General features: G+C 41.5%; 1 protein-coding gene across 7 annotated transcripts; it reads left to right on the forward strand.

Moving 5' to 3' along the window:
* Positions 1 to 2652: 2652 nt before the first annotated feature.
* Positions 2653 to 118369, forward strand: SHLD1 (shieldin complex subunit 1). Of its 7 annotated transcripts, XM_059892761.1 has the most exons (5): positions 2683 to 2782; positions 15533 to 15714; positions 78649 to 78734; positions 78858 to 78947; positions 113530 to 113608. In XM_059892761.1, exons 2-4 carry the CDS (start codon positions 15537 to 15539, stop codon positions 78897 to 78899), a joined length of 306 nt encoding a protein of 101 aa, XP_059748744.1. In that variant the 5' UTR covers positions 2683 to 2782; positions 15533 to 15536; the 3' UTR covers positions 78900 to 78947; positions 113530 to 113608. The 7 variants fall into 7 exon arrangements, with proteins under 7 accessions (XP_015329669.1, XP_059748744.1, XP_024856579.1 ...); XM_025000811.2 differs by lacking the exon at positions 78858 to 78947 and having other exon boundaries at positions 113530 to 113747; XM_025000812.2 differs by lacking the exons at positions 78649 to 78734; positions 78858 to 78947 and adding an exon at positions 56376 to 56456 and having other exon boundaries at positions 113530 to 113611.
* The last annotated feature ends 17702 nt before the right edge of the window (positions 118370 to 136071 follow it).

Consider the following 136071-nt stretch of genomic DNA (forward strand, 5'->3'; position numbering starts at 1 on the left):
AGTGTAGGACTCCTAATTTACAGGGTTCTGTATGGATGTGAGAGTTGGACTGTGAAGAAGGCTGAGCGCCAAAGAACTGATGCTTTTGAACTGTGGTGTTGGAGAAGACTCTTGAGAGTCCCTTGGACTGCAAGGAGATCCAACCAGTCCATTCTGAAGGAGATCAGCCCTGGGATTTCTTTGGAAGGAATGATGCTAAAGCTGAAACTCCAGTACTCTGGCCACCTCATGTGAAGAGTTGACTCATTGGAAAAGACTCTGATGCTGGGAGGGATTGGGGGCAAGAGGAGAAGGGGACGACAGAGGATGAGATGTCTGGATGGCATCACTGACTCGATGGACATGAGTCTGGGTGAACTCCAGGAGTTGGTGATGGACAGGAAGGCCTGGCGTGCTGCGATTCATGGGGTTGCAAAGAGTTGGACACGACTGAGCGACTGATCTGATCTGATCTGATCCCAACATACAGTGGGAAAGAATCCTCCTGCCACTTGGGTTCAATCCCTGGGTCAGGAAGATCCCCTGGAGAAGGAAATGGCAACCCACTCCAGTATTCTTTCCTGGGAAATCCCGTGGACAAAGGAGCCTGGTGAGCTACAGTCCATGGGGTCTCAAAAGTTGGACACGACTTTGCTGCTAAACAACAAATCCCAGTGTAGGCATCTATAGGAGGCTGTGAGTGCACAGAATACTTTCAAGGAGTTAATGGAGTGAAACAATAACTCTCATTTGTCTTTTGCATGATCCTGCAATTCTGGCAGTTGTGTACAGCTACTTGAATGCTCAAAATTCTCCAAGCCAGGCTTCAGCAATATGTGAATTGTGAACTTCCTGATGTTCAAGCTGGTTTTAGAAAAGGCAGAGGAACCAGAGATCAAATTGCCAACATCCGCTGGATCATGGAAAAAGCAAGAGAGTTCCAGAAAAACATCTATTTCTGCTTTATTGACTATGCCAAAGCCTTTGACTGTGTGGATCACAATAAACTGAGGAAAATTCTGAAAGAGATGGGAATACCAGAACACCTGACCTGCCTCTTGAGAAATCTGTAGGCAGGTCAGGAAGCAACAACTAGAACTGGACATGGAACAACAGACTGGTTCCAAATAGGAAAAGGAATACTTCAAGGCTGTATATTGTGACCCTGTTTATTTAACTTATATGCAAAGTACATCATGAGAAACGCTGGGCTGGAAGAAACACAAGCTGGAATCAAGATTGCCAGGAGAAATATCAATAACCTCAGATATGCAGATGACACCACCCTTATGGCAGAAAGTGAAGAGGAACTAAAAAGCTTCTTGATGAAAGTGAAAGTGGAGAGTGAAAAAGTTGGTTTAAAGCTCAACATTCAGAAAACGAAGAGCATGGCATCTGGTCCCATCACTTCATGGGAAATAGATGGGGAACAGAGGAAACAGTGTCAGACTTTATTTTTTGGGGCTCCAAAATCACTGCAGATGGTGACTGCAGCCATGAAATTAAAAGACGCTTGCTCCTTGGAAGGAAAGTTATGACCAACCTAGATAGCATATTCAAAAGCAGAGACATTACTTTGCCAACAAAGGTCCATCTGGTCAAGGCTATGGTTTTTCCTGTGGTCATGTATGGATGTGGGAGTTGGACTGTGAAGAAGGCTGAGCGCCGAAGAATTGATGCCTTTGAACTGTGGTGTTGGAGAAGACTCTTGAGAGTCCCTTGGACTGCAAGGAGATCCAACCAGTCCATTCTGAAGGAGATCAGCCCTGGGATTTCTTTGGAAGGAATGATGCTAAAGCTGAAACTCCAGTACTTTGGCCACCTCATGTGAAGAGTTGACTCATTGGGAAAGACTCTGATGCTGGCAGGGATTGGGGGCAAGAGGAGAAGGGGATGACAGAGGATGAGATGGCTGGATGGCATCACTGACTCAATGGACATGAGTCTGGGTGAACTCCAGGAGTTGGTGATGGACAGGGACGCCTGGCGTGCTGCGATTCATGGGGTCGCAAAGAGTCGGACACGACTGAGCGACTGAATTGAACTGAACTGAGTTGAATGCAACATGTTGAAATATTAACATTCTTTTTGTTAATTTCACTACACTTTTTTTTTTTTAACATATACATTCAGGTTTTTAAATATTTAAAACATTTTTCCTATGCCATTTCCTGTCTACCAAGCACACCAGGCTTCCCTGATAGCTCATTTGGTAAAAAACTTGCCTGCATTGCAGAAGACCTCAGTTTGATTCCTGGGTTGGGAAGATCTTCGGGAGAAGGGATAGGCTACCTATTCCAGTATTCTTGGGCTTCCCTTATAGCTCAGCTGGTAAACAATCCCCCCTGCAATGCGGGAAACCGAGTTTGATCCCTGGGTTGGGAGGATCCGCTAGAGAAGGGAAAGGCTACCCACCTCAGTATTCTGACCTGGAGAATTCCACGGACTGTATAGTCCATGGGGTCGCAAAGAGTCGGACACGACCGAGCGACTTTCACTTTCAAGCACATTGATCAATAAACCTCTAGAAATCGAACAAACTACTCCTTCCAGGAACGCATCATCGACAGCCAATGCCCTCAGTCAAGATGCCCGTAATTGCCTTTCCCCTTTCTTCCCTGCCCTAAGTAAAGATGGTTCTGGTGACTTCCTTTCAAACCTCACTTTTCCCATAACAAACGTGGCGCAACCGCTTCCGGTTCCAGACTGCAGCTACTGCCCGGTGGTGAGTGCAACTGGGACCCGGCGACTTTTCTGGGCTAGTTTTCTCTGTGGACTCTTGAAGGCTTTCGATTGAGAGGAGGTAGGGAGGGAGGGGGCTCTCCGCGAGGCATCTCGGGGATTCTCTAGGCAATTAGGACACCGTTCTTTAATAATTGGGAAGTTATGGCCGCTTTCCCTGGCAAGTTCCCAAACCCCTCCTACCCCCACCTTGCACGGCCTCTGCAGCCAACCCTTTGCGGAAGCCCCAGAATTTGCGTGTCTAGATGAGCTTTGGTTCTTTTTTAAAAGTAACTTTTCCAAACTATAATTCACGTATTATAAAATTTGCTTATTTAAACTGTAAAATCTCGTGGTTTTTCGTATATCCCCAGGATTGTGCATCCATCATCACAGTCTAATTTTAGAATATTTTCATCACCTCTAAGAAAAACCCTGTTATCAATTAGCAGTCACTTTCTATTCAGAAGGGCTTCCTTCTGAGGCCCTAGAGTCCTAGGCAATTACTAGTCTACTTTTTGTCTCTATAGGTTTGTTTGCATATTTGATATAAATGCCATCATACAACGTGTGGTCTTTCTTGAGTAGCTTCTTTCACCAAGTATAATGTTTTAAAAGTTTGTTCTTGTGCTAGCATGTATTGGAACTTAATTCCTTTACTGCAGAAAAATATTCCTTATATTCATATGTGTGTGTTCTTGCTAAATTGCTTCAGTGCCACCCTATGTCCCATAACCCTCTAGGCTTCCCTATCAATGGGATTCTGTAGGCAAGTATAGTGGAGTGGTTTGCCATGCCCTTCTCCAGGGGATCTTCCCCACCCAGGGATTGAGTCAGCATCTCTTACATCTCCTGCATTGGTAGGCGGGTTCTTTACCACTAGTTGTTGTCCTTCAGTCGCTCAGTCGTGTCTGACTGTTTGCAACCCCGTGAACCACAGGACGCGAGGCTTGCCTGTCCTTCACCATCTCCCAGAGTTTGCTCAAACTCAAATCCATTGAGTCAGTGATACCTTCCAAACATCTCCTCCTCTGTCCTCCCCTTCTCCTGCCTTCAGTCTTTCCCAGCATCAGGGTCTTTTCTAATGAGTTAGCTGTTTGCATCAGGTGGCCAAAGTATTGGAGCTTCAGCTTCAGCATCAATCCTTCCAATGAATATTCCGGGTTGATTTCCTTTAGGATTGACTGGTTTGATCTCTTTGCAGTCCAAAGAACTCTCAAGAGTCTTCTCCAACACCACAGTTCAAAAGCATCAATGCTTTGGTGCTCAGCCTTCTTTATGGTCCAACTCTCACATCCATACATGACTACCGGAAAAACCATAGCTTTGACTAGATGGACCTTTGCTGACAAAGTAATGTCTCTACTTTTTAATATGCTGTCTAGGTTTGTCATAGCTTTTCTTCCAAGGAAGAATGAAATTTTAATTTCATGGCTGCAGTCATCTTTCACAGTGATTTTGGAGCCCAAGAAAATAAAGTCTGTCACTGTTTCCATTGTTTCCCCATCTGTTTGTCATGAAGTGATGGGACCAGATGCCATGACCTTTTTTTGAATGTTGAGTTTTAAGCCAGCTTTTTCCCTCTCCTCTTTCACCTTCATCAAGAGGCTCTTTAATTCCTCTTTTTTTTTTTTTTTTCCTGCCATAAGGCATTTTACCACTAGTGCCCCCTGCATTTTATTCATCTGTTCATCAGTTGATGGATATTTGGATTATTTCCCCCTTTTAGCTCTTATAAATAAAGCTGCTATGAACATCTGTGGGGGCTTCTGAGGTGGCTCATTGGTAAAGAAATTGCCTGTCAATGCAGGCTACTTAAGAGACTCAGGTTTGTTCCCTGGGTAGGGAAGATCCCCTGGAGGAGGAAATAACAACTCATTCCAGTATTCTTGCTCAGAAAGTCCCATGAGTAGAGGAGCCTGGCGGACTATAGTCCGTGGGGTCTCAAGAGTCAAATATGACTAAGCAACTGAGCATGCATGCACACATGAACATCTGTGTACAGTTTGTGCAGACACATGTTTTTATTTCTCTTGAACATATATATTGATACCTAGGAATGGAATTGCCTGATCCAAGTGTAACTCTAACAACTGAGGAACTGCTAAACTGTTTTCCAAAGTACTTGAGCTATTTTATCTTTTTTTGTATATGGAGATCCAGTTGTCTCAGTGTTGAAAAGACTGTTTTTGTCCTGTGGAATTGTCTTGGATGCTGGAGAAAATGAGTTGACCATAAATATAAAATTTTACATCAAAACTCTCAATTTTATTACATTGACCTTTATGACTGTCCTTATTTCAATACTACAGCCTTGATTACTGAAGCTTGTAGTTGGTGGTTTGTTTGTTTGTAGTTGGTTTTGAAATCGAAAAGTATGGATACTATAACTTTGTGTTCTTTGTTTTTAAGATTGTTCGGCTTTATGGACCCCTTGCATTTCCATATGAAGTTTTAAAATAGTTTTGTCAGCATCTGCAAATTTAAAAAAAAGCCAACAAATTTTATAAGAATTGTATTCATCCATACATCAATTTGGGCAATATTGTCATTTTAAAATAGTAAGTGTTCTATTCTGTGAACATAGAATGTCTTTCCATTCACTTAGATCTTTAGTTTCTTTCAATATTTTAAAATAGTTTTCAGTGTACATGCCTTACATATTTTTCATTAAATGTATGGTGGTTTAGTTGCTAAGTTGTGTCCAACTCTTGAGACCTCATGGACTCATGGAGCCCACCAGGCTCCTCTGTCCATGGGATTCTCCAGGCAAGAATCCTGGAGTGGGTTGCCATTTCCTTCTCCAGGAGTTCTTCCCAACCCAGGAAGAGAACTCAGGTCTCCTGCATTGCAGGCAGAGTCTTTACTGACTGAGCTACAGTATTTTATTCTTTTTATGCTTTTATAAAGGAAATTATATTATTATTTTATTTTTATCTTTTTTACAATTTATATTTGTTTATTTTATTTATCTTTGGCTGCACTGGGTCTTTGTTGCTTTGCGTGGGCTTTCTCTAGTTGCGACGGGTTGGGGCTAGTCTCCAGTTGCAGTGCATGGGCTTCTCGTTGTGGTGACTTCTTTTGTTGTAGAACATGGGCTCTAGAGCACAGGCTAAGTAGTTGTGATGCAAAGGCTTAGTTGCCCCGAGGCATGTGGGATCTTCTTGGACCAGGGGTCAAAGCTGTATCGCTGCATTGGCAGACAAATTCTTAACCACTGGACCACCAGGGAAGTCCTAATTTCATTTTTAGATTGTTTACTGCTAGTGTATATACATACAAATCATTTTTCTGTATTGATCTTTGTATCCTGCAACCTTGATTAACTTGTTTAGTTATTCGACTAGTTTTTTTTTTTTTTTTTCCACTAGTTTTTTTTAAGTGGATTCATTGGGACTTTCTATACAAAAGATCATGCTGCTACTGCTAAGTCACTTCAGTCGTGTCCGACTCTGTGTGACCCCATAGACGGCAGCCCACCAGGCTCCGCCGTCCCTGGGATTCTCCAGGCAAGAACACTGGAGTGGGTTGCCATTTCCTTCTCCAATGCATGAAAGTGAAAAGTGTTCTCCAGGCAAGAACACTGGAGTGGGTTGCCATTTCCTTCTCCAATGCATGAAAGTGAAAAGTGAAAGTGAAGTCGCTCAGTCGTGTCCAACTCTTCGCGACCCCATGGACTGCAGCCTACCAGGCTCCTCCGTCCATGGGATTCTCCAGGCAAGAGTACTGGAGTGGGTTGCCGTTGTCTTCTCTGATACATAAGATCATGTCTTCTGCTAATAGAAATAGTTTTACTTTTCTTTGTCCAAGCTGGAAAATTTTTATTTCATTTTCTTGCCTAATTGTGCAGCTCAAACCTTCAGTAGAATGTTGTATAGAAATGACGAAAGCAGTTAATATTGTTGCCAATCTTAACACAAAAGCATTCAGTCTTGCACCATTAAGTTCCATGCTAGCTATAGGTTTTTCAAAAATTCCCGTTAGAAAAAAAAAAAAAATGCCCTTTAGGACTTCCCTGGTGGTCCAGTGGCTAGGGGACATGGGTTTGGTCCTTGGTTAGGGGAAGTTGTGCATGCTGCAATGAGTGGCCAGAAAAAAAAATTACTCTTTATCAGATTGAGGACGTTCCCTTCTATTCCTAGCTTACTGAGTGTTTTGATAGCAAGTGGGTATTTGACTTTGTCAAATTATTGTGTGTGTGTGTGTGTGTCTGTTGTGGTTTTTGTCCCTTATTCTATTATAGTGTATTACATTGATTTGCAGATGTTAAAGTAACTTTGCATTTTTGGGGTAAGTTCTGCTTGATCACAGAGTATAATCCTTTTTATATGTTGCTAGTTTTGTCTGTATTCATAATATTTGTCTATAGTTTTCTTGTGATGTCTTTGTCTAGTTTTGGTGTTAGGATAATACTGGGCTCATACAGTAAACTTGGAAGTATTCCCTCCTCTTCCATTTTTTAGAATAGTTATCTACAAGAAGGAAGGATAGGTTCAGTGGGAAGAAACAGGGCTTGTTGGAAAACCTGACAGAAAGAAAGGAGGTTGGGGAACTAGGCTAGACATTTCTGAGTGGTAATTAATGTTTCAGAGGAGTAAAGAAGAGGAGAAAGCCTTGGACTGATCCTTGAAGAAGTCCAGTTGGAGATGGAAGATGAACCACAGAGCAGGCAGAGATGGGATGTCAGTCCGATGAGTGGCTTCCTGAAAAGTAAAGAAAGAATGTCAGAAGGAGTTTCTAGAAGTTATGGTGGAGAGACTGAGTTGGTGGAGATGAGGAAATGAGCCAATTCTAGACTCCTGAGAAGTCTGTGGAAGTGAGAGGAGATTGGCTGTAAGGAAGGCAGTTGTCAAAGGTTTTCTTTTTGCTTTACTTTCTTGACAACTTTTCATATTGATATAATTATACCCTTTCAGAAAATTGCAAGACTAGTACAAGGAACTCTCAAATAACATTTTCCAGATTCACCAATTGTCTACACTTGCCCCATTTACTTTATCATTGTCTCTCCTATACATGTACATATATCTGGAAGTTCTCAGTTCATATATTGTTGAAGCCTAGCTTGAAGGATTTTGAGCATTACCTTGCTAGCATGCAAAATGAATGTAATTGTGGGTAGTTTGAACATTCTTTGGCATTGTTCTTCTTTGGGATTGGAATGAAAGCTGACTTTTCCAGTCCTGTGGCCACTGCTGAGTTTTCCAAATTTGCTGGCATATTGGGTACAACACTTTAACAACATAATCTTTTAGGATTTTAAACAGCTCAGCTTGAATTTCAACACTTCCACTAACTTTGTTCATATTAATGCTTCTTAAAGCCCACTTGCCTTCACACTCCAGGATATCTGACTCTAGGTGAGTGACCACACCATTGTGGTTATCCAGGCCATTAAGATCTTTTTTGTATAGTTCTGTGTATTCTTGCCACCTCTTCTAAATACCTCCTCCTTCTGTTAGGTCCTTGCCATTTCTGTCCTTTATTTTGCCCATCTTTGCATGAAGTGTTCCCTTGGTATCTCTTATTTTCTTAAAGAGATCACTAGTGTTTTCCATTCTGTTGCTTTCCTCTGTTTCTTTGCATTGTTCACTTAAGAAGGCTTTCTTATGTCTCCTTGCTATTCTTTGGAACTCTGCATTCAGATGGGTATCTTTTCTTTTATCCTTTGCCTTTTTACTTTCTCTTCTCTTCTTAGCTATTTGTAAGGCTGTTGAGAGTCCCTTGGATAGGGGAGATCAAGCAGTCAATCCTAAAGGAAAAGGAGATCAAGCAAGGAGATCAAGCAAAGAGATCAAGCAAAGAGATCAAGCTAGTCAATCCTAAAGGAAAAGGAACCCTGAATATTTATTGGAAGGACTGATGCTGAAGCTGAAGCTCCAATACTTTGGCCTCCTGATGCGAAGAGCTGATTCATTGGAAAAGACTCTGATTCTGGGAAAGATTGAGGGCAGAAGGAGAAGAGGGCAACAGAGGATGAGATGCTTGGATGGCATTATGGACTCAACGGACATGAGTTTGCAAACTTATGGAGCAAACTCCAGGAGTTGGTGATGGACAGGGAAGCCTGGCATGCTGCAGTCCATGGGGTCACAAAGAGTCAGACATGTCTGACTGACTGAACAACAACAAAAATATATATGAATATGTTGCAGACATCATGTTTCTCTAAAACTAAAATATTTGGGTACCATTCCAAAGAATAAGGACATTCTTTTATATACCAGTTTTTATTGAAAATGAGAGCGATTTAAAAAGTGTAAGTGAAGATCCAGTGAAACAGAAGCCAGAGAAGGGATTATCATCACTTAAGGCTTCTGGAAAGGTCCAGAGAGTTGAATCTAAAACCCAGGTATAGTTGTTGGCCTTTGCCACATAAGGGATAGCTTGGCTCAAATGGTAAAGAATCTGTCTGCAATTTAGGAGACCCAGGTTCCATCCCTAGGTCAGGAAGATTCCCTGGAGAAGGGAATGGCAACCTGCTCTAGTATTCTTGCCTGGAAAAATTCCATGGACAGAAGAGCCTTGCAAGTCCGTGGGGTTGCAAAGAGTTGGACATGACTGAACGCAGATACGGGAGCCTTTATTATGTTTTGATGGAAATGAAGTTCCTCTGCTGGATTCTATTTCCTTGTCATTTGGGTAGTAAGATGATCTATTGAAATGAAGAGGAAGTTGTTAGAGTGATGGGGACGGTCATTGAAGAAGAGTAGAGAAAACATAAGGACTTCCCTGGTGGCTCAGACGGTAAAGCATCTGTCTAAAATGAGGGAGATCCATGTTCGATCCCTGGGTCGGGAAGATACCCTGGAGAAGGATATGGCAACCCATTCCAGTACTATTGCCTGGAAAATCCCGTGGATGGAGGAGCCTGATAGACTACAGGCCATGGGGTCGCAAAGAGTCGGACATGACTGAGCGACTTCACTCACTCACTCAGAGAAAACCTGAAAGTGTTGAGGGACTTTCCTTTGGTCCAGTGGCTAAGGTTCTGTGCTAACAATGCACAGGGCCTGGGTTTGATCGCTGGTCAGGAAACTAGATTCCACATGCAGCAACTAAAACCTGGGGCATCCAAATAAGTAAATATTTTTTAAAAGCAGGGGACTGAGAGGAAGTTATGAGATAAACACCTCGGGATTTATTTGGCCAGACAGCCCATTATATGTGGGTACTCAGATAGTTAGAGTGAGTCAGTCTGCCCTCACCTGTTTGATGACTCTCATGTCCAGTAGGTAGATAGTTGAGGAAAAGACAGGATGGGCAGAGTGGGGAAGATCAGGGTATTAATAAGATTGTGGACCGTAAAATATACTGGTAAAGAAGCAAGATGGCTGCAGAATGGGAAATAGAGGGGCAAATGGGCTGGTGATAGTCTGGGAAGAGAGGAGCTTATGATTTGTTTTTTAATTATTACTATTTTTACTTCTTGGAGCTAGCCATTATTGAATGCAGAGACTATACTAAGTATTTTATGTGCATACATTTTGTATAATTCTTATGACAACCATTTTTATAGATGAGGAAACTGAGGTTAAGTGACTTGCCCAGGATGACAGCTAAAATATGAGGTCTGTCTCTCCAACTCCAGAGCTCCTGCATATCTTCGGGCATTTCTGAAATCTTCCTAGCTGTGTTCCCTGCTTCATGTTTACTCTCCTCTGACAGAGCAAGCCTTTGAAAATGCAAACTGATTATATCTTAAGCATCCCCTCAGAAGCTTTCATTATTATCAATTTTTAAATGGAAATATGTATAAAAATAAGGTGAATTGACAGAGTAATAGAGGGTTGGATAGCTGTATCTGAAAAAGAGAATCATAGTAAAATGTTAATTGTGAAATCTAGGCAAAGACCATGTGTGACAAGCCCACAGCTAAGATCAGGAACAAGACAATGATGGCTACACTTGCCACTTCTGTTCAACATAGGATTGGAAGTTATAGCCAGAGCAATTAGGCAAGAAAAGAAGTGAAAGGCATCTCAATTGGAAAAGAAGTAAAACTGTCACTGTTTGCAAATGACATGATATTATGAATGGAAAACCTAAAACCTCTGTCAACAAACTATTGGAATTAATACATTCAGCAAAGTTGTGAGATATAAAATCAACACAAAAAAATCTGTTACATAGTGAACTATTGAAAAGAGAAATTAAGACTACAATCCCATTTACAGTTGCATCAAAAAGAATAAAATACCTTGGAATAAATTTTCTTCTTAAAATTTTTTTGTTTTTACCTAGGAATAAATTTAACCAAGAAAATGAAAGATCTGTATAGTAAAAACTACAAGATATTAATGAAAGAAATTAAAGAAGACACAAATACATGGAAAGATTCTGTGCTCATGGATTGAAAGAATTAATATTAAAATGTCCATGCTACCCCAAACCATATGCATATTCAGTGCAATATCTATCAAAATCCCAATGACATTTTTCACAGTAATAAAACAACAACAACAAAATACTAAAATTTGTGGAACTATGAAAGATGCTGAATAGCCATAGCAATCTTGAGAATGAAGCTTCAGGTATCATGCTCTCTGATTTATATTACAAAGCTATAATAATTAAAACAGTATGGTATTGGCATACACACATAAATCAGTAGAACAGAATAGAGAGTTCAGAAATAAGCCTATACATAGATGATCAGTTAGTTTATGATAAAGGAGACAAGCATATTCAATGGGGAAAGGATAGTCTTTTCAATATATGGTGCTGGGAGAATTGGCAGCCACATGCAAAAGAATGAAACTGGACGACTATACGCAAAAATTAACTCAAATGGATTAAAGACTTGAATTTAAGACCTAAAAAAGTAAAATTCCTATACCGTATAGGTCTTGGCAGTGATTTTTTTAATCCAAAACCAAAACCAACTGAGCTATCAGGGAAGCCACATGTGAATACATTATATAATACATATAAAGCTTTTTTGGATTCTACATATAAGAGAGATCATAAAGTATTTGTCTTTCTCTGACTCATTTCATTTATTATGCCCTCTAGGTCCATTCACATTGCTGCAAATGGCAAGATTTACTCTTTTATATGGCAGAATATTACATTGTATATATGTGGCTTCCCTGATAGCTCAGTTGGTTAAGAATCTGCCTGCAATGCAGGAGACCCTTGGCTGATTCCAAGGCACCTTTGTAGGCAGGCAGGATACTTGGTTGTCATTCACTGACCTGCTTGTTCCTTTCCAGAAGCCTCTAGAGCAGTGTTTGGTAAGATGAGAGCAGAAGGAGGAGCCACAGATGCCTGCAGCAGATATGTTTGCTGAAATTTCAGGCTTAGTAGGCTAATTCAGCACCTGTGCAAAGACAGGATGTTCTTACTTCTTTGGGAACCTTGATCACTCCTTTCAGAAACAATCGGCTGATGTCTTGGCTCACTGTCTGCCTAAAGGAATGTCCACAATGGCATGTGACTGGGTGCCCTCAGACAAGAATGATCTCGCCATGTCTCTCTGTTTATTTGTTTTTATACCTCCCTATTTTTGCCTGATCAGGTGGTAGCTTGGGCTGCAGTCAGGAGGCTCTGAGGCACAGAAGGCTGGCAGGTCTTAGAGCTGGGTTCATCCTAGGTTGATGCTTTCTACACAGGTTTCCTTGGGTGAGTTACTCTGCTTCTGCTGTGTTTGGGAACTGACTATCTGACTGTAAATGAGGGTGATATGTAATAAAATTACCTGCCTCATAGGACTGTTGTGGAGGAAGCTCTTAGCACAGTGCCTGGCATCCAATAAGCACTCAATAAATGTTAACTTCTCATATTAGTATACTGTTCATGTTATTCTGAAATTGCTTCTGTCATTCAGACATACATCTTTCAAGTTCTGACTGTCATTTTAACAGCTGGATAGTATTCCATAGTTTGGAATACTGCTCCTCCCAAGCCTGTGTTTCTCCTGTCTGCTCTAAGTCAATTGATAATATAGCCCCATCACTGAAGCTGTCACTCCTTGTTGACTCCTGGTTCCTCTTTAGCCCCTTTATCCATTTAGTTATTAAGTTTGACTCTCATCTCTGTTCCTAAATATGTTCTTAACCTGCCCTCTGCTCTTGGCTGCTAGTGTCCTGCCCTCATTCACATGCTCTTCCTCCCTGGGACCACAGCAGGTGACTGAATTCCTGTTGCTTCTGAAATTGCCTGCCACTGGGCTTACTTAGGCCCTGCAAGTCTGTTGCTGTTCAGCTGCCAAATCTGCAGATCTGACCACGTGTCTTCTCTTCATGGTGCTTGATGGCCCATGGCAGTCACAAGGCATAATGTTGACCTTAGTAAGGTTTACTGATGACAGCTGATGAGGCAGAGAGTAGCAGAGGGTCCATGATCTTCCCAGGCCCATAATTACTTTACAGAGAGGTGGGCAGGGCTGACAAAGAGCCTTCCAGCCCTCAGGTAGACATCAACCAGGTGGGGTAAGGGACACCTAGTTTTTAACAAGAAATGTCCAAGTGGTGAACCAAAGTAAGCTGCCTTTGAGGTTTTCAGAGCTCAGCTAGAGAATGTGTGTATCTAAGTTGTTGACAAGTCCAGGCCTTGCTGTCCTTCCTAGAGGTGGTAAGGAAGAGCAGAGGTCCCATGGCCATCTATCTGCAACCACAGGTTTTTCCCTCCCCGGTTAACCAATATGTGACTGTCCTTGACTCTCACTTCACACTCCCGACACCCCTTGCTACTTGGAGTGGGCCAAGCTGGTTCTTCTGGGAGCCAGCCATGGCCTGCCCCATGCCTGGGGACAGTCTCCTCCAGAAGGCCCACTGCCCCTCTCTGGGTGTCTCTCCACCTTATCATGGTGTTAGCATTGTCTGTCTCTGTGTTTGGGTCATCCAAACGTAAGCAACTCAAAGGAAATATCTATCATACTCACCTTTGTATCCTCGAGGCCTGGCATGTTAACAGTTGTCTGAAGGTTACAGAAGAAGATGCAAGTCATCTGTAATCTCACTACCCAGGAATTCAGTTCAGTTCAGTTCAGTCGCTCAGTCGTGTCTGACTCTTTGAGACCCCATGAATCGCAGCATACCAGGCCTCCCTGTCCATCACCAACTCCCAGAGTTCACCCAAGCTCACGTGCGTTGAGTTGATGATACCATCCAGCCATCTCATCCTCTGTCGTCCCCTTCTCCTCCTGCCCTCAATCCCTCCCAGCATCAGGGTCTTTTCCAATGAGTCAACTCTTCACATGAGGTGGCCAAAGTATTGGAGTTTCAGCCTCAGCATCAGTCCTTCCAAAGAACACCCAGGACTGATCTCCCTTAGAATGGACTGGTTGGATCTCCTTGCAGTCCAAGGGACTCTCAAGAGTCTTCTCCAACACCACAGTTCAAAAGCATCAATTCTTCGGTGCTCAGCCTTCTTCACAGTCCAACTCTCACATCCATACATGACCACAGGAAAAACCATAGCCTTGACTAGACAGACCTTTGTTGGCAAAGTAATGTCTCTGCTTTTGAATATGCTATCTAGGTTGGTCATAACTTTCCTTCCAAGGAGCAAGCGTCTTTTAATTTCATGGCTGCAGTCACCATCTGCAGTGATTTTGGAGCCCCCAAAAGTAAAGTCTGACACTGTTTCCTCTGTTCCCCATCTACTTCCCATGAAGTGATGGGACCAGATGCCATAATCTTCGTTTTCTGAATGTTGAGCTTTAAGCCAACTTTTTCACTCTCCACTTTCACTTTCATCCAGGAATTAAACCACTGAATTAATTATCACTGGAATTAAGATGGAGTATACTGGTGAATTCCATGGACTGAGGAGCCTGGCAGGCAGTCCGTGGGGTCACAAAGAGTTGGACATGACTGAGCTACTAACACTTTCACTTTTACTTTTCATACCCTTCCAGACTTGTTTTTTCTACCTATGTAGGTGTGTACATACATGCTAAGTTGCTTCAGTTGTGTCCCCTTCTTTGCAATTCTATCGACTGTAGCCCTGCAGGCTCTTCTGTTCATGAGATTCTCCAGGCAAGAATACTGGAGTGGGTTGCCATGCCCTCCTCCAGGGGATCTTCCCATCCCAGGGGTTGAACTAGAGTCTCTTACGTCTCCTGCTTTGAAAGGTGGGTTCTTTACCACTAGTGCCACCTGGGAAGCCCTTTCTAGCTATAGGTCTGTATATTTCATACACACGCATCTCACACATGATATTTTATAAAATCTGTAGTTTTTAAATCTTTTTCCATTTACTATATCATGGACAGTTTCCCATATTGTTAAATATTTATTCAGACCTTGGATTGTACTGCTGCACAGTATTTCATCCTTATCAGATATGCAGTTCATTTTCCAGTTGATATTATTCATGGTTTCTTTCTGTACTGAGAATTATTTATTTCTCATAATGGAGAGACATAGTGAACAAATCGGAGAAGGCAATGGCACCCCACTCCAGTACTCTTGCCTGGAGAATCCCATGGATGGAGGAGCCTGGAAGGCTTCAGTCCATGGGGTCGCTAAGAGTCGGATATGATTGAGCGACTTCACTTTCACTTTTCACTTTCATGCATTGGAGAAGGAAATGGCAACCCACTCCAGTGTTCTTGCCTGGAGAATCCCAGGGACGGGGGAGCCTGGTGGGCTGCTGTCTATGGGGTCACACAGAGTCGGACACGACTGAAGTGACTTAGCAGTAGCAGTAGCAGCAGTGAACAAATACTGGGTCTAAAATGAAGACAAAACCATTAATAACAGGAAAGTAAATTATTCTGATTCTACTGTTGTTTGGCCTTTAAGGTGCTTTAAGCCATGGCTGTAATGGAGGCTTCTCTCATGCAATGCCTTCTATATTGAATTGTCTCATTTTTTTCATGCAGGACTATGGCAACCCAGGAGACCACTCCAGGTAGCCAGACAGAGGAGAGCAATGCTTTGGACCTGCCATCAGCTTATGACATAAGGGATTATGTGTTGCAGAGACCCAGCCAGCAGACCAACAGTGAGGCTTTTAGTTCTGAGGAAGCTTGTTCTATTCCTTGCTCTTCTGATGTGGATCCAGGTAAGAAGCAAAGTTTAAAGCAAACTAATATTAAACAAACAAAAACCTCCTGACATACCCGTATGTGACAGTTTGTTTCTCTGCCTTCCAGTGGTGGATCTCTGAGGAATCATTCCTTGTCTTGGAGAGAAAAACATCTAAGTGAAACTGTTGGGAGAGACTTCAAAGGACAGCCTCCCTGGTGAAACCAGGGCTAGGAGTGGTTTCCTGGAGGCCCTTTTGTCTGAGTCTCTTTCTGATCTCCATCCAAATACATTTAGAGGCAGGGAACACTTGGTTCAATAGGGAGAGTGGAATTGTTTTTTTTTGTTTTGTTTTGTTCTTTTAAAATTTCAGAAAGAAGGCAGTGGGAGGGTGGTTCAAGATGGGGAACACGTGTACACCCATGGCTGATTCATGTCAATGTATGGCAAAAACAACGACAATATTGTAAAGTAATTGGCCTCCAATTAAAAGAAAAAAAAACTTCAGAAAATAGCCATGTGGGCCTGTTGTGTGTCATGGAGACTTTGGTGTTTCTCTTACGAAGTATACTCTGAATTTAGGTAACAACCCTTTTGTAAGTTTCCCGGACTGAATTGCTTAAAAGTGTATTATTTAAGTTTAGTGACAGTTCTTTGACCTAATTAGTGACTATTTCTGGTTGTAAGCCTGTCTCCTCCCTGTTTATTGCCTAATCCAGGCCCAGATGTTCGCAGATTCAGAGTTCTGCCACTTACTGGTTATGTGACTTGGGTCGTATTTCTTAACCCCTCTGAGCTCTAGGATTGTCTACAGAATGGGGATCAGAATGCTTGCCTCGTGGAGTAGGTTTAACTCAGGGAACAGTATCAGGGACCCATCATAGTGTTTGCCATACATAGTCAGTTGCTGTTATTCTGGTGCTATTGTTACTGTTGTTGTTAATATTAAGAAACCCAAATAATATTTTTTTCTAATGTGGAAAATTGTATTTATTTCCAAATATGTATTTTTAAAGAGCACTCAGGCACTGAGAAAATGTTGGCCGTAAAGATGATGAGTTCATCATCTGGCAACATCGTCCGCGTTGCCAGCAAGTAAGGTGTGTGCCTATCATTGTCTTTAAGAATCCTGTGGGAAAAAAATACTTTTAAACTCCTTTATGTTTCTGTTCTGATTTTTTTTAATTAATTAATTTTTTATTGAAGGATAATTACTTTACAGAATTTTGCAGTTTTCTGTCAAACCTCAACATGAATCAGCCATAGGTATACATATATCCCCTCCCTTTAGAAGCTCCCTCCCCGTCCCACCCATCTAGGTTGATACAGAGCCCCTGTTTGAATTTCCTGAGCCATACAGCAAATTCCCGTTGGCTATCTATTTTACATATGGTAATGTAACTTTCCATGTTACTCTTTCTATTCATCTCACCCTCTCCTCCCCTTTCCCCATGTCCATTTGTCTATTTTCTATGTCTGTTTCTCCATTGTCGCCCTGTAAATAAATTCTTCAGTACCATTTTTCTAGATTCCGTATATATGTGTTAGAATATGGTATTTATCTTTATCTTTCTGACTCACTTCACTCTGTATAATAGGTTCTAGGTTTATCCACCTCATTAGAATTGACTCAAATGCATTCCTTTTTATGGCTGAGTAATATTCCATTGTGTATATGTACCACAACTTCTTTATCCATTCATTTGTTGATGGGCATCTAGGTTGCTTCCATGTTCTAGCTATTGTAAATAGTGCTGCAATGAACAATGGGATATATGTGTCTCTTTCAATTTTGGTTTCCTCAGGGTATATGCCTAGGAGTGGGATTGCTGGGTCCTATGACTCCAGTACTTTGGCCACCTCATGCGAAGAGTTGACTCATTGGAAAAGACTGTGATGCTGGGAGGGATTGGGGGCAGGAGGAGAAGGGGACAACAGAGAATGAGATGGCTGGATGGCATCACTGACTCGATGGATGTGAGTCTGAGTGAACTCCGGGAGTTGGTGATGGACAGGGAGGCCTGGTGTGCTTCGATTCATGGGGTCGCAAAGAGTCGGACACGACTGAGCGACTGATCTGATCTGATCTGATCTAATGGTGGTTTTATTCCTAGTTTTTTAAGGAATCTCCATACGTCTTCCATAGCAGCTATATAAATTTACATTCCCATCAACAGTGCAAGAGCGTTGCCTTTTCTCCACACCCTCTCCTCCACATCCTCTCCAGCATTTGTTGTTTGTAGACTTTTTGATGAGGGCCGTTCTGACCAGTGTGAGGTGATATCTCTTTGTAATTTTGATTTACATTTCTCTAATAATGAGTGATGTTGACCATCTTTTCATGTGTTTGTTAGCCATCTGTATGTCTTCTTTGGAGAAATGTCTGTTTATCTATTTAGGTCTTTTCCCCACTTTTTGATTGGGTTGTTTGTTTTTCTGGTATTGAGTTGCATGAGCTGCTTGCATATTTTGGAATTAATCCTTTGTCAGTTGTTTCATTTGCTATTATTTTCTCCCACTCTGAGGCTTGTCTTTTCACCTTGTTTATAGTTTCTTTGGCTGTGCAAAAGTTTTTAAGTTTAATCAGGTCCCACTTGTTTACTTTTGTTTTTATTTCTGTTACTCTAGGATGCGGGTCATAGAGGATCTTACTTTGATTTATGTCATCGAGTGGTCTGCCTATGTTTTCCTCTAAGAGTTTTATAGTTTCTGCTCTTACATTTACGTCTTTAATCCATTTTGAGTTTATCTTTGTGTATGGTGTTAGGAAGTGTTCTAATTTCATTCTTTTACATGTAACTGTCCAGTTTTCCCAACACCATTTATTGAAGATCTATTCTGATTTTTAGGACATAGTAATTGGGATCAGTCAGCCTCCTTTAGTTCTAAGCAAGAACTAACTTATTTCTTATCCTTTTTCTTCTAGGCTCAGGATTGTAGTTTATTTAACCTTTGCTCTTTCCTTCCCAACCTGGTGGCTCTGCATTACTTCTCATCCCCAAGAGAACAATTGTTAACTACTTTGAATTGAGGTGACTGTTGAAAGGTTTATATTGGATTTAAAATCTACCCATTTCATTGAAAAAAGATTATTTTGGAAGCCGTTATAAAGGTCTGAAAATGGAAAGGAGTACTCCAATCTGAGACAGCTGTTTTGCATAGCATGGGTGGTAGTCGTGCTGCATAGACTGCCTGGTTTGAGTTCTGGTTCTGCTTTTTTCTGTGGTTTGGGTACATCGTTTGGCCTCTCTGTGTAGGTTCCCTCATTTGTAAGATGGAGATAGTAATGCCTACCTTGTCATGGGGCAGCCGTAATGAGAGTCAAAGTGTATGAGGCATGATGCCTGGCACATGGTGGGCTTTGGAAACCCAGCTCTTCATGCGTTTAGCTCCTGGGCCTCTTAACATACCACCACGGTGACGAGACTCCTTTTTTTTTTTTTTTAATAATTTGAAGTATAGTTGACATTCAATATTATATAAGTTACAAGTACACAACATAGTGATTCAAAATTTTTAAAGGTTATACTCCATTTACAGCTGTTATAAGATATTGGTGATATTCCCAATTATATGGTATATCCTTATAGTGTATTTATTTTGTGCATAATAACTTATACCACTTAATTCTCTTTGCATCTTAGCCCTCCTGCTCTTCTTCTCCCCACTAGTAACCACTAGTTTGTTCTCTATATCTGTGTGTCTGTTTCTTTTTTGTTATACTTACTAGTTTGTTTTATTTTTTAAATGCTATGTATATAAGTGGTCTGACATTTAACTTAGGCTGATACTCCCCAAGTCCATTCATGTTGTTGCAAATGGCAAAATTTTGTCCTTGTTTATGGCTGAGTAGTATTCCACGATATATACATACTCCATCTTCTTTTTTCATTCACCTGTTGATGGACACTTAAGTTGCTTCCATATCTTAGCAATTATAAGTAGTGCTGTTGTGAATATTGGAGTACATATATCTTCTCGAATTACTGATTTTGTTTTTTTCAGATGTATACCCAGGAGCGGAATTTTTGGGTCATATGACAGTGCTTTAGGTTTTTGAGAAAACTCCATACTGTTTTAGTGTGGAGTGGCTAAACTCCACACATTAGTGGCTGCACCAATTTCCATTCTCATCAACAACATATAAGGGTTCCCTTTTCTCTACATCTTCATGACAAGTTCCATTTAAATTCATAACCTCCCACCTCAAGTGGAGCCTCCTTGTTGCCCATCCATCACACAAATTTTCCCCAACATGTTCACCCTCCTGGGTCACTGTGTAGTATCTTCTCCTCTCTTTGCAAATCCCCATTACTTCCTTCAACCTTTCTCTCAGCTGCTCTTGGTTTCCTATTTCATCAAGAAAACAGAAGCTCTCAGAAGAGCACACACTCACACCCCACACCCATCAGCTTCCTTCCCTCTTCCCTCTTGTTTCTGTGGGAGACCCATCCCTGCCTATTCCTCTCTTCCTGTCTACTTTCATCTGCTCAACGTCGGCACTTCTGCTAATCTCCTGCATCATGGGTTTCTTCTCTACTGGTCATTCTCATGATTGTACAGACATGTTTTAATAGCTCCCATCTTCACTAAATAACCACCCTAGACCCCAAATTCCCCTCTAGTTATAGTCTCATTCCTCTGTTCTCTGCTACAGAAAAACCCTCAAAAAAGTCATCTACACTTGCTGTTTCCAGTTTCTCTTTTCCTTGTTTCTCCTAAAACCCTCCAACCTGGCTTCTAGCTCCATCACTCCAAGGAAATAGCTCTTGTCAAGGTCACTGTTAGATCAAAAGCCTTCTTCTTCTTCTTTTTAAATATTTATTTATTTGGCTGCGCCAGGTCTTAGTTGCTGACACATGGGACCCTTAGTTGCAGCATGTGGGATCCAGTTCCCTGACCAGGGATCAAACCCATACCGCTTGCATTGGGAGTATGGATTCTTAGTCCCTGGATCACCAGGGAAGTTCCTAAGCCTTCTCCTCCTTCATCTGTCAGCAGCATTGACTTTTTTCCTTCTTGAATTCTTTCTTCATTGGGCTTTCAGGGAAGCAGCATCTTCTTACTTGTCTATTTATTTTTAGTCTCTTTTGCCTGATTCCTTCTTCTCCAGCCCTTTAGTGTTGGAGAGCCTGGGGCTGAGTTGCCAGCTCTTTATTCTGTCATCACGTACTTCCTGAGTGATTTTATCCAGTGTCAGGGCCTTAAATGCCCTCAGTGCCCTGCTGAGTCCCAGATTTCTCTCTCCAGCTTGGATCTCTGGCTTGACATTTAGACTAACTATGTACTTGACCTCATCACTTAGATTTCTATTAGAGTTTCCAAATTTGACATGAAGTGAAGTGAAAGTTGCTCAGTCATGTCTAACTCTTTGTGACCCCTTGGACTATACAGTCCATGGAATTCTCCAGGCTTTCCCTTCTCCATGGGATCTTTCCAACCCTGGGATCGAACCCAGGTCTCCTGCATTGCAGGCGGTTTCTTTACCTGCTGACCACAGTACATACCCTAAACCAAATTCCTGATTCCTCTACCCCTTCATGTATACGTATATGTACCTGTTCTTTGAGATTCTCTCACCTCAAAAAAGTGCTTCCATCCTTCTGCTCACTTAGGCAGGATCCTAGGAGTCGTCCTCAACTTCTTTCTTTCTCTTTAATCTCATATCCAGTCCATCAGCAAATCCTGTCAATTCGCCTTCAGAGTAAATCTAGACTAAACATTTTTTGTCATTTCCAGGCTACACCTTGGTCCCTGCTTCTATCCTCTGTCTTCTGGGTTATTGTTAAATCTCCTAACTAGCTTTTCCCACATCTAATCTATCCTCCTACAGTTTCTTCTTAACACACCAGAGGATCCTTTTAAAATGTAAATCATATTATGTTAGTCCTTGGTAGCTTCTTATTTGACTCAGAACTTAATCCAAACTTAACAGGACTTGGGCTTCCCAGGTGACTCAGTGGTAGGCAATCCCTGTGAAATGCAGGAGACATGGGTTCTGTCCCTGGGTCAGCAAGATCCCCTGGAGAAGGAAACAGCAACCCACTCCAGTTTTCTTGCCTGGGAAATATCATGGACAGAGGAGCCTAAGTAAGTAAGTGTTAGTCGCTCAGTTGTGCCCGACTCTTTGCGACCCCATGGACTGCAGCCCACCAGGCTCCTCTGCCCATGAGATTTTCCAGGCAAGGATACTGGAGTGGGTTGCTATTTCCTTCTCCAGGGGATCTTCCTAACTTAGGGATTGAACCCAGGTCTTCTGTACTGCAGGCAGATTCTTTACTGACTGAGCTACAAGGGAAGCCCGCAAAAGTGGGTTGCCATTCCCTTCTCCAGGAGATCTTCCTGACCCAGGGATTTAACCCAGTCTCCTGCACTGTAGGCAGACACTTTACTGTCTGAGCCACCAGGGAGCCTGGTGGGCTACAATTAATGGGACAGTCCATGGGGTTGCAAAAGAGTTGGACACAACCTCCTTCCCTGGTAGGTCAGAGGGTAAAGCATCTGCCTGCAGTGCAGGAGTACCTGGGTTTGATCCCTGGGTCGGGAAGATCCCCTGGAGAAGGGAATGGCAACCCACTCCAGTATTCTTTCCATGGATGGGATTCTCCCATGGGGAGGAGTCTGGTAGGCTATAGTCCTGGTAGGGTCTAGTGACTAAAACCACTACAACAACAACAGCCAAGACTTACCTGGAGCCATGCCCCTGGGTCCCGGGCCTGGCCTCTCTGACCTTACCTTGTACCATCCCACCCATCCCCACACTGGCGTGGGCTGCCGCCCTCCAAGCTCACCCTTCAGAGAGGCCCATCCTTGCCTCTCTCCTGCCAGTGCTCCCTCATTACATCCTTCCCTTTATTCTTTATTCTTCCCTTTATGGCTTTATTCTTTCCCATAGCCCATAGTGCCATTGGGCACCCTATGTATTTTATTGTTTATTTGTCTCCCCCAACTAGAACATAAATTTCGGGATGGCAGGTTTTGAAAATAAAAACCCTCAAAAAAACAAAACAAAACAAAACAGCACACACTAACAAGAAAACCCTCAAAAACAAAATTAAAAACAAAAAAATGAATAAGTAAATGCTAACTGTTATTATTATGATTTCATTATGAGACAGGCCCTGTGGATTTGGTACTGAAGTTGATCATAACATAAAATGTCTCCACTCCCCTCCTCCCTCCCCCTACACACATTGCCTAAGGCTGGTTATGGATGACTTTGGAAGATTGACTGTGGATGACAGTGTGAGTGTTGGGAGTCATAGGCAACACTGAATTAGGTGAAGCTGATGCCAGTAGCTTAGCCTGTCTGTACACAAGTGCCGAATCAAACTTTAGAGACTGTTTTGGGTTAAGTAGAAAAGCGAAGTGTTATTGCTTTGCTAGGCAAAGAGGGACACAGCAGGCTCCTGCCTCAAAAACTATGTGTCCCAACCTGAGAGGATTTGATAAGGAGTTTTATAACAAAGCTTGGTGGCTCAGATGGTAAAGCGTTTGCCTACAATGTGGGAGACCCGGGTTCGATCCCTGAGTTGGGAAGATCCCCTGGAGAAGGAGATGGCAACCTACTCCAGTACCCTTGCCTGGAAAACCCCATGGATGGAGGAGCCTGGAGGGCTACGGTGCATGGGGTCACAGAGAGTCGGACAGACTGAACTTCACTTTTTATAACAATATTTCAGTGTTTGGTTGCTGACAAGATTAGGGTGTGTGCAGTGTCTCAGGTCTCCTCATCTTGATGAGCTTCCCAGGTCCCTTTAATCTTGCCTCAGGTGGTTTCTTGGCTGCTCCTCCTTTGAGAAAGTTCACATCTGCTCTCTGGAAGTCAAGGAAAGTTATGGAAGCTGGAGTCTTGCCTACAAGAAACGGGGGACAGTACGCTGGGGTCCAACAGGAGGCATCCATCTGTTTGTTTAACAGCCTGCATCTAATAGTTCATGCTAAAGGGAAATAATTGGGCTCAGGTTTATCCACCACAGAAGGACTTCATTCTAACATCACTGAGGGATGCTTACATGGAAAGCTGGTTATTTTGTTGTAAACATTCCAGAGCTGCCTATTGTGAGAAGATTTTCTACAAAGTAAACTTAGGTTGTCACTGGTAGTCTGGCTGTTACCAGGCCATGAACATGAGGTGGACAGCCCCAACCTCTGGGGGAGCCACTGCTTCAAGTGCTCAGCCCGATGGGCTCTTCTCTGACCTGAGCTGTGCATTTGCTACTGACAAATTGAGTCCCTTTCCTCCCTTTGCTGCATGTTCTTGCTGGTTGTGGTTCCACAGCCCTCTGCAGACTCTGGTCCCTGTCTTGGCCCAGTACCTCTGGGCCCACAGTTTGTCAGAATCTTGGCCCGTCTGCATGCCAGTATCTGTGAGTGTCCTTATGGTGTTCATCCTATCACAGCTCCTCACCACATCCTCTTCCCAAGCTGACTTCATTCTTGGTTTGCATTTTGTTTCTGTGTGTTGTTAGGAAACTGTTCTTCCAGGGACTGGTGAACGGGCAAAGGTTTCCAGTTACAGTCACCAGGGTCACCTGCGTTGGGCACCCTGAGACTCGCTCACTGGCCTTGTGAGCTGTGCTTGTGTGGCTCCGGCTTGGCTCCTTCTGTAGGGACCCTGTGTCCCTGTGCAGCTGCCTTTGCTGGGGGCCTGTCACTGACCCGGCCTTTGGAGGAGGCCCTGCTCTCCCTCCTCCCACCTCACCTCACACAAGACTCTTCCTCATTCCTGGGCAGTGACTTGTACCCCCACTGCTCCTGCTCACGTGCTGAAGCGAATCAGAAGGGATAGTCCTCTGCCCTTATCTTTTTTCGCCCAGCTGCCATCTCACTGCCTGTGCCCTGGGGCAGGAGGCTGGTGGCAAAGGACTGAGATTTCCAAGAAGTATTAGTCAGAAAAATTAGTATTAGAGTATTAGAAAAATCTCAAAGCCTTAGTTGTTTCCATCTGGGCATCTAAGGCAGGTGAGGCCAGGCTCTGTCTAAATAAACAGAGATTGTCTATCATGAAGTGACCAGTGAGCCACTTCCCATGAAGTGCTGGGGGCAAACAACAACTTGTCACCTCCACCAAAACGCCCTCCCTCTGCACTTCCTGGGGAGATCAGGCAGAAGACCCACATGTCAAGAAGGTCCTCCTGAAATACTGTTTCCTTCATGCCCTCTATTTAAGTCCCCTTGAGATGTCCTGGTCCACTTCCTGCCAGCTCCTCTCAAGGCTTCTGTACCTCCTTTTCAGAACTGTGTAATCTGATGTCTGTGATATTTGTTCAAAGTATTTAACAACCAATTCAGCAGTATTACAGTATTTTAACAACTGGCAAGGCTGTGCGGGAACAAACCAGCTGACTACAGGCCCCTGCTGGTGCCTAACTACTCATTAACACAAGTCTGCCATTCCTGTCAGGCCTGTTTCTGTGCTAAGTCAGGCCTTAGTGCCTCGGCTACACTCTCCTCGCGTGTACTCTTGTGTCCCTAGTCAGCACCAGTCCACTCCAGAGATTAAAGAATTGAACTTGTCAGTTAGCTGATGGACTTGAGCTCCCTGCCTCATAGATACGTGTTGCCTTTGTCTTTTGTTACTGGGCTCAAAGAAGGCATACCGTAAACAGGATGGAAGCCCAAATCTAATGGCAAATGGTCTTGGAGAAACCTCAAACTCAAGGTCAACAAAGACTTCCTGGAGACAGTCTTGTGTGTATCACTCTAGCTTGATAAACTCTGGGTAGCTCATGTGGCCTGTTTCCTGGAGAGCATCCACAATGCGTTCTAATGCAAGGCACTCTGCATTTGTTGCTTTGACGTTGCAGTGTGGATGTGGGAAACTTCAGTCCTTTCCTCAGCTTGAACTTCCAAGAGCAGTTGCTGGGGAAATTAGTTGAGTGTATACAGCAAGTTGAATATTAAACATAGTGTCTTTGATGATTAAAGGCCCTGCTAACAAGTGACTATAAATTTAAAGTAAATAGTGGTTTGATGCTTCTTATTCTTCTTTTGGAATCTGTCAACATCCCAGTCTTCAAAGGCCACTTTATATCCTGTGTAGTTAGGCATTTCATCCAAGGAATTTATTAAGAGTAGATAAGTATATCTTTTTCCTGTGTACAAAATCCATTTATAATTCTTGCAAATTTTATTTCCGTAAGAAGTTATAAGCTCTTAAATTTAAAATCTCAAAATAGAATTTACATAGTAATTATAGAATTCTGGATGTGGTATTATCATTTTAAATAGGAGTCGGTATATTTCAGTCATGGATATAATGTTAAAGACATTTTCTTTATAGCTGCATTAAATAGGACCCAACCTAGTGGCTAATGGCTCAGCATCCTCTAAATTGGATCTAAAATACAGTCAGGAAGGGAAGGAAGGAGACTGATGAACCAGTTCTCTGAGAAATCCTAGAGCAAAATCTGAAACTTCCTATCACATGTCAAGTTGATGGGTTTTATTTGGAAGGTTTGAGTATTCTTCATGGCAATGCATCTCTGCATTTGTTACCACTTCCTGGATTTAGTTATGCAAATTCAGCCATCTATGCTTAATTTTCAAGTTCTAAATGGGTTTTGAACTTCTTACCCCTTTTGGAAGGCAGCAGTGTGTCCTAATTGTGTGGCCCAGAGAGTGAAGAATAAACCATAAGTGTACATGATTAAGCCCTACAGAGTTAGAGAATGGTACAGCTTATGAGCCAGAGTACCCAAAATGTGCTCCAGGCAGCCCTTTGGGAGCTACAGGTCAGGACTGGAGACCGTAGTGAGCTTATAGGGGCCCTGGATTCTCCTCTCCTGCTCATCCATATCAGCTTCCACATAATCATTCATTGGAAGAAAGGAAGTCAGGACCAACAAAAGGTTTGAAAATCACAAAGCTTGGGACTTCCCGGTGGTCCAGTGGCTAAGACTCCAAGCTCCCAATGTTGGGGGCCCAGTTTTGATCAGGGGATTAGATCCCACAGGCTGCATCTAAGAGTTTACATGCTACATCTAAAGACACTGCATGCCACAGTGAAGACCGAAGGTCATCTAAAGACACTGCATGCCGCAGTGAAGTCCGAAGGTCATCTAAAGACACTGCATGCCGCAGTGAAGACTGAAGGTCATCTAAAGACACTGCATGCCGCAGTGAAGTCCGAAGGTCATCTAAAGACACTGCATGCCGCAGTGAAGTCCGAAGGTCATCTAAAGACACTGCATGCTGCAGTGAAGACTGAAGGTCATCTAAAGACACTGCATGCCGCAGTGAAGACTGAAGGTCATCTAAAGACACTGCATGCTGCAGTGAAGACTGAAGGTCATCTAAAGACACTGCATGCCGCAGTGAAGTCCGAAGGTCATCTAAAGACACTGCATGCCGCAGTGAAGATGAAGTCATCTAAAGAACGCATCGCATGAAGACTGAAGGTCATCTAAAGACACTGCATGCCGCAGTGAAGACTGAAGGTCATCTAAAGACACTGCATGCCGCAGTGAAGTCTGAAGGTCATCTAAAGACACTGCATGCCGCAGTGAAGTCCGAAGGTCATCTAAAGACACTGCATGCTGCAGTGAAGACTGAAGGTCATCTAAAGACACTGCATGCCACAGTGAAGTCCGAAGGTCATCTAAAGACACTGCATGCCAAGACAAGATAAAGAAGACTAGAAGGATCATCTAAAGACACTGCATGCCGCAGTGAAGACGAAGGTCATCTAAAGACACTGCATGCGCAGTGAAGTCGAAGGTCATCTAAAGACACTGCATGCCGCAGTGAAGTCGAAGATCATCTAAAGACACTGCATGCCGCAGTGAAGACTGAAGGTCATCTAAAGACACTGCATGCCACAGTGAAGACCGAAGGTCATCTAAAGACACTGCATGCCACAGTGAAGACCGAAGGTCATCTAAAGACACTGCATGCCGCAGTGAAGACTGAAGGTCATCTGAAGACACTGCATGCCGCAGTGAAGACTGAAGGTCCTGCATGCCACTACGAAGACCCAGTGCAGCCAAAGAAATAAATAAAAAAAACAAACAGAAAAAAAACCCATCAAGCTCTCCTAGTTGTCTTGTTTTCTGTAAGGGGAACTTGAACCCCAGGATAATGAAGAAAGTCACCCAAAGTCACACAGTGACCCGGCAACTCCTATTTCCTTGGTGACCCTCATAGAAGCTACTTCTGACTTTTCTGTCCCTTTTTTTAAAAAATAAAAAGATATAGTTTTGTATTTTAACTTGCTAAATTGTAGATGCTAAACAGTCAGTAGAAATGATAATTGTTTGAGTATTAATAGAATTATTTTTAAGGCTCAAGAATGCTGTTTATGATCTGCACCATCTCTCATCATCCTTACTTTTGAGTGTCAAGGACATTTGCAGGGGGAGAAGAGATTTGTTTACTTCTGTGCACTCTGCCTGCAGTTACAGTTTTAAAAAACAGGCCTTGATCCTGTTGAGACATGCATTTATATCTTCAGTTCAGCCATACATAAGTGGGCCTATGGTCTGACGCATAGCTCTTCAGGGGCTTTTCCGAGTAAATGTTCATTCATGACTTGTCACTCAGCTGTGTCTTCTTACAGTTTGAGGAAACAACTCAGTGGAAACGAACATACACTATTGCTAATTGCCTTCATCATCATGTATTTGTAGGACAGAGAAGACTGTATACAATTAAAAGGGGGCAGGAAGATCAGTAGTTTATCATTTATTTACACTTGCATTCTGGGCACTGTGCTATGCATTTTACATGCTTGGTCCCTTCTGATTCTCAAAGCTACCCCAAGAAATAGAAACTGTTATGATCTCTATGTTCCCCATTAGAAAACAGAGCCATAGAAAGGTCAGTATGTAACATATTAATATGTTACCCCCCAAAATATGGAAAGTTCAGTTCAGTTCAGTTCAGTCGTTCAATTGTATCCAACTCTTTGCAACCCCATGGACTGCAACACACCAGGCTTCCCTGTCCATCACCAACTCCCAGAGTTTACTCAAACTCATGTCCATTTCATCGGTGATGCCATTCAACCATCTTATCCTCTGTCATCCCCTTCTTCTCCTGCCTTCAGTCTTTCCCAGCATCAGGGTCTTTTCAAATGAGTCAGCTCTTTGCATCAGGTGGCCAAAGTATTTGAGTATCTGAGATCACTCAGAACTGATCTCCTTTAGGATGGACTGGTTGGATCTCCTTGCAGTCCAAGGGACTCTCAAGAGTCTTCTCTAACACAGTTCAAAAGCATCAATTCTTTGGCGCTCAGCTTTCTTTATAGTCCAACTCTCACATCCATACATGACTACTGGAAAAACCATAGCCTTGACTAGGCGGACCTTTGTTGGCAAAGTAGTGTCTCTGCTTTTTAATATGCTGTGTAGGCTGGTCATAACTTTCCTACCAAGGAGTAAGTGTCTTTTAATTTCATGGCTGCAATCACCATCTCCAGTGATTTTGGAGCCCCCCAAAAATAAAGTCAGCCACTCTTTCTACTGTTTCCTCATCTGTTTGCCATGAAGTGATGGGACCGGATGCTATGATCTTAGTTTTCTGAATGTTGAGCTTTCAACCAACTTTTTCACTCTCCTCTTTCTCTTTCATTAAGAGGTTCTTTAGTTCTTCCTCACTTTCTGCCGTAAGGGTGGTGTCATCTGCATATCTGAGGTTATTGGTATTTCTCCCGGAAATCTTGATTCCAGCTTATGCTTCATCCAGCCCAGCATTTCTCATGATGTACTCTGCATATAAGTTAAATAAGCAGGGTGACAATATACAGCCTTGACGTACTCCTTTTCCTATTTGGAACCAGTCTGTTGTTCCATGTGCAGTTCTAACTGCTGCTTCCTGACCTGCATACAGATTTCTCAAGAGGCAGGTCAGGTGGTCTGGTATTCCCATCTCTTTCAGAATTTTCCACAGTTTATTGTGATCCACACAGTCAAAGGCTTTGGCATAGTCAATAAAGAAGAAGTAGATGTTTTTCTGGAACTCTCTTACTTTTTCGATGATCCAGCAGATGTTGGCAATTTGATCTCTGGTTCCTCTGCCTTTAAACTGAGACTCAAATTTGGGTCATGTTGACTTCAAGGCAGAACTTTAAAGAAATTCCAACATTAAGGTGTGAATAACTACTAAGTAACTTTGTCTTAAATATTTGCAGTTACGTCTTTTGCAGAGTCCGTGTGAGCCTCTTTCTGCTAACTTTAAGTATCTTCACAGCAGTCTCAACACTGTCTCAGGCCACTGGGACTCTGGTTTGTTGACCAGCATTGTGTCCACTGTCCGCTGAGTTCCCCTGTCAGCCTCTCATCTTTCCATTGTTGAAGAAGATCTAACTATCTGCAACTGGAAAGAAAGCATTGCCTTTTTGAATAAATTTCTCACACAAGGATAGATCCACATCCTTATGTTAAAACTGAAGGAAAACAAAGCCGGGATTTTTAACTTTGCTGGGATGGATGGAACTCTTGATAGCTCTGTCTGAACAGAAAAATTTTCTTATCTGGCCACGGAACACTTCGTATTCTTGGCTCTTTGCCCTTTGAAGCTGTAAATCACATATATATATATATATATATATATTTTTTTTTTTTGGCCGAGTGACTGCCCTTTCTTTCCTGATCCGTAAGCTCCTTGGAGATTTTGATAGAGCTGGGTTTTGCTAATATGCTCAAAGTTATAAGAACACAGCTTGTTGGAACATAACTCTTAAGGATAAGTGTGCTTTAATTCATTCCTGGGACTCTGATGCTTGCCTCTCTGGGTTCCTGGTTTAGCTCTCTGCTTGGTCTAAAGCACAGTGACTGGCACATAGTAAGTGGAACCTCCTCAGTGGAGGCTGGCTGGATAAATGAACAACACATTAAGTGAAATTTGACAAGATTTTAAAGTAGATATTAAGTATCACAGTACCTCGACCACCAGTTTATAACTTTACCATCAAATTTAAGCTGGGACTGAGCTTATGGGTACTGTAGCACAATAAATAGTCTATGTTAAATAGCTTATATTCTCATGTAAGTCCTGCAGATTTGCCTAACTCTGATTTGAAAAGTGTTCAAGGAATTCCCTGGTGTCCGAGTGGTTAGGATTCTGGGCTTTCACTGCTGAGGGCTCGGGTTCAATCCCTAGTCAGAGAACTAAGACCCTGCAAGCCCCATGGGCATGGCAAAAAAAAAAAAGAAAGAAAGTGTTCAGATTAGCCCAAACTGGTCTCTTTCTAAAGCCCCTAGTTTTTTTTTCTTTTTTCCTTTTATTTTTTTTTTTCTTCTTTCTTACTTTTTTTGGTAAGAAGACCACATGGAAATGAACGTCTGTGAGGAGATATAATGCTATGAGAGGAGAGAATTATCACCACATTTTCCCGTCATGAAGTATGTTTCAAGTAGAGTTGTTTCCTTCATATTTTTTCAGCAAAGATCTAGTTGTAGTACATGAGATTACAGTTTTAAGGATATTCCTAACGACTGCCTTTTAAAGCTCTTTTCTTAAGAAAACTGCATTCTTTTTTTTTTTTTCCAAGAAAGTGTATATTATAGTATTGTGAGTTTTTTCCTACTTACAAAGTAATACAACTAAGTGGAAAATTTAAATTCTAAAAACAAAAAAAGGAAATAAGTTTAGCTGTGTTTCTCTACAATATATTCAGTAAGTGTTATGTCTAGTTACAAAGAACTTTTTGGGAAACTTTAGGGCATGTTATGCACAATATAGATACAAAGATGAGGAAGTTCAGTTCAGTTCAGTTCAGTCGCTCAGTCGTGTCCAACTCTTGCGATCTCTTTCGATCGCATGAATCGCAGCACGCCAGGCCTCCCTGTCCATCACCAACTCCCGGAGTTTACTCAAACTCACGTCCATCGAGTCGGTGATGCCATCCAGCCATCTCCTCCTCTGTCGTCCCCTTCTCCTCCTGCCCCCAATCCCTCCAGCATCAGAGTCTTTTCCAATGAGTCAACTCTTCGCATGAGGTGGCCAAAGTACTGGAGTTTCAGCTTTAGCATCATTCCTTCCAAAGAAATCCCAGGGCTGATCTCCTTTAGAATGGACTGGTTGGATCTCCTTGCAGTCCAAGGGACTCTCAAGAGTCTTCTCCAACACCACAGTTCAAAAGCATCAATTCTTCAGCGCTCAGCCTTCTTCACAGTCCAACTCTCACATCCATACATGACCACTGGAAAAACCATAGCCTTGACTAGACGGACCTTTGTTGACAAAGTAATATCTCTGCTTTTGAATATGTTATCTAGGTCGGTGCAATGCCATTTTAGTAGTAGAGTTTGGGGAAGAATGGGTTAAAATAGTATCCCATGGTTTTAGCCAGTAAGGTTTAAGCAGCTGCTCTAGTTCTGGAGCTTGGCAGTTAGCCCAGCAAGCTCTTGCTGTGGGGCAGAGTTTGGGTCTTCTGCCCTCTAGTGGCTAATTTTTTTTTTTTTTTTATGTTTCTGACCCTTGCAGAGAAAAAGAATTTAAATACACCATATATAAATAACCTACCTGTCAATGCAAGTAGACATAAAGTGACCAGGGTTTGATCCCTGGGTCGGGAAGATCCCCTGGAGGAGGGCATCCCACCCACTCCAGTATTCTTGCCTCAGAGAAGCCTGGCGGGCTACAGTCTGTGGCCTCACAAAGAGTTGGACACAACTGGAGCAACTTAGCATGCACGCACAGTACCGATATGTTAAGCCTTTGTAAACGTTTGTGATTCATTCTTTGCAGTTTTTTGCACCTTGAAACTTAAAGTTGATAGAGATTATTTTACTCATTTGAAGTCTGAGAAGAAGCTGACTTGTTAATTAGGCCTGGTTAGTGCATCTTTTCACATGTCTTGATTATTCACAGGGTAGAATACAAATACAAAGAATGCTATCTGATTTTTTGTTTTGTTTTGAACATTGGCCAAGTTAAAGTTGTGTCTTTTTCTGAAATGATAAAATCAAAGGATTTAAGTATGCCTTGTTGATGAGATTATAGGAGCAGAAAAAGGTTAGAAATTTAAAAAATTTGTACTCTGACAAAATGGTGTAGATCCATTTCTTCCTGCTTTTCTCTGCTAAGTAGAATTATAAACCCTGGAAATACAAGTGACAACCAAAGGAGAGCATTTGGAGTGGTAAGAAGAGGATGAATTGGTCTAGGGGGGTCCTAGGACTGAGGGAGCAGCATAGAGAAGGTGCCAGGACGGGTACACCCTGACCTACATCTAGCAACAGGAAGGGGTCACATAGGATCTTCTCTCCCCACAATTGACTCATTGTCCATCCAAAAGTATCAGGAAAACCCAGCTCCCAGCAAGGGGCCATCTATAGGGGACCCATAACAGTAAATAACCAAGATAAGCACTCTCCTCCACTGAGCACAAGATGTCCCTCCCCTACTAAGCCAGACCTAGGCATCCAGGAGGCATCAACAGGGGTTCTGCTAGCACTGTCAGTGACCCAGCCTGGGAAGTCTCCTTATCTTCATGGGCTTGAGACTCCCGTCCTTCACCCACATTCAGTGGAGCAGCTGGGGAGCAGTAAAGAAGCGGGCACTGGAAAGGGGAACCCTACCTCCACAAGCAGCCTGCCTGGGAAGCCTGCCACAGGGCCTGAGGTCTCCCCCTGCCAAGGAACACCCGTAGGCCAGGCCAGGCCCTCAGCCAATACTGGCAGGGACCTGTAGTGTCCTTAGCAGCACCAGACAAACCAAAATGAAATGCAGAATCTGGAAATAAGATCACAGCCCACAGAAAGCAGGCCAGAACCTGCATGCTGAACCTAAAGAAAAGGGTTTTCTGCTAAAATGAAGGATTTTGAAATAGGACCAAGATTCCCTAGGGCTTCCCTGGTGGCTCAGACAGTAAAGAATCTGCCTGCAATGCAGGAGACCAGGGTTCAATCCCTTGGTCAGGAAGATCCCCTGTAGAAGGAAATGGAGGCTTCTCTAAAAAATATTCTTTAAACATAACAGACAAAATGTTCAGGATACAACCGCAAATCACCTGTCATACCAAGAGCTGAAAAGTCACAATGACACACCAACAGTGAGATGAATCACAGATTTGGTATTAAATGACAAGGGCTTTAAAGCAACCAACATAAAAATCCTTGACAATCAATTACAAGTTCTCTGGAAATAAATGAAAATTAGAAAATCTTAGCAAACAATTAGAAAAAGAAGCAAATGTAAATGGTAGAATGAAAACACAATAGCCAAAAAAATTGAACCTCATTGAAGTTAAAAGCTTTTGCTCTGTGAAAGCCCATATGAAGAGGATGAAAAGATAAGAAACACACAGGGAGAAAGTATTTGCAAGTCTGATACCTGTCAAAGGAGTATTATCTCTAGAGTACGTTAAAAAAACTCTCAAAACTCAACAGAAAAAACTAAACAATCCAATTAGAAAATGGACAAAAGAGACATTTCTCTGATGTGAAAAATATGTTCAACATCATTTGCCACAGGGAAATATAAATTAAAACCATAATGATACCTATCTGAATGCTAAGATAGAAAATAATGACAGTACCAAATGCTGGTGAGGAGGCAGAGAAACTGGGTCATTTGTGCAGTGCTGGTGGGGATGTAAAATGGTTCAGCCACTCTGGAAAATGTTTTAGCAGTTACCACATGTGCATTCTTGGACGTTTAAAAAATTCTGAAAGAAATGAAAACTTACATTTGTGCAAAAACCCATCCCATACAGGAATGTTCATAGCAGGTTTATTCATGATAGCTAAAAACTTGAACCACTCAGATATCCTTCAACAGGAGAATTGTTAAAAGTGTGGTGCATTCACACCATGGAACACTGCTCTGCAGTAAAGAGGAATGAACTAGCCATACGCACAACAGCTTGGGTAAATCGCCAGGGAATTAGGCTGTGTGAGAAAAACGGCTAATTCCCATACTATATTCCATTTATATAATATTTTTTGAAATATTAGTTTTAGAAATTGGAGAACAGTTTAGTGGATGACATGGAGGTTGGGGTAGACAGAGGGATATGGGCCTGGTTATAGAGGGCAACATAAGGGATCCTTGTGGTGAGGGAAGTATTCTATATCTTGACTGTGAATGGATATGTGAACTTATGCATGTGATAAAATTGTGTAGATACACATAAATGATTTTAAGGAAAACTGGGAACTATGAATAAGGTGGTTAGATTTATCCATGTCAATATACTTCATTTGAAATACGGTAGGTGAAGGATGGTGCTGCTGCTACTGCTAAGTCACTTCAGTCGTGTCTGACTCTGTGTGACCCCAGAGACGGCAACCCACCAGGCTCCCCCGTCCCTGGGATTCCCCAGGCAAGAACACTGGAGTGGATTGCCATTTCCTTCTCCAATGCATGCAAGTGAAAAGTGAAAGTGAAGTCGCTTAGTCGTGTCCGACTCTAGCAACCCCATGGACTGCAGCCTTCCAGGCTCCTCAGTCCATGGGATTTTCTAGGCAAAAATACTGGAGTGGGTGCCATCGCCTTCTCCGTGAAGGAGGGTAAATGTTCACAAAATCTGTCTATATATTTCTTAGCACTGCATTTGAATCTTTAATTATCTCAGTAAAACTTACAAAGGAAAAAACCTGTTGGACATCTCAAGAAACACTGATCCTTTTTCTTTTAAAATGCTTGTCAGATCACCTTTTCCTTGTGCCTTATGTTTCTCTGAAACAGAGTTTTTAAAAACATTATGCAAATAAACAGTTCCCTATCCTTGATTATTTTCACTGTTTCTAATGTTTTGCTATGATGAAGAGCTGTGTTCAATATCCTTCTGATTAAACCCTTGCGTATTAAATTATTTAATTTAATTTTTAAATTTAATTATTAAACCCTTGTATATTAAATTAAGTTACCCTTAAATTATTCTTCAAGCTACATTCCTATAAGAAGAATTGCTGTATCACAGTAAATTTTATATATATATATATATATGTATGTATTGCTTGTTTGTTCTCCAGAACAAAAGGGATAAAAATCTCTTAAAAAAAAAATAAGAAGATGCAATTCACAGAAGAAAAAAACCCAAATGACCAGCAAACATATAAATCAGCCCCACTAGTAATCAAGAAATTGCAAAATAAAAGAATAACTAGATACCATTTTACATTCATTTGCTAAGCTGAAGTTAATGTCTGCTAATAGAGCTGGAGATGCAGAGGAATAAAATTCTTAGAGCTGTTGGTAGGGTCAATTTCTATGAACCCTTGGAGAGCAAAGTGAAGATGCTCATAGTCTTTGCCCCACCTGTTCAGTTTACTCTTCTCAGTAAACACTCAAGAGAGAAATCTCAGCACCTGCACTCCAAAATACATTTACAGCAACATTGCTTAAAACAGAAGAAAAAAAAATGGACACAAAGTAGTATCTACCAGAAGAGAATGGATAAACAAATTAAGGTGAATGTATAACTGCATATGATATAGCAGTTAAGATGAATGAACAAGAGCTACCTGTGTAATTATTACACACACAGTGTCAACTTACATAAATCATTGAAAGTGAAAGTGTTAATTGCTCTGTCGTGTAGCTCTCCAGGCTTGTGTGTTCATGGGGATTCTCCAAGCAAGAATACTGGAGTTGGGTAACCATTCCCTTCTCCAGGGGGACTTCCCGACCCAGGGATCAAACCCAGGTCTCCTGCATCGAAGGCAGATTCTTAACTGTCTGGACTGCCAGAGAAGTCCAGGTCATTAATGGTGAGCAAAAAAAAAAAAACAAATTGCAGAAGGATACAAACAGTTTGATACCACTTATCTACAGTGCTTTTGGGGCCAAAAATATCATTTTTTTCCCCAGACTTATATCAACATTAATATTACAGTTTTAAAATACTTTGATAATTTTGTCACAGGCAAAAAATGATTTCTTGTTTTCCCATCCAAGTACTAATCATGCACAACCCTACTTAGCTTCCGAGATCAGATGAGATTGGCATGTTCAGGGTGGTATGGCCATAGAGGATTTCTTGTTTTAATTTGCATTTCTCTGCATTTTCTTGGACATGTTTTTTCTTCTATGAATTGTTTTCTATTAGAATTTTCATCTTTTCTTACTAATTTATGAAAGTTCTTTATACATCAGGATGGCAGTTATTTTTTCCAGTTTTGCCTTTTAATTTTAATGTTGTTGTTCAATAGCTAAGTCATGTCTGACTCTTTGTGACCCCATGGACACCAGGTTCCTGTACCTCCACCATCTCCTGGAGTTTGCTCAAATTCATGTCCATTGAGTCAGTGATGCTATCAACCATCTCATCCTTTGTTGCCGTCTTCTCTTTTTGCTTTCAAACTTTCCCAGCATCAGGGTCTTTTTCAATGAGTTGGCTCTTCACAGCAGATGGCCAAAGTATTGGAGTTTCGGCTTCAGCATCAGTCCTTCCAATGAATATTCAGGGTTGATTTCCTTTAGGATTGATTGGTTTGATCTCCTTGCAGTCCAAGAGACTCTCAAGAGTCTTCTCCAGCACCACAATTTGAAAGCACCAATTCTTCAGTGCTCAGTCTTCTATATTGGCAAACTCTGTACATGACTACTGGAAAAACCATAGCTTTGACTGGACAGATCTTTGTCTGCAAGGTGATGTCTCTGCTTTTTCTTTTAATTTATTTATTTTTAATTGAAGCATAAGTGCTTTGTCTCTGCTTAACTTTCCATCCAAGGAGCAAGTATCTTTTAATTTCATGACTGCAGTCACCATCTGCAGTGAGTTTGGAGCCCAGGAAAATAAAATCTGTCACTTCTTCCACTTTTTCCTTATCTATTTGCCATGAAGTGATGGGACTGAATGCCATGATCTTAGTTTTTTGAATGTTGAGTTTCAAGCCAGCTTTTCACTCTCCTCTTTCACCCTCATCAAGAGGCTCTTTAGTTCCTCTTTGCTTTCTGTCATTTGAGTGTTATCATCTGCATATCTTTGTTGATTATTAAATGTATGTATTGATTAAAGTTTGTTTTCTCTAAAGTGGCCAAAATTATATATATATATATATGTATATATTTTAAGTAAAATACTGCAGGCCAAAAGGAAGTAGAAATGGGACATTCTATAGTCTCACCTTGCCTTTCTGTGTCCTAGTGGTAACTGGTAGTGTTGTGTATATTCGGTTTTTGGTAGTGTACCCATAAACGTGTCTCAGTGTGGGTAAATCTATGCGTGTGAATGTATGTATTTTAGTGCAGTTGTTTATGTACAGTTTTTACCCAAAATATCTCTGACAAAAACATTGTTCTGCAACTTGTCTTTTAAAATACCACCTTCTATCACAGCCATTATTAAATGTTAATATCTCAGTCCTTTTAAGGTCTGCATAGTGTTTTGGATGCAAATATCCTATAATATATTAACTATCTCCCAGTTTTTAAAATTACTTATTTATTTATTTCTGGCTCTGCTGGGTGTTTGTTGCTGCACAAGGACTTTGTCTAGTCGTGGCAAGTAGGGGCTGCATCATCGTGGTGCACAGGCTTCTCATTGCGGTGGCTTCTCTTGTCTGCATGGGCTCCAAGCGAGTGGGCTTCAATAGTTCTGGCATGCGGGCTTAGTTGCCCCACAGTTTGTGGAATATTCCCAGACCAGGGATTGAACTCACGTCCCCTGCATTGACATTGGGGATTCTAACCTCTGTACCGCCAGGGAAGTTCATTAACTATTTCCCTATTAATGGCTGTTTGTTCCTCCAAATTCTGATAATTACAGATAAATACATTGTGTGTGTGTGTGTGTGTGTAGAGATTTTAGGTTATTATATAGTCAGGTTTATCAATCAATGCTTCTACTTTGGTAAAATATTTAGAAAATCATTCTCACTCCCAAGATTATATAATTATATACTTCTGGTATTATTATTATATTTATTGACTCTGCCGCATGGCATGCAGGGTCTTAGTTCCCCTATCAGGGATGGAACCCATGCCACCTGTAGTGAAATCCTGGAGTCTTTCTTAACCACTGGACTGCCAGGGAAGTCCCTCCTGGCATTTTTAAGGAATAGTTTGTTTGTTTACTTTGAAATCTTGACTTTGGTGAAAGGTATGGGGCGATTCCAAATGGGAGCCAGTTGTCTTATTGCTATTTATTTACTTTTATCCTTTCCCTCTGCTTTCAAATGTTGCCCTGACTTTTTAGAAGACTGTATTCTTCATTCTTTTATTTTGGGAGTTGAAGTAGTTTGTCTTTGACTTGCAGTTTATACCTACTTTCTGACCTTGGACAAGTTGCTCTGCTTTCCTCAATTTCCTCACTGGTAGAATGAGAATGGTTGCCTATTTCCTATTGTCCTGAGAATTGAGTGAGGCACCTGGAGCTTATCACACTGAATAAGGCTTGCTGCCATTACTGCTGCTGCTGTTAGAACCAGTACCGCCTCTCGGGGTGTTTCTGGACTCCCATATCTTTTTTACCGAATTCCTTTCAGGAGTAGACCAAGCCTTGTCCTTCATGTTGCTCAGTACTGAGCAAAAAGGTGATTTGTATTGGGACAGAGCCCTTACAGAGAAGTTATTAACCCTGACCCAAAGTATCTGTAGAATTACTTCCTAGCATTTGCTATTAATATATATGTTTTCTACTAACTTTGAACATATTGTTAGGCAAATCATCTAATCCTGTTCTCGTATAAACTCTTCATTTCTAATGTGATTGTCAGTGGATGCCTTCTCATTTGCAGAGTGCTTTGATTAGTATTACAGATGCTCCTAAGTAGCCTTGACAAATAATCATGATGAAGGTTCTCACTTAATTTGGGGTGGCTTTTAGCAGAGCTGAGTCTGTGAGAATATATTTTATGGCATGGTTTTTATAGGTCTAACCAGTCAAATGAAGCAGTTTTTCATATTGTATCTGTATCAAATTCTATGCTCTTAGATTGAGAGTGATATAAAATACCCAGAATAGATGAGTCCTATACACAAAGGGTTGATGGTCCAGTTGGGAAAATAAAATATGCAAAGTTCTAAATAAAACTTAAAATAAGAGGGAACAAAACCAGGCAGTATAACTTTCATGGTTGCATGGAACATGTAGAAATGAACAAATTCATTCAAGAAAAGAACAGATGTCCTCTTACTGTCCCTTGTCAGAATCCTCTATGAAAAGATTAGCTGTAGAATCGATTACATTCTGGAGATACTAAAAAATATTACTGAAAGATTAGAACTTAGCATGTTATTTTATGTTTAAAAGAACAATAAATTAAACCAAATTAATCAGATCTTGGAGGAAAATTTTTTTATGACTTTACTAGTAGACCTGTTTTCTCAATGTGAGTACGCTTACCTGTGGAGTTTTAAATTATTTTTTAATTGCTCTGTTGGTAATAGTTATTTATAATAAGCAATTGGTAATTTCTCAGTTATGATTTAAAGTGATTCCAGCTGAGTTTTTCCTTTCATGGTACATCTCAGAAGCACCCTATAGTTTCCCACTGCTTTACCTCTGCCTATAAACTCTCAGCTAATTTCCTAAATTTGAATTTGAGTTATTTTGTAAATATGAGAAGATCATTAATCTTTGTGGCCAAGTCCATGGCTAATCGTGATTTCAACCTTTAAAGAATGAGTGATCGAAATGTGCCATTTATCAAACTTGGAACTGATAGATGTGGTTTATGTGATAACTCCCTGCAATCATCCCAAGATAGTAGCAGCCTGAGCAAAAGTAGAAATTAGCAGGGTTCCAAAATTGGGGAAAAACAAATTTGGAATTGGCTATATAATGCTATAGATGAGAATTTTTAAAATATACTTAATTTTGTAGAGTCGGTATGACCTGTAATAATAGCAGCTGATCATACTTACTCTACACAGTGAACACAGTTGTCTTACATCATTTCCACACACTCATATTACTGTCTATTTAATGGTTTTTATTCATCCAGGAAGCACTGAAGAAGTGCATGCTCTGACTGAATAATGTGGCTTGTGTTGAATATCCAGGAGCTTTATAGAATGGTCTTCCCTGGTGGCTCAGATGGCAAAGAATCTGCCTGAAACGTAGGAGATGTAGATTCGATCCCAGGGTTGGGAAGATCCCCTGGAGAAGAGAATGGCTACCCACTCCAGTATTCTTGCCTGGAGAATTCCATGGACAGAGGAGCCTGGGGGCTACAGTGCATGGGGTCGCAAAGAGTCAGACACAACTGAGTGACTATCACTTACAGAATGGTAGAAAGTAAATGTCTTTCCTTCTGCTAAATTGTAGCCACCACACTTGCCACTACCTGAGGCTGTTTAAATCCATCAGATAGAATCTTCCTGCTTATGATCTGTTTCCAGATTTAATCTAGTGAGGAGGCAACATGGTGTGTACCCACATTGTAGATACGCATTAAACATTTGCATGGTGAATTAGAACAGGGAGGTGAGTTGAAAGATACTTGGTCTCTCCCAGTATTAGACCACAAACTTACATATGACTGTTAAAATATTAACTCAACCTTCAACAGGCATGAGAAGTTGAAGTTGTTTACAACTAGCCAGGAAAAGGATTATTGAGTGTCTTTCAGCATATTAAGACCTACGAAGAAAAACAAAAACAGATTTCTGGATTGGGTTCTGGGTTTTTGCTCAAAGTAGTAGCAGGAAACTTTTTCATCTGACAATGTATGATGCGATTTAAAAATTTTTTAAACTACCCTCTTGATAAAAGAAGGAAGCAGGAAGGAAGGTAGAGAGTGGAGGAAGAGAAAAGCATACTTATCTTCCAAGACAGTTTCAAGAATTAAGAATAATGTACATAAAGTACACAGTACAGTGTTCACATGTGCTAGACACACTATTGAGAGTATCTGCCATGGTGACGATCATGTAAAATTGCACGTTCCAGGGAATAGTATCTGCAGACCTATCTACATTTGGTTAGCAAGTCACCTACTTTACCACTCATGTACATTTGATTACTTGATTTCACTGACATCTCTGAGATAGTTGGGAAATTTCATACTTCTAGCCTTGCAATCCTAGACTCTGCCATTGTCACAGGCTTTTCCACTCACTGTTTCCTGGGCCACTCCTTGGACTTTATGCCCTTCTCACATGTATATGTGACACTTCTGGTCTCTGTCACTAACAGTAGTTGGATCTGAGGTCATGTTTTGGTTATGTTGCTGCCCAGCTCCTCCCAAACTTAGTGGTTTGAAACCACCTTTTTATTATCTCTCATAGTTTTGTGGGTTGACTTGATTCAGATGGGTGGTTCTTATACTCCAAGTAATGCTGGCTAGGATTGCAGTTACATGAGAGCTTGGATGGTCTGGTATATTCAAGATTGCTTACCCACATGACTGACAGCTGATGATGGCCATCCACTGGGAGCTCAGGTGGGCTGTCGGCTGGAGCACCTGCACGTGGCCTCTCCATGCCCAGGTTCCTCGGGCTTCTCACAGCATGGCAGCTGAGTTCCTACAGGGAGAATCCCAGCAATGAGTGTTTCAAGACAAAAAAATCAGAAACTTCCAGTCCTCTCAAAAACTTGACTCACCTGTGTTGTGTTATTGGTCAAAGCAGTCACAGGCCAGCTCGTACTCAAGGGGGTGAAGGAGTCAGCTCCACTCTCGATTTGGGAATGGTATACAGGGCAGGGAAGAAGCTGATGAGTGACCATGTTACAACAGGGTAAACATTACATTCCTTTAAATTTGCCTTCAGTAAGCCTGTCCTTTAAAAGGACCCTCACAGGCTCAAGGTTCATGTCCCGGAAGTAATTGTGGAAAAGGTGGTGAGACATCATTGGCCTAAACATCAGAACCTGTTCTGATTTGTTTTGGGTCCAGTTGTGTCAATATATAAACTTGATACTATGTAATCTCTTCTGAAAGAAAATTGTTATCCAGTCTGTTTGTTCAGTTGCTCAGTCGTGTCCACTCTTTTCGACCCCTTGGACTGTAGCACACCAGGCTTCCCTGTACTTTACCATCTCCCAGAGTTTGCTCAAACTCATGTCCATTCAGTCAGTGATGCCATCCAACTGTCTCGTCCCCTATCATCCCCTTCTCCTCCTGCCTTTAATCTTTCCCAGCATCAGGGCTCTTCCACTGAGTTGGCTCTTCGCATCAGGTGGCCAAAGGACTGGAGCTTCAGCTTCAGCATCAGTCCTTCCAATGAATATTCAGGGTTGATTTCCTTTAGGATTGACTGGTTTGATCTCCTTACTGTCCAAGGGATCCAGTCTGTAGGGGAAGCTTTAGGCCTGTTTGTAACTATAACTAGCACAGAAGTTCTCAACTGAAGGTGACACTGTCCCTCAGGGGATGTTTGGCAACACTTAGAGTCATCTTTGGTTGTAAGAATGGTTTGGGGCAGTGCTCCTATAACCTAGTGAGTAGAGGCCAGAGGTGATACAAAGATCCTGCAATGCACTGGATAGCCCTTCCTCCACAGTAAAGAATTTTCCAGCCCCAAATATCAGTAGTTCAGAGGTTGAGAAACCCTAAAGTAGAGCAAAGATTTTCTCCATGCTGTCTTGTAAGTTCATACAGAGCACACTGTTTTTTAAAAAAAAAATTTTTTTTGTTGTGTTGGGTCTTCCTGTGGTATGCAGGCTTTCTGTAGTTATGGCTCGAGGCTGGTATCTTGGGCTTTCCTGGTGGATTAAAAGTAAAGAATCTGCCTGCAACGTAGGAGACCCAGGTTTGATCCCTGAGTTGGGAAGATCCCCTGGAGAAGGAAATGGCAACCCACTCCAGTATTCTTGCCTAGGAAATCCTGTGGTTGGAGGAGCCTAGTGGGCTCCAAGTCCATAGAGTCGCAGAGTTGAACACAACTGAGCAACTAACACACGTGTTATCTTGCATTGAAAGGTGGATTTTTAACCAGGAAAATCCCCAGAGTGCATTGCTTTTTGTTCTCCAAATCATCTATTGTGCCTTTCAATTTATAGATTAGTAAAACCTTTTACCTGAATATTTACAGATTCAAATTGTAAGATTTCTTTAAGGGCTCTTAAAGCTGCAACTTCTATTTACTTTTGTATTTAAATAATTTATATACAGAGATTGGATCAAGGTGGCCAGTAGGGTTTCCACTCTCTTCCTTTTCTTTCCACCCTCTTTGCTTTTTCTTTTGAACTCTCTTCCTTCCACTTTGGAATCTAAGAAATAATAAGAAAAAATTATATCTGTGTATTTATCTATACATGACTGTATATCTCTGTCTCTTTCCTGGAGAAGACGAAGGAGTGATCACTATGGACCAGAAACTGAGCCTCACTGAAGGGCTGTTCACTCAGTCAGTTATGCTGTGATAGCAAACAACCCCTAAATCTAAGTTATTTTAAACTCTATAATTTGTTTCTCACTCATGTTGCATCTTCGTTTTGAGCAGTCAGGCTGGTTTGTCACACTGGGAGACACCATCTCACATGCTGCTGTTGCTATGTAGAGGGAAAAAAGAACTCCAGAGAGCCTTTCATTGGCAGTTAAATGATCCCTTCTGGAAGTGACAAGCATCAAGAATTACACTCACAGTCCATGTTCCCAAACTAATGATGTGTCCCCATTTCCACAAAGGAGCCAGGAAGGGCAATCCTGTCACTGGCCTGGAGAGAGGAGAACCGGATGTATTTGGCATATAGCCTTACTGATCCCTAAAAGGCCAAGGTAGAGCAGATCTGATGGAAAGAAGAAACCACAGCTCAGAGTGGGCACAGGGAGGAACTGTGGAGGTAGAATGGCTCCTAAAGACATGGAGGAGGAGGGGACCTTACCACAAATAGAGCGGTTTGTTAGAGTCTTGTAATAGGGATAGCCTGGGAGATTGTTAGCCACCTATGCCCTAGAGCTGGAAGAAGTAGGGGTGTTCTATTTTAAAATTTAGGGGAAAAAATTTTTTTTGGCAGTATTGTGTAGCATGTGGGATCTGAGTTCCCAGATGGGGGATTGAACTGGTGTCCTCTGTGTTGGAAGGGCAGAGTCTTAATCAGTGGACCGCCTGGGGACACAGTTCCTGTGCTATGGAAATGACAAAATGTCTCCTCTATAAAGTCCTGTGTTCAAAGTCACTGCGCCTGATACAGTGCCTGATAGATAGTATGTGCTCAATAAATAATTGATTAAATGATGGCTCTAAGTTTACCACAGGAAAAAAGCAATCATTGTTGTTATTATTTATTGTCATCATCATCCTGTTATCCTATCTCAGAGATAAATTTGGTTTTAGAAACAAATCAGTGTCTTGACCCCTTGTGAAATCACTTAAAGGAATTTCTCCCACCCAGCAACTGGCAGGATCCAAATGAAGGGCATTGAAGCCTAGGGCTTTAGATTCTCAATTCAGTTCAGTTGCTCAGTCATGTCTGACTCTTTGTGACCCCATGAACTGCAGCACTCCAGGCTTCCCTGTCCATCACCAACTCCCAGAGCTTCTTCAAACTCATGTCCACCAAGTTGGTGATGCCATCCAACCATCTCATCCTCTGTCGTCCCCTTCTCCTCCTGCCTTCAGTCTTTCCCAGCATCAGGATCTTTTCCAATGAGTCAGTTCTTTGCATCATGTGGCCAAAGTATTGGAGCTTCAGCATCAGTCCTTCCAATGAATATTCAGGATTGATTTCCTTTAGGATTGACTGGTTTGATCTCCTTATAGTTCAAGATGTCATGGTCTGGGCATGAGTTGGAAAAGAATTTCCAGATGTGAGACAGAATGAGAGGGAAATAAAGTTTATTAGAGTGGGAGACGCTGTTAGAACAGCAGGCCAGCTCAAGAGAGAACTGACATTGAACAGGGGTCCTTAGTCAACTTTTATACCCAGGGTACAAGGAGTGGGATAGGGGTCTTGCGGATCATTTGCTGATTTGGCAAATACCTTCTCCTTATGGGATAGGAGGGGAGACAGGTTATACTGTTGCATTAATAGTTACAACATGGGAGAGGGAAGGACGATAAAGGTCTGGTTTTTCCGTTCCTGCATTCCAAGACCCTCCTTGGTTTTATCTGCTCTTTTGTCCTTGGGTCACCACACAAGGGACTCTCAAGAGCCTTTTCCAACACCACAGTTCAAAAGCATCAATTCTTTGGCGCTCAGCTTTCTTTATGGTCCAACTCTCACATCCATACATGACTACTAGAAAAACTATAGCTTTGACTAGACAGACCTTTGTCGGCAAAGTAGTCTCTGCTTTTTAATATGCTGTCTAGGTTGGTCATAGCTTCTCTTCCAAGGAGCAAGCATCTTTTAATTTCATGGCTGCAGTCACCATCTGCAGTGATTTTGGAGCCCAAGAAAATAAAGTCTGTCACTGGTTTCATTGTTTACCTGTGTTTCAGAATTTTAAAAGAAACCTCCTTTTAAATTTGTATAGAAAAGGGAAAAAAATCTGACACTTGTAGTTTGTTTCCTCCTGCTCCTTAAGAGAGAAATTAAAAATGTCTGACACTTGCAGCCTATTTCCTCCATTTGGAGACCTCTAGCCTTCCTGCCTGTTACTCTCTCAGGACCAGATGCCATGATCTTAGTTTTTTGAATGTTGAATTTTAAGCAAGCTTTTTCACTCTCCTCTTTTACTTCCATCAAGAGCCTCTTTAGTTCCTCTTCACTTTTTGCCATAAGGGTGATGTCATCTGCATATCTGAGGTTATTGATGTTTCTCCCGGCAATCTTGATTCCAGTTTGTGCTTCCTCCAGCCTGGCATTTTGCATGATGTACTCTGCATTAATTTAAATAAGGGTGACAATATACAGCCTTGATGTACTCTTTCCCATGTTTCCCATGTTCCATGTCTGGTTCTAACTGTTGCTTCTTGACCTGCATACAGATTTTTCAGGAGGCAGGTAAGGTGATCCAGTATTCCCATATCTTTAAGAATTTTCCACAGTGTTTTGTGATCCCCACAGTCAAAGGCTTTGGCATAGTTAATGAAGCAGAAGTAGATGTTTTGCTGGAACTCTCCTGCTTTTTCTGTGACCCAGTGGATCCTGGCCATTTGATCTCTGGTTCTCTGTTCATGTACTGTTGAAGCCTCGCTTGGCGAATTTTGAGCATTACTTTGCTACCATGTGAAATGAGTACAATTGTGCAGTATTTGAACATTGTTTGGCATTGTCTTTCTTTGGGATTGGAATGAAATGGACCTTTTCCAGTCCTGTGGCCACGGCTGAGTTTTCCAAATTTGCTGACATATTGAATACAGCACTTTCAGAGCATCATCTTTTAGGATTTGAAATAGCTCAGTTGGAATTCCATCACCTCCACTAGCTTTGTTCATAGTTATGCTTCCTAAGGCCCACTTGACTTCACACTTCAGGATGTCTGGCTCTAGATGAGTGATCACAGCATCATGGTTATCTGTGTCATTGAGATCATTTTGTATAGTTTTTCTGTGTATTCTCGCCACCTCTTCTTAATATCTTCTGCTTCTGTTAGGTCCATACCGTTTTTATCCTTTATTGTGCCCATCTTTCCATGAAACGTTCCCTTGGTATTGTTGAAGGAAGGGGGACCCCTTCCAGGGCCTAAAAGTGGGCTCTTGTCTAACACTCGGAAATGAATTGTTCAAGGAGACACATGTGCTGACAAAGCAAGAGATTTTATGGGGAAAGGGTGCCCGGGCAGAGAACAGTAGGTTAAGGGAACCCAGGGGAACTGCTCAGGTTTTATGGTGATGGGATTAGTTTCCAGGTTGTCTTTAGCCAATCATTCTGACTCAGAGTCCTTCCTGGAGGTGCATGCCTTGTTCAACCAAGATGAATGCCAGCAAGAAGGCTTCAGGGAGGTGGTCAGACATGTGGTGTCTCCTTTTGACTTTTCCCGAACTCTTCTGGTTGGTGGTGGCTTATTAGTTCCATGTCCCTTACCAGGACCTCCTGTCGTAAAACAACTCATGCAGATGGCTACTATGGTGCCTGGCCAGGGTGGGCAGTTTCAGTCAGTATGCTTCCCCTAACAGTATTTCTAATTTTCTTAAAGAGATCTCTAGTCTTTCCCATTCTATTGTTTTCCTTTATTTCTTTGCTGAGGCAGGCTTTATTATCTCTCCTTGCTACTCTTTGGAACTCTTCATTCAGATGGGTATATCTTTCCTTTTCTCCTTTGCTTTTAGCTTCTCTTCTTTTCTCAGCTATTTAGATCCCAAGTTCCCCTTTTTACTAGCTGAGTCCTCATTTTCTATTAACTTTCTTGACCCACCCACTATGCCTACTCTTCTTGCCCTCTCAGCTTTGAGAAGGGATGTCCCTGTTCTCCAGGCCAAGCCTTCCTGTTGGTGGCCTCTGTCTGCATTGGGTCTGTGGAGGCAAAGGAGGTTGGGAGTGGGCCCTGATCAGATTGTCTGTGTTTAAATCCGCCATGAACTCACTCACTCTGTGATGTTGGGCAAATTACTTCATCTTTCTGGCCCTCATTTTCCTCATTTACAAGATCTGATTAATACTAGTACATATGTTATAAGTCACTGTGAGTATTAAATGAGATGATGGTTAGAAAGGTCTTAGAATGGTGCCCAGCACTTTGTTATTACTGACTATCATCATGGCTGTCTACACTACCTCCCTTCCAAGCTCCATCCACATCTAACTCCCAGGACTCTCCCCAGAGTTTCACACACCTGGATGGTGGTCTCTGACATTAGTTTGTTTTGTTTTGAATTAATTTCTCAGTACTCCAGAGTCCGAGGTTATCATTTTTAGGACTGCTTTAGTGGCAGATATTTCTCGCTTTTAACCCCAAAAGTTTCAAATGTCTGGTTTCCTTTTCTGAGAAGTTGGAACAGTACCTTTTTCTTCCCAACTCCCAGGGATTATGGTCTTCTTTCTTCTTTGTTTCTTTCTTGGCTCTGTCTTTATTTTATTCTATCTTGTGATTTTGTGTGTCCTTAAAGCCACCTTCAGAACTTGATGGGGAAAAGTAGGGGTATAAATAAGTAAAGAATCACATAAATTAAATAAAGAGTACTTATGAAAGCACTGAAAGAAGTTCAAAGCATCATACATATGAGACATTTTTAGCCAGTAAGTGTTATCAGTGGCAGAGGTTAGAAAATCACTTTGTCATTTTGTCTGTTGAACTTAGAAATATTCAAATCATCGTACACTTCATGTGATATCTACAGAAAATAAAATATTAGAAAAACATGGAAGAGATAAACTTGCTTTGGTTCTTTGAAGATAGAACTTCTGAAATAGTTAAGTAACAGAGTTAAGAATGTACTTTTGAGACATGTAGCTAGAAGTTCTTAAAGAATTAACATAGCCATTATAGTACATCTCTCACCCTCAGGAAGTGCTCACTGGAAAGGTCACACCAAAAAAAAAAAAAAAGATTACAAAGGGAGTATAAAGTCACCTACAAGTAGTCATCACAATAGCTGACATTTCTTGTTTTCTTGGCCCTGTCTCAGGTAATCCTTCAGTAAGCAAGGGGAGAGATACTGTTTTCATCCCCATTTTAGAGATTTGTCTTTTTTGGCCAGCTGGCATGTAGGATCTTAGTTCCCCAAACAGGGATTGAACCTGTGCCCCTGCAGTAGAACCACAGAGTCCTCACCTCTGGACTGCCAGGGAAAACCTCATCTCCATTTTAAAGCTGAGAAAACTGAGGCCCAGCTAAGTTATTTAACCAACACTCCAGACCACCTTTGTGTGTGGTCGTCAATGACCACATACACAATACTGCCCAAGTGACTCCCTCAAGCAGCAGCGCTTCTCAGGGTTTCCTCCAGTGCTCACACCATCACGTTCTCTGTCACACTCCACAGCCAGGGCCAGGATAAGGGGAAATGGGTGACATTTTGCTTTGAATCCCATCTGGCTTGATCACCAGCCCTGGCCTTCTCTTCTCACTTTACTGGGCTTATTCTCATTCTCAGCATACACTCAAAAAGCCCATAAGTATCCTCAGCATGTGCTCAATAAGCCCACAACACCTGTTACTCAAGAGGGGCTGAATTTCAACACAACATTCTTTTTTAATTTTATTTTATTTTTAAACTTTACAATATTGTATTGGTTTTGCCAAATATTGAAATGAATCCGCCACAGGTATACATGTGTTCCCCATCATGAACCCTCCTCCCTCCTCCCTCCCCATACCCATCCCTCTGGGTCGTCCCAGTGCACCAGCCCCAAGCATCCAGTATCGTGCATCGAATCTGGACTGGTGACTCGTTCCATATATATTATATGTATTTCAATGCCATTCTCCCAAATCATCCCACCCTCTCCCTCTCCCACAGAGTCCAAAAGACTGTTCTATACATCAGTGTCTCTTTTGCTGTCTCGTATACAGGGTTATTGTTACCATCTTTCTAAATTCCATATATATGCGTTAGTATACTGTATTGGTGTTTTTCTTTCTGGCTTACTTCACTCTGTATAATAGGCTCCAGTTTCATCCACCTCATTAGAATTGATGCAAATGTATTCTTTTTAATGGCTGAGTAATACTCCATTGTGTATACGTACCACAGCTTTCTTATCCATTCATCTGCTGATGGACATCTAGGTTGCTTCCATGTCCTGGCTATTATAAACAGTGCTGCGATGAACATTGGGGTACACGTGTCTCTTTCAATTCTGGTTTCCTCAGTGTGTATGCCCAGCAGTGGGATTGCTGGATCATAAGGCAGTTCTATTTCCAGTTTTTCAAGGAATCTCCACACTGTTCTCCATAGTGGCTGCACTAGTTTGCATTCCCACCAACAGTGTAAGAGGGTTCCCTTTTCTCCACACCCTCTCCAGCATTTATTGCTTGTAGACTTTTGGATCGCAGCCATTCTGACTGGCATGAAATGGTATCTCATAGTGGTTTTGATTTGCATTTCTCTGATAATGAGTGATGTTGAGCATCTTTTCATGTCAACACAACATTCTTAAAGACCAGAGAGGCTTGAAGACACTTATTCTTCACCTTGTTTGATTGAAGATCCCTTCAAGAATCTGAAAGATTTACAAAGATGTGGTGTGTGTACACACACACACACATACACACACACACACAGGAATATTACTCAGCCATTAAAAAGAATGAAATAATGCCATTTGCAAATAGGTGGATGGACCTCGAGCTTATCTAGAGTTAAGTAAGTCAGATAAAGATAAATATTATATGATATCACTTAAATGTAGAATCTAAAAAATGATAACAAATGAACTCATTTACAAAGAAAATAGACTCACAGACTTGGAAAACAAACTTACGGTTACCAAAGGGGATAGTAAAGGTGAGGGGGGAAATAAATTAGGAATCTGGGGTTAACATATACAAACTGCTATGTATAAAATTGATAAACAACAAGAAACTACTGTATAGCACAGGGAACTATATCAAATGTCTTGTAATAACCTACCATGGAAAAGAATCTGAAAAAGAATATATAGATGTACACACACACACACACACACACACAGTAAGTGTACATATATATATACACATATAAAAACTTTCCTCCCAGTGGAGGAAGAGGGGGACCTCAAGTGTAATATGTGGTTCTGGGGGAATCCCCACTAGGAACCTAGGCCTTGAATGTAACACTTAAAGGAATAAAACAATGATGACAAGAAGAGGTGGTAGTGGGCTTGCTGTTTGAGGGGGGTATGGGAGCCTATCTCCTGCCTCCTCAATCAAAAGCAAAAGCTACCTGTCCCTATGATTTGATCATTAAAATTAATGCAAAACATTAATATAGTTCCCAGAAAGAATAATCTATCTTCCACTCAGTTTCTCGTGTTTTTTTTACATGACTTTAAGGTCCCTGCTGGCTAGCTTTGTATGTTTAGGGTCTGCCATGTCCTGTATAATCTTCTGCTATCTTGGAGCTGGTCTGGCAGAGACGGTACAGGACATTTTCATGATGGCCTCACAGGAGTTCCACCGCAGACATTGGCCTGGGTGAAGGTGCCTGTCCCCTAACCCTGTAGACCGGTGCACTTGACATTTTGCTACTGGCATGGATACATGAATACATGTGCTGGTGCATCTAACAGGAATTTATGTTTAGAAGCAGGATCTTGTTCAATTTTGTATGAGATGTTTCCTGTTGACTTGGGAAACTTGAAGTGTTTGAAGGCAGTTGGGGTAAAAGCACCAGACACCTGAAGAGATGCCATATATTGACTCTGGGAGTTTATTTACTAAAAAGAGTTATGTGTTGGTGGTGAATAAGGTCTTTGCTCAGCCCAGGAATTCTTGTGAAGTCCAGGCAGCAGGAACCCGGGCAGTGTTCCACAGTGATCAGCTGACGGAAAAACAAAAATCTTATAACACTAACTCCAAATGCCCCCTTTCCCTTGCAGAAGATAGTATTGTTTTGCCAGACTTAGGAAAGCTATACCTTGTCCCCAGCTCTTGGCCTAACAGTCACAAAGCTGCAGTAACATGGGTGTGTTTCCCTCGCTCACTGTCCCTCAATCAATGCCCCATCCCCCTTTTAGTTTCTTGAAATAAAGAAATTTGACCCTTCTGAAAGTGGAACATTTTTCAATTTCTTAAGATAGTGAAAAAGGTAGTTTGGGGCAGACAACAAAGTAGGAATATAAATGCTTGAGCTCTCTGCTAAATTTGTGATCAGACAGAGATGAGCCTCCTATGGTAGGAGTGACAGCTGGGCCTGGCAACCTCCTTTTCTCTGTTGAATGGGAAGAAAGGACAGCTGTTGGGGTTTAAAGGGCTTTATCACTTTTTACTGGGTGTCCTTAGGCATGTTAAGAACTTCTGAGCCTCAGTTTTTCATCTGTTCTATGCAGATAATAATACCTAACCAGTGGGGTTGAGACTCAATAAGTGTCACAAATGGCAGCCCCACCCCACACTTAACTCTTGTTTAAGCATCAGGCTCAATGTATAGAGTTATGGATTACACATTCTTCCTCCATATTGAAATGATATTTGCTTGTCTCTTTTTCTTAACCATATATCCCATATCTTGTGATGGTTAAGAGCATTGATGATTTTCCTATATTACTGTAAGAAAATAGATTATCTGCCATAAATTCTGGTGTCCATTTCCACTCTTACCAGTCAGGACTGAGTTTTGATAAACTATTTCCCAAGTTCTGAAGGCATTGGGTTTAGGGCTAAAAGAAATCAAACGGTAATTTTGATGGAAATGGAACAGAGGCTTATGGTATTGTCCCTGGAGCTGTTTAGGTCACTGGTGTCTGCCTCTGGCCATGGATGGAGAGACTGAGCATCACCGTGTCTCTTCAGTGTGATGGTAGAATTGACTTTCCTAGCTAGCCATCCCAGAGAAGGCAATGGCAACCCACTCCAGTACTTTTGCCTGGAGAATCCCATGGATGGAGGAGACTGGTAGGCTGCAGTCCATGGGGTCGCGAAGAGTCGGACACGACTGAGCGACTTCACTTTCACTTTTCACTTTCATGCATTGGAGAAGGAAATGGCAACCCACTCCAGTGTTCTTGCCTGGAGAATCCCAGGGGAGCCTGGTGGGCTGCCATCTATGGGGTCGCACAGAGTCGGACACGACTGAAGTGGCTTAGCAGCAGCAGCAGCTAGCCATCCTGTCTGCCTGTGCTGTGCTCATCAGTTAAGCCACCAGCATTCCTTATTGGTGTCCCTGTTTTTGTTTCTGTGCATCCAGGGAATCCAAACTGAGTAACCTGAGGGTGGGAGAGGGTGCAGAGTGGCAGTGATGGTTGCCAGCCCTCTGTCCTCTCCACTGGAATGCCACACATTGCATCCTTCACTGCAAGACTTGTTTTTAGTACCTGAGAGCAAGTGGGGGTTCTGTAACCATCACCTGTAATTTTCCACCTTGACTCCTCATTGTGTGCATGAGCACACTGGCTTAGAAATCAGCTGGCTAGCAGCCATGTGCCAGGCCAGCATGCCCTGCTCTCAGCTAGAGCGCCACAGGGCTGTGTTCTTTTTGGTCAGCCTTTGCTTTGTATTCCTTTCCTACTCTGGGTCAAGGGCAGCTGTTGGCCACATTTGATTGTGCTTGAATTGTGATTTAGAGTTGGAACAATGATATCACTTTGGTTTAGAAAAATTAAAATCCAGAAGTATAGTGTAACTTCCAACTTCTGAAAGTATTTCTGAAAATAATATATAGGATACTTCATTATTCAAAGCAGTTTCATAATTTAGAGTCCTACTTCTGTGGAATGTTCCCAATTTGGCAAGCCAGATATCCTAAAATTATTTGAACACTGTTGAAAAAGTGGTGCCCGGGAGACTTCCTTTTTTAGACATATGGCCTTCCTTTGTCAGGCTTCAGGATTTGTGCTCCCTTAAAGCCATTAGGGATTTCAGACAATGAGCTATAGAGAAAATCCAAAGTGTGTCTTTCTTGTAGACTTACTCCTTCATCTTTGGAGGAAGGTTCCCACTTTGGAATATGTATGATAGTTATGATACTAGTGATGGAGGTTTAGTCATCCTTTTTACAAAGTTATTAAAATAAATAGCACAGAAGGGTATGAAAGGAAAAGTCTTGTGTCTCTTCCGTATTCCTCCCTAGAGATGATTGTAAATAACTTTTATGTCTCTTTTAGACATTTTCTCTGCAATTATAAACTTAAACATACATATAGTTATACATATGTATTCACAATACACATACACCACATGTATTACACATACACAAACAGCTCATAGATCTATTTTTTTAGAAATACAAATAGAATTTTACTATATATACCAATTTGTATCTTAGTCTTTTCACTTAATGCTATATTAAAGCACTTCCCATGTTAATACATATAGATCTCATATATTTGGTGGCTGCATAGTGTTCCATTGTGGGGTTGGACCATAATTTACATAATGTGATGTCTGTTGTTGGATGTTTAGGTTGTCTCCACTTTTTAACTCTCACAGTTTTGTTATGGGTTTCCTCATACATATCTTACCCAATGTATTTGATGGGTGAATAGTCTTATTAGTTGGATCATATCTTGAGAACTATAGCAGTTTATTTAATTAATTAATTTATTTAGATTTTTTTGATATGGACCATTTTTTAAAGTCTTTATTAAATTTTTTACAACACTGCTTGTAAAAAAATTGTTTGTTTTTTGGTCATGAGGCATGCTTAGCTCTCTAACCCAGGATCAAACTGCACCTCCTGCATTGGAAGGTAAAGTCCTAACCACTGGGCCATCAGGGAGGTCTCATGCTTTATTTTAGTATTTTTAAAAATTATTTGTTTATCTATTTTACTTTTTGGTTGCACTAGGTCTTCATTCGGAGAAGGCAATGGCACCCCACTCCAGTACTCTTGCCTGGAAAATCCCATGGATGGAGGAGCCTGGTGGGCTGCAGTCCATGGGGTCGCTAAGAGTCGGACACGACTGAGCGGCTTCACTTTCACTTTTCACTTTCCTGCATTGGAGAAGGAAATGGCAACCCACTCCAGTGTTCTTGCCTGGAGAATCCCAGGGACGGGGGAGCCTGGGGGGTTGCCGTGTATGGGGTCGCACAGAGTCGAACACGACTGAAGTGACTTAGTAGTAGTAGTAGTAGGTCTTCATTGCTGCAGGAGGGCTTTCTCTTCATTGAGGTCCACGGGCTTCTCACTGAGGTCGTTTCTCTTGAGGAGCACAGGCTCTAGGGCATGCAGGCTTCAGTAGTTACAGCACGTAGGCTCAGGATTTGCAGCTTGCAGGCTCTAGAGTGCAGACTCCGTGGTTGTGGTACATGGGTTCCATTGCTACTTGGCATGTGGAATCTTCTCAAATCACAGATTGAACCTGTGTCCCCTGCATTGGCCGGAGGGTTTCTGTCCACTGTACCACCAGGGAAGACTCCACTCTTTATTTTAAATATTAGTGATTTAGTAGATATTAGTGGAGAATATTTATAATGAAGCCAGGTTCCATCCTGGGTTGGGAAAGATCCCTCGAAAAGGAAATGGGAACCCACTCCAGTATTCTTGCCTGGAGAATTGCATGGATGGAGGATCCTGTCGGGCTACAGTCCATGGGGTCACAAAACGAGTCAGACATGACTGAGTGTCTAACACACATACAATGACCAAAAAATGATCCCTTTAAGAAAGTATAAGAAACACATTTACAGATGGTGGAAGGGCTAGAGAAGCCAGTTTAGTTAGATTGATCTTACTATTTTATGGGAGTTATTTCATGGTAAAATATTTGTTTTAAAACATCAAATTAATATGCCATGAAGGAATTTAAGGGAGTAACATTTTTTAGTGAGTTTCCATAGTGGCAGATACAGAGCTGTGGCACATACATCATTAGAATGTTCTTCCAGAGGTGGAACTATGAAAGAATTTCTCGTAAAAGGAAGTGAGAAATGTTGGGGTGGATTTTTCTTTCTAAGACTGTGTTCATAAGTGATTAAAGTGACAGCTTTTTAAAAACTCAGTAAAGAACTAGATGTATGAGTAAATAGGAGAAAGGAGCTGAATGAACATGTTTGTACAAAAATGGGCAACCCATTTTAATTCCATGAAATGAATACTAACTACTGTTTAAAGTATATCTTGATATCATTAACAGATATGCTGTCCTTAAACAGATTCCTTAGAATTAGATTCATGCAGATAAACTCAGAACAATCTGAGTTCACACTTAAATCCCTTTTTCCTTTTGTGGGCAAAGCCCCACTGTCTGTCTGATTAGCAGTGCCCATGTTCAAAAAGCTGTGTACCTCGCATGAGATGGGTCCCCAGTGCCACAGTCCAGCTTGCTCCTGAATGGACTGCCACTCGGCCACCAAGAGTGACCCTTGGCAGCTCCAGCTCCAGGCCAGGACAGATTTTCTTCTACTATGATTCCGTGTCTCATAACAATGCGCCCATCTTCTCTCTTTTGTTTAGATAACTCAAGTTTTCACTCCACACCAGTGATTCTCAACCAGAGGTGATTTTTGCCCCCAGTGGACATTTGGCAGTGTTTGGGTAATTTGCTTTCTCTTCCTCTCTCCTCCTCCTCCTCCTTTTTTCTCCTTTTTTGAAGCCCAACAGAGATTGGGCCATCCCTTTATTTTGCCAAGGAAAGATCTTAAAAACAGCATATATCAGTCACGCCACAAACTTCCCATCATTTTGTGAAAAAAAGGATATTTTAATATCCCAAGTGAGAGAATAATCCCAAAATAAAGATCCATCTTCTCCAGTCACTATTTTTCTCACTTAGCCATGAACTGGTGAGAATTTCATCACGGCTCAGCATGAGTTTATAGGCAACTGCTCAGGACTGTTTGATGTATACAGTGCGTAAAGCACTGCCTACTGTCCCCTTATACATGATAGGCAACTGGAAAATGGTGATAAATACTATTACTAACTATATCTTAGAGGTTACAATGCATAAAATTTGAGTCCTTCCTACCATTTTAAAAAATTATAACATCTTTGAACAAGTGAATGGGTAGCTGGCTATTCTTTTCTGTCAATTAAATTTTCTCTAGTGGAGACATTTCTGTAAAGTTTGTGAATCATATTTGTAGTAGATTATACCAAGATTCAAGTTCAGTTAAACTGTTTGTCTCTCTGCTTTATAGAGCAAATCATTAGGTTAGTGAGAAGTAACTTTTCTAATGTGTATCTTTCTTACTAGGTGTTAATACCTCACCAACCTGCTGCATTCTTTTCTGTTTTCTCCATATTGTATTGGGTTGTTTACTCGCACCCCTGATGACCGGATTCTTTAAAATGCAGTAGGTGGTGTTCATTCATCCAGTCAAGAAATGTTTATTGAGTGTCTGCTATGTGTCAGGCCCCGCACTTGGCACTGGGCATACACAGGGAGCAAAATAAAGACCCAGCCTTCCAGGAGCTTTTATTCTGGCACTAGGGTCCTGGTTGGAGGGGGTACAGAAGGGATAGATACACAATAAAACCAAGAAATAAGTACTCTATCAATTGATGCTATGAAGAAAAGGCTTGCTGCGTGGGGGTGCATTTTAAACACCACAGCTAGAAAAGGCCTCTGATATGTGACGTGTGTAGTGGCTGGAAGAATTTTAGTATTAGTGAAGTAAGTTAATGCTTTATTTTTTTTTTGCTTATAAAGTTAATTCTGTGATAAAGAGTCTATTTTATACTTTTCTTTGAAAGAGGAGAAAATGCAAATATCAGATAATAGCAATTAGAGAAATAGTCATATATTTATAGCACTATCTCCTCAAAGTACAAAGCAAAAAGAAGCAAATAAAAAGGACTGATGGTTGTTTTGGACTTTATACCAAGAATTGAACCAGCTTTTTTTAGAATACCTATTACTGCTTCTCATCCATGGCAGCTTGGGTATCAATCCAGGAAGCATCTTTAAAGGTGTTATTTATTAATATTGGGAAAAGTAAGTCTGATCTGTGGGACCCAAGAAGCTCAAAGAAAAGTACTGAGCACTCAAAGGGGGTTTATTTAGGAATATCTGTTTATTTCCTGGTAAATGTTCCTGAATTTTAAATGCTTCTGAACACAGCCCTATAGAATGAATTCCTTAACATAATTCCAAAGTCATGAAAGATTATTGAATTTTCTGCTTTTAGCTAAATGTTCAGCTTTTGAGGCTGCAATTGGTAACATCCTTTTAAATAAGTTCTGCGCTTCCAAGATTATTCTTTCCAATTACACACCACCAGAGGATTGGAGGAGACATCAAGTTTGATCTAAGGTTGTTTGTCACCATTCATGCCCCTTGGGAATTTCTGTAGTTCTGAAATACATTCATCTCTGACAGGGAGCAGGCCTAGTGGGGTATTGGGCTGCTTTGTCTGCTAGCAGATGAGCTTGGTGGTTGATTTGATTGTACTAAGTGAGCCTCTTCAGCCTTGATTCTCAGCATTGGCTGAGAATGATTAGTATCACCTGGGAAGGAGCTTTAATGATATTACTGATGCTCGGGACCCACTGCCAGAAGCTTTGATTTAATTGGTACAGAGGGCAGCCTGGGCAATCAGGAGTTTTTAAAACCTCCTCAGGTAATTCCAATATGCAGCTAAACTTAAAAACCACTGCCTTTAGCGCAGTTCTTCTCTAAATGTAATGTCCATATCAGTCATCAGTCTGTTTTAAAATGTAGATTCTAATTCAGTAAAGTCTGAGGTAGAGACCAATGATGTCTAAATAAGACTGTAGAGCCAGGGTTAGCAGACTATGGCCTATAGGCCAAATCTGACCCAAGGCCTCTTTTTGTACAGCCTTATGGCTTTTTACAGGAAAAATTTGCTAATCTCTGCTCTAGAAGACAGACCCTTGATAAACCTCCTTACAACCATTGAAAATTCCTTCTCAGCATTATCTTATTTTATGGCACGCCATAAGTGGCATTGCTCACTTTATGGCACTTCTTTCTCTGTACTTGGTAATTTGTTTTTATATAAAAGTAATGGCATAACAAATTCTTTAAGAAGATGGGAATATCAGACCATCTTACCTGTCTCCTGAGAAACTTGCATACAGATCAGGGAGCAACAGTTAGAATCCTGTATGGAACAACGGATTGAGAAAGGAGTACAACAGAGGTGTTTATTGTCACTCTGTTTATTTAACTTACATGCAGAACACATCATTCGAAATGCTGGGTTGGATGAGTTACAAGCTAGAATCAAGATTGCCGGGAGAGATACCAACAACTTCAGATATACAGATACTATTCTAATGGCACAAAGTGAAGAGGAAGTAAAGAACCCTTTGATAAGGGTGAAGGGGGAGAGTGAAAAAGCCCACTTAAAACTCAGTATTAAAACTAAGATCATGGCATCCAGTCCGATCACTTCATGGCAAACAGAAGGGGAAAAGGTGGAAGCAGTGACAGATTTCCTCTTCTTGGGCTCTGAAATCACTGTGGATGGTGACTGCAGCCATGAAATTAGAATACGATTGCTTCTTGGCAGGAAAACTATGACAAACCTAGACAGTGTGTTGAAAAGCAAAGACATCACTGCCAGCCAAGGTCCATATAGTCAAGACTATGAGCTAGCCAATAGTCGTGTACGGATGTGAGAGGTGGATCATAAAGAAGGCTGAGTGCTGAAGAATTAATGCTTTAAAACTGTGGTGCTGGAGAAAACTCTTGAGAGTCCCTTGGAAAGCTAATAGATCAAAGCAGTTAATCTTAAGGGAAATCAACCCTGAATACTCTTTGGAAGGACTGATGCTGAAGCTGAAGCTCCAATACTTTGGCCACCTGATGCAAACAGCTGGCACATTAGAAAAGACCCTGATGCTGGGAAAGACTGAAGGCAGAAGGAGAACAGGGCAAGAGAGGATAAGATGGTTGGATGGCATCACCCATTCAATGGACATGAACTTGGGCAAACTCCAGGAGATGGTGAGGGACAGGGAAGCCTGGTGTGCTGCAGTCCATGTGGTCTTAAAGAGTCGGACATGACTTGGCAGCTGAACAACAACAACAAAATGGCACAACTAGTAGAATTTGAAGCTCATGGGTTTTGGGTCATGGAAAGAAAGAAAGAAAGTGAAGTCACTCTGTCGTGTCCGACTCTTCGCAACCCCATGGACTGTATAGCCTACCACGCTCCTCCATCCAAGGGATTTTCCAGGCAAGAGTACTGGAATGGTTTGCCATTTCCTTCTCCAGAGGATCTTTCGGACCCAGTGATCAAACCTGGGTCTCTGGCATTGTAGGCAGACGCTTTACTGTCTGAACATGGAATTGGCTACAGATAGAAGTATTAGTATTTTAAAAGAAATTTCTGCCCTCTAATTACATTTTTTAAAAAAATTCTTAAGTGACTTTATTATAGCACCAAAAAGATACATTTTCCTTGAATCACAATTTTCTGGTTTTAAATAAGGATTTCCTGGGCAGAACCACTGAGGATTCCTCTTTAGAAACAGAAAAGTTCTGTGCCTAGATTTGTCACACACAACCTGACTGATAATGGTTGATATATATTTTTTTGACTCATTGGAAAAATTCCTGATGCTGGGAAAGATTGAGAGCAGAAGGAGAAGATGGTGTCAGAGGATAAGATGGCTGGATAGCATCACCAGTTCAATGGACATGAACTTGGGCAAACTTCGGGAGATGGTGAGGGGCAGGGAGGCCTGGTGTATTGCAGTCCATGGGGTTGCAGAGTCAGACTGAACTGGGCTCTTGGACAACAACAACGCATATATTTTGGCTGAGCTATGCAGCTTATGGAGTCTCAGCCAGGGACTGAAGCTGCACCCTTGGCAGTGAAAGTATGGAGTCCTAACCACTGGTCTGCCTTGGAATTCCCTAAGTATTGGTTTCAAGCGAAGTGCTGGATGAATGAATTTTTGTGCTTCAGGGATCCATTCCCTATGGGTAAACAGGAGGCAGTGCGACTTTAAAATCAGAAAAATTGAGCAACTGATATTACTTAGGTCCACATCTTCAGTTCGCAGATGAGGATCTCAGACTCCAGAAAATGCAAGTCAGGGCCTGAGTGCCATAGCAAGATAATGGTAGAAGTGGATCTGGAACTTATTCTTCTGATTTGGTTCCTGGTTCATACTTTTTCTATGATATCATATTCAAAATCCAATATTGTGACTGAAATGCTTGACAGTATATAAAACTATCACGGGGATTCCTTTGTGGCTCTGTGGTAAGGAATTCGCCTGCCAGTGCAGGAGACAGGTTCAATCCCTGATCTGGGAAGGATCTCACATGCTGCGGAGCAACTGAGTCTGTGTGCCACAACTACTGAGCCTGCACTTAGAACCTGGGAACCAAAACTACTGAAGCCCGCATGCCTTAGAGTCCATGCTCCACCAGAGAAGCTGCCACAGTGAGAAGCCCTCACCCCACAAGTAGAGAATAGTCGCCACTCATGCCAACTAAAGAAAAGCCCGTGCAGCAGTGAAGACCCAGTACAGCCAAAAATAAATAAAATTATATATATGAAGAAGCAAAACTATCACAGATCTTCTTATTTCTTTACTCACAGTGTTCATGTTTTCCTTTAAAACCTTGAGGATATTTATAATAGCTATTTCAAGTTCTTGTCTGCTCATTCCATCATCTCTGTCCTTTCAAGATCTAGTTCTACTGATTGATTTTTCTTCTGGATATAGGTTACATTTTTCTACTTCTCAAGTCTAGTTAAGTTCTACTAGCTGCTTGGACTTCATGATATTATGTAGTTGACATCATTTTTTTTTTTTTTTTTTGCAGTCTTTAAAAAGTATTGAAGTTCATTTTGGCAGACAGTTAAGTTACTTGCTCGTCAGCTTGCTGTTTTTCAGGCTTGTTTTTAGGTTCGTTAGGGAGATTCTGGTGTAGCCTTTACTCAGTCCTTAGTTTAGCTTATTACCAAGATGTGGCCTTACTGGATCACTACTGAAAGGTCAGCAAGTTTTCTTCCTTATGGCTGCCAGAACATGGCAGTCTTCCAGCCCTGTGCAAGGTTTTGGACTTGTTCAGCTCAACTTCCCTGGCTTTGCCTGGCTCTATGGAGTTTCACCATAAATGTGCACAACTTAGTGCTCAGTTATTGTTGTTCAGCTGCTCAGTCTTGTCTGACTCTTTGTGATGCCATGGACAGCAGCACACCAGGCTCCCATGTTCTTCACTGTCTCCTGGAGTTTGCTCAAACTCCTGTCCATTGAGTTGGTGATGCCATCCAACAATCTCATCCTCTGATGCCCCTTCCCCTCCTGCCCTCAATCTTTCCCAGAATCAGGGTCTTTCCCAATGAGTTGGCTCTTCATATCAGGTGGGCAAACTATTGGAGCTTCAGCTTCAGTATCAATCTTTCCAATGAATATTCAGGGTTGATTTCCTTTAGGATTGACTGGATTGATCTTTTGCTGTCCAAAGGACTCTTGAGTCTTCTTGAGCACCACAATTCAAAAGTATCAGTTCTTCGGTGCTCAGCTTTCATTATGGTCCAACTCTCACCTCTATACATGACTACTGAAAAAACGTATCTTTGACTATATAGACCTTTGTCGGCAAAGTGTTGTCTGCTTTTTAATACAGTGTTTAGGATTGTCATAAGGGCTTCCCTGGTGACTCAGACAGTAAAGCGTCTGCCTGCAATGCAGCAGACCCAGGTTCATTCCTTGGGTTGGGAAGATCCTCTGGAGAAGGAAATGTCAGCCCACTCCAGTATTTTTGCCTGAAAAAATGCCGTGGATGGAGGAGCCTGGTAGGCTACAGTCCATGGCGTCGCAAAGAGTCAGATACAACTGAGCAACTTCATTTTCACTTTCATTTAGGATTGTCATACCTTTTCTCCCAAAGAGCAAATGTCTTTTAATTTCATGGCTGTAGTTACTGTCCACAGTAATTTTGAAGCCCAAGAAAATAAAATATGCCCTTGTTTCCACTTTTTCCCTATATATTTGTCATGAACAGATGGGACTGGATGCCATGATCTTAGTTTTTTGAATGTTGAGTTTTAAGCCAACTTTTTCACTCTCCTCTTTCACCTTCATCAAGAGGCTCTTTAGTTTCTCTTAACTTTCTGCCATTAGAGTGATATCATCTGAATATCTGAGACTGTTGATATTTCTCCCAGCAATCTTGATTCTAGCTAAAGATTCATCCCAGCCCAGAATTTCTCATGATGTACTCTGCATATAAGTTAAATAAACAGGGTGACAACATACAGCCTTGACATACTCCTTTCCCAATTTTGAACCAGTCCATTGTTCCATGTCCAGTTCTAACTGTTGCTTCTTGACCTGCATACAGATTTCTCAGGAGGCAGATAAGGTGATCTGGGATTCCCATCTCTAAGAATTTTCCACAGTTTGTTGTGATCCACACAGTCAAAGGCTTTAGTGTAGTCATAAAGCAGAAGTAGATGTTTTTCTGGAATTCCCTTGCTTTTTCTATGATCCAACGGATGTTGGCAATTTGATCTCTGGTTCCTCTGCCTTTTCTAAATCCAGCTTGTACATCTGGAAGGTCTTGGTTCACATACTTTTGAAGCCTAGCTTGAAGGATTTTGAGCGTTACTTTGCTAGCATGTGAAATGAATGCAATTGTATGGTAGTTTGAACATTCTTTGGCATTGCCCTTCTTTAGGATTGGAATGAAAACTGCCCTTTTCCAGTCCTGTGGCCACTGCTGAGTTTTCCAAATTTGCTGACATATTGAGTACAGCACTTACACAGCATCCTCTTTTAGGATTTGAAATAGCTCAACTGGAATTCCATCACCTCCTGATGTTTCCTAAGGCCCACTTGACTTCACACTCCAGGATGTCTGGCTCTAGGTGAGTGATCACACCATTCTGGTTATCCAGGTCATTAAGATCTTTTTTGCATAGTTCTTCTGTGCATTTTTGTCACCTCTTCTTAATATCTTCTGCTTCTGTTAGGTCCATACCATTTCTGTCCTTCATCATGCCCATCTTTGCATGAAATGTTCCCTTGGTATCTCTGATTTTCTTGAAGAGATCTCTAGTCTTTTCCATTCTATTGTTTTCCTCTATTTCTTTGCATTGTTCATTTAAAGAGGCCTTCTTATCTCTCCTTGCTATTCTCTGGAACTCTGCATTCAGTTGGGTATACCTTTCCCTTTCTCCTCCGCCTTTTGCTTCTCTTCTTTTCTCAGCTATTTTTAAGGCCTCCTCAGACAACCACTTGGCCTTTTTGCATTTCTTTTTCTTGGGATGGTTTTGGTCACTGCCTCCTGTACAGTGTTATAAACCTCTGTCCATCGTTCTTCAAGCACTCTTGTCTGCCAGATCTAATCCCTTGAATCTATTCATCAACTCCAATATATAAATATAAGGGATTCGAATTAGGTCTTACCTGAATAGCCTAGTGATTTTCCCTCCTTTCTTAACATAAGCCTGAATTTTTCAATAAGGAGTTCATGATCTGAGCCACAGTCAGCTCCCAGTCTTGTTTTTCTGACTGTATAGAACTTCTCCATCTTTGGGTACAAAGAATATAATCAATCGAATTTCAGTATTGACCTTGTGATGTCCATGTGTAGCATCGTCTCTTGTGTTGTTGGAAGTGGGTTTTTGCTATGACCAGTGTATTCTCTTGACAAAACTCTGTTATCCTTTGCCCTGCCTCATTTTGTACTCCAAGGCCAAACTTGCCTGTTACTCCAGGTATCTCTTGACTTCCTACTTTTGCATTCCAGTCCCCTATGATGAAAAGAACATCTTTTGTTTGCTTGTTAGTTCTACAAGGTCTTATAGGTCTTCATAGAACTGTTCGACTCTTCAGCTTCTTCAGCATTAGTGGTTGGGACAAAAATTGTGAATTACTGTGATGTCAAATGGTTTGCCTTCAAAATGAATCAAGATCATGTGTTCAGTAAAAGATGCAAAAAGAATACCTGTTCCAGTCTCTGGAGCTCTTTCCCTGTGTAGCTCCCTCCTCTCTAGGACTTAGCTTCACAAATTCCAAGTACTTTATACTCGTATCTGTCTCCTTAGTGGGCTCTGCTTAGATCCCACTCCTGCACTGTGATCCAGAAAATGCCTCCAGGTAGGAAACTGAGGCAGTCCTAGCGCATCTTGTTTTGTTTTCCTTTTCTCAGGGATCCTATACCACTTGTGTCCAGTATTTGAAAAATGTTGTTCCATACATTTTGTCCTATTTTCTGGTTATTTACAGCAGAAGGGCAAGTCTGGTACCAGATAGTGTATCATTGCCAGAGGTTTTTTTGTTCAGTTGCTCAGTCTTGTCTGACTCTTTGCAACCCCATCCTTCACTATCTCCTAGAGTTGACTCAAACTCATGTCCATTGAGTCAATGATGCCATCCAACCATTGCATCCTCTGTTGTCCCCTTCTCCTCCTGCCCTCAATCATTCCCAGAATCAGGGTCTTTTCCAGTGAGTTGGCTCTTTGCATAAGGTGGCCAAAGTATTGAAGCTTCAGCTTCAGCATCTGTCCTTCCAGTGAATATTCAGGGATGATTTTCTTTTGGATTGACTGGTTTGATATCCTTGCAGTCCAAGGGACTCGCAGGAGTCTTCTCCAGCACCAATTTGAGAGCATCAGTTCTTTGGCGCTCAGCCGTTTTTATATCCAACTCTCACATCTGTACATGACTACTGGAAAAACCATAGCTTTGACTATACGGACCTTTGTCAGCAAAGTGATGTCTCTGCATTTTAGTATGCTGTCTAGGTTTGTCTAGCTTTTCTTCGAAGGAGCAAGAGTCTTTTAGTTTCATGGCTTCAGTTACTGCCTGCCGTGATTTCAGAGCCTAAGAAAATAAAGTCTGTCACTGTTTCCACTTTTTCCCCATCTATTTGCCATGAAGTTTTGTGAGAGGTTATTTAGATTTTTTTCTCTACTATTTTTCCATATTAAGTAAAGGCAGAGATCTTGTCCCCACTTTATAGGTTAGATGATACAGAGTTGCCAAGAGTGATTAAGAAGCTTGAGATCACATACTGAATTGGTAGGATGGCAGGGACCCTGGATCATATGACCTTGCCCTGACTTACTAGACTAGATCCCGCCTGTGGACCTAAGCATACCAGTGAGTGTTGGTAGTGGCACACCAGTGAGTATTACTGGTTCCAGTTGGCAGAGACAAAAGCAGTGGAGAGAAGAGAAAACAGAATAAAAAAAGAAAGTGGTAGAAGAATGGGGTAGGAAGAGCTCTATATCTGTGTATCAGAAGAGAAAGTTGGGGCTGCTATAGTAACCCCAAGAGTTGTGTAAGATGTCACTCACTGTCACCCGTAACAATATAGAAATAATAGCTGCTGACCTGAGATGCTTCAACATATTATCTCATTTAATCTTCATTCTCTACCTAAAGAAGACACTATTACTCCTATATTATAGATGAGGAAACTGAGGCTCAAAGGCAAAATTACCTGCCCATAACAATATTGCAGCAATGCTGAGATTTGAACAGGGCACAGCAGACTCCGAAGTTCGTGCTAGTCATCATTATGGTTCACCAGCAGAGGGTACCTTTCCCTGACTCATTTTTGTTGACTTTCCTAGTATTTTTTCCCCTTTCACCTGATTCTGCCCCTGCAGGAATACCATTTATTTTCTTCTTATTTTTAAAACCAACACATGCTAATTGTAGGAGACTTTGAAAATACAGAACATTAGAAGGACAAAAATCATCTGTATACTTACCGTTATCCATTATTTTCAATCTCAAACTTCGGTTTTTCACTGTAATGCTCACCTTTGTAACTGCTTTGTCTTCACCACATATAATGTGGTATTTATTGATGAATGTTTATTGATTTTAGGCACCATCAGAACTCTATAGAATATTTAAAACAGCAGTTAATTTGCTAAGAAAGTCACACATTTGTTTTTATGCCTAAAGAGCTACTGGATTCCAGTGGACACACATGGGGGCCTGATAGTCTTTTTCAGTTTCAGGTCTAGGCCTTGTTAACTTTCGTAGCCCTCACGGCTAAGGAGCAATGCAAGGGCACCATGCTGTCCATAGGCACTCAGCTGATACCTTTTGACTATAGACCTTCAGAGATGGAAAGTAAATTCAGTATATTTATTCACCAACTATTCATTGAACAAGCTCTGTGCTAGCTCCTAGGGAGGAATTGTGAGCTAGAAACAGTCTTTCCTGTCTTGGAATTTACCCTTTAGTGATAGAAAACCCATGGAATCCATTTCTGAAACGTCCAGATTAGAAGACATTTTCCCACCATGATATTTTTACCAGTAAACTCAGAATTGTTTGTCACAGGTAGGTTTAAAAAGGAACAGTTGTGGAAGTGCAAGTAAAGTTCATAAAATAAAGATGGGAACATGTTACTTTAGGCTGATGTTAAATGATCTCTTAGCCTTCTGCTATGCTGTCTCACAGGAAAGGTTTTATGTATGTCTCCTTTGGTCTTGTCTTCTTTTCATCTCCGAGTTTGATGTATAAGCTTTAGCCAGGGCCTTTGATTTACAGTGTTCTGAAGAAAGAGACTGGGGATGACAAAGCCAGCCAGGCCATCCCTAAGAGCCTGATATATTGTCCCAAATCAAGCTGTCTGAGAGCCACACAGAAGATTTCTGCAGCCTGCTCAGGGAGAGCCTGCTGGGAGGCAGCACCCTGAAAGCCTCATAAAATAGTGTTTCCCCATCCTACTTTGAAAGGCACAGTTTGCTTGGGTATGGCAGCAATTTGTAATCCTTTGGATCATCTTTTACCATCAGAGTGTAGTCAACCGAGAAAATAAGAAATTATGGGTCCATCAGTTATAGATAAGTTAAATAAAGGGCTTTAAAATTATGTGGAAGTCTGTGACCAATATATTTTTTAAAATTTTAATTGCTTTACAATGTCATGTTAGTTTCTACTGTACAGCAACATGAATCAGCTATAAGTATGCATATATCCTTGCCCTCTTGTGGCTTGCTTCCATTTTTCCCGCATCCCATCCCTCTAGGTCATCACACAGCACTGACCTGAGCTCCCTGTGTAATATAGCAGATTCCCACTGGTTATCTACTTTACGTATGGTAGTGTATATGTCAGCGCTACTCTCTCAATTTATACCCCCAACTCTGTCCCCACCGTTCTGTCCCCACGTCCTTTCTCTGTGTCTGCATGTGACCAACATTTTTTTAAACTCTAAAACATAGCTTGGTAAAAACTTCATTGTAGCATACTGAGTATTGAGGGAGAGTGAGTTCAGTTACCTCAGTTACCTGAGTTATCACTCAGTTTGGGAGTGATAAAAAATTACCCCCAATATTCCACAGCTTAAAACAACAAACATTCATTATCTCACAGTTTCTGGGGGTCAAAAATCTGGGAGTGGCTTAGCTAGGGGTTTCTGGCTTAAGGGGTCTCATGAGGTTGCAGTCAAGCCTTGACTGGCGCTAGAGGATCTGCTTCCAAGAAGATTCACTCATGTGACTCCTGGCTGGAGTTTTCTGTTCTCCAGGCCCTTCCACAGGGCTGCTGAGTGTCCTCAAGACATGGCAGGTGGCTTCTCCCCAAGTGAGTTGAGAGAGAGAGAGAGGTGGAGTGTGCTCAAAACAGAAGCCATAGTACCTTTCATAATCTAATCTTGTAAGCAACAGACTGTCACTTCTACCATATTCTATGTGTTGCACAAGCCTACCCTGCAACAGCGTGGCAGGAGGCTATTCCAGAATTTCATGAACTCCAGGAGATGGAGACCTTTAGGTGTCATCTTGGAGGCTTGGCTACCATGTCGGCTGTTGATCAGGCAAAATTTCATTTAAAAGTCCATCATGTTGGGCCAGGTGAGTTGATATATACTGCTTCTGTTGCTCATCTTCTTGAGAGACACAGAGTGAAAATCCAGATCTGAGAGGTTGTGAATGTGCATGTGTGTGTCCCTAAATCCCAGCCTTGAGGCCAATTCTGTAGTTTCCTATCATCCATCAGGCGAAAGAGCTGACACTTGAGAGGCACGGATTGATCACTCACAGACTTGGGATTGGATGAACAATCTCAACCTGGGCAAGACCAGGGACCCAGTACAAGGGAAAAACCCCCTCTTGTCTGTCCACTGAAGGGGACACTGATCAGGCTCCAGGTCTGGGGAATCTGAGGAGGGAACCTGTAGTCAGTGGAACATCCTGGGAACACATCAAAGCCACGGTGCCTTTTAGCCCTCATTTTCCACAAAGGGAAAGAAGGATCCAGTGTTAGGCTGCTGGTAAAGCCCTTCCTTTAGTCTCCTCCTTATGAGATCCAGGTCTGGTATTGACCAAGTCACATGCTTGCTCTAGAATTTAAATTCCTTAAATTACAAAGTGGTTGGGCTAGAAGAAAAATTTATCAGCACCTGCCTTCCTTTGAGTTCAGTCACGTTGCAACTGCTGCTTCAGCAGGTATTGACCACTGAAGAGTTACTGGGCATTCAAATGTGAAAGCTACTGGTTTCTAAGTGGCATTTTATTTCCACTCAGAGACTTATAAGTAGCCAGTCTTATGGCATGCAAGTGGAGGTACGTGACAGTACCCTGGTTTCTCCAGTAACAGATAGTCAGAGGGAATCACCAGAGTCCCCCAGACATTCTGAGAAGTGTGCAAATGATGTGCTTATTTGCTTTTCAAAAAAATTATACCCTCCATCCATATTTTCCCACTGAGAATATTCTTACCACATTTGCTTCATCATTCTCTCTGTTTCCATTCAATGCTGCTTTTCAGAAGGGTTGTTCTTGTTATAAGGGTAATAAGTTAACATTGTAAAATACAGACAAACTTAGAGAAGAATGCTTAGAAGAAACTCTAGGATGAAAAGGGTGGGAAGAAGTTGGGATGGTCTTCAAGCACATCTAATGACTTACTTTCTTATAACTGTTCACATCACTTAACTCTGGTTCCTGGGTACATGAAGGTTTGCTATTTTTGTTTTTGTATGTTTCCTGCTTGCTTGAGTATTTCATGTATTTTTTAAAAAGCAATACTGAGAAGAAACCCCTCTTCTTTTTAAAGCCTGGAGATAATCCTTAATCATTGTTACCATTTTTGTGATTTACTTATAGCTTTTTTTTTTTTAACCAAATAAAAGTCACGCTCTATGTATAATTTTGCATGCAGCTTTTTTTCATTCTGTGCCTAGAAGGTAGAATTACTGCATCAAAAGGCACGCGCCTTTCCAAATTTGTTACATAAGTGCTGCTAACACTCCAAACAACGGGATCAGAAATGTCTGAGAGTGACTGTGTTCCCACATCCTTGCTGACATGGCTGAAAAACAAGAATTCATTGTTCTAATTTGCTTTTCTCTGATTACTAGTAAGGTTTGAGCATCACTCTATTTAATTCTCTTAGACATTTTATTCTCCTGTGGATTATCTGTCCTTATCATTGGATTTTTTTTTATTTGGTTATTTGCTTTTTGAAAAAATTATACCTTCCATTCATATTCTCCCACTGAGAATATTCTTACCATATTTGCTTCATCATGCTCTCTGTATATTATTTTTTCTGTTAATCATAACAGAAAGTTAACAGAGAGTAAGTGTAGACATGATGCTCCTTCACTCATAAATACAGTAGTACAGTGTATATTTCCTAAAAAAGGGACATTCTCATATATAACTACAGTACAGTTATCAAAATCAGAGAAATCAACATTTATACAGAGCTTCACTGTGGATTATTCCACAGACCCGATTCAATTTTTGCAGATGTCTATTTCCTTTAGACATGAGCCTTTTCTGATATCATTTAAATTCAAAAATAAATTTTTAATCGCTGAAAAACTTTGAATGATAGAGATATGCTGTAATTTATTAGCTAACTTTGCCAGCTATCAGTAATATTTTTGCTCTTACAGATAATGCCATTGAGCACATCAGTGTCCCATGTGTTTTGTGTTACATCCTCTGACACACATCAAAGATGGCAGCTCTGAGAAGGAACATATTTATGGTGTGTGTCGGGGTAGAACTGGGTCAGCTGTTATCATCATTGTTGTTGTTCAGTCGCCAAGTCATGTCTGACTCTGTGACCCCATGGACTGCAGCACACCAGGCTCCTCTGTCCTGCACTATCTCCTGGAGTTTGCTCAAATTCATGTCATTGAGTCACTGATGCTATCTAACCATTTCATCCTCTGTCGCCCCCTTCTCCTCCTGCCCTCAATCTTCCTAGCATCAGTGTCTTTTCCAATGAGTCGGCTCTTTCCATCAGGTGGCCAAAGCGCTGAAGCTTCAGCTTCAGCATCAGTCCTAATGAATATTCAGGATTGATTTCCTTTAGGTTTGGCTGGTTTAATCTTCTTGCTGTCCATGTCTCAAGAGTCTTCTCTAGCACCACAATTTGAAAGCATCAATTCTTTGGCGCTCAGCCTTCTTTATGGTCCAACATTTACATACCATACATGACTACTGGAAAAACAATATCCTTGACCATAAGGACCTTTCCCAGCAAAATTATGTCTCTGCTTTTTAATATGCTGTCTAGGTTTGTCATAGCTTTTCTTCCAAGGAGCAAGTGTCTTAATTTCATGGCTGCAGTCACCATCCAGTGATTTTAGAGCCCAAGAAAATAAAATCTGTCACAATTTCCACTTTTTCCCCATCTGCTTGCCATGAAGTGATGGGACTGGATCCTAAAAGATGATGCTGTTAAAGTACTGCACTCAATATGCCAGCAAATTTGGAAAACTCAACAGTGGCCACAGGACTGGAAAAGGTCAGTTTGTATTCCAATCCTAAAGAAAGGCAATGTCAAAGGATGTTCAAACTACTGCAGAATTGCACTCATCTCACATGCTAGCAAAGTAATGCTCAAAACTCTCTAAGCCAGGCTTCAAAAGTTTGTGAACCGTGAACTTCCAGATGTTCAAGCTGGATTTAGAAAAAGCAGAGGAACCAGAGATCAAATTGCCAACATCCTTTGGATCACTGAAAAAGCAAGAGAGTTCCAGAGACACATCTTCTTCTGCTTTATTGACTACCAAAGCCTTTGACTGTGTGGATCACAAGAAGCTGTGCAAAATTCTTAAAGAGGTGGAAATACCAGACCACCTGATCTGCCTCATAAGAAATCTATATGTAGGTCAAGAAGCAACAGAACTGAACATGGAACAACAGACTGGTTCCAAATCGGGAAAGGAGTACATCAAGGCTGCATATTGTCACCCTGCTTATTTAACTTACATGTGGAGTACAATCATGCAAAATGCCAGGCTGGATGAAGCACAAGCTGGAATCAAGATTGCCAGGAGAAAAATCAATAATCTCAGATATGCAGATGACACCACCCTTATGGCAGAAAGTGAAGAACTAAAGAACCTCTTGATGAAAGTGAAAGAGAGAGTGGAAAATTTGGCTTAAAACTCAACATTCAAAAAAGATCATGGCATCTGGTCCAATCACTTCATGGGAAATAGATGGGGAAACAAGGAAAGGAAACAGTGACAGACTTTATTTTTTTGGGCTCCAAAATCACTGCAGATAGTGACTGCAGCCATGAAATTAAAAGATGCTTGCTCCTTGGAAGAAAAGCTATGATCAACCTTGACAGCATATTAAAAAGCTGAGATATTACTTTGCCAACAAAGGTCCGTCTAGTCAAAGCTGTGGTTTTTCCAGTAGTCATGTATGAATGTGAGTTGGATCATAAAGAAAGCTGAGCACCGAAGAGTTGATGCTTTTGAACTGTGGTGTTGGAGAAGACTCTTGAGAGTCCCTTGGACTGCAAGGAGATCCAACCAGTCTATTCTAAAGGAAATCAGTCCTGAACATTCATTGGAAGGACTGATGTTGAACCTGAAACTCTAATACTTTGGCCACCTGATGTGCAGAACTGACTCATTAGAAAAGACCCTGATGCTTGGAAAGATTGAAGGCAGGAGGAGAAGGGGACGACAGAGGATGAGATGGTTGATGGCATCACTGACTCGATGGACATGAGTGTGAGTAAGTTTCAGGAGTTGGTGATGGACAGGGAAGCCTGGTGTGCTGCAGTCCGTGGTGTTGTAGAGAGTCGGACACGACTGAGCAACTGAACTGAACTGAGTGAGACTGGATGCCATGATCTTCATTTTTTTAATGTTGAATTTCAAGCTAACTGGTTCTAGTTTGGAAAAGGAGCACAGGAATGTATATTGTCATCTTTCTTGTTTAACTTATATACAGAGTATATCATGTGAAATGCCAGGCTGGATAAATCCCAAGCTGGAATCAAGATTGCTGGGAGAAGTATCTACAGCCTCAGATATGCAAGTGACACCACTGTAAGGACAGGAAGTGAAGAGGAACTAAAGAGCCTGTTGATGAGGGTGAAAGAGGAGCGTGAAAAAGCTGGGTCAACTGTCCTGATCCCTTTATAATATCCAGAGAGACCTCCTCCTTCTCCCTGCCCCACACTTTCTGCTTCCACTTCCTCCTGCATCCGATTGCAGGATCATTTCCGATTTCTGCTTGAAGGCTCCTTTTTGCGTGCTATTTTCTTTCAGCTGGACGGGTATGGGTGCCCGGCACCCTTGAGTTCTGTGCTGTCTTGCCTACTGTGCTTTCTGTCTTCCAGATACTCCCCCGGTTGTCATCCCTTGGTGGCACCCTTCTGGCCTTCCAGCATACAGTGAATGCATATGTATGCACTTGGTTTCATATTCTCAGTCTGGGTACTGATGCTTCCTTTAGAATAGGCTCTTGACAGGCATAGTGTCAAAGCATTTGAGTCTCATAGGCCTCTGGGAAGATGACATTGTTTTCCCTCCACCCAGCAAGCTGCGAGGAGGCTGGTCTCCCTGTGTCCTGGGTGACATCCACCTCTTCCACAGCCATCCGTGCCCACTGCGGCTAGAGTACGGGTACAAACTTCTGTCTCATTGTTTTAATTTGGATTTCTTTGCCAGTGAAATGCAGTATTTTTTCATGTGTGGTAAAATACACATAAAAAATTTTCCATATTAACCATTTTTTATTAATAAAATACACAGTTAAGTGGCAATATGTGTCATCACCACCATCCAAATCCAGAACTTTTTCTTCTTCCCAAACTGAAACTCTACCCATTAAACACTAACTCCCTATTTCCCTTACCCCGCCCCCCGCCTCCCGCCCCCTGCCCTCTCTCCGCCACGGCAACCACCAGTCTACTTTCTACCTCTACTGGTGAAATGCAACATTTATTTTGGTCTGAATTGGCATTTCCCATTTTTCACCTATAAATTGTTTTGTAAATGTCCTTACCTACTTTCCTTATTGGAACATTAGTATTTCCTTCATTAAGTAAGAGGGGTTCACTAGTGAAACTGAGCGCAAATGGATCAAAGACTTCTAAATTTTTAAAGTGTAGCTGAAGGATTAGGGGCTTTTCTCTGCCTGGTTTTGATTCCTCAGAGATTTGCATTCTTATGCCCTCTTCTGGCTGCTAAGTTAGGTTCTCCCAGCTGTTTCCTCTCCTTAAAAAAAGACGTAGCTTTTTTTTTTTTTACAACTTTATTGTGGAATAAATGACAGTAATATAATTATATATATTTAAAGTGCACAGTGTAATGATTTGATATACACTGTGAAATGATTACCAAGATGAAAATAACAGATTCACTACCTCACAGAGTTAATTTAAGTTTCGTGTGTGTAGTGAGAATGCTTAACATTAAAAAAAAAATTCAGGCTTATTGTGCTTATACAAGTATGAAGCCAAAACAATAAGCAACAAAATTAAAAAATTAACAGCATTAATTTAATGTTATACATTATATTGTTTTGCTGAAACTTATTGTAGCTCAGTTTACAAACTCTACAATGGGAGTCAATCACAAAAGCTAAAACAAAAAGACTGAGAGAAAGAAACAAAGAGAAAGCACTGGGTTCGGCAGTTCTCACCTGGAGAGCTGGGCTGCCCTGTGGGCTTTGGTGCCCTCATTAGTCCATCCTGAGGCGCTTGTTTGCCTGGGTCTAAAGGAAGCAGGTTCGTTTAGGCCTCTATTAAGGATGACCCCCATGAGTCATAAAGCAGCCTTGCTTCTTACTTCTCATTTGACTGAGAAAATTTAAAGAGAAAAAGAACTTTCTCATTGCCTACCACCTGCCTCTGTCCCCAGATGCCCCAGTCTGCTACAGTGACTGATTGTCTGGGTTCCTATTTAAGGCTATTCCTTCCACTCATGTGCAATTCCCATCTTCTCTCTTCTGCTCACGGGCATCACACCTCCAGTTATCTCTTCTCTCCTGCATTTTTGATTTCCCCCTCTTGACTGGTTCATTCTTCACAGCATAAAATCTCTCATCTTTAATTTGACTCCTTATTGCCCTCAACTACTGCCCCCATTTCTCTGCTCATCTTTGTAGCAAAAGGCTATGAAAAAGGAGTCTAGCTTGTCTGACCCACTCTCTTAATTCTTGCTAATTTCTCTTCAACCCATGCAGTTGGGCTTTTGCCTCACCTCCCCACCAGCCCTCCCCTCCCCTACCTCCACACACCACACCCCTGCTCTTCTTGTGGACTTGTGGTGTCTTTTAACTCTCAAATCCTGGGGTCCGTTCTCAGTCCTCATCGTGTTTAACCAAACAGCACGGTTGATGCAGCTGGTCATCCCTTTCCTGGACATCTGTTCTTCACTTGGCTTCTGGGACACCCCTTCCTCTTGCTTCTTCTCCCCTCTCATTGGCTGCTCTTTCTCAGCTTCTTTTGTTGGTTCTGGCTCTTCTTATTGCTTCTAACCCCTGGAGCATCCCAGGCTCAGACTTCAGGCCTCTCCCCTTCACTATCTGCCTCATCCCATGATGATGTCTTTTAACTCCTACGGTGCCAGCTTTCCCTGAGCCCCAGACACGTACACTCACCTACCTACTCCATAGCTCTAGATGGCCATCTAATAAGCACCTCAAACTTCGGTTCAAATAGAACTCTTGATCCCCTTCAAACAGATGAACAAACAGCTCAACCTCTCACCTAATTGTCTTCTCTTTACCCAGTTCCTCAGTCCTCAAACCTATCCTCTGTGTCCAATACAAGCTGTCCCACAGGCTCTATCTCCCAATATGTTCCAAGTATGGCAGCATCTCTCCACCTCCATCACTCCACCCATGCAAGCCGCCATCTTACACTGACTCTGCAGTAGCTTCCTAACTAATCTCCAGTCCCTTTCTTGCCCTCCTTAATTCACTCTCCATTGGCACCCAGAGCAACCTTTTCCTAAACTGTCAGTTCTGCCACTTAACTCTCCTACTTAAACGCTTCCAGTGCACTTTGGACGTAATCCAAGTATCTTCCATTGGCCTCTGGGCCCCACGTGATCTGGCCTCTCCCTGCCTGGGTATATCCCCTCCTCCTTACCCACTTCTGACCATACACAAGCTCATCCCCACCTCTCAGATTTTGCACTTTTAGGTCCTTTAGCCTGCAATGTTCTTCCACTGGAACATGTTTTGTTCCCTCATTTCCTGCAGATCTCTGCTCAAATATGACTTTCCCAGGAGCCTTTTTGGCCCACCCCCTCCATCCTGGCCTTCCCATCCACATCGTTCTCTATCCCCTTCCTCTGCTTTATCTTTCTTCCTGGGGTTTTTCACGGTCTCCAGTTAAAGTCCCTGCTCACTTATTTTCTGTTTTACCAGGGGGTACATAAGCTCCATGAGAGTAAGCACTTTATTTCTCTTATTCACTGCTGAATTGTCAGTATCTAGAATTAATGCCTGACACAAAGCAGCTACTCAAGAAATTTGTGTTAAGTGATGATTGAATTAATATTCATCTTCTACCATAATTGAAGAACTATGTTTTAAACACTGCAGTAGAGATCTGGGATGAGTTATTAACCTGTGTGTCTACTTTTTTCCTTGATCTAAAGTGTCATTTCCTAAATGAAGCAGTAGCAATGTAGAATCTACAAGATTCAGCCCAAGTTACCACAAGAATCTAATGCCTACAGCTATCTACTGCCTAGTTTTGCCCTTTAGTCGAAAGAACTGGAGGTGCTGCTCTGCACACTGGCTGTCAAATATAGTTTAAAGTGGACTGGAATTTTGACATGAATTTTACCCATGATCATGGCTTAAGTGAAATGAACCTCTTCGTGGAAAAGGAGAGGGCTTAGGGAATCAAGTGAGTTGAAAACAAGTGGTAACTGAAAGAGAAATATTACCAGTCATTGAAAAGAAATTAAAAGAGATCTGGATTCAATATTTTTAAATAGATCAGAAACATAAGAAACAGATTTATTTAAAATTATATACATTGGTATATAAATTGACCAAGTGTGTAAGTCGCTCAGTTGTGCCCAGCTCTTTGTGACCCCATGGACTGCAGCCCACCAGGCTCCTCTGTCCATGGGATTTTCCAGGCAAACATACTGGAGTGGGTTGCCATTTCCGTCTCCATAAATTGACCATGCTGCTGCTAAGTCTCTTCAGTCGTGTCTGATTCTGTGTGACCCCATAGACGGCAGCCCACCAGGCTCCCCCTCCCTGGGATTCTCAAGGCAAGAACACTGGAGTGGGTTGCCATTTCCTTCTCCAATGCGAGAAAGTGAAAAGAGAAAGTGAAGTCACTCAGTCGGGTCCGACTCTTAGCGACCCCATGGACTGCAGCCCACCAGGCTCCTCCGTCCATGGGATTTTCCAAGCAAGAACACTGGAGTGGGTTGCCATTGCCTTCTCCAAAATTGACCATATCCAGCCTAAAAAAAAGGTCTCTTTCCCAAACTGAGATTTTTAAGGGAATATGTACCTATAGAAGAATTTAATGATGAAATCTCCACTACAGTGTGGATTGAAGTGTGTGTTTTCGCAACTGCTGCGGTCATCAGAGGCCTTATCTTCCTTTTCAAAACCACCTGATTGCTAGCATATTGTAAATGGGGAGTCAGTGCCCTTGTGGGGTCTTAAGAATGATGTCCACACAGCCACACTCTGAGATGCGTATGAAATGAGAGGGTTTATTATACTCACAGTGCTAGAGGAGAGAGGCCCTCAGGCTGGGCAGGAGGCCATGTGGGAGGAGCACTCAGGGAGCAGACTCAACAAGCAGGTCCGGGGCTGAGAACGAACGAGCACCAAGGGTCAGGTACGGTTCCCACACAAGTGAAAGGTGTGAAGGGATTTTATTGGTGTGTTTGAATGTCACTTGGTCACAGTCAAGGGAGGGCAAGAAGGGACCAGCCTTGTCACACTTGCATCTGGTTGCCTGGCAGGTGCTTGCAGTCTGTGCTCGGGGGTGTTGAGGCATCAGGAAAATAGGAAGGTTTAATAGTTGGCAATACAATCAACTAAAGCACATCCCTGTCAAAGTCCTTTATGGAATCTCCCATTATACCCCAAAGAGAGGATGTCCTTCTTTAAAACAAATCAGCAGATTGAACCTGAAGGATAAATATTCACAGTAGTGTAGGTTTTCCTGGCTCCTGTTAATATGAATGTATGGAACATTCCTGATTAACCAGTGCCATGTGCCAACTGCCTCCTCTTGCAAGTTGAGTGTACACACAGTCATGGCAACCTGCCTTAATGTAGAGGAAACAACCGCAGAAACGGATCGTTCTCTGCAGCCCCATCTTTCCTGTGCCTGGAACCCCACCTGAGGATGTTCAGGAAGAACAGAATAAAGGAGAGGCCCATCAGTGCAGTCAGCAGCTATAGTCTGACACCCACCGTGTGGCTGCAGGCCCCATCGTGTGGCTGCAGACTGCAACAAGTTTCTAAGAACTTGTTATTGCACTCATCCTTACTATGTCGCCACCCACCGGGCATATGAAAAGTCTGGTTAGGGAGTATTTTCTCTTCCTCTCTTTCTCCCTTAGGAAAGGAAAGTGGTTGCTGTGGAAGTTATTTGAGCAAGGATCGACTGAAGCGACGCAGCAGCAGCAGCAGCAGCAGAGTTAAGATGGTGAGATGCCATTTAAAAGAAGTCATGGGATGTGCCCTGTTACACATCGCAGAGCACGGTTGATTTCATGACCTCATCTGCTGCAGGAGACTCGAAACAAACAAATTGTTGTTGTTGTTTTAGGCGCTGAGTTGTGTCCGACTCTTGCGACTCCATAAACTGTAGCCCACCAGGCTCCACTGTCTATGGGATTTCCCAGGCAAGAATACTGAAGTGAGTTGCCATTCCCTTTTCCAGGGGATCTCCTGACTCAGGGATTGAACCCACATCTCCTGCATTGGTAGATGGATTCTTTACCACTGGGCAACCTGGGAAGCCCTAAACAAACATCATTGACTAATATTTTCCTTACTGTGTAAGTTTGTTCTGCAAACTGGTTATTATTCATCTGAGTGTGTTGAAATCATAGTTTTCATTTTCTGGACCAGTAGGGGTTGAGATGTGAGTGCTATTGGAAGCTCCCCTGGGCTGGAGGAAGGAAGCAGCTGCCCGCAGGGCACAAGGCACACAGCCACGCTGTGTGAGAGGCCCAAGGCCAGCTGGTGTGCAGGGCTTTTCTTTGCCTTCATTGGTTGTGAACTTGGCCACAGGTTATTTTTCAGATTTCTCTTTTGGTTCTCTGTTGGTGTTTGATCAAGTCATTTATTCTTTTCAGATGGTAACAAAATATAACTAAACTCTCAGTTGTTGAAGGTCCTACAGGAAAAAGTATCTAATCTTATCAACTCTAACCATAATTCTCCTTTTTCCGTATTGAAATAACTATGTGATATGTGTTTTGATAATGTGAGGTTTCTTAAGAACATAAAATTATTATGGTTTTATGAGAAAACTGTTTTGTTTTTTTTTTTTAATGGCCACATCACAAGGCTGGCACGATCTCAGTTCCCTAACCAGGGATTGAACCTAGGCCCTCGGCAGTGAAAGCCCAGGATCCTAACCACTAGGCAACCAGGGAATTTCCAACTGACTAATTTATTTGGACATGGTCATTTTTAATTTTTTTAGGATTTCTGCCCAGGATTCTACATTGTCACTGTGGCAGAGTTCGCATAGGGTTGCAAGATTTTCTTCAGTAGCCTTACTTCAGCAGTCTACCCAGATGGCTTTCCTCAGAGTTTTTACCACCATTGTCTTGCCTTCTCCAGGGTCTGGAATTCTGAAGTGTCCTTTTCTGCCAGGCAGAGCAGTCAGTCTAGCACAGCGGTTGAGAACATGACTCTGGCACTAGACTTGCCTGGATTTAAATTCGAGCTTCACCACTTACTAGTTTGGCATGCCTTATTAGGAAGTTCTAAGAGTTAAGTGAGCTTTGTTAGAGCCTGTGGAATCATGCCTGGCACATGGCAGGGCTCACGTAAGTGCTGTGGTCTATGGCCAGTCTGGCATCCCACCTCCCTGACTCTTCTCCGTCATCATGACCTTCCATGGTCCTCTCCTGCCACAAGCTTCTCCCTCTCTGCATTTGCCTGTGATGCCTTCCTCAGTCACCTTCCAGTTTCCTTGCTGCATGACTGCACTAGTTCAAGTCCTGGTGAGGAACAGATAATTCAACCCAACCAGATAATCTGAGGAAAGCTTACTAAAGCTGTGAGCAAGGGTGAGGAAACCACAGGGGAGGCACGGCCAGGGCCTGAGAGCTGTGGTAGGTGGGCTGAGTTGTGAGCTTAGAGGAGGGATGTGGTCAGCCCATGACAACCACCCAGGAAGGGAGCCAGGGAAGTGGTCCCATTTCACCTTTCTCCCTCCTTGCGTCTCCTGCCAGGCCTCCCTTTGGTTCTCAACCCCAAGGCAGAGGGCAAGAGTGCCCATCTGTGCAGTCCATGTGGTCAGCCTCCTGAGGCAGAGCAGGATGGAGCCAGCTAAAGAGTGCATCTAGACCAGAGGGTGGGTGGAAAATGTCCGCATAGCGCCCGTGGTCCCTCTGCTCTGCAGCTCCCACGTGGCCCTGAGTCATGGTGCCTTGTTGTCTGGCTCATATCCATCTCTCCACACATAAACCCTCCTGTCTCTGCCCTCATACCCAGCACTCTGGTCCCCTCCCCTGCCACTTGACCAGTCTGCTGGCTGCCCATAAAACATGCCATGACCTGTGTACCATTTTTAAACTTTTCATGCTCATTTGCTTTCTCAGGAGTGCTCTTCCCTCCTCCTAGGTCTGGAGAAGTGCTGCATCTTCACTGCGTCTGGCCCGGATATCCTTGCTTGTTCTCTGCAGTCTTCCCCTGCCTCCAGTTAGATTCCCTTACAGCCTCATTACAAGGGCAGTTCATGTTGTGGTGTGCAGGGTTGTTTGTGGGACTGCGTGCTCTGTAGACTTGATTTTCCACTCTTCGAAGAGAGACCGCACCATGCTCAACTCTGCATTCCTTTGTGGGACCTCCAAGTAGTTGAAATAAAAACAAGTGCTCACAGGGAACTCTGCTCAATGTTATGTGGCAGCCTGGATGGGAGGGGAGTTTAGGGGAGAATGGATATATGTCTATGTGTGGCTGAGTCCCTTCGCTATTCACCTGAAACTATCCGAACATTGTTAACTGGCTATCAGTTCAGTTCAGTCGCTCAGTCGTGTCCGACTCTTTGCGACCCCATGAATCGCAGCACGCCAGGCCTCCCTGTCCATCACCAACTCCCGGAGTTCACTCAGACTCACATCCATCAAGTCAGTGATGCCATCCAGCCATCTCATCCTCTGTTGTCCCCTTCTCCTCCTGCCCCCAATCCCTCCCAGCATCAGAGTCTTTTCCAGTGAGTCAACTCTTCACATGAGGCGGCCAAAGTACTGGAGTTTCAGCTTTAGCATCATTCCTTCCAAAGAAATCCCAGGGCTGATCTTCTTCAGAATGGACTGGTTGGATCTCCTTGCAGTCCAAGGGACTCTCAAGAGACTTTTCCACACCACAGTTCAAAAGCATCAATTCTTCAGCACTCAGCTTTCTTCACAGTCCAACTCTCACATCCATACATGACCACTGGAAAAACCATAGCCTTGACTAGACGGACCTTTGTTGGCAAAGTAATGTCTCTGCTTTTTAATATGCTATCTAGATTGGTCATAACTTTCCTTCCAAGGAGTAAGCGTCTTTTAATTTCATGGCTGCAGTCACCATCTGCAGTGATTTTGGAGCCCCCAAAAATAAAGTCTGACACTGTTTCCACTGTTTCCCCATCTATTTCCCATGAAATAATGGGACCAGATGCCATGATCTTCATTTTCTGAATGTTGAATTTTAAGCCAACTTTTTCACTCTCCTCTTTCACCTTCATCAAGAGGCTTTTGAGTTCCTCTTCACTTTCTGCCATAAGGGTGGTGTCATCTGCATATCTGAGATGTATAATTGGTATAATTGGCTATATCCCAAAACAAAATAAAAAGTTTTTTAAAAAGTGCTCAAAAAATTAGTTATATTGAAATGACTAAGGGAAAGATGCAATAAATATCACCTAGATACAGATGGCATTAGTTATGAATAATGGATTTAGTATATTTATCACCTGGTTAACTCTCCTATGTCATATATAACCAAGTCCATCTCCAACCCCATTTCCCTACGGTATCCAGATTTAGTTGCTGTAATATTCTCTGGGACACCCTATATGTCACTTGTTAGAATTTATCTGTGGAATTACTTATTCCTTGTTTGCCTGGTGGGCTGCAGTCCATGGGGTCACTAAGGGTTGGACACGACTGAGCAACTTCACTTTCACTTTTCACTTTCCTGCATTGGAGAAGGAAATGGCAACCCACTCCAGTGTTCTTGCCTGGAGAATCCCAGGGATGGGGGAGCCTGGTGGGCTACTGTCTGTGGGGTCGCACAGAGTTGGACATGATTGAAGTGACTTAGCAGCAGCTATATCTTTAGCTCCATGAGGGCTTTATCTGTGTCGTTCATCACAGAATCTCCAGGCTGTAGGACAGAGTATGGTACATAATTGATCCTTCACAAATATTTGTTGAATGAATAAACATATTGGTCACAGTACTCTGTGGCATGTTGTAATCTCAGGAGGCCAGCAGAGTAGGGATTCTAGGTGCCATGGAAGTATCCATGAAGTTCCTTTCCATACTCTTCGAGTCATTCCTCACTGCTTTAAGGGGTCATTTCCGTATGACCCCACTCTCCCATCAGTAGAGCAACCACCCTTTTTACTTGAATGGGAGCAGATCTTGTACCAAGAACAAATTATTTTTTCCTTCAATATTCATAGGGATTACTGGGGGAAATTTATTTCCCTGAAATTATTCTATTTCTCATTTCTCTTATTGTGTTTGTTTGTAGTTTCATTTGATGGTACCAAGCAAAGTATATTTGATTGTTATTTGAACCATTTCAACCCTACTCAGTAATACTAAAAATATGTAGTAATCATTAGCAGGTCTTATAATTGAACATTGGCATCATTTTACATTATTCACTACTGTAATAGTCTAACCAGATTTTCTTACGAATGAATGACTTCAGGGAGTTCTTTTTAAAGGTCACAAGTGATGTTTGATAACCTGAAAAAGACTGATTTTTTGAAACAAGTAGCAACACAGCCTGGAAGCCTTAATTTGTTTAAGTCCTATCATTGCTCAATAATCTTGTCATCTGGTATTTTCCCAAGGTTTAATATAACAACAACAACAAAAAAATGTTCTGGAAAAGAAATTAAACTTGGAGTTTGAGATAATAGAGCTCATATGAAGCATATATACTGGAAATATTTTTTAAGACTCAAAAGCAAAATAAAAAGCAATTAGTTAGGAGGGACCATCTAAGTAGGACTGTCTAAGTGAAAACCTGTAAAAATTGCACAGATGGACTTCATAAATTTTGGAATTAATAACTCTGGGGCTCCACTGTAACAGGTTTTTAGTGGTACATCTGTTGCAAACTAATTGCCTCTTTTCTGCCTGATAACTGAAGTTTATATTTGGGGCTTTTGCAATAGAAGCAGTTAAAAGCTCAACATTGTCATGTTTTTCCATTAATTTACCAGTGAGTGGTTGGGTTTATACAGATAATTTGATTTATTTTGAAGATAATTGTAATTATAAGTTTGTTTTACTAGACAGCTTGTCCTTTATAATATAATTTGCCTTTAACAACAGTGCAATTTCGTCTGCCCTTCTTAGTTTTAACAGCCTTTTCTTTAGGAAAAAATAAATGTTGGCAATGTCTATGAAGATGATATTCTTAAGGTAGATGAAAATAGAGTGGTTTGAGGGCTCACCATCTTCAGAACAGGCCAAACCAGAGTCAGGCCCTTCACTCTCATATATGCTATGACACCTACTTTCAGGATTTCTAAAAACTGAACATTTGTATACTCTGTAACCCAGCAGTTCCACTCTCAGATACATGTGTGTCTCATTCATTCAGAGAAACCACTGAGCTACCAAGTTGAAACCACTTCAACTTAGCTGTGATCATTTGTGGAGAACCATGGGAATTTATCCAAATCCCCATTTCTTTTAGGAGCTGGGTCTGGAGTCCTGGTTCAGCGAATTCTTTATGGCACCTCTGACTCTGTTCTTACAAGCTCTGATTACAGCGGTCATCAGAAGAACGTGATTTAGCATTTTATAGTGCTCTCGGTGTTGGGGTTTTTTTTTTTTTTTTAATATCTTTCTTGACTACAAGTTTGTTGAGGACAACAGCTCCACCAGGGTCTTTTGTTTCTCTACGTAGGGTCAGGCATTTGGTGCACATTTAGTAAATATTTGAGGGAAATTCCCTGGCTGTTTAGTGGTTAAGACTGTGCTTCCAATGCAGGGGGTCCAGGTTCCGTCCCTGATTGGGGAACTAAGATCCCACATGCCTCAGTGTACCGCCAAAAAAAAGAACACTTAGTAAATATTTGACAAATGACTGTTGTCATTGAAGAGAGAGGAAGATGAACAGAGACCATGCCTGAGCCAGAGCAAGCATTTGCTTTTAAGTGATAGCAGTTGTGTTGCTTCCTTTGAGTTGTCTCAATTTGATTTCGTTAATCCCTTTGATCTCTCTGTTTAAACATTTTCTTGTTTACATGTTTACTGTAGAAGATGGAAAATATAAAAAACACAAAAAAGAAACTCTTGCTATTTTGCTATATTATCTTCTTTTGCTTTTCTTCTAATGCATTGCTTTCAAGTTTCCTGTCCTCCTCTCCCCCCCCCCTTTTTTTTTTTAATTTCCTAAGAGTAATGGAAATAAGTCTAGGAGAGACTACTCTACATTTCTAAAGAATTCTTGGATAGAGTAGAGGCTGCATGTGTTTCTGTTTTGGTTTTCTTTACTCTCCATGTGTGAAGGGGTAGCTTAGATGAAGTGCTGGGCCATAGAAGAGTATGTCATGATATTTAACTCAAGCTTCTTCTTATCCACTGCTTTATTTTTGAGGTCAGCATTGCTGGTGGGTGCATTATACTCCAAATTACTGAAAAGACATAGAGTTCTTCCAGGATAGCATTATTCTGCTTACTAAAATACTTAATAGTATTGTTCTCAGTCTCATCCTGAAAGCAGGATGAGATCTTTTAGATTTTTTAGATTTCAACATCTTTTAGCCCTTAACATCCCATTAATCCTAGTTCTCTGCTCAAGAATCTTAGAGAAGGTCTACTTCTCCAGGTTGAGGTTTCTAGGCACTTGTCTCAGTCTGTACTGTTCTTTGTTTCTGGAACCAGTTGGTCATTGCCTTCCCTTCCCTTGTGCTGTGTGGCTGACGGGTCTGTCCTCCTGCCATACCTGCAGCTCCCACTCCCCACCTGTCATTCCCCTGGGTGTACGCACCATACAGTGCTCTCGGTCATGTCCGACTCTTTGAAACCCCCTGGATTGCAACATACCAGGCTTCCCTTTCCCTCACTCTCTCTCAGAGTTTGCTCAAACTTATGTCCATTGAGTCAATGGTGCCATCCAACCATCTCATTCTCTATCACCCCCTTCTCCTCCTGCCCTCAGTCTTTCCCAGCATCAGGGCTTTTCCAGTGAGTCAGTTCTTTGCATCAGGTGGCCAAAGTATTGGAGCTTCAGCTTCAGCATCAGTCCTTCCAATGAATATTCAGGGTTGATTGCCTTTAGGATGGACTGGTTTGATCTCCTTGCTGTCCAAGGGACTCTCAAGATACAGTGTTTTACACTTTCTTTTTTCTCTTAAAATTGTCCTAAAAATAGACTCTTCTGCTTCAGTTTTTTCCCTTCAGATTCCTCTGAGTTTTGTCCCAAGTTTCTTTTTAGATTCTTAAAGTATTTAAATTATACTCATTTAAATGAGATTGTTCATTGGTAAGAAAAATCACGCCTCTAACTCTGACAGACAGTTTCTTTTGACCTTTAAAATAACTTAATGGGAACATGGTTTGTTCAGCTCAGCTCTGCTTAGGGGGGTCTCATGACATTTGCATCATCTCTAAGCTTCTGCTTCACCCTGTTATTATAAATGGTTGTCCTGAACAGAGTCCATCTAATATGGGTCCTGTGGTGTGTGTGTGAGAGAGACAGAGAAATACACACACACACACACACACACACACACACATACACACCATTATAGAAAAGTTAGTTCTTGTGGAAATAGTTACAGAAAAGAGAAAAAGGTTAAAGATTGGATTTGCACCATTATCATTTCTGTTTTGTCTAACCCTTGACCTGAGTGGCCCTACTGTTCTTTGCCTGGAACCCCATTCACCTAAGATGTGCCTGCTATTCTTGGCACTGAGGAGACAAAACTTCACGTGTGTTTACATTTGATTCCCTTCATCTTTGTGACCCATGGAATGCAGATATCTGCTTAAGGGTGAATTCATACATGTGGTGTTTATGCCCTCATTGTCAGGAAGGTGGTGCTCAGTTTTGGGGAAAGCAGATTGGGAGCTACTATTCAAGCCCAAGCCCTCTGGAGGCCAGAACAGAACCACCTGCCAGGAGGAAGATTTATGGTGGTGTTTTCCCCTCACCCAGGATGGGTGGTTCTCCTATCCTGTATACAACTTTACAAAGTTAAGGGAAAAAAATTGACAGTGAAACTAATTGTGTGTAACTTTAGAAAAGGAATCATTATCCAATTAGGTTACATTCTAATTTGACTAATTCTTTTAATAAAATAGTTTTTTTTAACTAAAATAGTATACAGTCATTATAGAAAACAATCTACAGAATGTAGATGATGAGGAGAGCAACAATAAAGAAAATGAGACTCATTATTTATCAGGTGTCTGGCCTGCTCTGCTTCCGTCCATCCTCCAGGTCAGACACTGTTCCACAAAGGTCTACAGTAAAAAGACTTGCCTTAAAAAAAAAAAAAAAGACTTACCTTATGCTTTTAACACCACCACCTTGAACTTCAAGCCCCTTTTTTATGAACACTTGCTACCCTCTCTCTGGACACGGGTGGTATTTCTGCAGACACAGTTTGGAAAACAAGAGAGGTTCAACTAGTCACACAGCCGGCCAGGGCCTGAGCTGGAGCCAGACACAGTTGCCTCCCTCTACCCACCACCAGCTTACCAGATTCTTCCCAATACTTGTTTTGATGGTGTTTTGAGATTGTTCTTTAGCATTAAAATCTAGAGCAGTATATGAATGCATTCTGTTTTATTCACTAAAACCATTTTCCCCAGGGTTGTGTGGGGCACATGTACCACAATATCTAGGACAGTGTCTCTGTCTCTAGGGAGCCACAGTCAGATAAGAAAAGAGCTATGCACAGGCCTTCAGCAGATGTGGAAGAACCACTGGGTGCTGTGTACTCGACCCTGGGGCTGTGGCGTGGGCGGGTCAGTTCTGCCTGGGAACCTGTGTGGGCTTCATAGAGGATGGAGCACAGGGACTCCAAGAAGCAACGGAGCCTCTGGATAGAGAAAGCCAGCAAGGGGAGAGTCAAGACTGAGTTTGGCAGCCTTGTGGACAGCAGGGCTTTTAGCAGGGTGTCTGGTGGAGAAGCACAGATGGTGTTTAATGTCAGCTCTGAGTCACCCTTTGAAATTGCACAAGTTCAAGGGGAAGGATCTGGAAATTCTCCAGCACATTATTTGACCTTCCAGTCTCTCAGTAACCATTTGGTGTCCAGCTCATAAGTGGAAGTTCTCTGCAAAATCGTGTCATACAGGAAAAGTCAAAGAATAATTTCAAGAAGGTAGTTCTTATGCCTTAGTCTGTTTACCAGAGGGTTTATTCCCCTCCCTTAAAATACTTTTTACTAGTGCATTGCCACCACCCAGCTTTGACAAAGACCCAGGTTCTGTGGATTCTCAATTCTTGCCCCATCTCCAGGAATGACTGAATGAAGGTTAAATAAAACTTCAAAAGCAGGGCCAGAAGATACTGAGCTTTTGAATGTGATAGTGCTTAAGATGGAAAATATATTTTCTGTCTAGTTTTTTTTTTGTTGTTGCCTTGGCAACTGGTTGGGGTTTTTTTTTTTAAGCTTTTGATTTTTCTCAAAAACGTGAGCTGCTTCCTTTGATTTAGCTCAGATGTGTGAACAGATTTATATCTCATTCAGTGTTGCTAGTGTGTTTATGAGGTATAGAGTCTCATTTTTCATAATCTTCACAAGGTTGAACAGAGATAAATAATTTCACATATCTGTTAGCTTACCTGATTAACCAAACAAAGGCAAGTCACCATGATCTTTTTTTGTCTGATGTCAAGTACTGTAAAAATGATTCAGATTCATTTTTATAAACTATAACTAAATATTTTGATATTAGGCTTTTTAATGTCTCTGACAAAGTCTATGTGAAAATTGTTTCCACAAGCTATAAATGCACCTCGTTCTTTCTGTCTTCCCATTACTTCCCCTGCTGTAGCCACAGGGGCCTCCTGTCTGGTCCTCATCCTGGCTGATTAAACCTGCCTCTGTTTCAGGGACTCTGCACTTGCCGTTTCTTCTGTCTGAAGCCCATCTGCCCCAGATATTCGCATTACTTCCTCTCTCATTGCATGTAGGGCTCCCCAGTTAAATGCCATCTCCTCAGAGAGGACTGTCTGGGCCTTTCCGTCTAAAACAGCATCCTCATGGCCATTTTGGAGATGAGTGGATCCATCTCTGGAAAACCGAAATGAATATCAGTCACGCTTCATGAAGTCCGCCAGTCTATAAGCCCTACCCATGGCAAGAGCTTCCAATTAGTATTTTAATGCCTCACCCTTAAATTATGAACTCACAGCCAAAGATTAGCAGATATTTGTGGAAATCCTCCATCATAAAATGTAGAAACCAAGATAAGTAAGAAACAAAGAACTCAGAAGACAGCGATAATGGTGGAGCAGAAGAAATCTGCAAAAAAATAAAACAGGAAGTGGGGTAGAGGAAATCATCATAGAAATAATACAAAAAATTTAGGAAAGCAACAAGGGGGAGACCTGGGTCAGCAGCCATGGAGCAGGCCTGGAGCCTGAGGGTAGAGAGCTGCTCAGGCAAGTGCTCAGCAGGCTGGGGACCTGAGGCTGTTCTGCCAGGTGGACATGTGGAAGTTACACTGAGAGGCTCTTGGGGAATGTGGGTAGCAAAGCAAGCAAATGTAAAAGAGGAATAACAAGCACAGAAATAGTAATATTGTACAATAAAGCAGTGACAACTTTATATAGTTATCATAACTTAAAACTCTAAATGTTGATTTAATTTTAAAACTGGGCATAATTGTATTTAGAGAACAAGGGAAGGTAAGTCTCTGCACAGGGGCATGTGTGTGATGGGGCCTAATGTCAACATACAGTGTCTTAAGACTAATAAGTTATCATATAGGATCATGTTCATTAGACATAAAAAGATTTTAAAACCAGAAGGAACAGCAAATAGGAATGTAGACTCTAAGCAATGGGGAGGATGCTGAAGGAGACAGGAAGTATTGTTGCTCATTATCAGACTTTTAGCCTCATCTGACTTCTAAAAGCTCTGAGCCTATATTACTTTTAACAACATAAAAATTAGGAATTAAAATATAAGTTTTAAGCAGCCTTGCTTCTGTGCATATGTCACTGATTCAGTCTGATGTACGCTTGATTAATGTGAATTCAGTTCAGTATCTCGCTGATGTCCTTGGCGGGTAGTCTCATTTGTTTAACCAAATCCATTTGCACTTGCACACAGAATAATTAATTCAGGCTCACTTTATTGGAAGTCATGCTGAAGACATTTATCATTTCTTTCTTTACCATGGAGATGGATAAGACTGTGGCTCATGGTTGTTGAGGTTGTGTGCTCATTAAAGATGGAGTGGACATATATGATACCAAACTGAACTTTTCAATTACTTCAGATTTAATGATGTACCTTTGCCATGCACTTAATCTTCAGCAAATATTTACCCTTCCCAAACTGATTTGTAATTTATAACTTGTCATGTCAAATGAAGCATTTTCTGAATTACAGTCTTTAAAAAATAGCTGACACACTCTCCTTTGTGGGGAACTTTCAGCATGTCCACCCTATGATTTGGAAATGACCCTTCTCACTCCTCTCAGCCTTAGTCCATACTTATTGATGTATTTATATTGGATACAGTTTAATGTTTTTATTCTGCCATCTGGGTCATTCTCTTAGAGAGAAATGGATGGGTGGGTGACTAGATGGAGAGAGAGAGAGACAGAGAGGCAGACTGACAACCTGAATTGTGCTAAGAATGTGTGGAAATAAAGTATCAGATAACAGAGAATATACCACCAGCTTTAGTCTCAGGTTTTTAGTCTCAGGCTTCCCCGGTGGCTCAGTGGTAAAGAATGCCTGCAATGCAGGAGACCCTGAGTCAGGAAGAACCCCTGAAGAAGGGAATGGCTACCCACTCCAGTATTCTTGCCTGGAGAAACCTATGGACAGGGGATCCAGGTGGGCTACAGTCCATGGGGCCGCAAAGAGTCAGACACAACTGAGCAACATTTCTTCCTCCTCCTCCCATGCCTTATTGGTCTTTGGTTCCACTTCCTGTGTTTGAATCTTGGCCCTGCCACTTACTAGCTGTGTGTCTTTGACCAAGTTTCTTAATCTCTGTGCTTCAATTTCATTATCTATTAATTAGCCCACTTAATGCCTATTCCAGCCTCCTCCTAGCATTATCTCTTGCTTTACACAGGGTTGAAAGTTTCCATTTCTAGATCTTTCAGCTAGTATTCTGGAGTTAGATCTGCTAGTCAAATACATTCCCATAAACCTCTGAATTCAGACCTAGATTATGTGGGAAGAGAGATGGGGTCTGGACCTTCATTTCATTTCTAGCTGGTATGGATAATGGCAGAGGCAGCGTGGTTCTGAAACCAGCTGCTATAGTAATAGCTTCCTGCTTCTACAGGCAGCTTCCTGATTGAGAACTTCCAAACTGTAGCAGAAACTGAGTTTGGAGCAGCATCTGTAGCAGCAGCTTCCTGGTTTTTTAGGTTTCAGCAGCACCTTTGTCCAGTTCTGCTGAGTGATTTGAGGAGTAATTCCTAAAAGTTCATCTTAGAGTCTGTCTCTGCAGTTCTCTGAACAATATCATGAGCTGTGTTATACCTCTCTTTCTGTTTAAGGTAGCCAAAATGACTTATGTTGGCTGCAACTAAAGATCAGGAACAGTCACCTTCCCTTATAGAGTTGTAATGAGGAGTAATAAGGCATTTAACGGGCCTAAAACATAGTGTGCTTAGTTGCTCAGTTGTATCTGACTCTTTGTGACCCCACGGATTGTAGCCCACCAGGCTCCTTTGTCCGTGGAATTTTCCTGGCAAGAATAATGGAGCAGGTTGCCGTTTCCTCCTTCAGGAAATCTTCCCTACCAAGGGATCGAACCTGCATCTCCTGCATTGCAGGTGAATTCTTTACCACTGAGCTGCCAGGGAAACCCAAAACATGTGGCATGCCCCGCTCCCCTTTTTGACATTCTTAGAGCTTTTTCTGACCTCAATAAATGGTATACCTACAACCATGAATAACATAGATATTTATTAGTTTGTTGGTTCATTCATTCATTCATATGTTTATTGAAACAGTTATTTGCTGGGTGGCTATTTTAATTAACACGTGTTCTAGGTGTCTTGGGGCAGCAGAACCCAACCAAACATCAAATGTTAAACATTAGAATCATCTGTGAATCTTTTTAAAAAAACTTAATGTCTGTGCCACATTCAAGACTTATTGAAGACAGGGAGTGTGTGTGTGTGTGTAAATATTTTTCAAATTGAGATACAATTTCTATACAGTGAAATGCATGAGTCTTTTGTGTTTCAGCTTGGTAGATTTTACATATGTAAAAAGGAAAAAAAAAATATATATATATATATATATACCCAATTAGCTACTACCTAGGTCAAGGTATAGGAAAACAGATATGTGCATGAAAAATATATTGTGTGCATGGGATTTGTGGGGCTCCTTTTAAAAGGAGATAAAGTTTCAAATACATTTGAGGTTTTGCCACTCAGAGGTCAAAAAAGTGATTGTCTGGAATGACCAGTATAACGAGGTCATTTTCCTCTTTTTCCTTCTTCATTGTCACTTACAAATTGGTACCCCATCCTAGGTTTATGAAGAAAATTATTTCATTTAATGTGAAATGGAATAAATTTAAGAAGGACCTTAGGTAACAAAAAAATAAAGCTGTAAATGTTACCACTAATAACCTGTGAGTCATAACATTTGACTCTGTTTATCTTCTTATGGTTGGCATAATTCATTGGCTAGCTAAAAGTAAGTTTACTTTCATTTAAAAAAATTATTTATGTATTTATTTTTGGGTGCTCTGGGTCATGATCACTGTGCTCAGGGCTTCTCTAGTTAGGTTGAACAGAGGCTACTCTCCAGTTGCAGCGTGTGCTTGGGCTTCTCATTGCAATGGCTTCTGTTGTTGCAGAGCATAGGCTGTGGGGTGCACAGGCCTCAGTAGTTGGTGCTGGCAGGCTCAGTAGTTGTGGCACCTGGGCTTACTTGCCCCTCAGGTTGGTTCCCTGACCAGGGATCAGACTCACGTCCCCTGCATTGGCAAGCGAATTCGTTCACTAGACCACCAGGGAAGTACTGAAAATTTACTTTCTTAAAATTAAGCTATATTCCTGCTTTTATATGATCTCTTCAAAGAGAGTGAATATCATGAAACAGTAAAAATAATTATTTTCCTTTTTTTCTAAAAGGGTGCTTGGTCTGTAGGTCAGTGTACAATTAGTATTATAATGCTGAGGGCACTAGAGTAGCAGCATGAGCTGACTTAGGAAGATCAAGGTAGTAATTTTTGAAAAACATATGAAAACAGTTGATTAAAGAGAGAGAAAATAACATCTGCGAAACATTGTTAATAAAAGCATCCACATTTTTTAATGAAACCAACTAGAACAACTTTGAAGTGGAATGACTTTGCATAATTAACTCATTACAGAATGAAAATTTCGGGAAACAAAATGTAGAGCCTAATAAATACAAGATTATATATTATCAAAGGCAAAAATAAAAATCCTAAAACCAGCCATAAAGAAAAGACAGATTGCTTATAAATGAATGATAATTAAGCTGACTGTTGATGTCTCAATAGCAGCAATGCAAGCAAGAAAGCAGTGGAATAATATCTTTTCTATTTAGCCTGCTTACAAAATATTGTGATTGTTAAATTTGAGAATTCATGTTTTTATCAGTTCTAAGACATTCTCACCCATTAACTCATTGTGCCTTGCCTTTCCTATGTTCTCTCTATTGTCTTTTTCTGAAATTCCAATTAGAACATCTCACTTTGACTTACACATCTCTTAATTTTCTTTTGTTTTGTTTTCTCCATTTCTTTGTCTCTCTGTGCTAAACGTTTTTTAAATTTAAATTTATTTTAATTAGAGGCTAATTACTTTACAATATTGTATTGGTTTTGCCATATATCAACATGAATCTGCCATGGGTGTACACATGTTCCCAATCCTGAACCCCCCTCCCACCTCCCTCCCCATACATCCTTCTGGGTCATCCCAGTGCACCAGCCCCAAGTATCCTGTATCCTGCTTCAAACCTGGACTGGCAATTCATTTCTTATATGATATTATACATGTTCAATGCCATTCTCCCAAATCATCCCCCCCTCCTCTTCCACAGAGTCCAAAAGACTGTTCTATACATCTGTGTCTCTTTTGCTATCTCACATACAGGGTTATTGTTACCATCTTTCTAAATTCCATATATATGCATTAGTATACTGTATTGGTGTTTTTCTTTCTGGCTTACTTCACTCTGTATAATCGGCTCCAGTTTCATCCACCTCATTGAACTGATTCAAATGTATTCTTTTTAATGGCTGAGTAATACTCCATTGTGTATATGTACCACAGCTTTCTTATCCATTCATCTGCCGATGGACATCTAGGTTGCTTCCATGTCCTGGCTATTATAAACAGTGCTGCGATGAACATTGGGGTACACAGAGAAATTGTCTCTTTCAATTCTGGTTTCCTCAGTGTGTATGCCCAGCAGTGGTATTGCTGGGTTGTATGGCAGTTCTATTTCCAGTTTTTTAAGGAATCTCCACACTGTTCTCCATAGTGGCTGTGCTAGTTTGCATTCCCACCAACAGTGTAAGAGGGTTCCCTTTTCTCCACATCCTCTCCAGCATTTATTGCTTGTAGACTTTTGGATCGCAGCCATTCTGACTGGTGTGAGATGATACCTCATTGTGGTTTTGATTTGCATTTCTCTGATAATGAGTGATGTTGAGCATCTTTTCGTGTGTTTGTTAGCCATCTGTATGTCTTCTTTGGAGAAATTTAGTTCTTTGGCCCATGTTTTGATTGGGTCGTTTATTTTTCTGAAATTGAGCTGCAGGAGTTGCTTGTATATTTTTGAGATTAGTTGTTTGTCAGTTGCTTCATTTGCTATTATTTTCTCCCATTCTGAAGGCTGTCTTTTCACCTTGCTTATAGTTTCTTTTGTTGTGCAGAAGCTTTTAATTTTAATTAGGTCCCATTTGTTTATTTTTGCTTTTATTTCCAATATTCTGGGAGGTGGGTCATAGAGGATCCTGCTGTGATTTATGTCAGAGAGTGTTTTGCCTATGTTCTCCTCTAAGAGTTTTATAGTTTCTGGTCTTACGTTTAGATCTTTAATCCATCTTGAGTTTATTTTTGTGTATGGTGCTAGAAAGTGTTCCAGTTTCATTCTTTTACAAGTGGTTGACCAGTTTTCCTAGCACCACTTGTTAAAGAGATTGTTTTTTCTCCACTGTATATTCTTGCCTCCTTTGTCAAAGATAAGGTGTCCAGAGGCACGTGGGTTTATCTCTGGGCTTTCTATTTTGTTCCATTGATCTATATTTCTGTCTTTGTGCCAGTACCATACTGTCTTGATGACTGTAGCTTTGTAGTAGAGCCTGAAGTCAGGCAGGTTGATTCCTCCAGTTCCATTCTTTCTCAAGATTGCTTTGGCTATTCAAGGTTTTTTGTATTTCCATACAAATTGTGAAATTATTTGTTCTAGCTCTGTGAAAAATACTGTTGGTAGCTTGATAGGGATTGCATTGAATCTATAGATTGCTTTGGGTAGTATACTCATTTTCACTATATTGATTCTTCTGATCCATGAACATGGTATATTTCTCCATCTATTAGTGTCCTCTTTGATTTCTTTCACCAGTGTTTTATAGTTTTCTATATATAGGTCTTTAGTTTCTTTAGGTAGATATATTCCTAAGTATTTTATTCTTTTCATTGCAATGGTGAATGGGATTGTTTCCTTAAATTCTGACTAATATCTTCAAATCTGATTTCCATTTTGTAATTCTCTGTTCAGCAGTGTCTAATCTTCTATTTTTACCCAGCTACTGAAGTATAAATAAATATTATTATAATTTTACATTTTTCCAAGCTTTTAAACTTCTAATTTACCTGTTTATTTTTCACAGTCTCTTGTTCTTTAGTCAAATTGCCTATTCCCTATTTTATTTCTTTAAATTACTGTGCTAATTTCAGTAATCTGTTTCCATGAGTTTCATTCCAGTGCTGTTTCTTTTGTTTATTCCTTGTCAATAAAGGTGCCTTGTTTCAATATGTATTTTTTGAGTGTTGTTTTTGTTGTAAAGTCATATTCCATGGAACTTTATATACGTTTCTTTTGGAGTTGAGAGTACAGTCTTCTAAAAGGATTTGCATTTGCTTTCTCCAAACATATGAGTATACTTCAGTCTGGAACCATATTAAAATATATACCTGGCTTAGAGGATTTTCACTACAAAATAGTCTCAACTCAGGCCACATATATTTGTGAGGTCTGGCTCACAGTTATATCTCTGGAGAGATGGTTCTTTTTTTCTCTCCACTTAGAACAAAGCCAAGACAGACAAGTTTTTTTTAAGTGTAATCCTTTTCTTTATTTTTATTTTTTATTTAAAAAATTATTTTGGCCTCACTGCATGTCATGTGGGATCCTAGTTTCCTGACCGGGGACTGAACCCATGTCCCCTGCAGTGGAAGCTCAGAGTCTTAACTACTGGACCACCAGGGAAGTTTCTACAACCCTTTTCAAGGCATATTTTTTTCCTAGTTCATCTTTTCTCTGAGGGTGGAGCTACAGTACTCTCAGCCTTGTGCAGTGAGCTTCCTCTCAGGCCCCCATCTTGCTATGATCTAGGCTTTGTGTTCTGAATGCTGTGTGGACATTAAAACTGATGTACTAGGTTCTAGGCGCCAGCTCAGGACTCACTTTCCTCTTGGAATACCCACTCTTATTTTCCTCTTGGTCTCTAAGGACTTTCTTTATTTTATCCCAACTCAGTCATGTGTTATAAGAGATTTTTTTTAAAGTTTTACCCAGCATTTTTAGATGTTTGGTCACAGGGACTATTTGCCATGTCCTTGTAAAGGTGGAAATTCAGTTCCATATTTGTACCTCCTAGTCCTTGTTGTGGAGAAGGCAATGGCACCCCACTCCAGTACTCTTGCCTGGAAAATCCCATGAATGGAGGAGCCTGGTAGGCTGCAGTCCATGGGGTCGCTAAGAGTCGGACACAACTGAGTGACTTCACTTTCATGCATTGGAGAAGGAAATGGCAACCCACTCTAGTGTTCTTGCCTGGAAAATCCGAGGGACGGTGGAGCCTGTTGGGCTGCCGTCTATGGGGTCGCACAGAGTCGCACACGACTGAAGCGACTTAGCAGCAGCAACAGCAGCAGTCCTTGTCGAGCTCATGTTTCCATGTTAGAAACATTTTCTACACAAATACATCCTAAACCCCCACATCCCATATTTTCTGTCATTCAGTCAGCCTCAGCTTTCTGGGGGTTTCACTTCTGTTTATAAGCATATTCTGCATAGGTTGTATATTATACTATATAAAAATTTTTGTTTATGGCTTTTTTCCTACTTCTGCTGCGTTTTCTGTGTTCTCTGAAATTATTTGTTTCAGAGAAGGCTCAAAGCTTTGCCCTTCTTAGATTTAGCTGTTAGTGGGGGAAGGAAGGAGAGAGAAGCAAATTAAGAAATATCTCTTATAATTGTTCTCACTGTATTTCCCAGTTTCATCTTCCTTTTTAAAATTTAAGTCACACTACATTTCTGAGTCAGCCGGGGGTCATTCTGTGAACTCAGATCATTTCTTCCCTAGTTTCTCAATCTTTTCTTTTTTTTTAAAGTAGCCTGTTTCTTTCTTCAATGTGTTTATTAATATAAACTTTTCCCTGAAATTCTTCACTTGATCTCCATCTAGTTCCAAAACCACCCCCCCATGAGGCTCCCTGGAGGTTGAGTCATTTCAGTCCCACCCACACTCTGGGGCTGGTGCACCTTGGGGGACAGATGAGGGCTCCAGCAGCCTGAGCTTCTATGTGTGACATGCCCACACACTAAGGCACCTGCTGTTCCCACCCACAATGGGATTGTGTTTGCTTTGCATAGCATGCACTTGGGACCTCTCTGTAGTCATAGTCCTACTGCTGTGAGATGGGCAATGTACACTCTGATTCATCCCACTAATCCTGATGCCAGGATAAGGCAGTAGATAAAAGTGATATTCCTTCTAGTCCAAAATGAATGCTTGTTCATCTGGACTTTGCTTATGATATTCATTTATCACTGCAGAGAAGACCTATAGCAGCCTTTACAATTCACTTTTTAAAATCCTAGATGCTGGGACTTCGCTGGTGGTCTAGTGATTAAGACTTTGTGTGTCCAATGCAGGGAGCATGGGTTCGATCTGTGGTCAGGAAAATAAGATTCTACATACAGAGTGGCCAAAAAATAAAACATAACCCTAGATGCTAAATGACAAATAGCATAATACTTACATGTAACAACTCTGCTGCTGGTATTACTCTTGTCACTGTGATAATTATAAAGTAGTCTACATTTGTTGGACACTTATGGCACACTAGGTTTTTTAAAAATTTGCTTATTTATGGCTGTGCTGGGTCTTTGTTGCTATGCATGGACTTTCTCTATTTCCAGCAAATGGGGTCTACTCTTTTTCAGTGTGTAGATTTCTCATTGTGATGGCTTCTCTTGTTGCAGAGCACAGGCTCTAGGGCTCTTGGGCTCAGTAATTGTGGCACACAAGATTAGTAGCCCCACAGCGTGTGGAATCTCCCCAGACCAAGGATTGAATTCATATCCCGTTCTTTGGCAAGTAAATTCTTAACCACTGGATCACCAGGGAAGTCCCACACTAGGTTTTATACTGAAAGATTATTTAGTTCTTACAATGGTCCTATGAGGCAGGAGCTGTTAATTTCCATTTTACAGATGAGGACATGGAGATTCAGAGATGTTAAGTAAATTTCCCATGGTCACATACCCAGTAAGTGACCACGATAAGATTCAAATTCAAGTCTTCTAAATACAAAGTCCACCAGTGTCTTGTCTGTCAGGACAAAAGCATTCAGATTTCTGATTTATGATTATGAGCTTTTTTTTTTTTTTACGATAACCAGAAATTAAAACCACATTAGTCTCTCCTTTAAGGTAGCAGATGTGAAAATATATGTACACTGAAACCATGCTGCCTTCCATTGCATAGAACTAACTTTGAAGTTCCCTTGTGGGAACTGCTTTTAGAACCAGCATGTGAAACAGAAGAAAAGTAATTTCCTTTTGGAGATAAACCTTGTTTTTTAACCCAAGCCCTGTTACCCTGCATGATCACATACACAATTTATCAGTTTTTGTTCCTAATGCCTCTTGACATTTTCCAAAAAGCTAATTCTGTCCTCTGAGGATGGAGATTTGCCACTAATAAGGACATACAGAAGTTTCCAGAGTAAATAAAGACATTTTCTAAAGAAACTCCAAAATGGTCTCAGCAGCATCAACATTTTTAAATTAAGAGCTTACCCCTGCCCCCTAAGGTGGTCACTTCGAAGAGGGAACTTTCAGTGATATATTTACATATACAAATATGGTCTGGTCCGTTTGCTTCCAATTCAGTCTGTCACTTCGTAGATATACTTGACTTTGATTTGATGTAGAGTGAAATATGTTTACACAAGTATTTGTTGTTGTTTAGTCATGTCCAACTCTTTGTGACCCCATCAACTATAGCTTATCAGGTTCCTCTGTCCATGGAATTCTCCAGGCAAAAATACTGGAGTGGGTTGCCATTTCCTTCTCCAGAGGATCTTCCCAACCTAGGAATAGAACTCGTGTCTCCTTTATTGCAGGTGGATTCTTGACTGCTGAGCCACCAGGGAAGCCCTTTACATAAATATGCGTCTAACACAAATACTGCTGTGTGTAGAGAAACATCAGACTTTCCTTGTCAGTCTCAGAAAGTCTTACTGGTGGTGTCAACAGTGGAACTGGCTTGGTTTTGATAGGAATTCTGTTCCCCTTTAAATCTTACAATTAGGAAATGACTTGCGGATTTGGACAGATTGTGAGTAGGCCTGCCTTCTTCAAAGAAAACAGATCCGGTTTCTGCTTCTCCAACAGAGGAGCATGATCTTCTTACTAAGTATGTCTTCAGCAACACTTTCAAGTATCATTTTTAAAGTGCTTACTTTTTCTTACAGTGAAGGTTTAGGTTAAAGTTTCAAGCATCATCTTAATTAGCCACTCACGTTTAAATTAACTCTGCTGAAATAAACAGCTATATTCAAAATAGTAATGTTGCTGTAGCAACCTAAATCCAAATCATTTGCTTTTCCTTTCTGTTCACAATTGTTCCTTACTAGCTAGGCCTGGATAGGAAACAAATTTCCTGAAAATTCCCATGTAAATTAGGTTTTTCAAATAGTTTGGGAGGGGAAAAATACTTTAAAATGATTGCTTTAAATGATACCTTGAAGCTCATAATTCCCAAAGGTTCCTGAAAAAGCATAAGTCCCTTGTGTGATGGCCTCACCTGGTTATCTCATCTCAGGGTTCCTGGTGCTCAGAATGTGGATGAGGTCTAGGGGTCATAGTTCTTTTTTCTTTGTGACAATACTCCTTGGAAGGAAAGTTATGACCAACGTAGACAGCATTTTAAAAAGCTCATAGTAGAGAAAGCCTTGAAAATTTTGTTATTTGTATTTCTAAACAATAGGAGAAGAAAATTATCCTGAATAGTAAATTGAAATGCTGAACTTTATGCTTGTGTTAAAAATTGTCCTAAAATGATTAAAAATATGCAAAGAGATAAAATAAATAAATAAATAAAAAGCTCATATATGGATGTGAGAGTTGGACTATAAAGAAAGCCGAGCACCGAAGAATTGATGCTTTTGAACTGTGGTGTTGGAGAAGACTCTTGAGAGTCCCTTCGACTGCAAGGAGATCCAACCAGTCCATCCTAAAGGAGATCAGTCCTGGGTGTTCATTGGTAGGACTGATTTTGAAGCTGAAACTCTAATCCTTTGGCCACCTGATGCGAAGAGCTGACTCATTTGAAAAGACTCTGATGCTGGGAAAGATTGAGGGCAGGAGGAGAAGGGGATGACAGAGGATGAGATGGTTGGATGGCATCACCGACTCAATGGACATGGGTTTGGGTGGACTCTGGGAGTTGGTGATAGACAGGGAGACCTGGCATGCTGTGGTTCATGGGGTCGCAAAGAGTCGGACACAACTGAGCAACTGAACTGAACTGAACTGAAAATTAAAGAATAGTTGGCTTACAATATTGTGTTAATTTCTATTGTACAGCAAAATGTTTCAGTTACACACACACACAAATATATATATATGTATATTTCAAAATATTCTTTTCCATAATGGTTTATCTCCTGATATTGAGTACAGGGACTTCCCTGGTGGTCCAGCGGATAAGAATCTGCCTTCCAATGAAGGGGACGAGGGTTCAATCACAGGTTGGGGAACTAAGATCCCACATGTCACGGGACAGCTAAGGCTGTGCACCACAACAAGAGAAGCCTGCATGCTGCAATGAAGACCCAATACAGTCAAAAAAAAAAAAAGATATTGAATATAGTTCCCTGGGGACGACAGAGGATGAGATGGCTGGATGGCATCACTGACTCGATGGACGTGAGTCTGAGTGAACTCCGGGAGTTGGTGATGGACAGGGAAGCCTGGCGTGCTGCAATTCATGGGGTCGCAAAGAGTCGGACACGACTGAGCGACTGATCTGATCTGATCTGATCTGATAGTTCCCTGTGCCTTGTTGTTATCCATCCAGTATGTAATAGTTTGCATCTGCTAACTGCAGACTTCCATTCCATCCCTCACCCACCAGCCCTTCCTTTGGCAACCACAAGTCTGTTCTCTGTGTTTGTGGGGGCCTCAGTTCTTATTCCAGCTGTAGCTAAAATGTTCTGATCCAGAAAGTGAGGAGAGTTGAACAAGGTGACTCCTCATGGCTTTTCTAACAGTGAAGGGGTCAGGTTCTCTGTTCCAGTAACTTAATTGCTACTTAACAAAATATGATCCATTGGATCAGAGAAAAAGCAAGAGAATTCCAGAAAAACATATACTCCTGCACCATTGACTTTGTTAAAGCCTTTGACCGTGTGGATCACAACAAACTGTGGAAAATTCTTAAAGAGATGGGAATACTAGACCATCTCACCTGGCTCCTGAGAAACTTGTATGCAGGTCAAGAAGCAACAGTTAGAACCAGACATGGAACAGACTGATTCCAAATTGGGAAAGGAGTATATCAAGGCTGTATATTGTCACCCTGCTTATTTAACTTATATGCAGAATACATCATTGAAATGCTGGGCTGGAAGCACAAGCTGGAATCAAGATTGCTGGGAGAAATATCAATAACCTCAGATATGCAGATGACACCATCCTTACGGCAGAAAGTGAAGAGGAACTAAAGAGCCTCCTGATGAAGGTGAAAGAGGAGAATGAAAAAGCTGGCTTAAAACTCAACATTCAAAAACTAAAGATCATAGCATCTAGTCCTATCACTTCATGGCAAATAGATGGGGAAACAATGGAAACAGTGACAGACTTTATTTTCTTGGGCTCCAAAATCATTGCAGATGGTGACTGCAGCCATGAAATTAAAAGAGGCTTCCTCCTTGGAAGAAAAGCTATGACCATCCTAGACACCATATTAAAAAGCAGAGACATTACTTTGCCGGCAGAGGTCTGTAGAGTCAAAGCTATGGTTTTTCCAGTAGTCATGTATGGATGTAAGAGTTGGACCATAAAGAAGGCTAAGTGCTGAAGAATTGATGCTTTTGAACTGTAGTGTTGGAGAAGATTCTTGAGAGTCTCTTGGACTGTGAGGAGATCAAACCAGTCAATCCTAAAGGAAATCAATCCTGAATATTCATTGGAAGGACTGATTCTGAAGCTCCAATACTTTGGCCACCTGATGTGAAGAACTGACTCATTGGAAAAGACCCTGATGCTGGGAAAGATTGAAGGCAGGAGAAGGGAACGATAGAGAGGAAGATGATTGGTGGCATCACCGACTCAATGGACATGAGTTTGAGCAAGCTCCAGGACATGGTGAAGGACAGGTAAGCCTTCACCTGGGGTCTGTTGGGGTCTCCAAAGGGTTAGACACAACTGAGCAACTGAAAGAAAAGAAGAAAAGGCAATTCAAGCTGTTTTAAAATCAAGCTTCAGGCTAAGCCTCAGTCTCATAGTAAAGAAGAGAATTGTTAAGCATTTCTAGTATCTAAGCTTATGGTTTCTAAATGTTGATTATGAATCATCTAGGGAGACTCTTGAATGCCCTACCTGGCTCATCATCACCATCAGTGGTCCTCATTGTGGCAAATAGTAGTTATATGAAAATGATTTTAATTAAGAAAAATAATGAGTCTGTTAGCCTTTTTTGTGTGTTTTATTTGCCAATACCTTCATCAAGTGACTCTGGAGACTTGGTCCTGTCTTAATTTTTTTGTCTGGAAAATGAGATTCAATAAGCTGGTTGTGTCCCCAGCCCCTGGATCGTGACTTTTTATTAAATGGAGTAGAAACACAGTATCACTTTTTGGTAGTGATAAACTAACACAGAGAGTTGTTTTGTTTGGGAAGCAGGTTTGCGGTTAAAACAAAAACAGGACTTGAGGCTTTTCATGTCGTCTTTTTTTCATCCTCACATTTTTAAAAAAATCTCCAGTCTGGAAAAATCTGGTCTTGAGATTAATTGGAGAAAAGTCAGAAAAGATATTGTTTTCTTTATAATTTTATAAGCCATTAAAAAGAAGATAGAAAAGAGACAAAAACTCGAAAGAAAAATGGTAAAGAACATTAACAGACAGTTTACAGCAAGGAAACCCATATGAAAAGCAGCTCAGCATAGGAGTAATCAGGAAAATGTGAACCCAATAAGGAGATAGAGCTTGAAGCATCTGACAGTATCAGGGTTTGGCAAAGCTGTGGAGAAACAGGAAAAGCTGGACAGCGCCGGTGGGACTGTAAATGCTGCAACCACTTGGGAAAGTGATTTGGCAGGATCTAGTGAAATTGAAAACACATGTTTCCTTCAACTCAGCAGTTCCACTCCTGGATGTATTTCCAGAGAAAGTCTCACAAGTACACAAGGGCTCACTAAGGTCATGTTTGTAAAAGTGAAAAATTAGACACAACCTACATGGCCCTGAAAATAAAACTGAAAAGACCATCACACATAAAGCAACACTCTGTCTTGCTTATGGATACTTATATATGTAAAGTATAAAAATGGACTGGAAGAAATCAGTTTCTATGTGGGAATTTCTACTTACATGTCAACTTTAATTGAATTGTTTAATTCTTCTTTAATAGGGAAAAAAGATTTGAAGCAAATATGTCATTAGGTAATTGTCAATCTGGAGTGGTGTGAACTTGGATATTATTGTTCTCTGTAATTTTCAGAATTTAATCTCTTTAGAAAATTTTAAATTTTAATCTCTTCAGAAAAAATTTAAAATGCCAAGATAAAAGTAAGATAGTTTATAAATCAGACAGTAGAGATTGACCTTTATTAATTGCTCTGGGCACCTACTCTTAGGGCTGTTCACCTATGACACATATTTTTTTAAATTTTTTCAGCATTCATTTTATTTCTCAGCAGTTGCCATTTAGAGGACTCTGTTCTCTGCCCTTGGCATCTGTTGGGTGATTCATCCATGCTTTTACTTTTGAAAAGATGTAAATACAGACCTAGACTGTGGTTTCAAAAGCACCTGACCACACCGTCCATCCTTTGAAGTGTTAATTTGGATTAAATATCCTAATATGAGTATCTCCTTGCCTTTCCTTATGAGTATGTGGTTTATGTCCCTTAAAGAAACGGTTTGCAGATTCTAAAATGTATAAGCCATCAGGCAAAAGGAGGCTTAAGCTTATGTTTTTCTGGTCATTGATTTTATGTTACTAATGAGATGGGGAATAACTATGCTGATGCTATTCCTTGAGGGGTGGGGGATAGCCAGATGAAACCAGAAAGAGGAATCTAAGCAAGTTGCTGATAGAGTAGAGTAAACTGAAGCCCTTCACTTGCAGGGCAGTAATCAAAATTTCTTGGACAGCAAGTGGGTAGGAAAAATACCAGGTCTGAAAAAGCAAGGGTAGAAAAAGAGGATTTTCTTAGAATACAGTAGAACAAATCCACAGAAGGTTTAGTAAAAACAAAGAAACAAAAATCTGTAGGTACATTATGTATACCACAGACTGGGGTTATTTCCGGCATCAAAACTCAACCCTCCCTTACCTTGCCCCCAGGTGTGTGTGGTGGAATGTCTCACTGTTGACCCAAGATATATCTGCCCCTTCCTCCAGCATCAGCTTATAAGTGTAATATATCATGATTCATATGTTCATATAGTGGATTATGTAACCCAGGGCCCTTTTGAGAGTGAAAAAGGATACTCTTAATAAATAATTGAGACAACAGGCACAAACTGAGGTTTTCCAGGCAAACATCCCAGTCACCCTAGTGAATACTGGTTACCATAGTAATACACACATTTACATGTACATTTGAAAGTAAAACTTATCAAATAAAACAAAACATCAAAACTTTTAAAATGTATCTACCATCTGCTTGGCCATGATGATACAACAGATAATGAGAGTGACAAAAAACTTTGAGTAGGAGAAGATCGACAGTAAACAACGAATCATGTATTATTAAAGGCTGTTAGGTTTATATGGAAACTATAAGACAGACAAGGGCAATAGGGACAGCTAGGATCTCGGAGAAGGCGATGGCACCCCACTCCAGTAGTCTTGCCTGGAAAATCCCATGGACAGAGGAGCCTCTTGGGCTGCAGTCCATGGGGTCGAGAAGAGTCGGACACATCTGAGTGACTTCACTTTCACTTTTCACTTCCATGCATTGGAGAAGGAAATGGCAACCCACTCCAGTGTTCTTGCCTGCAGAATCCCAGGGATCAGGGAGCCTGGTGGCCTGCGGTCTATGGGGTCGCACAGAGTCAGACACGACTGAAGCGACTTAGCAGCAGCAGCAGCAGGATCTAGGAAGTAAAAGAAATACAGTTTTAAATAGTGTGCTCCAGAAAAGTGTGGCAGACTGAATTATTGTTCACCAGTAATCTCTTCTCCCTATGGGAGAATTTTTCTTCCTCATTCTTTTGAAATCAGGTTTGGCCATACAACTTAACATTGGCATTGATGTGTGAACAGAAATGGCAGTGCTCTCCCAGGGACTGCCCTACCATGCTCTGTTCCATAGTCACTTAGCGATGTTGAGGTAGTGGCCTGGGTTCTAGGGTAAGGACAAGGATGATACAGATCTGCTAGTAGCATGACAGAGTGCAAGGAGTAAGAAATAATCATTTGTTGTTTTATGAGATTTGGGATTTGCTTGTTACGTAGCATAACCTAGGCCACTCATACAGAAGGCCTCACTGAGAAGGTAACAAACATCTGAGCGGAGAACTCATGGTGATGTGGAAACCGATTATGCAGACATGTGGAGCAAACATGTTCCATGGGGAGGAATAGCCAGTGCAAAGGTTATGAAGAGGGAACCGTCTTTTATTTTTTTTTTTAATATTTATTTACTTATCTGGCTGCACCAGTCTTAGTTGCAGCGTGCAGGATCTTTATTGCTGCCTGTGGACTCTAGTTGCAGCACATGGGATCTAGTTCCCTGGTCAGGGGTTGAACCTGGATCCCCTGCATTGGGAGCATGGAGTCTTAGCCTCTGGGCCACCAGGGAAGTCCTGGTTTTGAGGCGGGAGCATTCTTGATATGCTCAAGGATCAGGAAAGAAGTCAGGATGCAGAGGTGTCAGCACCGGTTTGATTTCCCTGAGGTCTGTAGGGCTGGACGTAGGACTTGTTCTTGTTCATCCAGTGATGCTGCTCACTCCTCTGTTCCTCCACAGAATATGGAGTGAGGCAGCAAGAATGAGAGGAAAGAAGAGGATATAAAGGAAGGAAAAGCAAATGAGGTTTGGAACAGGAAGATGCAGCCTCACAGGGGGTGCCCCAGATCTTTGGGCCACAGCCCCTGATATACTAAAATTGGTAGGTCACCCATGTAGGGACGTTGGGAGGCCTCTGACTGCTGTCATGAAGGAGATGAGTCAGCACATCCAAAGTGTGCTGGTGAGTGACCACCCCTCACCAGGACGTGTTCCCCTTCTCCCATTCTCCTTGTTCTCATGCCCGTAAATTTTTCTTAGAGCCACACGGAACCCAGGGAGCCTCCAACAGACAAACTGAGGCAACAGAGCTACCCTTGGGAGTGCCATGCAGCACCCTGAGAAAGGGGCAGCTCCCTCCACCCCTGCCCAAGCAACATAGGAGATTATACAAACCACATATTCCTTCTTTCTTTAAATCCTGATCATTCTCCATATTTTTATTAAGTGTTGGGTTAGATTTCTGTCAGCTCTGTACAGCCTTGAAGCCACAGATCCTCCTAATTAGCAGTTGCTGGTGAAAGAAACTCTGGACAAATAAGGCAGCTGCTGCTGCTGCTGCTAAGTCGCTTCAGTCATGTCCGACTCTGTGCGACCCCATAGACGGCAGCCCACCAGGCTCCCCTGTCCCTGGGATTTTCCAGGCAAGAGTACTGGAGTGGGTTGCCATTGCCTTCTCCCCAAGTAAGGCAGAGTAGGCGGCTATTGATGCTTCTACATGGAGGAGGCAGAGTTCTAAATATCAAATCCATCTAAAAGAAACTTAAAAGTTGAAGGCTAAAATGTTTCACAGAGATAAAAATACCACTGTGCATTTATCAACCACAGAAGTAGTAGCCTTGGAAGATTTACTGGGAGAAACTCTCATTAAATATCTGACTTTCTGAAGGCTAATGGCATTAATTTCAGAATACAACCATTAATCTCAAATGCTCCATGCTAATTGATTGTCTTGGATTACTAAACTCAAATAGCATCTATAACTCCTAAAGATAAAAAAGTAGTTTTTAGGTCTATAAGAATCTTAAATATCTATATATTATCACTACTCTCTTTGGTCAAAGAAAATTTAACAATTTACCTCTGGTAGATAGTTGCCCTGGAAGCAATGCATGCAAAAGCACTGTGATCTCAAGCCCCATCCTTCCTGCTTTCTTCTTTCAAATCCTAAAGAAATCTATTCACCATGGAAAGCATATTGAAATAGAAAGGGAAATTTCACCCAATTTACATAATGCCAGAATTATTAATAAAAAGCCATCTCAAAGCCTTGGAGGGAAGGAATGCATGGTGCAAACAGGTGACCCCCTAGAAGGGCATTCACTATGCAGGTATCAATAGCAAAAATGCCTTGGAGAGCTCAAGGCAAATCGATCTGTTACAACTCTGTAGGATTCAGCATTGAGTTCCGGCTCCTTCCAGAATCCTTTGAGCCAGTGTCACTCCCTGGGAGTGTAGGGCATTACTGGGATTTGGGGAAAGGATGATTCTCTGATATATGGGATTCTTCCATGCGTTGTAGGACATTTACATCCTTGATCCCACTCACTAAATACAAGTAACGCTTTCCAGTTACTGACACAAAAGCATCCCCAGACTGTCCCTGGAGTAGACATTTCTATCCTCAGTTGAGAGCCCTACAAGTCTAAGCTCTAGCAACAGGTAGAATAAGGTGGGGTTTGAATATAGCTGTGAGGATGCTCCACTGAGCAGGAACTGACCAAGTTATCAGATGTCCATCTTCTGTCTGTGTGTAGGTACATCAGGAAAAGAAGTGGCTGGCTTTGTATACTGGTGAAGAAACAATAATATATCCAAAAGTTCACCACAGCCACATAATTAAAGAGACGACTTTGTAGTCAGTGGTAAAGCAAATTTTTAAAGGAAATTAAAGTCAAAATGAACTAGAAGCAGTGTTCAAAAGAACTGACGTAGTAAATAACTCAATCCATATTGTCATTACTCTTCTGGAAAGGGGAAGGAGGGTCTTTTTGAAGATGAATTGCCAGCTGCTTGACGTATCCCTGAAAATAGAGATGACAGGCTAGGTTTTTAGGTTCTTCCATGGACACTGAATTTCAAAAATTAAATGAAACATAAAAATGGAACACAGATGAGAAGTTTTAAATCTGCATATCCAAGTTATTGACCAGCTGCTTAATAAGTACACACCCTACTGCTTGGAGTGTCTCTGCGTAGCTCTCCTTCTCTCTCCACTTCTTCCCATTGACCCTCCCCAGCCCCTGGCTTCCTGCCTTTACCCCCAGGACCAGATCATCTGTGGGAAAGAAGGTGGAAAGGGACACCTTGCCCTGCCATGGTGGGATCCTTCCCTTTTCCCTTTCCCCTCACCTCTCTAATGCAGTACATTTGTTAGGCAACTATATTTGCCAATCCCTGAACTAAGGCTTTTATGATTGTTTTAATTTTATAGTAGGCTACCCAAAGAAATTTTAACAATTATTCCTTCAGAGGTTTGTTTTAATTTTTTTTCTTGAAACAATCTCAAACTCATAGAAATTTGCAAGTATGATATAAAGGTTTTTTTTTTTTTTTTCATGATTTGAGAGTAAGTTGCCAACTTGTTGCCCACCACCTCTGATTTTCCTACAAATAAGGACATTCTCCTACAAAGTCCAATGAAGCCATGAAAATCAGAAAAGTAACAGTAACACGTTACTACCATCTAATCCCCAGACTCCATTCAAGGGGCCCAAGAGTGTTCTGCAAAAGGAGCCAGAGGAAATCCCATGCTACATTTAGTTGTCCTGTCTCTGTAGTCTCCTTCAGTCTGGAACAGTTGCTCAGCCTTTCTTTGGTTTTCATGAACTTGGCACTTCGGAAGAGTACGGGCCATTCATTTTGTAGAACTTCTCTTGGTTTGGTTTTGTCTGCCGCTTCATCATAATTGGTTCAGGTGCTGCACCTTTGGCAAGAATATCCAAGAAGTGATGCTGGGCCTTCCTGTTCACTGGATCAGGTCACACATGATTTTGATTTGTCCTGTTACTGATGTTGCTCTTAGATCCCTTGTGTATGGTGATACTTGCCATGCTTCTCCACTATATATAAAGTTATTCTTTTTCCTTTCACAACTAATAAGTATCTTATGGGGAGATACTATGAGCTGTAAATAGCCTGTTTCTCATCAAACTTTCAATTAGTTTATGGATTCATGTTCCGGGCTTATACTTCCCTATCACCAGCCTGGAATCAGCCATTCTTCAAGGTGGGTTAAGTGCTTTACATGTATTATCTTAGTCAGTTCTCACAACATGAGACTCATGAGCTGATAACCATTTTTCACGTGAAGAAGCTGAGTCTCAGAGATGTTAAGTAATTTACTCAGTGTTTGCACAACTTGAACGTGGCAGAACAGGGATTTGAATTTGGGTCTACTTGACTTTGGAAACTGTGTTATGAATCACTCTGCTTTAGATGATCCCAAACTTTCCACTCTGTCTATTCACATCCCCTTCCACATTATAGAACCTATTGACCTGTGTGGATAAGAAAGTTGCTACTGGAAAGTGTGTTTAGCATTCCAAGTCGGGTGGCTAGGAAGTCCTCTCCTGCTGTTTCTCTGACACCAGGACCAGAAAGAAGCCAGCTTCTGCCTCCCTCACCCTCCACCCATCCAGGAGGCTGCAGTTCAGTAAGGGGCTTATTGGGGGGAATTTAGGCAGAAGTTCTGGGCATATCAACAACAAAGGAGATTTCTTTTTAAAAAATTGTATTTTGTTTTTTATGATTGAGGGGCCTCGGACATAGTTTTAGACTTGCTGAAATCCAGTGTAATGGATATACCATCTCTGCCACTAAATTCTTTAGAAAGCCATGGTCTCTGTTGTCTGTCCCAGGAATCTGTCTGGCCACTCTATGAATTCTTTCTCCTTCTGCCTCCATGCTGGGTCTCAGGCTGCTGAAGATATAGCTAACTAGTAGAGGAGGATGTTGACACCAGCCATGGAATTATTTAGTTTCTGCTTCTTCTTGCCACATGGCCTTGTTCACTAACCCTCCTTCTGTTTCCGTGGTCTCTGATTGCTGGTCGCTTCGTAATAAGACTGCATGTAACCTTCTCCAAAGAGGCACCCCTCACTATTTCTGCTACATGCTGATCCTTCCCTAACACTGCATTTATCCTTTGTATCCACACTGTCCCCAGTCAATATCATCCCATCTTTGTGTATTGACAACACACACACATACACATCCTGTGAGTATTTTCCAGTTGTTTGATGTCTAGAAGTATGTCTTCTCTTTCTAACTGAGGTCCAGTTGAAGTGTGAGTCTCAGGTGAAGGCCATGGTCTTCAGCATCCTCTGTGTATTTTGTAGCAACTTGTAATGAGTTACACTGATATCATTAGATTGCTCTTAAATGTGTGTTGAATTAGTGGATGCTTGTCCACATTGGCCCTGCATGTGTCTCACAGAACTTATGTCCACGTTCTTTTTGTATACTCCAATGCTTTGGATTATACTTTTCCATTCCCTGTATTACCATGGAAGTTCTGGGAAAGAGATCATTTAGCAAAACTCTTGTTTTATAGACGAGAAAGCCAAAGCTTAGAAAGATGTCATGTCTACCTGGTAGGAAAACTAGAGTCAAAACATCAAATCCTGCCTCCTTTTTTAAACTTCACCCAGTGCGCCATTCAACTTTCTTCATCTTTAGCAAGTACAAATATTTTTATTATAGCTATTAATTGAGTTAGCAAGGGTAGGGTGTGTGTGAAATTAAAGCTAGTAATTTAATAAAGCTTATGTCATAGTGAAAAAAGGAAAATACATTTTGATTTAAAGTATGAAATTTTAAAGAATAAAACTGCTAGCTGTATAAGGAATTCTGCAACTTGCAAATTAATTTTTTGTATAAAGTCTTTTGTAGAACACATCAATAGGAACATTGTTTCGAATGACCTAAAGGATTTCTATGTTAAGAATTAGGGTGTCCAGAGAGGAACAGGTTAGATCAAGAACTAAGATTTGTCTTTAGATCTGCTTTCTTCTTTATTATTAAATCACTTACTTTATTTGTTACCCCTCCTTTAAAAAGCACAAAAAATGGTAACTTTAATTTAGAGGTAAAGAGTCTAAAGGATTCTTATAGGGAGTAGAAAAGAAAATGTCTGAACTGTATAAAGGCCCAGAACTGTATGTTAGGGGTCATTGCTGTGTTTGTGCCATGAATTCCTTTGCCTCCTTTGGCCTCTGGTGCAGCCTCTCAACTTCTCAGAATAGTGTTTTTAAATACATGAATCAAAATATATAGGATTACTAAGGAAAAAATATTGAAAAATAGTTATTAAAATATTTAAAGAACAAAGATATGATATAATCAATATATAATGCTTTTTATTAACACTTATATAATAAGATCTAGTATCAGAAGTAATAACTATGGTGATTTCAGAGCAGTGTGTCTTCAACTACTCAGGCTGCCATAACAAAGTACCATCAACTGCGAGGCTCACACCAAAGAAAGGAATGTATCTCCTCACAGTTCTGGAGGCCGAAAGCCTGAGATCAGGGTGTCAGCATGGGCTTTCCTTGCTTACAGAAGATCACCTTTTCATTGTCTGCTTACATGCTCACATGTCCTTTCCTTGGTTCTTGCACATGGGGGTGGGGAGGGGGTGGGAAGGGGAGAGAGAGGGATCTTTTCCTCTTCTTACAAGGCCTTCAAGTCCTGTCTGATTAGGGCCTCACCCTTATGACTTAATTTAACCTTAATAACCTTAAAGTCCCATCTCCAATTACAGTCACATTAGGGATTAGGCCTTCAAGATATGAATTCTGGAAGGACAGTTTGGTCCATACATAGTGATAAGCATAAGTGATATTTTAAAACATCTTCAATAAACTTTAATATGAAATAAAAATAGCTGTGATCTGTTGGTAACAGAGTCACAGACGCTGCTGCTAATAAGTTTGTTGCCTACATTCTTTATGGAAGGAAATTCTTAATTTCAGGTAGAGGTTAATGAAAATAAGGTTTTTCCCCCATTCTAGTTCATAAACATCCTGAATTTCTATATAAGGACTCCCAGGTTAAGAACACCTGCCTGATACATGCAAGTAAGATATTCTTATTTTGAGGAAATGAGTGGCATAATCCCTAGATAGTGGGAACAGATTCTGAAATCAGGTTATTCTACTCATTGCCAGTTACTAAGGAACAGTTCAGTTCAGTTGCTGAGTCGTGTCCGACTCTTGGCAACCCCATGGATTGCAGCAAGCCAGACCTCCCTGTCCATCACCGTCTCCCAGAGCTTGCCCAAACTCATGTCCATTGAGTTGGTGATGCCATCCAACCATCTCATCCACTGACGTCCCCATCTCCCGCTGCCTTCAATCTTTCCCAGCATCAGGGTCTTTTCCAGTGAGTCAGTTCTTCACATCAGGTGGCAAAAGTATCGGAGCTTCAGCATCAGTCCAATGAATATTCATGACTGATTTCCTTTAGGATTGGCTGGTTCGATCTCCTTGGAGTCCAAGGGACTCTCAAGAGTCTTCTCCAACACCACAGTTCAAAAGCATCAATTTTTTGGCACTCAGCTTTCTTTATGGTCCAACTCTCGCATCCATACATGACTACTGGAAAAACCATAGCTTTCTACAGACCTTTGTCAGCAAAGTAATGTCTCTGCTTTTTAATATGCTGTCTAAGTTGGTCGTATCTTTTCTTCCAAGGAGCAAGCATCTTTTAATTTCATGGCTGCAGTCACCATCTGCAGTGATTTTGGAGCCCAAGAAAATAAAGTCTGTCACTGTTTCCATTGTTTCCCCATCTATTTGCCATGAAGTGATGGGACTGGATGCCATGATTCTTCATTTTTTGAATGCTGAGTTTTAAGCCTGCTTTTTCACTGTCCTTTTTCACTTTCATCAAGAAGCTCTTTAGTTCCTCTTTGCTTTCTGCCATAAGGGTGGTGTCATTTGCGTATCTGAGGTTATTGATATTTCTCCCAGCCGTGTTGATTCCAGCTTGTGCTTCATCCAGGACCAAGGAACAGTGAGTATGTTAACTGAAAAGAAATATCATTTGCTCTTGCCTTGCTTTCTGATATTTTAAAATATGTGTTTGAAGATTGGAATGTATTTTGTCTTGCAGATAGCAGTAATCTAAATACTGAGCAAAATGATTCCTGGACCTCTGAGAACTTCTGGTTTTACCCTTCTGTGAAGGGCCAACCAGAAACCAAGGAAGAGGATGATGGACTTCGGAAATCTCTGGATAAATTCTATGAAGTATTTGGCAATCCACAGCCAGCCTCTGGAAATTCACTCTCCACATCTGTTTGCCAGTGCCTGTCTCAGAAAATCAATGAACTAAAGGACCAGGAGAACCAAACATACACCCTCCGCAGTTTTCAAATGGCCCGGGTCATCTTCAACCAGAATGGCTGCTCCATCTTACAGAAACATTCCAGGGATGCCCACTTCTACCCAGTCAGAGAAGGAAGTACGTCTCTACAGGATGAAAAGCTGACCCCAGGACTTTCAAAAGATATTATTCATTTCCTCTTGCAGCAGAACTTGATGAAAGACCAGTAACTGGTGCCTGGTGGTGAGAGCAGGTGTATGGGGGCAGGAGGAGAGTATCCCTGTGGCCAATACCATTGGTGCATCACCCAGAACCCATCAGGTCTCTTGCCAGCTTGGTGTGCCCAGCCCCCAGCTAAGTGCTTTGCAGGCCAAGGCTGGCATCTGTGATCTGGTCCTGGAGCCAGTCCAGTCCAAATGGAGAGCTGGCAGTGTCTGGTGGTTTTATTGCCTTTAGGCCATCCCTTTGACCTAAGGCCAGTGACCAAGTGGTTTGGGAGTCCAAAGTCCACCTTCCTTCTTTCCAGGAAGGACATGCTCTGAGGCATGATTCAAATACAAGAGCTCCCCTCCTGGTCAGGTCAAAGCTGGGGTTTCACTATCTCACCCTTTCCTGGCTCCTTCCTTTCCCCGCCCTCCTTCTCTCATTCAATTACTGGTGTCTCCTGGGAGTATTTCCATAATAAATCTCCTATACCTGAACCCTTGACTCAGAGTCTGCTTCTGGAAGAACCTGACCTAAGAGGACAGGCTTCCATTTGATGAGTTTTTGGTTTTTTTTTTTGGGGGGGGGGTGCCCCACTGACTAGGGATAGAACCTGGGCCCCCTGCAGTGGAAGTATGGAGTCCTAACCACTGGAGTGCCAAACAAGTCCCTTGATGAGTTAGTTTTTTTGAAGGGTACAAAGCCTTATGCTGAATCAAATATAAGAATTCAATCAAGTTGTAAAACTGTGACCATGTGACTGAGAACGTGTGTCCCCAAATAATTTAAATATGTTTCCAAAAGGTGCATCACATCTTAATCATACCTTTGCTTCTCCAATGCCAGAGTTTCCTGCTTTATACTCACTGGGTATGGAAGGAACATTTGAACCATCTAAAATAAGAGCTAAGATTTGCAAATTAAAAGAAAAAAGTCTGTTCATCTCCACCAGATTGTAAATGTGAGAGGTGAGAAAAAAACAAATGTGCACCACTCACCAAAGTATGTGTAAACTCATTTATCATATGCTTAATTGATGGATGCAGCCTTGTCAACTTGTGGTGGAAGAAGAAAAGGAATCGTTTGCCCAAGTGGACTCTTTCCTCTCATTTTTGGTTCCACCTGCCTGTTGCCCACACCCTCTGTCACCCTCTGAACAACGGATGTCTCACCCTTGTCCTGCCCTTGCTTGGTCAGGAGCAGCTTCATTTTTTAAAAAATTTTTAATTAAAAAAATTTTACTGATGTATAGTTGATTTACAGTGTTGCATTAGTTTCAAGTGTACACCAAAGTGAAGTAGTTACACATATGCATGTACCCACTCCTTTTTAAATTTTCCATATAAGCCATTATAGAATATTGAGTAGAGTTCTCTGTGCTCTACAGTAGGTCCTTATTAGTTGTTTATTTTATATATAGTAGTGTATACATGTCAGTCTCAATCTTCTAATTTATCCCTCCTCCCCTACCCTTCTCTATGTCTATGCTCTATTTCTGTTTTGTAGATGAGTTCATTTGTACCCTTTTTTTAGATTCCACATGTAAGTGATATCATATGACATTTGTCTTTCTCTCTCTGACTTATTTCACTCAGTATGACAATCTTTAGGTCCATGTTGCTGCAAATGGCATTATTTTGTTCCTTTTTAAGGGGAATGGCTTTTAAATAGCCCAAGCAAGCCTGTGCTGGTAGGTCCTCTGCTCTTCAGCTGCATCCTTAAGGTTTATTTGAGATTCCTTTGGTAGAAGGACATCTCTCAGCACCGAGCTCCCTGAAATTGTAATCGGAAGCCTCATGCTAACCCCTCCCTCAAAGGTCCTTGGAACAAATTGCACTGAAGTGTTCTATCACTTGACAGGGGGACTATGAGAAAAGCCGGCAACACTGAGTAATTAGATTTTGAGAAACTCTAGGGGAAATTTAATTAGCATGAGACTCCATAGGTTTCCAGAAAGCAGAGTATGCACAAAGATCAGCTTACATGTGTATATTAACAGTGAATGAGGGTGCCCTCTCAAACCAGAGGTCTTGCAGATTCTTGACTGGAGAGAGAAGCCTTTTAAAAGTTTGGAATTACACATTATGGCTTCCAGTTCTAGGAGAAACAAATGTGGGAACAGTATCCACCTCAAAATACAGCACCACTGGAAGGAGACCTAACAGGAAAGAAATAGGAAATGAACAGTCCTTTGAGAAAACAACTCCAGGTCTTCCTCTGACAACCAGTTATCTGCATTTTCTCCATGGGCTTCTCCTATTCAACTGGCCCCCCAATAATTGTCAAACCATGAGGACTTAAATTGAAAAACTACAGGTTGAATTTTGAAGTAGCTAGTTTTATTGTTTTTTAATGTGAAGTTAACCTGTAGATGCCCTTGACTGCTGTTGTTTTATTCAGCTACTAAGTCGTGTCTGATTCTTTGCGAGCCCATGGACTGCAGCACACCAGGCTCCTCTGTCCTTCACTATCTCCCAGAGTGTGTTCAAATTCATGTCCATTGAGTTGGTGATGCTATCTAACCATCTCAACTTCTGTCACCCTCTTCTCCTTTTGCCGTCAATCTTTCCCAGCATCAGGGTCTTTTCCAGCGAGTTGGCTCTTCCCATCAGGTGGCCAAAGTATTGGAGATTCAGCTTCAGCATCAGTCCTTCCTATGAATATTCGCAGTTGGCTTCCTGTAGGATTGACTGGTTTGATCTCCTTGGAGTCCAGGAGTCTTCTCCAACACCACAATTCAAAAACATCTGTTTTTCATCGCTCAGCCTTCTTCAGAGCTTCCCTTATAGCTCAGTTGGTAAAGAATCCACTTGCAATGTAGGAGACCGCAGTTCGATTCCTGGGTTGGGAAGATCCCCTGGAGAACGGAAAGGCTACCCACTCCAGTATTCTGGCCTGGAGAATTCCATGGACTGCATAGTCCATGGTGTTGCAAAGAGTCAGACATGACTGAGCAACTTTCACTTTTTAGCCTTCTTCATGGTTCAACTCTTACATCCGTACATGACTACTAGAAAAACCATAGCTTTGGCTATATGGCCCTTTGTCAGCAAAGTGATGTCTCTACTTTTTAATATGCTGTAGTTTTTAGCATATTCAGTCACTGATGGAGAAGGCAATGGCACCCCACTCCAGTACTCTTGCCTGGAAAATCCCATGGATGGAGGAGCCTGGTAGGCTGCTGTCCATGGGGTTGCTAGGAGTCGGACACAACTGAACGACTTCACTTTCACTTTTCACTTTCCTGCATCGGAGAAGGAAATGGCAACCCACTCCAGTGTTCTTGCCTGGAGAATCCCAGGGACGGGGGAGTCTGGTGGGCTGCCGTCTCTGGGGTCACACAGAGTCAGACATGACTGAAGCGACTTAGCAACAGCAGCAGCAGTCACTGAAGTATTGGAGATTACTTTCCATGGCTATCAACAGAAGAAAACTAGAGTATTTAATACTGTTTTTAAAAGACAAAAGATATAAGGTATTTGAATTTCCATACTAAGAAGTAGCCGCTTCTATTTGGTGGTAAGATTTTAGTATCAGTGACTTTGTAACCTTGATTAACATCAGTGCTGCGGGTGTTCAGAAAAAAGGTAAACTCTGAAAATAGAGAATTTAGAAATCTAAAAGCCAGAATCATTTCAGGGTTAAAAAAAAAAAAAGTGTGGTGTGTGCTTTCTTGTATCTGAGTAAGTGTTTGTGACAGGTCAGTACAAAATATTTGTTTCCCTGCAATCTCACTCCTTAATTTGATCTTCATGCTGTTAGGATGGCATTTTCCACTCATCTCTGTTTTCCTTTAATAAAGACTAAGAGATAAGGATATTAAGACTCTGATCTCTGGTATCATTGTCTAATACTGCCCTACAGATCTCTTCATTGACATCTTAGCCTATGAACATTCTATCTAGGATATCATCTTTGGTCCATTTCAGAAGTCTATGGGAGGGTGGATTTGCTTGCAGAAACCTCTGAACTCTAAGGAGGAGAAACATATTTTAATATATTTGTGTAACTGCTTTTCACTTTACTAGTCTGTTTCTTTGCATGATGTATGTATGTAATAGATCATATTACTGGTAATTAACAAAAAACAGTACAGTGATACTTTTTAAAGTTTTCGAAGTTTATTTTTTAAACTTTTTATTGGTTTTAATCATACAGAAGAGTGTTTATAAGTGAACATCTTGAAGATTTTTACAAACTGAACCTACCGGTCAACCAGCATCCCACTCAAGCAACAGATTTTACCAGCTAGCCCTGAGTGGAGATTTTCAAAGAACTAATTAGAATGGTTTGCTCAGATCAGTGTTTCTCAAACTACTGGTAGTATACAAAAGAACTTTAGGTGCTGCTAGGTGGACAATGTTTATTTTCATTGTTATCTTTTCAATTTATGTTAGAAAAATAAATCAGATCTATACTTTCACAGATATTACATGTTGTGGTTCAGTCACTAAGTTGTGTCTCTTTGCAAGCCCTTGGACTATATAGCACGCCAGGCTCCTCTGTCCTCCACTATCTCCTAGAGTTTGCTCAAATTCACCTCCATTGAGTTGGTGATGCTATCTAATCATCTCACCCTCTGTCACCCTCTTCTTTTGCCTTCAATCTTTCCCAGCCCCAGAGTCTTTTCCAGTGAGTCAACTCTTCACATTAGGTGGCCAAAGTACTGGAGCTTCAGCTTCAGCATCACTCCTTCCAATGAATATTCAGCGTTGGTTCCCTTTAGGATTGACTGGTTTGATCTACCTGTAGTCCAAAACTACATGTTTTTTGTTTGTTTTTCAGCAGAAACTCCTGTATATCCAGGCTCCTCCCTTACCTTTTGGAACAGTTCCCCAGAGCTGTCTGAGAGGCTGCCTTCCCAGGCTGTAGTCCTCAGTAAGGTCCCTGAATAAAACACAACTCACAACTGTAAGTTGTGTGTGTGTGTGTGTGTGTTTCCAGTGCTCAGTATGAATAGCTGCTTGATGTGAGTCATCACAGAAACACAGTTTTTAAAGTGTTGCCATTTTAGAGTCTATATGATTGGTAAGAAACTGAAAAGATCAATCCTGTCTGGTGATAACAAAGATGTGCGGACATGGCAGTCCAGAATGAAAACATATCACAATTTGCAATTGAGTAAGTAATGAAAAATTAGAAATATAGACCCAGACCTTCCACATGGAAGAAGCACCTTCCATGCTTCTCATTGCCCTTGGACTAGCAGCTGGTCCTGCCCATCTCATCGCTTTACCTTTGCTACAGCCACAGTGACTTCTCAGTTGCTAAACCTGGCCACCGCCTTAACCAACAGTGTTTGGGTAAGACCGTGAATTCCTTAATAAGGCTAACCATCAATTCAAACACCCCTCTTACTGGCCCCATTTTACAGATGGGGAAACAGGCACAGAAAGCTAATAGATAGTGGAAGAAGTACCAGAGCCCATACCTAACCCCGAGCTATCCTTCTCAGCTCCCTGCTCCCAAATGCTAACGTTCTTCCCACCCCAGGGCCACCCACAGTGTGCCTTCCTCAGAGAAGCCTTCACACTCCCTCCACCTCCCACCACTGCTGGGAGGGGCTGCTGCCTTCCATGTAGTCCTGCAGCACTGAGCATCACCTTCACAGCTTGACTTCACCAAATGAACGTAACAATGAGCAATGTAGTACATGGCTTAAGTCTCCCCCACCTCCCCATCTCCCACCCACACCAAAGGAAAGAGAGTTCTATCTTGTTCACCCATGCCTAGCGTGTCCCGGCTGGCAAACAGTGATACTCATTTATATTTATAAAATAGAATGTAGAAAAACATCTCTAGTGCTTAGAGATGTGTACTGAAGAATTCAGCAATAAAATGTAATGGTTGTAATTTACTTTTAAATACTTGAATGGAAGCAAGATGAAACAGATATGATCAATTTCATTTGTATGCTGCTTTGTATACTTCCAAATAAATGACAAGCCAATTTGCTTTTGTCTGCATTTTGACTTGAAACATTTTTTTTTTCCCCCCATTTTCTCTCTCTGTTCCCTTTCCCCCAGGTCACTTTGCAGTGGTTGACTCTCTCAGACTGTACTTTCTTTCACAGAGGAAAACCACTTTCCCTAACTGTCAGAGAACACAATCTCCATGAGCAAGTTTACATTCAGAGAAAGCCCCCCCATTTTTTTTTACTTTAATTTTTTGTTTTTTCTTGGAGTACAGTTGATTTACAATCCACAGTATATATATATTTAAAACATTATACAGCTTAATAGGAAAGCAAACATACAACCCAATTAAAAAATGGGGAGAGGATATGAGTAGACATTTTTCCAAAGAAGACATGCAAATGGCCAAGAGGTACAGGAAAAGATGCTTAACATCACTAGTTATCAGTGACATCCACAGCTGTCACTCATCATTACAATTTGCATTTGTAAAATGCAAGTCAAATCTACAACAAATATCACCTCACATCTATAAGAATTGTGATTAACAATTCTGTGTGGAAAGGGCCTGGAAAAAAAGGGAACCCTTATGTACTACTAGCAGAAATACAAATTAGTGTAGCCACCATGGAAAACAGGTGTTTCCTCAAAAAATTAAAACTAGAACTACCATGTAACCCAGCAGTTCCACTTCTGTATCCATCCAAAGGAAACAATAACACTATCTTGAAATATATCTGCACCGCAGTGTTCAAAGCAGCACCACCCACAATAGCCAAGACATGGAATCAACAAGAGTTCATAAAGAAATGAATGGATTTTTTAAAATGTGGCATATATACAATCAAATATTACTCAGTCATAAAAAGAAGGAAATCCTGTCATTTGTGACAACATAGATGGATCTTAAGGGCATCACACTAAGTGAAATCAGAGAAAGCAAATACCAGTACTGTATAATCTCACTTATATGTGAAATCCCCCTCCAAAAAAAGTGAAACTGAAGCCATAGAAAGAACAGACTGATGGTTGCCGGAGGCAGTGGGTGAAATGCGTGAAGGTGGTCAAAAGCTACAAATGTCCAATTCTAAAATAAGTCATGGGGATGTAATGTACAGCATAGTGAGTATAGTTAATAATACTGTATTACATACTCAAAAGTTTCTGAGAGATTCTGTTTTTTCCATCTTTTACTGTTAATTCTCCATTAGAATATGAAAGGTGCCAGGGAAAGGTCATGGTCAGGAATGCAGAGTGCACCCTCTTCAGTGGTACTAGCTTAGCTGCTCATGTTTATGGAAGATTTCCCTCTCTTTTTTTCATCTTTAATTTTTTTTTCCTATTTTTTTTTTTAATAACCAGCTTGTGGGATCTTGGTTCCCCACTCAGGGATCAAACCTGGGCCACTGGCAGTGAAACTGTGGAGTCCTAACCACTGGGCCACCAGGGAATTCACATGTTTAAGTTCCTTGTAAGAACAGCAGTAGCTGAAAAGCACTTAAGCTGCCAGCACCATAGAAAGCCCAGCAACAATCCCTTTCTTCATATTGAAATACTAGTAATACCAGTAATAACCTCTTCAAAATGGTCCAGTAATGTGTTTAGGGATGAAATCCTGGATTAGTATCCAGTGTGGCAGCTCCCCTAATTTGACATCCAGGAGCTCCTTCTCCTTCAGGGGATGACTGATGCCATCTTGGAGCCCTGGCTGTTTGCTCCAATATGAACTCTTCCATGTTAAGCAAGGTTTGAGGAGTAACTAAAGGCCTTCCTACATTCTTCATCTTCAAAGAGTTTCTCACACTATGAATTCTCTGATGCAGAAAAAAGAGATGAATGTTTTCTATATATAAACGTTTTTCTATCTCTGCTTATTTTATAACTTGAATCCAAATCTGTACACCAGCTTCTTGTTTCTTCCCTCAGAACAATCCAGGATTCTTTCCCTAGCTCCAATATCACAATTATGTCTGGCTTAGAAATGCAGTGGGCCCACTGAGACCAAGTTACCACATTTCTCCATCATCATATCGCAGTACCGTTTCTTCTGAACAGGGTCAAGAAGTTTCTGCTCATGCTGACAGAACTCTAAGGCCACATCTCTGAATGTTATTAGTCCAAGGCCATGGTTTTAGACCTGCAGGAGCTACTCAGTCCTTGGGCCTTTCCAGAAAAACACAGAGTCCAGAAAACCCAAACTGTCCCTTGTGGGCTTGGGCTACCACTGCACAGTTGTTTCCATGGCAACCTATCCCAGTTTCTTGCTTGGATCCAGTATATTAAGGAGACTCAAATGACAGCCCCTTTGGGATAAATGATTGTCCCAGCAAATAGGCTTGTGGACCAGAGTCAGGTCTGTTTACTTGCTTGCAACCCACCAGCCTTATTCTCTCATTGCTTTTTTCTTAAATAGGTGAAAGCTGTGCATTGGAGAAAGTAATTTTACTAGCAGCTGAAGCAAGAATTCTCCAAATCCACCCAAGAGAATCCTTCCCAACTGCTGTCTCACTGCATGGTGCATTCACAGAAGACTCAAGAATTAGGATCCTGCCATGGCTGTTATTTTCCCTTGGCCTCCTTCAGCATCTGCAGCTTAATGTCAGATGCCTTAAGCATACTTTATTATTTCATGAGAATGTAATTCATGTGTATTCAAGCCATGAAAGCGTTCTGGTTACTTTGCAATGGGATGCCCCTGGGATCCTGATTAATGCTTGCCATGCTGACTCTCTAGAAGGTGTGTGGTCCATTTGGAATAAGGTGTGGAGTTCTCAGATGTTCTGGTTCAGGAACACCTGGGAGCTAGGTTGCAGTGCCTAACCCTCCCCTGATTTTTCACATTCTCTCTCCACTGTCTTGTATCCTCAGCTCTCTTCTATGTCCTCTCCATTTTCCATCACATATTTATAGGTTTCCTTTACCTTAAAAAAAAATCACACACACACATATCCATGCACAAACAACAACAACAAAACAAACAAAAAAAAACCCCTTTATTTAATCATTTTATCTCTGTTCAGCTCCTCTCTTCCTTTTGGGACCCAGGAAATAGCCAAGATACAAGATGATGGAATTTGGAAACAGAGAAGACCCTGAGATGGCTCTACTGCTGTTCACCTCCAAGCATATCACTCAGCCCTGCTGGGCCTGAATGTACTTCTATGCCAATTATAGATAATAGGTGATTGTTATGTCTCGGAGTCTTTATGAGACTCTCATAAGTTAATGAATATTCAATATTAATATGAAATGTCCCTGAAAACCCTTTATAAATTATAGAGCACAGTGAAATTGTGAGACGGCCTCTTTTGCTCTGTGCTCACTGGTTCATTATCCCTTTCTAATCTGACCTCTATGCTACTGATGCTCAGCTGAAGCTCCTCTCAGCCAGGACTGTGAATAGCACCTACCTCCCTTAAAAATAAGGCCATTGTCAGTCACTCCCTCAAATCCCAGCAGGGCCTCTAATGTCCCATTGTAAGGGACCATTAGATGGATTATGGCCTATCCACATTAGGGACCAATATGCAGCTGTAAAAAGAATGAGTAAGTTCTTTTCACTATAATGTAGAAATACCTCCAAACTCTATTATTAATTGGGGAAAAGAGTATATGTAGTCAATTTCTATGGGGGAAACAAAGGCAAAAGAGAAATGTTTGTGAATGCCTGAAATATCTTTGGAGACACGCAGAAGAAGAAACACCCACTGTTTCTGTGAAGAAGAGCTGGGAGGCTGGGACATCTGTAGCCAAAAATACATGCATTAGCTTTGTAACAAACAAAGGACTGTCAGAGGAGGGGAGGTGATGATGGAAGCAGAAGTCAGAGTGATGCCATTCCTGGAAGGAGACCACAGATAGCATTCTTTGAAAAGGCAAAGAATAAATTCTCCCCCAGAGCCTCTGGAAAGAAGGCAACCCTGCTAACACCTTGATTTTCTCTATAGATTTATTATTGGACTTCTGACCTCCAGAACAAAAGATAACATATTTGTCTTGGTTTAAGCCACTAAGGTTGTGGTAATTTATTACAGCAGCAGTCAGCAGCCAATACAGTGGCTTAATCTAAAAACATTTGCCCCAAATCCTGAAGCAACTTCCAGTTCCAGGAGAAGATGATACAGATTCATTTTTCCTGGCTCCTCCCCTCTGAAAGCAAGTAAAGGTCACAGAAAGAATTCAAAAGACAATCATACTCTTAAAGACTTTTAAAGATGGAAAGAAGAAAGTGGACTGGCTGGGGACCTCAGGACTTGAGGAACAACACCACGGAGAACTCCCTGGGTGTTCTTTTATCTTCCGTAGATCCTGGGTACCAGCCAGCCTGCACTTGAAACCAACAAGAGATAATAGGTAAAAAAGAGAAAAGCAATAGAGAGAAGAAGAAAGAGTGAAAGAAAGCAATCAAGCAAGAAAGAAAGAGATGGAAAGAAGGAAGGAAAAGGGAAGGAAAGGAGGAAGGAAGAAAAACCTGCTCTCTCTGGATAAAGGACCAGGAAAAGAGAACCATAGCAGGGCCTCAATAAGGAGATACATACTCAATGGTAACAGCAGGCAAAACCCACTCATAGCGATATCAAGAAGCAGAAATTAACTTCCAGCCCATCTTCATCCCACAGTCACAGACAGCAGCAAACTGAGCTACCCATAGCAGTGGCAAAAGCAAAATGCAGGCAGGCCAACCCACTGTGTACCACCCAACCCCCCACAGCAGTGGACTCAATCTGCCCACGTCAGTGGAAACAGAGAAACTGAGGAACCAAGCTCATACACTGCCCAACACCAGGTTGGCAGGCAGGGCCCTACACTTGCACTGGTAGTGCCAGCAGGCTGTCTCCAGACCTCCATGCAGTGGCAGAAGGTAACCCAGGGCATCTCCCTACATCTGCCTAATGACATCAAGCAGCCCAGGGAAATACCTTTACCCATACAAGTATCACATGTAGTGAGTCAGTGGGAGCTTAAGCAGAGCCAGAACAACATTGCAAGGACTCAGAAGACTAAACTGTCATTGAAATGATAGCCTACAAAAGTATGCCTTAAAGAAAAACTAAATACAGAGTGCCTACTAAAATAGATTTATATAAGATCAAGGGTCTTCTAACATTATATGCAAAATCTCCAGAATGCTATTTTAAAAATCACTTGTCATACCAAGAAGCAGAAAAATAAAAACTTGAATGAAAAAAGATAATCAGCTGACATCAATAGTGAGATGAATCAGATTGCTGGAATTATCTGGCAAAGATGTTAAAGCAGTCACCATAAAATGGTTTCAGCGAGCAATTATGAAATCCCTAGAAAAATGAAAAAAAAATAGAAAACCTCAGCAAAGAAATAGAAATTACAAAAAAAGAACCAAATGAAAATTATAGAACTGAAAAGTACAACCGCTAAAATAAAAACTCACAGGATAGGTTTAGTGGTAGAGTGAAGGTGACAAAAGATGGAATCACTGGACTTGAGAACAATTCAATTCAATTCGCTCAATCTGAGAAACAGCTAAAAGAGACTGGGGGTGGGGAAGGGACCTGTGGGGCAGTAACAAAAGCTCTTGGTTTTCTGACATCTGTGGATAGTAATAAAAGCTCTAACTAAAAAGGGTGTGGGGTGGGGGGTGGTTAGTGGGATTTTTGCTTTTTTTTTTTTACTTAAAAGTCAAAATTCTCACACCTGCCTTTTCTCTCTCTTCACTCTGCCATCACCTGCTCCACACTTTCATCTCCTTAGGCTCTGCTCATAGTTCTCCCTGCTGCCAGACCCTCTAAGAAAAGCTCACTCCTATGTCATCAGGATCCTAGCAGGTGACAAGAAAGACTGTTGAACTAAATGATAATCAAAGAAATAATGGCTGAAATAAATAGTGAAAAACAGAAACCTACAGATTCAAGAGCTAAGTGAACCTGAAATAAGATAAATCTAAAAAAATTCTCATCAAACATATCATAATTAAACTTCTGAAAACTAAGAAATGTTAACAGCAACCAGAGATAAATGATGCAATAGTTACAAGCAAAACCAATTCAAATGATAGCAGATTTCTTATCTGATATCACAGAGGCCAGAATGAAGAGGCACAGCATTTTTCAAGTGCCGACAGGAGGGAACTGGCAACTACATCTCTCCCAAGTTTCTGTCCTATAGTTCTAAATTCCCATGGGACACTTTACTCAGATGTGGCCTTGTCAACTTAGACAAAATGTATAAAAAACCAGCTATATGTATCTGCTTTCCCCCAGGCTAATATTCTCATTTAATGTATCTAACTTGTCAATGGCATTAACATTTTCTAAGTCACTTGGTCAGGATGGATTCATCATGACTTTTACCTCTAATACCTTTACTTCACTACAGTGTGCAATGGTAGTGAAGAGCTGAGACCAGCAGACAGACTGACTGCCTGGGTGTGATCTTGATTTTACTGTTTATCCTTGGGCATGTGACTTAACTTTCCTTGCCTCAGTTTCTTCATCTGTAAAGCAAGAATAACAATAATACCTAATTCAGGATGTTCGGATTAGTTCAGATTTCTATGGTGTTAGAACAGCTGCTCAGAGAAGGCGATGGCACCCCACTCCAGTACTCCTGCCTGGAAAATCCCATGGACGGAGGAGCCTGAAAGGCTGCAGTCCATGGGGTCGCTGAGGGTCGGACTCTACTGAACGATTTCACTTTCACTTTTCACTTTCATGCATTGGAGAAGGAAACAGCAACCCACTTCAGTGTTCTTGCCTGGAGAATCCCAGGGAAGGGGGAGTCTGGTGGGCTGCCGTCTATGGGGTGGCACAGAGTCAGACACGACTGAAGCGACTTAGCAGCAGCAGCAGCAGCAGCAGAACAGCTCTTGGCATGTCACACGGTTTTGGACAGGGGTGGGAGGGTTGGCGGGGTTTTTTCTTTGTCTTTTTGTTTTTTTTACTTAAAAGTCAAAATTCTCACAACTGCATTTTCTCTCTCTTCCCTCTGCCATCACCTGCTCCACACTTTCATCTCCTTAGGCCCTTTTCATGGTTCTCCTGCTGCCAGACACTTCCACACACTTAGTCTGTTTAAATCCAGCCAGTATTGGATCTTATCCTGTTCCCCACAGAAACCTCTCAAGCTCTTTAATATCAACAGGGTAAAGCATAAACCCAGGTCCGTGTGATTCTAACCCAGAGTTCTGCCCTCTCCTTGGTTCTCTGACCTCATGCCCAATCTCCATGGCCTCTAAGACATTCTGTCCCTTCTCCCCCAGGGCTCTACCCAGCTAATCCTTTTTGCTTTAATCCTACACAGCAAAACCACTCTCTCTTGACATGTGTACAACCTGCCTTCCCCAATAGACAGAAAGTTCCTGAAGGCCAGAGGCACAGAGCAGTGCTGGGTAGATACTAATCATGTTATGACTTGTTCTGTAGTCACATCTATTCAGCCTCCTGGTGGAGTCAGTCTTTCCTACATCTGAAACCAGATAATTTTAAGCCAGGAGCAAAGAGCACAGGGTGGGAGGTGGATTTGTATCTTCTGAGAAACAACACGGCAGAGGGAACAGTCCAATTGCAGGCACTGGAGGCAACAGCTTCGTCATTAACAAGCGAGATGTCCAGCGAGGCTCATGGAACTTGTCCGGCCCTCACTTCTGTTTACAGAATGAGGACATTTTGTAAAGCTCCAAGTTCCCCTCAGTCTCAAATGTTCTGTGACAAATCTCCATGAGGGCAGATTCAGGAAACTGATTCTTGAATTGAGTGGTATGTTCTTATTGCACGGAGAATTAAACCACTCTGCATCACAATTCATTTCCTGAGTTTAGCTGATTAGCCAGGGTTTATTGGATACCATTAACTCTGCAGTACCCTGGGTTGAGTGCTGTAGAGACACAGAAATGGTATCTCACAGGATCCTTGGCCTCAAGGCGTCTATTATATAATCAGTTTATTATAGTTATATAATAAAAGCTCACCAAGCTTATCATCCAGCAAATTAATTTGTTTGTTTACCTAAGATTTCTGTAAAATAAAACTACATGTGTTATGTAAGGTATGTGAGCTATGAATTCTGTGTATCTTTCTATATTATGTGTCATTTTTATGTGTGTGAAATACACATGTATTATACTTACATACTGTATGTTTAGATATAAATGTATTTATTGACAATGTGCATTTAAAATTAACATGTTGGGTTAATTTTAATAAACCAAATGATGTGGATTTTCAAATTTTCACAAAAATAGAATTGTGCTATATGCCTTTCACCTAGCTTCAACAGTCACCAGATGTTTGCAATTTTTTTTCATCTAATTCTAAACCCTCAGCCCTCTCTGTGTGTACTAAATAAAGCATTTCTTCTTAAGCTATCAGTGGTTAAGAACCCTTCCATTTCTTCTTAAGCTATCAGTGGTTAAGAACCCTTCCGTTTTATTTCCAGTTATCATGGACCACAGGCTGTTCACCATGCAAGTTCAATGATACCCAACTTGGCTCTGCGGTGGTCAATGAGACAAGTCCACTCATTGCTGCTTGGATGCCATGACAATGCAAAGTGTTATCACAGGTTCTTGGTCTTCCTAGATGGCGCTAGTGGTAAAGAATCTTCCAGCTAATGCAGGAGACACAGGAGACATAGGTTTGATCCCTGGGTTGGGACGATCCCCTGGAGCAGGAAATGGCAACCCACTCAGTATATCACAGTTTCTAAACACTCATTGTCAATGTCTGCACTTATCACAAACTCATAGCACACAGTTGGAAAACTGGCACCGATCTGCAGACCACACTTTCAGTAATACTGTGCTAGAGTATTTCAAAGCAAGTCTAAGACATTCTTTTATTTCACACATAAATTCAATATGTATCACTAACGGTAAGGATTTGGGAAAAAAAACACACCACAATACCACTAATACCCCCACAATATCATCATCAGTAACTCCTTAATATCATCTAGTACTCAGTTCATGTTCTTACAGTTTTAGTTGAATCAGGATTTAAGTAAGGATCTACCATTGCTTTTGGTTGACATAGCTCTTAAGCCTCTTTCAATCTATGATAGTCTCCCTTTCCTTTAAGAACTGTTTTGAACCACTCCAAATAGATTGGTTTACCATTAACTATGGCTTCCCTGGTAGCTCAGTTGGTAAAGAGTCTGCCTGCAAAGCAGGAGACCCCAGTTTGATTCCTGGGTCAGGAAGATCTGCTGGAGAAGGGACAGGCTACCCACTCCAGTATTCTTGGGCTTCTCTCATGGTTCAGCTGGTAAAGAATCTGCCTGCAGTGCAGAAGACCTAGGTTTGATCCCTGAGTTGGGAAGATCCTCTGGAGAAGGGAAAGGCTACCCATTCCAGTATTCCATGGAGAATTCCAAGGACTTTTTCCATGGGGTTGCCAAGAGTCAGACACGACTGACTGATTTTCACTTTCACTTTCATCATTAACTAAGAAAGTTTCCTTGATCCATAATGTTTCAAATGGGTTTTCCCTGAAACTATTATAATGTGACCATGGGAACAGCTTAAAAACAAACAATCTCTACTCTCCCCACCAAACCCCATGACCTATGCATGTTATGACCACATTGCCCACTCTCCAGGCTACAAAAATCATTCAGATTACTGAGTATGTATAAGTGCCAGTCAATCTCCCTGTCTTATCATCTCTGATTCTTTGTCACCAATGGGACCATTCATATAACAGACACCTGTGAACATTATTAACTGAACTGTGCATTGGCCTTGATATGCCACAAACATTGTTTACCAGATACAATCACCTCTTTGGGGACCTATGCATAATATGGATTTGAGATACTCTGATTATTTGATTTGGACAAGATCCATCTATGGGCTTCACATGATGGCTCCCCACCACCACCACCCCTCACCCCCGCCCAGAAACCCTCTCCTTATCACTAAGGCTGCAGGATTAAGTAGTTTTGAATCTTTACTGTACAACACTTCATGAAGAGTCATAGACTTTTAGAACAGGAAAGGAAACAACAAGTATGCAATCAAGCTCTCTGCAGGGAAGGAGATAAGGCTCCTTTGCTAGTTAACTAGACATCTAGATGCTCCTTGGACAAGAGCCAGGTCTCTGACCTACAGGGGAGACCCTGCACACATGAAAATATTGCTCTCTGTGCCCCTCAGGGTTCTGGATGGCGCATAGCAGGAGTGGACACCTGCTAACTTTAGTAGAAGGATAATGGGGGCTAACAGAATTGACCAGAAGGCTGGTTAACCAGATTTTAAAGACAGGATCTGAGAGAGGCTGGGCAGGAGAAACAGCTGAGGTCATGCGTCAGGGACAGTTTGATTTGAATGCTCCCAACTGGCCTTGCTGCCTTTCTGGCTGACGGACACCACCACAGCTGAGGCCAACAGCCCAAGTGCCTCTGCTGCCATAGAATTCTAAGCTGTCTCTGAGTCTAAATTAAAAGTCCAGGGTAAGAATGTCTGACTTGCTGAGGCTGGATCCTATGACTGTCCTCTGGCAGACAGAGATCAGAGAAAGGACCATCTGGCTTGGCTAGCTTCTACCATATGACCCACATCATAGAGGAAAGAGTGTTAGGATGCTAATTATCCTCCCATGATAGCAGATGACCACTCTATCTTTGTGGTGGGCCTTCCCAGGTGTCTCCGTGGTAAAGAATCTGCCTGCTAATGCAGGAGACTCAGGTTCAATTCTTGGGTCAGGAAGATTCCCTGGCGGGGAAAATGGCAACCCACTCTGGTATTCTTGCCTGGAAAATCCCATGAACAGAGAAGCTTGGCAGCCCTCAGTTCATGAGGTTGCAAAGAGTCAGACACAACTTAGTGACTGAGCACCCATGCACGCACTCTGTCTCTGCAACTGAACTTCTAGTATAAGGACATAGACAACAATAGTTATTTTTACAAAATATGGAGCTATTTCCTACCTCCAAAAATGGACTACATCCCCAGACAAACAGCATTATTCTAAGAGCTGATTTTGCAAAGACTTTAACCTCACTGAAAGAAAAACAGTTTTAGTCTGTGTCCTAGTGGTTCAGCGATTGTCTCCTTAGGGGGGAAACCAAAGATCAATTTATCCACCTGATTCACTCAGATGCCCAGTGTGAACACAGTGGCTGACAAGGGCATTAAAACTTCTTCTACAAGGACTCCATTAGTGATTAGTATGCTACATATCATGTTTTTACATATCAGATTGGGGCAAAGATGAGCTGGAACATAGGAGATTTGTTAAAGCAACGGCTAGGATTCTGTTACTGACCTCTCAGTGTATTTTTGATGTCTCTTAAATTTGCAATGGGAGATGGTACTGTGTGGTTAAGTAATATGAAGCCAGAGCTGACCCAATGACAGCTGTTCCCAAAGGCAAATAATTTTTTATTACCAAGAAAAGATGTCTTTGAGTTTCCTGGGCTGAAGAGAGTGCTGGGCAGTTCCTGTCTTCTCTGCTTTCTGATAGCCTTAACAGATCACAGTTCAGTTCAGTTCAGTTGCTCAGTCATATGCCGACTTTTTGTGACCCCCCTGGATGGCAGCACGCTAGGCTTCCCTGTCCATCACCATCTCCCAGAGCTTACTCAAACCTCATGTCCATTAAGTTGGTGATGCCATCCAACCATCTCAACCTCTGTTGTCACCTTTTTCTCCTGTCTTCAATCTTTCCCAGCATCAGGGTCTTTTCCAATGAATCAGTTCTTCACATCAGGTGGCCAAAGTATTGGAATTTCAGCTCCAGCATCAGTGCTTCCAATGAATATTCAGGACCGATTTCCTTTAGGGTTGACTGGTTGGATCTCCATATAGTCCAAGGGACTCTCAAGAGTCTTCTCTAACACCACATTTCAAAAGCATCAGTTCTTTGGCACTCAGCTTTATGGTCCAATTCTCACATCCATACATGACTACTGGAAAAACCATAGCTTTGACTAAACAGATCTTTGTTGGCAAAGTAATGTCTCTGCTTTTTAATTATGCTGTCTAGGTTGGTTGGTCATAGCTTTTCTCCCAAGGAGCAAGCACCTTTTAATTTCATGGCTGGAGTCACCATCTGCAGTGATTTTGGAGCCCCCCAAAATAAAGTCTGTCACTGTTTCCATTGTCTCCCCATCTATTTGCCATGAAGTGATGGGACCAGATGCCTTGATCTTCGTTTTCTGAATGTTGAGTTTTAAGCCAACTTTTTCACTCTCACTTTCATCAAGAGGCTCTTTAGTTCTTCTTCGCTTTCTGCCATAAGGGTAGTGTCATCTGCATATCTGAGGTTATTGATATTTCTCCTGGAAATCTTGATTCCAGTTTGTGCTCCTTCCAGCCCAGCATTTCGCATGATATATTCTGCATATAAGTCAAATCAGCAGGGTGACAATATACAGACTTGACGTACCCCTTTCCAAATTTTGAGCCAGTGTGTTGTTCCATGTCCAGTTCTAACTGCTGCTTCTTGACCTGCATACAGGTTTCTCAGGAAGCAGGTAAGGTGGTCTGGTATTCCCAACTCTTTACGAATTTTCCACAGTTTGGTGTGATCCTGGCAGTCAAAAGCTTTGGCATAGTCAATAAAGCAGAAATAGATGTTTTTCTGGAACTCTCTTGCTTTTTCTATGATCCAACAGATGTTGGCATTTTGATCTCTGATTCCTCTGCCTTTCTAAATCCAGCTTGAACATCTGGAAGTTCATGGTATGTACTGTTAAAGCCTGGCTTGGAGAATTACTTTGCTAGCGTGTGAGATGAGTGTGATTGTGTGGTAGTTTGAACATTCTTGCATTGCCTTTCTTTGGGATTGGAATGAAAACTGACCTTTTCCAGCTCTGTGGCCACTGCTGAGTTTTCCAAATTTGCTGGCATATTGAGTGCAGCACTTTCACAGCATCATCTTTTAGGATTTGAAATAGTTCAACTAGGATTCCATCACCTCTACTAGCTTTGTTTGTAGTGATGCTTCCTAAGGCCCACTTGACTTCACAGTCCAGGATGTCTGGCTTTAAGTGAGCGATCACACCATCTTGGTTATCTGGGTCATGAAGATCTTTTTTGTATAGTTCTTCTGTGTATTGTTGCCACCTCTTCTTAATATTTTCTGCTTCTGTTAGGTCCATACGATTTCTGTCCTTTATTGAGCCCATTGTTGCATGAAATGTTCCCTTGGTATCTCTAATTTTCTTGAAGAGATCTCTAGTATTTCTCATTCTATTTTTTTTTTTCTCTATTTCTTTTCATTGATCACTAAGGAAGGCTTTCTTATCTCTCCTTGCTATTCTTTGGAACTCTCCATTCAAACGGGTATATCTTTCCTTTTCTCCTTTGCCTTTAGCTTCTCTTCTTTTCTCAGCTATTTTTAAGGCCTCCTTAGACAACCATTGGAGAAGGCAATGGCACCCCACTCCAGTACTCTTGCCTAGAAAATCCCATGGTCAGAAGAGCCTGGTAGGCTGCAGTCCATGGGTCGCTAAGAGTTGGACATGACTGAGCGACTTCACTTTCACTTTTCACTTTCATGCATTGGACAAGGAAATGGCAACCCACTCCAGTGTTCTTGCCTGGAGAATCCCAGGGACGGGGGAGCCTGGTGGGCTGCCATCTATGGGGTCGCACAGAGTCAGACATGACTGAAGTGACTTAGTAGCTTAGCAGACAACCATTTTGCCTTTTTGCATTTCTTTTTCTTGGCAAGGTCTTGATCACTACCTCCTGCACAATGTCACGAACCTCTGTCCACAGTTCTTCAGGCACTCTACCTATCAGATCTAATCTCTTGAATCTACTTGTCACTTCCACTGTATAATCGTAAGGGACTTGATTTAGGTTATACCTGAATGGTCTTGTACTTTTCTCTACTTTCTTCAATTTAAGTCTGTGTTTGTCAATAAGGAGTCCATGATCTGAGCCACGGTCAGCTCCTGGTCTTGTTTTTTCTGACTGTATAGAGTTTCTCCATCTTTGGCTACAAAGAATATAATCAATCTGATTTCTGTATTGACCATCTGGTGATGTCCATGTGTAGAGTCTTCTCTTGTTTTGTTGGAAGAGGCGTTTGCTATGACCATTGTGTTCTCTTGGCAAAACTCTGTTATCCTTTGCTCTGCTTCATTTGGTACAAAGGCCAAATTTGCCTGTTATTCCAGGTATCTCTTGACTTCCTACTTTTGCATTCCTGTCCCCTATAATGAAAAGGACATCTTTTTTTGGTGTTAGTTCTAGAAGGTCTTGTAGGTCTTCATAGAACCGTTCAACTTCAGCTTCTTTGGCATTACTGGTTGGGGCATAAACTTCAGTATCATAGTAATATGATACTGAATGGTTTGCCTTGGAAATGAACAGAGACCATTCTGTCATTTTTGAGATTGCATCCAAGTACTGCATTTTGGACTCTTTTGTTTACTATGAGGGTTACTCCATTTCTTCAAGGGATTCTTGCGCAGAGTAGTAGATATAATGCTCATCTGAGTTAAATTTGCCCATTCCAGTCCATTTCAGTTCACTGATTCCTAAAATGTTGATATTCACTCTTGCCATCTTCTGTTTGACCACATCCAATTTACCTTGATTCATGGACCTAACATTCCAGGTTCCTATGCAATATTGTTCTTTACAGCATCAGACTTTACTTCCATCACCAGTCATATCCACAAATGGGTGTTGCTTTTGCTTTGATTCCATCTCTTCATTCTTTCTGGAGTAATTTCTCCATTCTTCTCCAGTAGCATTTTGGGCATCTACTGACCTGGGGTGTTCATCTTTCAGTGTCATATTTTTTTGCCTTTTCATATAGTTCATGGGGTTCTCAAGGACAGAATACTGAATTGGTTTGCCATTCCCTTCTCCAGTGGACCACATTTTGTCAAAACTCTCCACCATGACCTGTCCATCTTGAGTGGCCCTACACGGTATGGCTCACGGTTTCATTGAGTTAGACAAGACTGTGGTCCATGTGATCAGTGTGATTAGTAGTCTGTGATTGTGGTTTTCATTCTGTCTGCCCTCTGATGCCCTCAGAGTTTTTCATTCTCTCTGCCCTCTTGTTCTGATGCCCTCAGAACAAGACCCAGTTTCCCCCTTAGTCTCTCCCATCAGGACACTCCCATAAGCCTCTTATCCAACAGATTACAAGAAAGGAAAAAAAAGCCAGAGTGACCTTCAGAGCATTTGTCCACTGCTTGTGTGTCATAGTTTGTGTTCCCTTAGAAGTAGACTGAGATACAAATTCAAGTGCAAGTACTTTGTCTGAGTAGGACATGAGACGGGAGGGACGGAAGCCTGTAGGAAGCTCATGTTTAAGGAAATTGCCACCACAGACAATCGGAATTCAACCCTACTGGGGAACTTTGGGGGTCAGTACAGAATGTAAGCCTCAGTTATCCTGCACAAGGAGTTAGGGAGCTGGATATAAGCACCAATTCCACAGTGTTTGGTGGAAGGTTGCAGGTGGGAAGGCACTAATTCTCCAGCACTTCTGGCCTGCTGCATGTCTGAACAGAGCAAATGCAAACCAGCAGATGAAGACCTTTGGTAAACAGGCAGATGCTGGCAGTTGGAGATCAGGCTGCTGTGTGCAAAATGTCAAGGCCCAGGGTGATACCGGCAGGATAGCCTCAGCATCTGCTACACTGTGTTCTCTCATCCTCCAGACTCATGGATAACCTTTCTGTTCCCCATCCATTCAGCCCAGAGTCAACCAGTAGGTGTGCATCCTCTGTCTACTCCAAACCAGATTTCTAATTGGTACAGATTACTTATTTCACCATTTATTGTTCAGTGCATCTCCCCCCATGTTACAGGGTCAATCTGTGGTTTAGTCCTCTTTCAGCCCTGCCTAGTAACATGTTAGCAGCTCAGACCCTAACCACAGCTCTGGAAAAACTGAATAAGTCTCACTGACTGACTCACTCCTACTTCCAATTCAGCAACAACCTAGGTGTTTGGAAACTCCATAGTCCACAGCCAATGTATTTTAGACAGGTCCCTGTTAGCTTTGGTGTGACCATTCACCTAGAGCCAGACATCCTGGAGTGTGAAGTCAAGTGGGCCTTAGGAAGCATCACTACAAACAAAGCTAGTGGAGGTGATGGAGTTCCAGTTGAGCTATTTAAAATCTTAAAAAACAGTGCTTTGAAAGTGCTTCACTCAGTATGCCAGCAAATTTGAAAAACTCAGCAGTGGCCACAGGACTAGAAAAGGTCAGTTTTCATTCCAATCCCCAAAAAATGCAATGCCAAAGTATGTTCAAACTAC

Source organism: Bos taurus, chromosome 13 (genome assembly GCF_002263795.3).
Source record: "Bos taurus isolate L1 Dominette 01449 registration number 42190680 breed Hereford chromosome 13, ARS-UCD2.0, whole genome shotgun sequence".
Lineage (NCBI taxonomy): Eukaryota > Metazoa > Chordata > Mammalia > Artiodactyla > Bovidae > Bos > Bos taurus.

Excerpts from the sequence above, each read along its gene's own strand:
- SHLD1 (XM_005214847.5), top strand. The coding sequence starts at position 15,537 with ATGGCAACCCAGGAGACCACTCCAGGTAGCCAGACAGAGGAGAGCAAT. Across the intron at positions 15,715-113,529 it reads CTCTTCTGATGTGGATCCAG|ATAGCAGTAATCTAAATACT; the intron begins GTAAGAAGCAAA and ends TTTGTCTTGCAG.